This window comes from Micromys minutus, assembly GCF_963924665.1.
Source record: "Micromys minutus genome assembly, chromosome: 1".
Taxonomy (NCBI): domain Eukaryota; kingdom Metazoa; phylum Chordata; class Mammalia; order Rodentia; family Muridae; genus Micromys; species Micromys minutus.
The window spans coordinates 99,597,646-99,741,382 of record NC_137969.1 but is presented as its reverse complement, the minus strand read 5'-3'; the positions used below and the strand labels follow the sequence as shown (position 1 = coordinate 99,741,382).

General features: G+C 48.2%; 3 protein-coding genes across 9 annotated transcripts in view; 1 reads left to right on the top strand and 2 right to left on the bottom strand.

Moving 5' to 3' along the window:
* Positions 1-37,337: 37,337 nt before the first annotated feature.
* UNC5A (unc-5 netrin receptor A) lies at positions 37,338-90,522 on the top strand (the record flags this gene model as incomplete). Of its 2 annotated transcripts, XM_080909618.1 has the most annotated exons (16): positions 37,338-37,435; positions 76,541-76,762; positions 81,405-81,548; positions 81,797-81,900; positions 82,015-82,195; positions 82,767-82,934; positions 83,509-83,673; positions 84,988-85,176; positions 85,282-85,584; positions 88,069-88,156; positions 88,435-88,603; positions 88,801-89,034; positions 89,159-89,308; positions 89,390-89,554; positions 90,084-90,262; positions 90,357-90,522. In XM_080909618.1, exons 1-16 carry the CDS (start codon positions 37,366-37,368, stop codon positions 90,520-90,522), a joined length of 2,697 nt encoding a protein of 898 aa, XP_080765744.1. In that variant the 5' UTR covers positions 37,338-37,365. The 2 variants fall into 2 exon arrangements, with proteins under 2 accessions (XP_080765744.1, XP_080765745.1); XM_080909619.1 differs by lacking the exon at positions 82,767-82,934.
* Positions 90,523-91,720: 1,198 nt separating this feature from the next.
* HK3 (hexokinase 3) lies at positions 91,721-103,545 on the bottom strand (the record flags this gene model as incomplete). 2 transcript variants are annotated; one of them, XM_080920777.1, is made up of 18 exons in its annotated part: positions 91,721-91,865; positions 91,948-92,181; positions 92,317-92,472; positions 92,549-92,732; positions 94,124-94,223; positions 94,401-94,496; positions 96,236-96,355; positions 96,434-96,573; positions 96,684-96,979; positions 97,614-97,847; positions 98,016-98,171; positions 98,592-98,775; positions 98,851-98,950; positions 99,611-99,706; positions 99,805-99,924; positions 100,019-100,173; positions 100,375-100,531; positions 103,450-103,545. In XM_080920777.1, the coding sequence occupies 18 exons, from the start codon at positions 103,543-103,545 to the stop codon at positions 91,721-91,723; spliced, it is 2,769 nt and encodes a 922-aa protein (XP_080776903.1). The 2 variants fall into 2 exon arrangements, with proteins under 2 accessions (XP_080776903.1, XP_080776904.1); XM_080920778.1 differs by having other exon boundaries at positions 96,684-96,844.
* A 7,482-nt stretch (positions 103,546-111,027) lies between these two features.
* UIMC1 (ubiquitin interaction motif containing 1) overlaps positions 111,028-143,737 on the bottom strand; it is a 67,347-nt gene continuing 34,637 nt past the window's right edge. For 4 of the 5 annotated variants that reach the window (XM_080924722.1, XM_080924724.1, XM_080924723.1 and 1 more), the window contains 8 exons: positions 139,342-139,418; positions 134,518-134,621; positions 129,918-130,071; positions 120,168-120,246; positions 115,113-115,290; positions 113,315-113,378; positions 112,250-112,292; positions 111,028-111,478 (listed from right to left, as the gene is read on the bottom strand). In XM_080924722.1, coding sequence (XP_080780848.1) covers positions 111,280-111,478; positions 112,250-112,292; positions 113,315-113,378; positions 115,113-115,290; positions 120,168-120,246; positions 129,918-130,071; positions 134,518-134,621; positions 139,342-139,418 — 898 coding nt within the window. In that variant the 3' untranslated portion in view covers positions 111,028-111,279. Of the gene's footprint in view, positions 111,479-112,249; positions 112,293-113,314; positions 113,379-113,601; positions 113,695-115,112; positions 115,291-120,167; positions 120,247-129,917; positions 130,072-134,517; positions 134,622-139,341; positions 139,419-143,737 lie in introns of those variants that run through there. The other variant, XR_013975225.1, reaches the window with a different exon arrangement.

Genomic DNA, 143,737 nt, shown 5'->3' with positions numbered 1-143,737 from the left:
CTAGAGGAGTTTAGCATGCTCAGATGTGATCCAGAGCCAAGTATTTTCAATTTCTGATGTTTCTTTTTGGCTCTTGCTTAGACTCTCTCTGCTTAGGTAATCCATCTGTTTTTGTTTGTCTACTTTCTTCCATCAGAGCCCTTAGCATATTAATCATAGTTATTTTAAATCCCTGCTCTGATCATCCCAATATCCTGCCTTTGAGTCTGGTTCGATGCTTCCTCTCTTTCCTCACATTTTAATTTCTGTTCTTAGAGTGATAAATATTTGAAAGGAGATGCTGTAAATAGGCCTTTAGGTGGTAGCAAGGTTTGGGGGTGTTCTGTGGTCCAGTCTTTCAGTAGACCCGACCCTCACCTTGGTTCTGTTAAACATAAAGAAATACGTTGCAAGTCGGTCTCCGTATCTGAGGAATAAAATGGGATCCAAAGTGGATTCCACATACTGTAACCTGGCTCAATGGAAAACAAGCTGTAACCAGGAACAAACCATGGTAGCCAAGCAACTAACCTCAGCGAGGAGATCGGGGAGAACCAGGCTCACAAATGCTGGGTTGTAGGGTTCAGAAAAAAAATCAGTCTGTCACTTCCTGTTTTGTTGGCTATAACTAGAGATTGGGCCTTGTAAAGGGGTGGATAAGTGTGTGTGGGCAGACATTTAAAACAAATTTAGTCGGGAATGCTGCCCGGTTCAACCTGCTTCTTGCTTAAATAAAGTGTATTTAATAAAGTGTATTAGATCAGTCTTTATTTTTCTCTTCCTATGTTTTCAAGTGTATCTCTCCTCTCCCTCTTAGGTGGGTTAGGAAGGAGGAAGGATAGAGTCTAGGAGCCCCCTTCCCTTACCTCACACTCTGGCAGAAGTGTTTCCCCTGAGGGCTCCTTTAGCTAAGGACAAAGGGCTCAGCTAGGCTTGAAAATGGTTACTTTCTCTTTCCCCAGCAAGAGCCTTGGGGTATTTTTCTCTGCTCTCTTTAAGAAGCTAATAGAATTGAAGTTAATAAGAAGCTAATAAAAAAACACCGGTACATCTCTAAGTTGGGCCTACAGAGTGTTTAAGTCTCAGACTTGCCCAGTGTGAGGGAGTCTTGTCAGAAGAGGAGGGTTCTGGAAAGTTGTCAGTCATGGGGGTCTGCTCTCCTGGGCTGTGGTCGCCTGGTCCACCTCTTTCTGTCTCCCAACTTTGTCTGGTCCTTACTTCTCTCATGGTGAGTTTATTCGGTGCTTTTCCTGTGAGAGTGGAGAGATGAATTCCAATGTCCTTACTGAAAGATACGGAAGGGGACATCAACCGTTTACCTTTCAAACATCATGGACATTTTAAATGAGCATTAAGAGTAGAAAGAATCATACAGTGAATTCCCATGTGCAGTCAGACTCAGCTTCTACCAATGTTGCTCAGCTCTGGTTTCATCCATCCCCTCTCCCATGCTTACTCTTTATTTTTAACAAATGTAGTTTATTCTCCGACCAACAATCTCACTTCTAGGAATTCACCTCAGAGGAAGAGACATTTGCGAGCGAAATGACTTATGTCTAAGGTTGTTTGTTGCAGAACTGTTTGCAGCAAGGAGATACTGGAAATAGTATGAATGTCTGCCTGCAGAGGCCTGGCCAACCGTACCCAGGCAGCGGATAACTGTCCAGATGTGGCAACGACTAGGGAGCCATGCTGTGCACAGAAATGTGTTACTGGGAAAACAAACAGAACAAAGCTAGAAGATGCACTCAGCAGAGGCCAGCTGCCTGTACTGGTGCCCTGGGAACCGTAGCCAGAAGCAGGTCTTTCACCCACATTTTTCTTACTGGTGCTATTTTGTGAGCAAAGATTCTCACTATGGAGCTCCAGGCTGGCCTCCAACTTGCCATTCTCCTGCCTTAGCCTCCCAAGCGCTAAGATTATAGACATTAGCCAACAAATCTGACCCCTGCATGCTTTTTCAGCTTTTGATTTTGAGTCGTGGGGCTGCGTGACCTGGTGACTGGACAAGGGAACACCTTTTTAAAGAAAAGCTGGCACTCCCTCTCTGGCTGCCAATGGGGCACTGGGATGTGTGTGCACATCCTATGAGGTAGGTGGCCTATCCCTTTCATAGACAAGGACTGGGGTCCGGATAAAGGGAGTATAGTGCAGAGCCCATGGGGGCTGGGCGTCGCTGGCTGCTGCAGCCCACCTCCTCCTGGAGCACACAGGGTCAGAGTCACCTTGTGTCCAGCAGACCAAAAAACTACAGCATCCTCAGCAAGCACGCCAAGTTACCACAGCCTCCGTCAGGGCCAGAGCAAAGGTAGCTTCCAGTTCATCCTCTCCTGAGGCCAGATCCCAGATCCCTCTCCAGGGATGAACCCAACACCTCTCTGCCTTCACCTCACAATCCAGTCAAGTTTAGGTAGAAAAACCGCAGAGAAGCCGTAACACCCCGTTTATCCCTTGGAATGCAATCAGGCTGAAGGAAAGAATTAATTTTTAATTCCATCTTAATTACTCAGAGAAGTAATCTATTGGCAGAGCCTGGCCCTGGGATGCCCGGCCTGATCCCTGCCTGCTGCCGCCAGCACCTGAGGCACACTCCAGGCGCTCTGAGATGGGGTGGGCGCGGCTGGTCGCTGGCGCTCCCGTACAAGAGTCCTTTGTGGAAAAGAACTTGGAGCTGAAGAAATTAACACCGTCTCACGTGGCCTTTCTCCAGTGATCTCAGACTTTCTGAGGAAAGCCGTGGGCATTATAACTTGAAGATTTTAGCACAGGGGAGATATGCCAGGCCATTTGTCACGCTGGTCTGTGAATATGGGGTTTTCTTACCACTTTGCATTAAGCAAATAGTCACATGTCTTACACCCAGGACTCTTACTGGGGACCCCCCCGAGGAGCTGGGGACCCAATAGACCAGGCTTTTGACCTCAGGAAGCTGTCATTCTGGTTGAGGGAGAAATGGAAAAACAGCAAGCCAAAGATGGGGCAACTTGTGCTGTCCTACCTCAGACCTTGCACTGTGGAGGGGCAAGAGCTTGTCAGCAGCAGACAATGAGATGCACAGAAAGGACACACTTTAGGAGCTGAGGTCTGGCAAGAGCACCCCAACTCAGCAAGTGCAAATGTCCTGAGGCAGGGGCCCAGATATTGTGTCTCGGGTGCAGGAATAGCAATGTGGCTGTGGCAGAGAGACTTCATACTTTATCCTCGTACCAGAGGAAGACACCAACTGCCTGCACATGCGCACATAGGTGCTCAAGAAGTGTGGGCGTAAGAAGCAGTGCCCCCTGAACCGTTAGCATTTAGGAATCTGCTCACTGTCATTCTGTCCCTTCCCTGCTGCCAAGGAAATTCAGACAATTGCTAATGTCCAGGAAGCCGCCCTCTGCCAGCCCTCACCAACACTGTTTTGATGTGCTAACAACTCTTAATGAATATCCTAATGAGTCACTAAAAATGGCATCATTAGTTTGAGAACAGAACAGTCTGCAGACATGAGTGTCCAAAACAACCAGGCCAGGCGCTTAGCCAGGAGCCAGCCACTGCCCCCTTCTGGCCCTGCTGGACAGGCCTGCCCGTCCCCATGAGAGAGAGTTGGGGGAACTGCTGTAGCCTCTGCCTCCACTGGTTCTGGGCTTCATTTTTAGTTGCTTCCTTACCACTGTTACTGCACCAGGAGGCAGGAGCTCAAGAATAAAGAAAAATGACAAAACAGAACGGAAAGGTAGGGGAGGGGCCGGGATGGGAGGAAGGGGAGGGGAGGCATGCTTGGCCACTGGAGAGGAGGTGAGCCCATAGCTGGAGGCTGGCCAGGAACTTAAAATGCTAACAACACATTGGATGAAGGTTCTATAAAGCAGGCCGGAGGCTAAATCTGACTTGAGTATATTTTATTTGCCCTACACAGCAGTTAAAAAAAAATTTTAATCAGCTTCCTACATTAAATTGTTCGTGTAAAATTGTGCTTGATCAGCTTCTCCTGAGAAGCCAGAAGCTCTAGCTTTCTGGGCCCACATTCTGTGGTGTCCAACTGGTTTGGGGAGTAGATAGTGAAAGTCCCCTCCCAGTCATCCTCACCCCCACCCCATGTTCTCCAGGTCTGCAGGCCAAGAATTCACTGTTAATATCTATTATCAATTTGATTTGGTTTAGAATCACCATGGAAACACAGCTCTGGGTGTGTCTCTATGAGAGTGTTCCCAGAAAGGTTTGACTTGAAGAGAGAAGACCTGTGATGAATTGGGGGGGGGGGGACACTCCTGAGGGGGTGGAGTCCTGGACTAAATAAGAAAGAGGAGGGAGCTGAGCACCAGAATTCCTCTCTCTGCCACCCGACTGTGGTCACAATGTGACCATCTGCCTCACACCCCTGTTACTACAAGTTCTCCGCCATGGTGAACTCAAACGGCAAGCCAAAATAAACACCAGCTCTCTTATGACTTATGTCTCGTTGAATGCGCTTTTGCTACAGGGAAGTGAAAAATAATTCAGAGAGAGGTCTGGGGAGATCACGGCACAGGCATCAGGACCTGAATTTGGATCCCCAGTACCCACATAATGGCTGGGCTCTTGTCTCTACACTCCCAAAGATATGGGAGAAAAAACATGGGTTTCTGGAACTCATTAGTCAAATTGGGTGAGCTTAGCCAAATTGGGTGAGCTCCAGGTTCATCTAGAAGCCCTGTCCCTGCCCCCCTCCAAATGTGAAGAGCAATTGAGAAGCCATCTGGGTTGACCTCTGACCTGCACACACACTCATACCTGCTGCACCTGTGTGCCCATCTACATGAGTATGTAGAAACACCTCATACACACAGAAAGAAAAGGTAATGAATCCAGCAGCCAGGATGACCTTGAACTTCTGGGTTTCCTGCTTCCACCTTCCAAAGGTAGGTTTTACAGGGATGCGTCACCATGCCTGGCTGGGCAGTTGACATTTTTTTAATGGAGACTTAAAAAGCAATGAATATATGCCTCTAAGTCTCTTTTTCCCAAAAATAAATCAACAAGGATCAAGAACAGAATAATGGGTGAGAGTCAGTTTAGAAAAGCAGAGACATACTCCCCAGTGTTTGCTATGCAAGTGAAGATGCCTGCATTTGAAGACCCCAATCAGGGTCTCTCTCTCTCTCTCTCTCTCTCTCTCTCTCTCTCTCTCTCTCTCTCTCTCTCTCTCTCTCTCTCTCCCAGTGTTTGTGTGTGTATAAACACTCTGAACAACAAGTCCTTGCTGAAGGACAGTAGGTAGAAACCAGAGAGGTGATTGACATATGCACAAAACACCACACAGCAATTGTGTGAGGTTTGAGGTTTGAGAAAACAGCTAACACACACTCAGGGGAGAGAATCCAAACTTTAAAGAAAGGGTTGTCACAAACAAACAAACAAACAAAAACCCCACAAGACCTTGTTCACCTAAACCCCAGGCTCTTGACTTCTTTTCCCCAGTAGCATTCACTGTGGCAGGAAGCTGGAATCTGAGGTTTGGTGGGGTGATCCCCTAAGGCATAGCACCATGTTTTTAGCCTGGGAACCCGCAAATGTGACTCGGTTAGGAAAATCTTTAAGGGTGTAACTGAGAGGTTTGGGCTGAGATGACCATAGATTGAGTGAGCTATAATCCAGTGACTTTGTCTGTGTTAAGCCAGTTTTTATTGTGTTGACAAAAGTGACCAAAAACCTCAGGGGAGGAAAGGCTTCCTCTGGCTCATGGTTATAGTCCTTGGCTGGATCCATTGCTATTAGGGATGGTGAGGCAGGACCTCACCGGTGGAAGTTCACAGCCTTGGAGACTGCTCACCTCTGGGCAGCCAGTAAGCAGCGAGGGAGTGTAGATGGGAAGGGCCAGAGGCCAACTGTAGTTGTTCTTTGGCTACTTTGTGGGTTCTTCTTTCTTCTACCCTTTCCCACCCTTCAACCCTGAAACACTAGGTAGGAGAGAAAAGGATAGATGGGTAAGGGGGTGTTGTTATCACTAGACCTAGTTCCTTATATAACGACAATAATGTTATCATTAGTCAAGTTCCTTGGGGCAAGTTTGATCTTCTTCAGGATACCTGATTTCTTCTTTTCTTCTTCTTCTTCTTCTTCTTCTTCTTCTTCTTCTTCTTCTTCTTCTTCTTCTTCTTCTTCTTCTTCTCCTCCTCCTCCTCTTCCTCCTCCTCTTTCTCCTCCTCCTCCTCTTCCTCCTCCTCCTTACCTTCCTCCTCCTCCTCCTTTTGTGCACTCAACTACTTACCAAACCATGATCAACAACAACTAACAACAATCCCCAACCAACAACCAACCCCTGGCAGGGCCCCAGCATTTATGTACCAGCTCAAAAGTCCTCAAAATTCCAAATGCCACACAATCACAGAAATTATCCACAGCTGACAAAATCATGCCCCTGCTAGAGCACGAGGCAAATCACAGTCGGCTGCTGTGGACAGTCTGAAGCAGCCCCATATCCCACACCTGGAATTAAAACAAAAATATTCCTGTAATATTTCTGTGGTTTTTTAAAAGAAACCCAAACTCCAAAATTGTCACCACAGCCAAAAGACCATGGTTATGCCTGACATGACTTCCCTTTCTAAGCCCTGATCCCTGAAGATCACCCTGCCATCCGATAGCATTTCAAACTGCTTGTCGAGACTTCAGCCCGTGACCTTTAGGAGCATTCTATTCCAATCCACAGTCACACGGTTATAAAATTCCATGGAGACAGAGCCGGTGCTCTGAAGCAGCCCACGTGGTCCCCAGGGCAATTCCATCTGAAGGAGGTAGAGCCTCTAAGAGATGGGGACTTGGGGATGGGGTCTTTAGGTCACCAGGGATGTATATTTGAAGAAGGACTCTGACCTCTTTATCTTGCTTTCTGGCCATGAAGTGTCTGTGAATGCTTCATGCTCTTGTCACAGTGACCCACATCATCCCAAGCTCCCGACAAAGATCTGTCAATCCGGAACTGTACAGAAAAAAAAAAAATTTAAACCTTTCTTCTTGATAAATTGTTTCTCTCAGATTCACATCACTGGAAAGCAGACTAACACCAGCAGAGATTGGAGAGGTGTGGCCTCCAGTCCAGGAATATGAGAAGTTGGAAGAGTCTCCTTTAGCCACTGTCCCAGCATGAAGCATCAGGCAGAAGTGACCTTGCCTCTTATCTAGGGCTTTTCTGTCCTTCAACCTTTAAGGCCCCGCCCACTTTAGGGAGCACTGGCTCCTTGACTCGGCATCCAACTCACCTTCTGATCTCATCCCAAACATGCATGTGACCAAGTATCTGAGGACCCTGTGGCCCAGTCAAGTTGACCCCTAAAATTAACCATCATCTTGACTTTGGGGTTCAGGAAGGCATGCTACCCCCACAGATAATGTTTCAGACTTCTAGCTCCCAGGACTGAGAAGGAATAAATGTCTGTTGTTCTAAGCCTCAAGGTGTGAGAGAATCTGCTGTGGCGGTAAGGGAGAAGTCATGTGCCTTCCTGCCTACCCCTCACCATCTCCTGAGGCATCTGTGTGTGCTGTGTGGAAAGCCTTCTCCATTGACATCTGCCCCCATGGTCTTTTTCATGCCTGTGTTGTATTCCGCCCTATGCATGTCCCATTGATATGTATATCTTATCCAGGCTCAATGATCCTGGGATGGTCTCTAATATTTTACAGTCACAGGCAAGACTGAAGAAAGCATCTTCTTCCACATACCTGTGAGGCAGATCCCGTCTAGTGAAACTACAGCCTCACCTACCGCATTGCTAACAGCTTTGCCAAGTTGGCCTCTGAGTTTATATACTTCAGGTTCCTTTTAGAAAGTACTTTTTTTTTCTCATTATAAAAGTAATCTTTTAGTGGAATTCTTAAGTGTGATTTGATTACACCTTGTAACCAAAATCTTTTCTAGTAGAACATAGTCAATGGGAAAATAGCATCAATTACCTGAAATTTTCTTGCCAGCCTGTCCTGATTGCCTTCTCCTGTTAAATGGGGGGTTCTTGTACTCGGTGTCTGGTTTTGCTGTAGGTAGCCACTGTCAGGGACTCAGAGGCAGGGCTTGGAGACAGGTTTCTTTTGTGAGCCAGGATGGCCCTATGAAAGGAAAGGTCCCCACCTCTGCTCCAGGTCAGTGACTAATCCCAAACCCCCACCTCTCTCAAGCACAGCCTCTCAGGGTGAGGGAGGAGGGGATGTAGGAAGTTCCCCCCTCCCAGACAGTCTGATAATTAATACAGCCTGTTCTTTGGGTTCCTATCTAGGGCAGGGCCCCTGGCATTTTAGGCTGCCACCAACTCCTATCCTGTAGCTAAAGTCTCCCTTTCCCTGACTCCTGAACTGGCTACCAGGCTGCCAGGCCATGGCTTCCTTTTTGGTATGCCCACCTCTAATTGCTCCCTTCCACCCCGCCACCCCAAATGACAGTTGTCAGAGGCTAGTAAGGTCCATCCCTACCTCCAGAAAATAATGAGAAAAAACCAAAACAAACCAAAGAGAGACACACAAAGCCCCAGAGAAGGGGCCGATTTCTCAAGACTATACCATAGACTCCAAGCCTGCTTTGGGCGAGACTGAAATAGGGCCCGGATGTGAGCTTTCATCTCTTGCTCACATCTCACCCTAAGGACTTGAAGGACTTGTGGGAATTTGAGGGCCCTGTGTGGCTGTTTCCCACTTCACCTCCATCTCATGCTCATTAGCAGCTTCTGCCCTCCCCAGCTTGGCCTGGTTAATTTCTTATCATTTTTTAATGACTCAGTACAAATAGCCCTCCTCCAGGAAGCTGGCCCAAGCTTTGCCTCGCTGGACTAGACAGGTCTTGGTGCCAGAGTACAAATCTCTTGGTTCATTTGCCACACCTGTCATGGTTTGTTCAAAGAATCTCACCATGGCCACCCCAGCATGCTGTTTGATGACTGAATAAACCAGAGGCATTGTTGACAGTCCCATCCCCGAGCAGAAAGGAATCTCTGTGTTTGCACATATAAGCAAGGTGAGCCTTCTGCTCTGTGTGCCAACCCACTGGTTTCCAGACATCTGACCTGTCCACAGGCTGCTGGGGTCATGGGAGGGTCAGCTCTGGATCCAGTGAGCAGCTGTCCAGCCTGGATCTGGTCAGCCTGGATCTATGGGGAAGCTGACCGGCTTGGCTCTGTTCTGTGTGTTTCTCAGTTCCTTGGAGCAGGACGCCAGGCCAGGTCTTGTGGCTGAACTCCACGTTAATGGCAGGAAGGAACCCTAACCTTCTGCAGGCAGAAGTCATAAAAGCTGTGGCTACTGAGGAGGGGAAAACCTACCCGGACCACACAGCTCCAAGACCGTCAGCCAGTTCATCTTATTGGCTATTGCTTCCCCAAATCCCTTGCTCATGAACAGTCTCCTTCCTCTTCCCTGCCAACCAGGAGGAGGACCAGGGTCCTTTTCTGATTCTACTGAGCTGTGTGCACAGTTGCATCTCTTTGCCGTCTCACTGTACACTTCACCCCGAATAAAATCTGCTCAGAATTTTGCTGGCTCCCGAGCGGTGTTCACACTGGGGGCTCCCCCCTCTGGGTCCCAGTAACCCAGTAAGCTCTATCCCACTCCTGCGAGAGTCTGCAATCCTTTTCCAGCCTCACCACCCCCTTCCTCACCAAGGCTTCCTCACCTCCCTGACCCTTTTGAGTGGCACTCCTGCCACCCCTTCGAGACACTGCAATGGGTAGATCCAATCGTGCCAAGAACTCTGTGCTGTGTTTTCACAATCAAGAGAGAGAGAGAGAGAGAGAGAGAGAGAGAGAGAGAGAGAGAGAGAGAAAGAGAGAGAGAGAGAGAAGGAAATTGGAAATTAGGAAGGCTGTGGAGAGCCTGGGTGTTATGAGTTGACTTTTCCAAAAGACACACTGGAGTGCGATCCCCGGGGCCTCAGAACATGATTCTATTTGGAGACTAAGTTTTACAGAGGCAATCAGTTTGAAATGACGTCATTAAACAGGGCTCTGATCTGGTAGGATTGATGTCCATATACAAAGGTGTCAGGGGTTGACATGGGAACACAGGTGCAGGGCAAGTAATGTAAGACACAAGGCCGGGACATTCCACCAGGCCTAGAACTTTCACTCTCTCCCAGGCCTCAGAGGGAACAGCCCTGTTGACATCTGACCTTGGCTTTGTAAACACACCAGCTTAGTGCTGAATAAATACAGCTTGCCTCACTGTGTTCACAAGCATCCTCGGGACAATACTAAAACTAGGGAGGGAACGCTAAAAAAAAATACCAGCACTGCATGAGAAAATGGCAACCAAGAGGTCCTTAGAGAGCCTGTGACTGGGCCCAGAAACCAGCTGGCTGCCACCAGGAGGGTTACAAGCTTCTGACCCTTTGAGGAGTCTGTCCACTAAATGCCTCATCTTTTAAACACAAACACATACAAAACAACAGTCAGAGGGACAGAATTAGCCTGAAGGCTGTAGGCTTGATCCCTTTAGGGCAGGGATACCCCACTACCCAAATTTGGCTGGGGGCCATAATTATAACAAAATGTTATTAGGACACAGTTATGCTCACGACTGTCTGGATGGCTTCCACTCATTGGGGCAGCACTAAGACGATGCTGTGTGCAAAGCCTGGGAATTTCACTGCTTTGTCTGTGGAGGGGAAAAAATTGCTAGTCCCTTGTCAGGCAGAAAAAGACCTTGGTCAGAAGGCTTCTCCCCATCCACCACCCTGTCTGGCTACTTGCTGTGTTCATCCCCAGTGCTTACAAATGCCCTTCTCCTGCAGACTAAACCACCTCAGTGTCAGGACTGTCCACACTCATAAGGACGTATGTGCTCTACAACACCATCTGGGCTGACTCCTGGAAGCTACCTCCACCCAGTGAACTCCATCTTGGTCATCAGGTTCCAGCTTCCTCCCTGTCTCCTTGGTGCAGCATCCACGGTAGGCCCTATGAAGACCTTATCCCCAGCCTTGCTGCTAGACTCTGCATCCCTGGGAGATCACAAGCAGCAAGACAACAGGCTAGTTTCAACTGAGCCTGAGGCTTGCCACAGCCACCCCATGGGTTGATTCTCAAAGAGAAAGTCTGTCGGGTAAACCATGCTGCTAAGGTCAAAGTCTGATGTTCCCAGAAAGACCCAAGCGCTGTGCCATATGGTGGACTCCCTTTGTCAACAGGGCTTCTCCTTTTCTGACTTTGTCTGGGGAGCTTGAGCACCTCCCCCACACACACACCTCTACCTGCGGAATGTCACACAGCCTTGGTTAGATTATAGGTCCAGCTTCCTTTCTCCAAATAAGAGCCCACTCAGCAAGCACCTGCGAGCCCTGGGATCCCTCCCTCCTATGCTAATGAGGCATCACAATACCTTAGCCTTCAGCCAATGACCTTTGCCCACCCCAGATATTCCTACCCATCCTCAAAACTATACAGCGCTTGATTCACCCCGAATAAAGTTGATCTGTGTCCCTGAAGCTCATCCTGGAATGTCTTCATTTCCGTTCTTGCCCATGGCCCCTGAAACACTGTTCGTCGATTTTGTTCTCTTTGCCCTCTTGGGCTGGTAGCCAGTGATGCTGGGGAGAAAGGAGACTCTTGGCTGGTACCTGAACAGGGTTTAGTGATTCCCCTCCTCCCCCAAACAAAAGGAGATAGCTGGCATCTTGCCTGGCCGTCCTGGCCTGATGACCAGTTTTCTACTTCCCTTTCTCTGCTTTCCTGTGGGTTTGTACCTTTGAGTTTAGTTCAGATATGGCTTGCAGAACAACTGAAGCCTGTCCATCAGGGTGGCTCCCTGATATTGGCCTAAGGTTCTGTCTTAGTCGGAGTTTCTATTCCTGCACAAACATCATGATCAAGAAGCAAGTTGGGGAGAAAAGGGTTTATTCAGCTTACACTTTCATATTGCTGTTCATCACCAAAGGAAGTCAAGACTGGAACTCAAACAGGTCAGGAAGCAGGAGCTGATTCAGAGGCCATGGAGGGATGCTGCTTACTGGATTGCTTCCCCTGGCTTGCTCAGCTTGCTTTCTTCTAGAACCCAGGTCTACCAGCCCAGGGATGGCACCACCCACAATGGGCTGGGCCCTCCTCCCTTGATCACTAGTTGAGAAAATGCCTTACAGCTGGATCTCATGGAGGCATTTCTTCAACTGAGGCTCCTTTCTCTATGATAACTCAAGCTTGTGCCAAGTTGATACACAAAACCAGCCAGTACAGGCATTTTCTTGATTAGTGATCAATATGGGAGGACCCAACTCAATGTGAGTGGTTCCATTTATTGGCTGGTAGTCCTGGATTCTACAAGAAAGCAGGCTGAGCCATGTGAAGCAGACCAGTAAGCAATGCTACTCCATGGCCCCTGCATCAGCTCCTGCCTCCAGGTTCCTGCCATGCTTGAGTTCCTGTCCTGATGTCCTCCAAAGAGGGACTATGATCTGGAAGTGTAAACTAAAAGAACCCTTTTCTTCCCAGCTTGCTTTTAGGTCATGGTGTTTCTATTGTAGTGATAGAAACCATAACTAAGATAGTTTTGAATTTGTGATGACTGAAAGATGCAGTGACTTGAACACATGGACAGAGACAGTGATGTAAATGACCTAGATGTTGCTGGATGACCGCCGGGCAGGCAGTACACGGTGGGGCACAGTGCCGGGCTAGAAGAGGCAGTATGAGATGTCAGCACACTTCTCGGGACAGCTCAGTTTTCAAACTTGCAGATGCGTTGTGTCTGGAACTTCCTATTTAATGGACTTGACTCATGGCTCCTGCGAGTATCTGTGACTCCAGCTAACTATGGAAAACTACTTTGTGAGTTTGGTTGCAATCCTCAAGCTACAGTAGCCAACAGAAACAAACACAGCATCATTGTTTGCTGCCCTGATTCTTAGGTTCTTTTCTTTCTTACTCTGAGTCCCAGGTAAGGAGCTCCACTTTGAACACCCAAGTTCTCTGGCCCTCTGGCTTTTATTTAAAATGAGCCTGGGGCTGGTATCCTTGGGAAAGAAAGAGGGGCCAGGCATCTCCTCCCTGGTTCTCCTTGTCTGGGTGGTGGTTCTTACTGGAGCACCTGCCAAGTGGCTGTCATGGCTCTCTTTCTCCCAGCTCTGTCACGTTGCTCCTTCTTCCCAAACAGGATGGCAGTAGCATCCTGTGTGGCCTGTTCACACTGTCTCCACATGCCCTTGACTTCCCTTATACTCCAGGCTCCATCTTTGTGAAAGGGCCCTTCATTAGCCTCCCTCGGAATTTCAGCTCCGTGGCTTCCTGTCCCCCTTAGGAAATCTGTCTGTCACAGGGTGTGATCATTAAAAAAAAAAGTTGCCAAAAAGCCATCTGACTGTAAGATGCAGGGACATTTCCACACTGCAATGGCTTTGAGTGAATTCCAAGTAGATTTGGGGAGAGAGGGGGCTGCTTCGAGTTACAGGTATAAATGTGATGATGTCTCTCACACCCACCCAGGGTTTTGCAAGGGACATCAGTATAGCATGAGAACAGGCAGATTTCAGATGACCCCAGGGAGCATCAAACAATAAGAGTGCTTGAAACTGGAAAAGGGTACAGGCATCAGAGACACCCTGCAAGATATTTGGATTGCGGGTTTAGTACTTTTGGAAGTGATTTGCTGTCCCGATTAGCTTTTGTTAAAGATTTGACGAAGCCTAAAGTCACCTGGAAAGAGGGAATATCTGTTGAAGAACTGCCTCAACCAGACTTGTGTGCAGGACATTTTCTTAATACAGGAGGGCCCAGGCTACAGTGGGTAGCACCATCCTAGGCAAGTGGATCTTGGCTGTATAGGAAAGCTGGCTGAGCATAAGCCAGTGAGAGCATCAGGAAGCAGCATCCCTCCATTGATCCTGCCTCCAGATCTTGAGTTTCTGCCCTTTCTCCCCTCAGAGATGGGCTGTGACCTGAAAGTGTAAGCCAAACAAACCCTTTCCTCCCCGAGTTGCTTTTGGTCAGATGTTTTATCGTAGCAACAGAGATCAGCCTAAGACAGTAGCCACTGAGGGCTGAGAGAAAGGGACTGATGGCTGACCTAGGCAACTGATACTGGAGAGACAGAGACACAGGCAGAGACTTCAGCAGAGACTTTGGAGAAATTTCAAAGCTATGTCCTGTTTCCCTTTGACACCAGCGGGCATAGAGATAAACAGAACTCTGCAGTTGATGTTGACTTTGGTCCTGCTTCTTTCCCTCAGCAACATGCCTCCAGCTGGATGTCAGCCATGTTCAGGAGGAGCTCAGAGCCAGCAGGCTGCCATCCTGGATGTCTAAATGAGGGTACCATACTGTGGAATGTGAGATGAAGTACCTGGAGCTGTGTGGGACTCGGGGTGAGGACCTGAGAACAGAAAAAGTAGATGTAAGGCTCCCCGCCCCGTCTCAGGTCCTGCTCTGTCCTAGGTGTCTCATTCGCTGTGGACCCTGGCATGGAGGTGGAATAGTTATTGATGCTCTTGTGTCTTCTGGTTTTTGTCTGTCCGTCTGCTGTCTGTCTGTTGGATTTGTTCTTGGATTTTGGGTTTTTTTTTTTTTTTGCATGCAAGAGAGGGAAAAAAAAGTCATTTTCATCAAACTGAGCAGAGCTTAACATAGAGTTACAGAGTATGCCAGAGGAGCCAAATAAAAGCTCCATTCTGTTTACACCAGATAGATACTCTGCTCACACAAGGAGGCTACTCTTTCTTAGTGGTGCTTCTGTTTGTCATATTGTTTACAGTACCATTCCTTTATGACATTGCCATATTGTTAAATAGAATCAGTTTCTATTTCTTTTTGTTTCTTTGTTTATTTTTTGAGATAAGTTCTTTTCTGTGTAGCCCAGGCTCAATTCTTGATCCCATTGTTTCTCCCTCAAGTGCTAGGCTTATAGGTGTGTGTCCCACCTGTTATTTTCTGTGACTGTCTGTCTGTCTGTCTGTCTGTCTGTCTCTCTCTCTCTCTCTCTCTCTGTGTGTGTGTGTGTGTGTGTGTGAGTGTGTCCCACATCACTCAATAGATGTCTTACTGCATACCTCCAGCCTCCTAGACCTTGCTATGTAGACCAGGCTGCTCTCAAACTCAGAGCTTTGCTCTACTCTGCTGTCCTGAGTGCTGAGACTGAAGACATGACACACCAGATCCACTGTGTCATTGTTATTTTCCTAAAACAATTCCCACATTGCTCAGGACTTCATGGCTTACAAAAATCAGCAACCCATCCTAGGGTCAGGAGGTAACACCATTGGTACGATGCTTGCCATGCGAGAATCAGGCTGAGTTGTCACCTAAAACTAATGTGAAAGAAGCCAGGCCCAGCAGGTCACACTTGTGATCTCACTGAGGCAGAAACAGCAGATCCCTGGTGGTCACTGGCCATCCAGAGCCTAGTCACTGAGCCCCGGCCAGTGAGAGACCCTGTCTCAAATAACAAGTGACGGCTCCTGGGATGCCTACTTTTGCCTGTCATTGTGATGAGCTATTTCAACTAGAATTCCAGCTGCTGTGCAACCCTGTGAGGGACTTTCTTGATCAGATTCTCTGAAGCAGGAAGGCCCATCCTCAATGTGGTGACGGTACCTTCTGTGACAGCTTGGTTTCCGTTGGCTTGCCCTTGATCTTGCTGACAAGTCCTCTGCCTTGTCACTGCTGCCTTCCTTTGCTGAAATTGGAACTGTTTCTTTTGTGACTCCAAAAGACTGAAGAGTGGCAGCTGCCCTGGCATCTCCCAGGCCTTCAGTGTGGTATTGGGACTGCCAAGACATCCTGCCTTGTGGACTGAGAAACCACCAGAATCTCGTCTTCTTCACTGGGAGACAGTTGCTGTTGGATTATCTGGACCATGTCCTATAGGCCAATCTAATAAATCCCTTTTTATTTAATATGTTATATATACCTATGCATATGTGTGAATATGTATAAGCATGCATATCTGTATATATTTATGTGTGCATATATGCATATGTGTATATATATATTTGTACATATATATCAAATGTGTATAGATGTGTAATCATATATATGTATATATGTAAATATATACTGATGCATATTCATATGCATGTATATATGTGTGTATAGATGCATATTTGTATGTATATATATGTGTGTGAATATATATAGGTATATATTTACATGTTTGTATATATGTAAATGTACATAGATGTTTATTTGAATTGTGTATATATGTAAGTGTGCATAGATATATATTCATATGTATGTATATATGTAAGTGTGTATGTATATATATTTGTATGTATGTATGTATATAAATATATATAGATGTTTATTGACATATATGCATATATGTAAGTGTGTATGAATGTATATTTGCATGTATGTGTGCATTCTCTCAGTTCTGCTCCTCTAGAAATCTCAGATTAATGCAGCTCTTAAGGAACGACAGCCAATGTGTACCTCCAGTCTCCACGTGCACATGTATTACCCCAACACACATATGGATCCCCAACATATACATACACACATGCACATGATAAATACATAAATAAAAATAAAAGAAGGAAAGAAAGAAACTCACAAAAGACTGACTCGAGAGAAACAAGGGAACTGGAGATAGATAATGCAGGGGACTGGAGTTCAGTTCTCTGCATTCACACTTGGCAGCACACAGCCACCTGTAACTCCAGTTCCAGGGGATCCGACACCCACTCTGACCTCCTCGAACACCTGCACATGTGATGTGCACATACATGCAAATATACATTCATACACACTTACATGTATGCATATGCACGTATACACATAAATAAAAGCATTTTGTTGAAAGAGTAAGTAAGAAAACTTTGGCAGTAACTGCAATAGCCATCCCTCCATGGTAGTCCCCGGTAATTTCAGATTTACATCCCAAAGGCCCAACAACTCCAGATGAAATGAGGGATTTGTTTTTCAGGATCATAGGCTCATAATGTCAGAGATGGTAGGCTGTGGGTGACCAAGCCTCAGCTAGATGACTATGTCCCCCAGGGAGATCCATGTTTGTTTATTCCAGTAATCCCAGGGCCTACTAATACAAGAATGTACATGCAAATGACAGTCACCACTGTGGACATAAAACCGGAGTCTGGTGGGGCAGGGAGTCACAATATGGACCTTCATCAGTCTACTCAATGTAGTTGTCACCATAGTAACAGACAACAGTCTTCAAACTCAGCACAAGGACCCAGACTTATAACAGACTAGAGTACAGACTCAGGAAGGCTCTAGGGATTCTTGTGAGGAAGGCCAGGAGAAAGGCAGTGACTGCTGGCCAGGTCACTAACAGGAGGCATTTCCATGTCACATGTCAGTAACAAGTGACAGAAAGCATGGTGTGTCAGGGGGTGTAAAGTCACAGAGTAACTGAAACAGTGACCATGGTTTCCTGACTTCAGGTTTGGCTAATCCAGGTGCTCAGTGGTCATGAGGAAGCTGTACGCACCTACCACAGGCCTGCATTCCTCTGCCTTGCCAGCATCCTCACACGGTGAGCATCTCGGGCTTGCACCTCTGTCCAGCAATTCCAGTGGGAAAAGCACACCCTCATCCTGGGATTCCAGCATCCCCTTTGATTGACGGTTGAGTTCCCTATACACTCTGGTAACCAGGGTGATGAGAGCAACACTAGCCAAACCTGAGGTGTGCCCCTCCCCCAGGGACCAGTGTCTTCAGAAGCTCCAGCACTAGCAAGGGAAAGGGGTGGTCCACAGAGAGGGACGTGCTTGCAGGAAAAAACAACAGATGTCCCCACTTGGAGAGACATGTGAGGTGGGGGTGTAGAGCCCCAAGTTGGGCAGAGACAAAGGCTGGTTAGGAAAGTGGGATGGAGGGAAGGCTTGCCTTAGGCCAGCTAAAGTCTGACATCAGAGATAGGATGGCAGAGACCCTCCCCAGAAGGGGTGCACCCCCTTCTGCCAGGTGTCCTTCTGCAGGGGGGTTGGGTCATCCCCAAAACTGACTTCCTAAGAGAGGCTGTTGCCAGAGAGCCTGTGCTGGATCCAGCTTTGCTAGGGGAATCGTGCCACCAGGTAAAGGAAACAGACCCACTTGTGACAGTGGGTGCCTATTTTAACTGAGGCCATAACCCTGCCTTTGTGCTTTCACAGGGCCTAACTTGAACCCAGTCTGAGAGAAAGATGCATTATCAGGACCAGGACTTGACAGAATGGCTCTGGCCCTCAGGGAGAGGAGGAACTTTCAATCTGGTCTGGCCTTTGGCTAGGTGACCTTCCCTTAGTCACTAACCGTCTCTGGGCCTCCAGATTCTTCATCTGTCAAGTGAGGAGGTTGGATCATGGTCCTTAAGCCCCCACTGGGCTCTTGTATCCATTACATAGTCTTCTCTATGAAGGGGACTCTGGCTATGGTGCCAAATCTCCCTCCCATCCCTTGTTCTCCGAAGACTCCAGCTCTAGGCTGTGAGTCTCTCTGTGTCCTGGGAGGGCCACCCTGGTCTAGGCCAAGGGCAGAGGTGCCTAAGGCATGGTAATTACTGTAAGAGTGGAGTTTAAGCTCTTGGCTTTATAGGGTAGAGGCCTCCGTCAGCAGAAAGCCAAGATCTCCCCGGGTGAGAGTTAATTTCCTTCGTGGCTCGTTTTCCTTCCTCACCATCATTTTTCCTCAGCTGCTTTATGGCCCTGCAGACATTTGGAACAGCAGGCAGTGGCAGCAGCTTCATGCACGGTGCTGGGAAGCCCCTGAGTTTCCCATGGTGGGACCCAAGGGTGGCCAGGCTCTCCCATGGGCAGTGATTCTGTGAATTCTGCCAGGTCCAGTCAGGCTGTTCTCTACCAGGCCCCTGGCACCTCCTGGACAGGCTCTTGAGGAAAGAGTGTGATTAAATGGTGGTCTGGCCAGTCTGTGTTGTCTTGAGGACTTTAGTGAGCAGCCTTTTAGCTCAGCGTGGCAAGACAAGGAGAGGGAGCACCAGCTTTCAATTCAGAGAGACCTGGGCTTGGTTCAGGTCCAGCCTTGTCAGTACCATGTCACCTGGGACAGTGACTTTGTACCTGGATCCTCCCTTCTAAAGAGTAGAAGTTTAACTGCAGCTGCCTAGAGGCTTGGATGGGTGATGCCACCTGGTACTCCCCAAAACAGGATTCCTGGATATGCAACTGACTGACCTCTGGAAGACCCTGTGGTTCCTAGAAAACAAAGATCAAAAAAAAATGGGGAGCTCCAAACAGTCTTGCTAAGGGAGGGGTGCCAAACACTTGTCAGAGTGTAGAAAGAATGCTAACTGCCCATGCATGGGGAAGGCTAGAGACATACAGTCTGCTGAGATAGCCACACTTTGTGCAAACGGGGCTGGGTGCCATCAGTTCCGAGGTGGACACCCTCACAGACACAGAGAAGAGATGTCCCCGTCGGAGGCCATAGTCTCCTGTGTAGAAGCTGTGCATTGCAGATTCGGAAAAAGTGCCAGGTGGCGATGAGAAGTGACAAGGACAAGAATCAAGGGTGCAGTTGGTGGAGCTGGGTCTATGCCTAAGTTCACTTAACCCCTGGCAAGCAGAGCTCAGGACCTTAGTTCTCTTGTCTGCAAAATGGTCATGAAGAAGACGGAGGTGCACAGGCTGAACATCCAGCAGAAGAGGAGGGCTGTGCTCCACCCATCCCCTCCCAGAGAAAATGAGGAGCCACGGTGTCCTCCGAATTTCCGAAGCAGCTTTCTGCTCAGCCTCTAGTGAGCGGAGGACCCTCTTAGCGAGCCTCCTTTCAGCCCTGGATTCCTTTGAGACTTCATTATGTTGTTCTGTTGCCTAGCAATGGACAGACACCCAGGACCCTACAGATTTGGCATGAGATCAAAAGGCAAAGTCAGGAATAAGAGAACAGAATTCTCCCAGAGGCCACAGGTGACAGAAAGCCTGCTGCCAGGCAAACACCAGAAGCAACTTTGGAACTGAGGGGCAACTGGCTTTGGAGATTATTTCTCTGGATAATAGAAATGGTAGGTAGCTATTTGGACTTCAGTTAACCCCATGTCCATTCAAGACTCACATGCTTCCTGTAGCTTCTTATGTGTGTGCCTCAAAGCTCTCCTGAGTTTTCCAGGATCTGTGTTCTCTAATGTGCAGGATGAGGACCATGGGGGCAGGGATACATTTAAGAGAAGCCCAGGTCACTCCTATTTAGTTCTAACAGTTTTGATGACCCAAGGACTCTTTGTCTGTGGCTAGCCTCTCTTTAAGACCGTATAACTCTCCTTTTCCCCTTTAGCAAAAAGAGACCAGCCCCAGCGCAGCCCAGCACCTTCTGCAGCACCAGGCATTTGCTCAGACTCCCTCACGTCGCTTTGTTTTGTGGCATTTGTTTTAACAGTTGTCTTCTATTTATGGCTCGTGATATTGGCTCTCCACTTACGGCAGTGGTAAAAAAACTTCCTTTTACATTTTATTTCTTTAAGTTTTTTTTTTTTTTTTTTTTTTTTTTTTGAGGTGGCTGATGGGAAGAAAAATACTTAAATAACCCAAGTGGGTGTGGATAGAACCGTGACTGTCTTAACAGGACATGAAGGATGGGGGGTTGGGAAATGTCCATTGCAGGGGTATGATATGGTTGCCAGCCACTGTCCTGAGTTCTGAGTTAACAAAGCCAGGCACACAAACCCCTGTCCTGACAGAGCTGACAATATCGCAGAGGCCAGGAGCTGGGGGAAGCTGGGACAGGTCAGAGGATATTGATGGGTCTGTGGTGGGCAGCAGTTTGGAGAAGCAGCAGCAGGAATGGCCAATAAGCTGGCCAGCTTTGAGCCTAAAGGTAGTTAGAGCACCACAGAGACAAAGAAGAGAAGCAAGGCTCCAAAGACTCAGCTGGCTGCCAGCCTCTCCTGGTGGAGGCTAGTTTTGGAGGTGCCACTGTTGGGGGTCATACACAGTAGGGAGCCCCACATCAAGGCATCTATCACCCTTTAAAGCTAACTCTGAGTCGTGGTGCAAGGTACCCCACGCTGCACAGGTAGCACCCCATGCCAGGAGGTCAGGACTCCATCGTGGTGAGCCAGCTGGCTCTGAAGTCACTTTCTGAGCCATCAAAGTGTCAATAGTGGGGTGACAGGTGTACTGCAGTATTTTAGTTCTTTGAACACTGACCATCTAACTGTGGGCCTTCTACAGCCTGGTCAGAGAAGGTAAGGTAGGGATCTCCTGGATTGAAAAGCCAGAATTAGAACAGGGCTTCTCTGCAAGGGGTCTGATTCGGGAGTTTCTTTTGTCCCCCCCCCTTTTTTTTTACTAAGATGGTATGTGTGTGCTACATACATGCATATACAGGTACTGACGGGCTAGATGAGAGTGTCTGATCCCCTGGAACTGAGGTTACAGGTGGTTTAAGCTACTCATTAATCTTCGAGCCAACTCTTCCACACCTCCCTTTGTTCTTTTGAGTGTTGGTTGATTCTAATCTGAAGCAGAGGTGCCATGCTGAATGAGGTCACAGCATTGTCTTAGCAGTGGCCAAGTTAGTTAATAAATGACACCTCACTCTTCTATACCCCTCGCTTTGCCTTAATCAAATCAAAACACCTCATGACCCTTCACCAGGAAGGGCTCTCAGGAGATGCACGGAAGCCATCCCTGCATTCAGCAGGTCCAGGCATTACTCCCAACCCCCAGACACAATTCAAGCCTTTGACCCGGACTGGTCGGCAGAGTGGTTCTGCTGGAGACAGAAGAAGACTCAGGGAAACCAATTCAGACCGAGGATCCTGCGAAGAGATGCCACTGAGTGGAAAAGATTGAACTCCACAGAGGTTGGGGGTGGGAGAACATTCCAAAGTGCCCTATAGAAAGGTCCCTCTAGTGGACGAAGGGGGTCTGAGTAGTGTAACAGGAGGTGACTGTGGAGGAGGCTGGGTGAGAAAGCCTGCAGTCCAGATGTGGTCCCTGGGTCCTGTGGCAGGCCTGGGTGTCCCTCTGCTGCTACACTGCCCCAAGAGGGTTGCGTCTGTGATCAGGCTCAAGGTTAGGTTCCCTCCCTGTTTCCCAGGCTCTCCTCAGCCCTGTGTTGGGAGAAGTCCTTATGGCTTGGATGAAGGAAGGGGTGCGGTGGGGGAAGTGAGTGTGTTTGCTGGCACCAGATTCGCAGCAGAAGCCAGGGCTGGAAAGTGTCCCAAGTATTTAGAAATTAAAATAATAAAAAGAAAGCTGAGCATATGGAGATTGTAAAGTACCGTCCATCTTTAAAGAAGGGACACAACTTCCTCAGGATGCCCAGGAGAGCAGAGGCAGGGAGTGTGCACGGGGCTGGGGACACTGGGGCTGGGGCACGGACGAGGGCAGATATGCTGCTCTGGGCTTTGCTGACCTAAGAGGCAGGGTTGTGAAAAACAGTAAAGATCTGTGTCCCACCCTGGCTTCATAAGAACCCAGTCTTTCACAGTCTCCGTAGGCACTTCTTAGCTCAAAGCTGAACCGGTCTTTAATTTTGTTCCACACACCCCACCCCACCCGTAGCCACCTTCAGAGCAGGTATTTGAGAACCAGCCCCTAGAACACCATCACTTCTAGCTTCTTCTCATTGTTTGTTTTCCCACCTCCAGCATAGTCCCTCTTGCTTGGCCAGGAGAAATCGCTCCTGTCTGGGCTCAGGATGTCCCACCCCATACCCCACCCACTTCCCTATGGCCATCAGCCCCTGCATGGTCCAGACCCTGCCCGCTTCTAACCTCATCTCTCTTCCTTCTGACCAACAAGCAGGCCAACATCACCACTGCTCCAGGACTTGTGCGCAAGCTTCTGATGTCAGTCAGTGGCGTTCTTCTCCGGGGTTGGGAAGGGCTCTTGACTCTGGTTTCACCCCAGAGAGAGTCCTCAGAGAAGTCTTCCTTGGCTGCTCATTCAAAAGGCCACCTCTCTAGTTACTCTGTCCATGTTTAATTATTTCTCAGTATCTCTGTTGCTATGTGAACTGACTCTGACCTGTCCCCGAACCTGTAAGTGCCAGGTGGGGAGAATTCACGGGGCTCTGGCGCTGTCCCAACACTCATCATACAGGCTGTCATCTGGCACCTTAACATGAACTGGGGACACCCCATCCTGATGGTGGGTTGAGAACCCTCCAGGGAGCCCCCACTCCCAGTGTCTCCCTTCACCCACTGATTCAGCTAAAAGGAATAGACATCAGGATAAGGAAGAGAGGCAGGCATCCTATGGGCTCCTACTGGCAAGGGGACCCAGTCAGCTGGGTACCTTGGCATGGAGGAGCAAAGGTGGAATACACCAACGTGGAGGAGGGGCTGTACAAGGGGTGGAGACTCCTCTTTACAGCCCCTCCCCTGAGCACTGCCTCCCCTCTCCCCCCTGCTCTACTGTGTGCTGGCCTCCACAAGATGGATTTTCCTGGCTGTGCCAATCTTGCTGCCACCTGTTCGCGCTGTGCTAGAGCCAGCAAAGTGGCTCCGCTTCAAACCCAGAGCAGCTGGGAGAGCGGCTGCCAAGCTTCCTTGTCCCCTGTACTCCCCTCCTTTGTTGCAGCTCTGGCTTCAAGTCATCCTGTCACCTGCTGGCAGCTGGGCAGCCCCTTCTTTTCTGTGCCACAACCCCTGCAAACATGCCTAGCTCTTCCAGACACCAGGTCCTCATGACAGACTGCAGGGTGAGACACACAGGGAGCTGTCACTTGTCCCTCACCACATAGTCTCCATACATGCACACAAACACATACAAGCACATATGCACACATGAACACACACAAGCTCATGAAAGCATATGTGTATATACATGTGTGCATTTATACTCACAAAGAAATATGCACATGAACACACATATATGCACACATGAATTCATGTGCAAATATGTGTGTACACACATAAAAGCATATGAGAAGGCACATATATGCCTGCACACACAGATATAAGTAAATGCATGCACATAACTATTCACCAATACATATGTGCACACATGTATGTGTTCACACACAAATGCACCTATATATGAGTGAGCACACATGTACAATCACCTAAATGCATGTAGGTGCATGTGAACATGCATGAATGGATTAATACATATACATACGCACAAATGAATATATATAATATGCATACATAGGTACACACATGCAAATATGCCCATATACATACAGATACATAGGCCTCTAACTACATGCACATGTATGTACACATACATATGCACAAAACATCCACAAACCTGTACATATATGTACACAATTTCATATATACATATATTTTCTCACACACATATACATGTGTGGCAATGCACAATGAAAACATACAAATGCTCATCACATATACATATCAATGAGCTCCTATGAAGGCATATACAAACATGTAACCACACATGTGCAAACATGCATATACATAACCACATACATGAATAGTAATGCATGGCCACATAGGCACATACCTCACATTTACACATTTAAAATGCACACATGATGACAAATGCACACAAACACATACAAGCACATATGCACACATGAACACACAAGCTCATGAAAGCATATGTGTATGTTCATTCAAACTCTAAAAGAAATACACACATGAGCACACATGTGCACACATGAGTACAGGCATATATAAGTGCATACACATAAATATATACTATGCAAATGTATAAATGTACACTCATACATACATGCACACAGGTATATGCATTCTACATGGGCATACACATACATATTTATGTGTCCACACAGAGACATATTCACAGATGCATATGCATACACACAAATACACATATATGCACAAATACACATGCTTATACATATGTGCATGCAAAAACACATGCACAATACAAGGCATACACATAGGCATAAATGTTCATAAATGTATATATGTGTATGCATACAACCACATGGCACACATATATGAATATATCCCTGCACATACCCATTCATATGCATACATCTATGCACACAAACATACATCCATATACATACAGGCTCCGTGACCTTGGCAAAGCCCCTCCGGACATTGGATTCCTCAGCTGCCCCCAGCTAAGTCTATGCCTGCTTAACCCACAATGTCACTGTGAAGAACAAACGGAGGGCCAGCGACTAAACTCCTTTGGGAACAGGCAGAGATATAATTAGACACGTGCGTGGGCTGGAGAAATGCAAACTGTGAAGTGCTGTGAGGCCCAGAAGCTGCTTTTGCTGGGTTCTCTCGTGTGCACGCCTGGCCTCAGGAGGAGGCAGACTGAGTTTGTCTCTGAACCGCTGGCTCCAGCCTGGAGCGTGTGATGGCTGAGAGACAGACACATGGGAAGATAGAGCAAGACAGGAAGACAGACAAACACAGATAAAATAGCCTGCAAGGCGAAGGCTCTCCTATGGGAACAGACAAGGATGTGAGACAGCCGCTTCCGTATCTCTGAGCTTGCCTCTTTTCCAGAAGTCCCTTTCCAGGGCTTCCTTTCCCTCCCTCCTTTCCCACCACCTTTTGGCATGAACTCATATGCATGCGCATGTACTTGTGGACACATTTACACATGTGCCGTGGGGCTGGGTTGGAAAAAGGGGATTCCCTTGGAGCACAGTCCTGGAGAATATAGCTCCAGTACCTCTGTGGAGACAGTGGCTCCAAAGATTGCTAATCGCTGGGGCTGATTCAGTACATGGAAGCTGTAGTGAGCACGGGAAACCACAGTATCCACACAAACCTGTCTATCCTTACTTTTTTAGGTACTCAGAGCCGCTCATGGGCATCTGCAGGTTAACAACCAGCTCTGGGACACAGGGTGAACTCTTGGTACCTGCTATGCATCCTCCTACATCCACCAGATGGTTCTTTATAGAGGGAACATTCCATCTGTCTCTGCCCCATCTGCTGCCCCCTTCCCTGGCTTCCCCTGGCACCTGTAATAAAGTGTTAGTGTGTCGTTCATAGGCCCACATGATTATTCCATCCCAGTTTCCAACCTAACAACTCCACTGCTCCTCTCTCTCAGCATTCTTCTACACCAGCCTGTGGTTCCTAAGAGGTTCCACCACAGGCCCTTTGCACTTACAGGGATCTCTGCCAATGACACTCAGCTTCAGCTCCATTTGAGTTACAAGCCTCCCCCCCACCCCCGTTATCATCATTACTAAGAAGCAGCAGCTAGACAGATAAGTTGGGGTGTCAATCATACTGCACCCTGTGTTAGCTCCACATGGTTCTGGAGGACTAGCCCAGAACTCTTGGCGATCTGGACCCCTCCCCCTGACACCTCTCAGATTCTACTCCCATCCCTCCCACCAGCTCCACATGATCCACCGAAGCACAACCTCGGCTTTTGTAACTTTGTAACAGCCAGAGCTGGATCTCCACAAGAGGAGATGGCTTCACACTAGCTGTTACCTCCACACGGGTGTTTTTCCCTAAGGTCTCTGTCTCTGCTGAAATAGCAACACTCTCTCAGACGCTCCTCCCACATCAAGCTCCCGCACCGGCCTCTCTCCTATCTTGCCCATTTCTTAACAATCTAGAATGAGTTTATACCTCCCATCCATCCTTCTGCCTGTGTCTCCACTGGAATGCTCGGTTCCAAGAAAACAAGACTCTATACCCAGCACAGGTGTCATGGGCAGGTGAGGAATGCAGGCTGAACACTCCTTATCAGAAATACTTGGGACCACAACTGTTTCAGATTCTGGAAATTCTTCTCAAATTTTGGATTATTTGTACAGGTATAATGAGCCGTCTTGGGGTTAGACCCAAGACTAAACATGGAATTCATTTAGATTTACCTATGCACCTGATGCTCAGTGCCTGAAGGTAATTTTATGCAACGTTTTACATAATTTGGAGCATGAAACGAAGTTTCATGGCATGGAATTTTCATGGCACAGCCATGCTGACTCATGAGAAGTTTTGCTTTTTTTTTTTTTTTTTTTTTTTTTTTTGGTTTGGAGCATTTTAGATTTCAGGTTTCAGATTTAGGATGCTCAACCAGGAGTTGAATGGAGGGATTAGCAGCTGGGTGGGTGTTGGCCTGGGAGACGGGGGTGGGGGGTGTCAGTGTGCTTGTGGTCATGTGTAAGGGGAGTGAACAGGGCTCGGATGGAGACGTGGCCTGCCCAAGAATGCCCATCTGGCACCAGCTCCTGTCTTCATTCTCCCACTGGCTTCTCATGTTTGCTTCCTTTCTTCTTTATGTGTAAATGTGCCCGCTGTCATTTCTTCTAGACTAGAAATCGACTTGAGAATCTGGTGACTGATAATGCTCCAGACTCCAGCTGCCATGCGGCAGCCTCGGCAAGAATTACTCCTTACTCCGTTTGCTAAACGTACCCAATTTCAGACACCATTTAACTAGCCACTAGGGGCTGGTGAAAGCCTGTCCCCTGCCTAGGCACAGTGCCGACCCATCAGCAGGGTTCCCAGGTGAGCTGAGCATCTTTTTCCCTTCCAGAAGTCACCAGAAGAAAGGTCAGTGGGGCCTGTCTCTCCAGCACTGGCCTTTGAAGACTCTGTTTGATCCGAGTTCTATCAAGGCAGTGGAAGTAGCCACCCCAGGGACATCCTCACACATGACCAGGATTCCATGAACTGCGGTGTTGTCTGATGGTGCCGGGGAGGGAAGGGACACTACAGTGGCCTGGCTCACGCTCATCACTGTGCACTAGACAGGAGGAAGGAGCAGGAACAGAAAGGAGATGCTCAGTGGAGGGGGTGCTTTGCATCAATCAGCCTCTGGGCCATTCCTAGCAGGGGCTCCTCAGGTCAATGTAGGTACTTCTCTGCTTTGGGAAAATTTCATCTTGGTGAAATCAGATTGAAGCACACATCAGGTGTCCATGTCTTTGTTGAGTAATGAGGGGTGGAGGGAAGGGCATGAAGGAGGGAGGGCAACAGTAAGATAGCAAGTGGTTGCCTAGGGATGCTACCTTCAAGGGCATGTCCGCACCTTCATGTGTGGGGAGAAGCCACACAAGTCTTCCACCACAGGATTTTCCTGGAGAAAGCCCAGGATTGGACAGATCACCTCCTCCTCTACCTCCTCCTCTTCTTCCTTCTCTTCTTCCTCATCTTCCTCTTCCTCTTCTCCTTTCTTCTCCTCTTTCCCCCTTCCTCCTCTTCTCCTTCTTCTTCCTCCCCTTCCTCCTTCTCCTTCTCTCTTCTCTTCCTCCTCTTCATCTAATACAAAACAAAGTATTCAAGCTAAATATGTATTTTTCTAAAGAAGTTTGCTGAGGGTATAGGGTTTTTTTTGTTTTGTTTTTGTTTTGTTTTGTTTTGTTTTGTTTTGTTTTTTTTGCCTGTGAGAGTTAGATTTTCAAAGGGAATGTGGCAAGAAGGTCTGGATTAGGGTATGAGAGGGTCCTAGTTGTCATGGGAGGCCTGAAGACCTCAGTGCCTGCCTTAGACCTAGGAAGACAGAGCCAGAGGGACCCTTCACCATTTTGAATTCCCTGGCACATAGCATCCAAGTTGTCTCTTTAGGCCTGATGCTCTTTGAAACTGCTTCCAAGATCCCACCCTCAGGAGAACCCAGGGATTTTTTTCCAGAACTTGGAGAACAGAAAGGGAAGGAGCCAGTCACAAAGGGAGCATTATGCATGGCTGATCCCATAATGCCCAGCAGAGTGACAGCACCCACATGCTCCCGCAAGGGGGTTATTTTATTAACCAGATCGATTAAGCATCTCTCCTTCTAATTACTAGTTTAATTAACCTTGGCACACAGTATGCACCAGCCCTCAAGGGGCTGAGTCAGACTGCTGTGCTGGGCGAACAGGGCTGCTCTCTGCTTTGTGCTGCTGAGTTTGGCTGGCCCTCAGGGGCTTGGGAAGCAGGAGCTGAGGGTCAAGTGTTGGGAGCACAGGGGAGGTGCCAAGTGAAAGGTGGGGAGGAGGCATTGGGGACCTTTCTAAAGGATCTTTTCATAGATTCCAACAGGGGCCTCCGCAATGCTCAACTTGAGTGATCTGGGCAGGTCACAGCCAAGTCAGCCTGAGCAGTCCCACTTGGTTGATGTGCTCCACAGGAAGTCTAGGATCCAGAAAGCTTGGGTTCAGCTGCCAAGGGCTGGAGGGCTGCTTTGGCTTCTCATCTGTGAAATAAGCATCAAGCTCCCCAGGTCACGGGCAAGGGGTAATGCTTAATTACGAGGGCCAGCCGAAGTTGAGGGATTCCGCAGACTACATCCATCCACCCGTACGTTTACCACTTCGGTGTGTATTTCCTGAGGTTATTGCTCTGTGGCGAGCAGAACATGATGCTCTGAAGGCTGAGCTCTCTGAGGGCCCAGGAGTGTGTGTACGCCTCCCTGTTCTCTACCCTCTTTGCCCTGCACTAACACACGCTTCCCAGATGCTGCATCTGTGTGCCTGCACAGGGTGTACCTTCCTCCTTTGCTGCTGTGGGCATGCAGTCATTTCAGAACACCCACACACATGTGCACAGTGACCACATATGAAGGCAGCTTCGTGGCTCCTCTGTTTGTGAGCGGCCAGAGGCCAGGAGTGCCGCTGACAGAGTGCAGCAGGAAACAGACCACAGCCCCTGGTAGATGGGTTTATATATTTATTTGTTTAAAGCTCATTAAAATCTTAACCCATCTCCTCCTCACAGTGGCTGTGCTATTGGAGTCTCCTGATGCCTGTGTGGGCTGCAGGCAAGCATATCTGCATATGTGTGAGGGAGGTGTGTGTGTGTGTGTGTGTGTGTGTGTGTGTGTGTGAGATCTGAAAGTGTATTTATATCTAGCTATGATTACCCGAGTCTTTGTGCATCCACTTGCTCATGTGTGCATATCTGGGTGTGGGCTGGGTGTGTATGTATGTCTGGGTGTGTGATCCCGGGTGTGGGTTGTGCTGATGCGTTTATTTATGTGTGTGTCATTAGTCCCTGGCGTAATAGTGTGTCTTGTGCATCTTCACCCCATCAGTGGTGAACATGGTTTTTTTTTAGTCTGTTTTTCTTGTCACCCCACAAAGAACCTTTGTAGATTGTTTTTCCCTAACCATGTCTGAAATTTCAATACGCAGTGTGTTGTGCATCTGTTTTGCATAGCTTGCATATCTGTGCTTTATAAAAAGAGACTTTTCCTACCCTCCATGAGCTGCTTTTTTTCTTAGTCAGGGTTTTACTGCTGTGAACAGTCACCATGACCAAGGCAATCCTTATAAGGACAGCATATAATTGGGGCTGGCTCACAGGTTCAGAGGCTCAGTCCATTATCACCAAGGCAGAAACATGGCAGCATCCAAGAAGGAATGGTACAGGAGGAATTGAGAGTTCTATATCTTCATCTGAAGGCTGCTAACAGAATACTGGCTTCCAGGCAGTTAGGGTGAGGGTCTTAAAACCCACTCTCACAGTGGCACACCTATTCCAACAAGGCCACACCTCCTAATGGTGCTACTCCCAGGCCCATGCATATATAAACCATCACACTCCTTGAGGGTTGGGTCATGCTATTCGAGTTTCCACTGCAAGAAAAAAATGGCTTCTTCTTCCCTTCCTGCTCACGTGAGTACAGGGTCCCAAGTCTCCAGGGCCCACCAAAGACCTGTCAACCCCAACTCTGTGAGAGGAATGGATCTGGTGGAAGTCATCGAGGGAACAGGATGAATATCATCACCAGAATACATTGTGTGCCTGTATAAAATTCTGACAGGATTAATACAAATACTTTATATTAAAAATAAAAATAAAAACCTTCTGAAAATAAAAAATCAAAAATGTCCAGAGCTTTCTGGACCCTTCCCTGGACATCCAATCAGAAGACTTAGGGAAGACCAGAACCCCAGTTTCTACAAGTTTCTGTGTTATTCTGAAGGGAGAGTTCTTGTACCTCCACAAAGGGACCTTCTAGTCTGGATGGAGCACATCTGTCTGGGGTCGCTGGAAAATGTAGATGTCAGCCATAAAGGATGAGGACCTCCATCTACACCAGCACTGCCTCTGTGAAGTGGGTGCCGCCCAAATAAGGCTGCTGGCTAGACAGAGCCCTTCTTCTGCCTAAAGACACATGAAACACAAAGGAGGTGTGTACCCAAGACTTAAGCATATTGCTGGAGTCAGGGACAAACACTGACCCAGGCATCTGGTGTCCTGCTTCTATCTGTTGGATAAAGCAATGGTTGTCCTCTGTGTTGACTTGTCTTGCTTCTATGAACCTTAGTCTCTGCCCAACTCTAGGGACACAGTCTCTGCCTCCACTCTGCCTCCCAGACTAGCCCTGAGATTGCAGTAGGGGGATCTGACCTTGACTGGAAGTATCCAGGGACCGGACAGCAGAACCAATCCAAAGAGAAGAGCCCTACCTGGCCCTGCCCTCTGGTGTCGGAGGGAAAAGCAGTGCCTTTGGAAGACTGGAGCAGTGCTAAGCTTCAGGCCCCGGTGTCTGAGTGACCAGCGCATAGGAGACCGATTGATGTGATATGGGCAGAACCCCAGTGTAGGCTGATGGGAGCCTGGAAGAGGGGAGCAGTGAGGAGCCCAAGCATGTGTTGGCTAGGCTGGGAGCAGAGGTGTCTGTGAAGGAATGGCAGTGTGCAAGGGAAACGGGGTGTGTGTAAATAAAAGATGGAGGTGGGTGGCGGGAAGCAGATAGGGGTTCTATAGTTGGGTAGCAAGAAGGGCATCCTTTTCTTCTCTGAAGCTTTTACAGCATCAGGGTATCTTGTTAATTGTTCATCTCCCAGAGACGCTAATGAAATTATTTCTGCAAAATACTCATCAGGTTATCTGCAGAGGGCACGGTGCCAAGCTTCAGCTTGGTCCAATACCCCTCCTCCTTCCCGGCGCTTCCTGTCCCCTCCTTTTTATATGGGCCTCTCAGCATGGAATTGCTCACCTCCAAACCAACCTGAAAGTGCCTAGTGGGGAAACTGGAAACTAAGCCTCATTCCCTAGTCCTACAATACCCATGGAAATTCAGTCTCTAAGGTTTTCCTAGGGAATGTTGTCTTTGTGTGTGTGTGTGTGTGTGTGTGTGTGTGTGTGTGTTTGTGTGCATGCATGTGTGCATTCATGAGTGTGCTTGTGTGTGTGTGTGTGTGTGTCTTTACACACCTGCATAATAGCTCATGCATCTTAGAACCATGTGTCTCTAATAAAACCTTTTGCTAGACTCAGCAAACGTTTCTAGAGAAACTACAGGTTTGAATTTTTTTTTTTTTTTTTTTTTTGACAGCTAAGGGGCACCAGGCGAGTTGTGCCCTCTCTGAAGCTCAATTTTTACATCCACACAACTTGGGTCTCCTTTGCCAGGACTGTGAAAATTCAAAGAAAACAGTCAAGGGACAGAGTCCAGACCGGAGCGTGCTGGGTGCTGTCCTTGGTCCTGGAACCTCAATCGCAGGAGCATCCCACGGTTTGTGCTAAGATACCGCCTGCTAGTTTGCTTTCTATTGTTGTGCTGGTGTAAACCACCATGTCCGGTTTAAAGCAGACTTTGTATAAAAAATAATTTCTTTTTGGAAACAGGGACCCATGTATCCTAGGGTAACCTTGAACTCACTATATAGCTGGGAAGACCGTCCATGGATGTTCTGCCTCCGTCTCCTCAGTGCTGGGATTCCAGGTTCCCAATACCTGCCTGATTATGCAGTGTTGAGGCTTTGAGCATGCTCAGCATGCAACTTACTGAGTTACATACCTAGCTCTTATAAAGGATAATTATGTATCATTCTTTCTAAAGCAAGTGACAGAAACTCAAATGGACTTACAATCAAAACAGGGACATACTGGCTGAGAGAACAGAAGGATCCAGGGGTGTTCCTAGTAGCTCCAAAAACACTTTGGATGACACAGCACAGTTTTGGAGCTCTCTTCACGCTTGGCTTCCCTGTTCATGCATCAGCCTCAGGCATGTCTGCTCATACAACCAGAGCTTCCTATCCAGACCATGTCCATGAAGAAAGTAACTGTTTGGTTCCAACAATAGTTCCAGAAGTAAGCCTCGGTGAATGGGCTTAGATCAGTCCCCACTCCATGTCTCTGTAATTCACGGGATCTTGGGAATTGATCAGCAAGATAAAAATTTGTTCCAGGTTTTGGAACTGGGATGGGTAGAGCCCACGAACTTTGTGTGCTGAGGGTACAATGAAAAAAAGACGCCTCCAGAAACTAGGTTCTAAGCAGTGGGCAAGTGTGAGCTGTAAGCTACAGGCTGAACCAAGTGAGGCATTTTCCTAAAGAGCAACCTGCTAGGCAGCCTTGAGTGGATAGCTGCCTGGCTCTGTCCCCACCTCTGCCTTCTGTATCTTCTCAGCAAGGACATGGCTGAAAGTCTGTGATTTCCTAGACTCATCCCAAAATTACGAGAAGCTGAATAGTAAGGATTCTACCTAATGGTACCTACATCTCAAGAGAGCTCCATGTGGAAAGAGAGATCAGAGGCATAGCGTGGAATACAGTTATGATGAACTGAGGTCTCTACAGAAGATAGGCAGCTAAGGGGAGATGAGAGGGCTCTGGTGGTTGGCAGTGCCTATGGCAAAGGCCAGGGCAGTATCCCTTGATACAGTAGTAGTAGAGACAATTGGTAGAAGGTAGGGGATTCAGATACCTAGATGCCCCTACACATCCTGAGTCAGGATCAGAGCAGGGAAGGGCCTAGGCATCTGCATTTTGCCCAGCATCATGGCCACTTTGGCATATCTCCATGGGAAAGATGACCTTACCACAGGCTCTGAGCTCCCCTCCAGTGGTCTTTAGGAGTGTGATGTCCATGGCCAAGAGCTGACAGGAACACCTTGAAACACCTCTACATATCAGACCATGAGACCAGGAACCATGCTGATGCCCTGCAGATCTCTTAAAAGCACCCGCAGTGTGGGGTGAGGGGAGGCTGGTCCAGATGACCAGGTCAGGGCCCTGAACCCTACTCACACTAGCAGCTGAGGTGGAAACATTTGGCCTAGTGGAGAAAGATCCAGGCTTTGTCTTTTGAAATAACAGACAATAGGGGAGGAGGGACGGGTAGTTTCAGATGGGGAAGCCAATGAGGGGGGGGGTAGATTCTTGGTCCCTACTGAAGAAGCATTTCTGGCCCATACAGTGGTTCTGGTGAAATCTCTATCCTGACCCTAGACTACTAAAACGGGAGTCTTTTGACTTCCCTCTCCTCCTGAGGGATGCTGGTCCCACTAGCCTTTGAGGGCAGAGATCCAAGCTCACACAGTCCGGGCCTTAGTCTTAGCAGAATTGGGGGCAAAGGAGGAAAGGGGTGTCAGGAGCCTTCCTCTCATCAAGCCCCTCCCTGGAAGTCCCATGACCTGGATTCAGGAACAGAAGGCAGGTGTGACACTGGCAAAGCCATCTCTCCTCTTTCTCCTGGCTTGCCTAAGTGCCACTTAGAAGGGGACAGCTGAGGAGTGGGTCTCAGTGACTTAAAGGAGCTTGCCAATGTGACCTGCAGAGGATGAAGTGTTGGAGGGAGAAAGGCAAATGGAAAAGCCTGGAATGAAGGAACAGCTTGGTTTCTGGGAAAATAGGCCCAGACACGGCTGCAGATGTAGACTACAGTAAGATCCCACCTCATGGGCAGGCTGTGCTGAAGTAAGATCCCCCACAGCGCGTGCGCATGCGCGCCCCCCCCCCCCCCACACACACACACACACACACACACATGGGTAGGCTGTGCACATTACTAAGTGTTCTCTCAGGCAGGGTCAGAGTTGTGTGTGAGAGTAGCAGGTCTTCTTTCAGGCCAAGTCACTATGGCTGTCAGAGTGTTTCTCTAGAGTCCCTATTTCTCTGTCTCCTTGGTAGCCTGGGCCCTTGAGTGAATATGACCAGGAACAGAGGAGCCACGATGGACAAATGAGAAATAAATCTTGGTTGATTAAACCCACTGATACTTTGGGGACCATTTGTTACCATGACAAAACCTATTCTGCCTGCTGCACTGGCCTCTCTCCGCTCTAGATGGAAAGAGAGGGTGGAAGCCTGAGAAGAGAATTTCCCAATTCTAATCCCAAAGCAGAGGCTTTAGGAGGAAGAAATGTATGGACCACAGGCCCAGAAATCAAATCTCCTGGGGCCTCTCTCAGCCAGCTTAGCAGTTCTAGGATAAGTTTGGTCCTCGCCTGACTCTCGGCTGCCTCATCTGTATGAAATTAAAATACTGGTTTAATGTAATTCCATGTACTGCTTAGAGCAAACTACAAATGTAGGCAAGGGCACAGCACTATCCAATAAACACATTATAACTTCCTCATAGACACCGTCCCCTAATCCTCAACTGCCTCCCTTCAGTGTCCAAACCCCAAGTCCTCAACATTTCTTCTACACTGTGGAAATGGGGTGCAAGTAGGCAACATGAGAATACCCTGGGCACACAACAAACTGTTTACACACACACACACACACACACACACACACACACACACACACACACACTCCAGACCAGGCAGCAAGTAGATCAACTCCACTTTCTAATGTGTATGTATAAAAAGCTGACGTTGATGAGTATGGTCATCTGGGTAAAGGAGGTTATAAATACACACATGTATCAAAAATCAATGTTGGGGCCACCAAGATGGCTCGGTGAATAATGGGGTTTGCTGCCAAGTCTTACAACCTGGCTTTCATCCCCAGTCTCACATAAGGAGAGGAATAGACCTCAGACTCAGAGAATTGTCATACTCTGAACCACCCCAAAACTGTGTATATGAAGCCTGTCCAAATTAAAGGTGTGCGAGAATAAAAAAAAGAAAGAAACAAACAAACAAAGAAAAGGAGAGGAATGACTCTCACAAGCTGTTTTCTGACTTCCACACAGGCATTCTGCAATGCACTCACGTGCACATACACATATGTACGCACACACACACACACACACACACACACACACACACACACGTCTTTTTTTAAATTAAATAATTTTCCCAGACAATGGCTTCTATTGAAATTTGGAAAATAAAGCCAATCGGGACTCCAACTTCCCCCACCACAGGCACCTGGAACAAGAGAGCCATTTAGATACGACTCTGTGTCCTGTCTCTGTCTGCCTGGCCCTGAGGCATAAGATCTGTAGGTGCACATCTGGAGTTTTGGCTGGGAATAGATACACACACACACACACACACACACACATACACGAGAACAGAAAAAAGCAAAACATTTTTCATAACCTTCTCTATAAAAAGTGGGAAACAAAAGACAGACCGAGAGAGGGCCTCGTGTCTCAAGAAATATAGGAGAGCTTATCTCTCTTTGTGGAAGCCAGGACCGTTCTTGTATGGTCTGGCCTGCAGCACCAATTAATAGTATCGATCAGCGCTGTAGGCGTTTGAGTTTGTGACCGTCTTCACCCTTCTCATTCTCTTTCTGGCCGGGAGTGGGACCCTCTTTTTCGGTTACCTCACCCTGTGCACACCGAGAGGAGAGCGTTTATTTTCCTTCTCTCGGGCAGCTCTCTGTTTATTTTAACCAGCTTAGAAAATGGGGGTGGGGAATAGCAGATTCTCCAGCGGTCATTTGTGCTGGATCCAAAGAAGCCCGTGACTTGCCCAAGGTCACAGAGCCAGAAGAATACGACACTTCGATTCTACCCCAGGAATTTGTAGCTCCCCAAACCCTTCTGGTTCCTGCATCACGCCCACGTCTCCAGCGCTGCGCGCGCTCAGGGCGCAAACAACACCACGCGCCTAACAGGCTGCGCTGCGCCCTAAGGTTGTTTCCTTTGGGTCAACGGTGTGGAGGGATTAGGAAAGCCTGAGGCCACGCTGCTACGCGTGCCCCTGAAGCCCACCAGGTTGTCTGGGGGGGCGGATGGTGAGACAGTGGGGGCCTGAAGGCTCCTGCGCGCCGGCTGGGCCCCCGGACCTCTCCTGCAGTCCCCCATGCAAGCCGGCGCGCTGACGACCTCCGAGCGCAGCCGGGAGGCAAGGGTGCAAGCAGAGACTGCAGCGGAACCTGCCTGGGGCACTTCAGAGTCGAGCTGCTCTCCGCAGGCTGGCGCTGCGCCGGGGTCGCCGCAGCCCGGGGCCCCTCCCGGGCCACCTGTGCGCCGACTGGCGGACCCGGGTGATGCCGGATCCGGAAAAGCAATCCACTCCGGGCTCCAGAGTCCTGTCTCTGTCCCTGGAGACTGAGAGGGATGGTGGGAGGCCTCCCCGCCCACTACCCCAGCTCCTCCCTGGGGGAGCCTCAGGCGTTGCCCGAAGGGATCCCCCTTGCTGGGGGTGGCCCGCGCTCGTAGCGCCGCCCGGCCCCTCCTCCCCCGCCCCGCCCCGTCTCCGCCCCGCTCCGTCGCTCCAGTCCGGATTTTGCGGCGCCCGCCGGCCCGCTCCCCGGCTGCGGGCTCCGCGCGGCGGCTGGCTCGGTGCGCGGCGCGGCTGGCGCTGCGCTCCGCCCCGGCTGCATTGCTGCGCTCCGGGTGCCCAGGGGAGCCACGCGCCGCGTGCGCCCCGCAGCCGGCCGCCCGGAGGCAGCACCGTCCTCTGGCATGGGCCCCGGGGGCGCCCCGAGGTGGGGCTCTCGGCTGAGGCGCTGACAGCCTCTCTCCCGCCCGCGGGGCCCCGAGTCCTGCCCGCTCGTCCGCCCGCGGCCATGGCCGTCCGGCCCGGCCTGTGGCCAGCGCTCCTGGGCATAGTCCTCGCCGCCTGGCTTCGTGGTTCGGGTGAGTCACGCCGCGCGCGCTCTGGGTAGGCTTGCGGGGGACCGTGCGCGCGAACGCTTAGCTTTGGGGAGGAGGTGGCCGTGACCCGCGCGGCCGACCCGTCTGGGAGCCCCCGGAGGCCAAACTTTGCCGGGCAGGACGCGGGGGCCGCCACTCGCTGCTGCGCAGCTTCCCGGTGCGCTCTCCCGGAAGCCTGGGTTCTGCCAAGTCCAGGAACAGCTGTCAGCGCACGGGGCTGGCGAGTGTAGACGCCCCACGCCTCCGGGTGGGGGAAGTTTACTGGTTTCACGGCCCCGGAGAATGATGGGGGGGGGGTGTGGAATAATCCAGGAAAGACAAGACTCAAAGATAGCGGCTTTGGACCATATGTTAGTGCCCAGAAAATGGGGTGTGTGCGGGGCAAGCTTGGGGGTGGGGTTGGGGGTAAGATAGCTCTTCCAGGTAGGACTGCCCCAAACAGCCACTCACAATTTCTAGCTTGGCACCTGGCCTCTGCCCACGTCTAGAACACAGTGTCCTCCTCTGTCCCCACCACACACACACACACACACACACACACACACACACACACGCTTGCACACGTACACACTCAGGCGTGGAGGCTTCCAACAGCCCCCAGCTCTTGCAGCGGGCAGTCAAAGCACGGGATGGGGGGGCTGTGGTGGCCTGTGGCTCCTGGCCTCGCTGCTGGAGGCGGGAGGGGGGAGAGGAAAGAGGAGTTGTTTGCTGTTGGCTGTTGGTTGGCGGGCTCTGAGAACCTCTCAGAAACTCCACAGCCCTGCGGAGTCTACCCGCTTGTCTTGTTGGCCACCCTAACCAGCCCCTTCATAACCTAGCCTGTCAGCCCACCTCCTTGCGTGAGGGGCCTCGGAGGAAGGCTTTGTCTGCTCTCCCGAAGCCTGCACCTAAGCTGAGCTGTGGGGGTCCCTAATCTCTGGCCCCTAAGGATTTGGCATCTCTGAGCTTCTGTGTTTTGGGAAGAGTGCCTTAGCTATTCTCTATGCTTGATGCCCCCCAGAACCTGCTTGCAGGGAGGCGAACCCCAGGCCCCGAAAGGCCACAGCTTATCGTAAGGGTGTGGATTTCTGAACTGCCAATCTAGAAAGATGAGAGCTCCGTCAAGGACCAGATGATTAAGGTCGATGGCTGGTCCTTTGAAGGGAGAGACTGCATACTGCATCCTTCACCCACCACTGCCTCGACTGCCCTCCCCATCCTGCCCCCTAAGTCCTCTATCTTGTCCCCCCTGTCAATACCCCCTAATTCCTCACTTTAACAAGCCCCTCTCCCCAATGCCCCCCTTTAATCCCGACGGACCCTCGGGTTGAGCTGTCTTCGAATATGCATTCATGTTGCATACGTTTGTGTTAGGGGTGTGAGTTGCAGGACTGGCCAGGGTCAGAGGAGGTGTTGCCAGACACTGAATGGGTACCCAGGATATGTTTACTGAGTTGGATGTGTGAGAGAGGGCTGTGTGGTCGGAGCTGCATTTTGCCACGTGAGCACTCGGGTGGGAATGGCGTGAATTGACATGTGTCCTGCCTGGGTCATGGGGTTGGGGGGGTGCCACTGGTGTGGCATGGGTGGTGCTGTCGTGTGTGTGTGTGTGTGTGTGTGTGTGTGGTCAGATGAGTACTAATATGCTGTCTGTGTGTGGTAGTTGTGTGCTATTGCACCAGTGAGCGTTACAGATAGGGGTGACAGACACTTGTAGGTGAGGGCAGCAAAACCAGGAACGAAGGCTTGCGCCTCAAGAAGCCATGGTCTGGGAGAAGGGCATTGTCCATCGTCAGCACACCTGTTGGGGCCTGGCACGAGTGCTTGGGGGTTACCTGGATCACAGCCTGTCCCTGACATTAACTCTCTAGCTGTGGGAGGAGCTGCTGAAAGGTGTGGAGGGGGGGCCCACTTCTCACAGAGAGCCCCTCTCACCCTCCCCACACGGGCTCTGGACATGTGTGGACAGATACCTAGATAGGCTGCCCCTGCCGTGACCTTCCGACCCTCCACCTGCTTATCAGTTCCTTGGCAACAGCATCTGGTGCAAAATGTGTCTGTGAGTGGCTGGGGGAAAAATGGTTAGCCAGCAGGCAGGCTTGAGGGATATGGTGGGATGTGTGTGTGCGTGTGTGTGTGTGTGTGTGTGTGTGTGTGTGTGTGTGTGCACACGCGCGCACACGTGCATGCATGGTATTGGTAGGGTGGCCTAGGACTGCTGAGCCAGTGCAGATTCTGCTCTCCAGGCTAAACACCTATCTTTTATCACCCAGTGTTACACACTACCACTCACAAAAATCACCTCTCAGCACAAATGCACCTGGGCATACCCCTGTCTGTGTCTGCACTCGCAGACACCCACCTGCTGTACCAGATTGTCCCTTTTAGACGGCCAGTTTCAGAGCCGGCACATACGACTCCTTACCCTTCATGTCTTGTCTTGGGTACCCCCTAGATTGTACCATGTCAAGGGAGGAGAGGCATGGGGGCCAGGCTCTCCTGGAAGGTGGGAGCTGAGGAGAACCAGGCTCTAACATTGCCCTTGTCCCTCTTCTGCCCATCCCTGTTCCCATCACCAGGGCTGCTGGACTTCCTGCCCTCCCCTGCTCTAAGCTGACAGGACTGTGGTGGAGGCCCTCACTCTGGGGTAGAGAGCACCACGTTCTTGCTTCTTGCACTTGCTGCTGTGGGTGTTTCAGGAGAGGACTGAACCTTTCCCTGGCCTGTTTGCCCCCCACCTCACCCCCTTGTTCATGTTGGAAAAGGCTTTCTGCCAGAAGGCCAGGGTTAGTATTGACCCAAGGTGCAAACAAACAAACAAACAAACAAAAAATGCCAACCCAGAGGCCCTGGGCCCTGGAAGCAGCTACCTTTGACCTGTGTCACATCCCTGGTGCTGCCATGAGTCTCAGGTTTGCAGGATTAAGCTACAGCTTGGGGTGCACAGCCCTTTTAGTTGAAGACCCCAATGCTGCCACCTAGGAACCTGTTCTGTGCACACAAATGCCAGGCCCTCTCATACTAAGCTGCCAGGCTCCCATTGTCCCCTCTTCCCAGAGACCCTGTCATTGCTGCCAGCCCTCACCCCAGCCTGGAGGGGGCAGGAACTTTACCATCTCCCTTGGCTCTCCCCTCTCCTTCACGCTTCACATCTAATCTGTCACCAAGTCATCAAGCTCAGTGTTACTTGTGACATTGCTGTGTCCCCAGCCTTCTTTGCTTTGTCCCATCACCACCTCCTTTATCTCCCACCTGGCTCACCATAGTGGCCATCCCCCACTCATTCCCTCCTCTTCTCAGGGCCTGCAGGTAGAGTCTTAGCCCTGGTCTCGGATGGGCATAGGAGAATGAAGGAAACACATGGTGGATGCACCCAGAGGTCGGCTCCATCTTGGGGCTTTGCCTGCTGCTGAGCTCGGCTCTACCAGGCTAGCGGTTTCCAGACTTGCAGGATGTGGTGCCACCTGGCCTTGACAGCATGCTCCCTGCTTGGCATCCTAGCTCCTTGGCTTTGTTTTGATCCTGGCCTGGCCACCTTTATTGCTGCTAGTCTCTCAATCCATCCAGCCTTGAGCTGGAGATCCCTCCCAGTTCCTCTTCCACAGGGCTCCTTGATGTGCTCCGGGTAAGCTAAAGGAAGTCAGAAACCTCTAGTCCTGACGGTTCCTTCTCCAACGCCCCCTCAACATTGCCATTGCCTGAGACACTGTATACCCTGCTCTCTGCCCCTGACATGCCCTGAATCGCTGCCAGCCAACTGTCTAGTGCTTTTCTTCCTCTTCTTGGTTGGAGTTTGGGTTTGCAGGCCAAGCAGGGAAAAAGAGAAAAATTCGACTTAATCCACTTCAGCAGTGGTCCCCATTCTTATTCCTGACCATGAACTTCCCCCACCCTGTCAGAGTGGGGGGCAGGCACCATGCCCAGGACACATATATGCAAGACAGCAAATCATCACACACGTTAGTGAACCACCACAAAAGTGTGCCCATGTCTGTTGAGTAGGTATTTTCCAGTTGGTACTGTCTCTGTCCTGACATCAATTTCCTTAGGGTAGTATTTTCTTGTGCAAAGAGAGTTGATGCCAAGATTTGGGTTTCTGTGCACATCATCAGTGTGGTGTCTGAACCCCAAGAATGGACGGCTGGGCCTCAGTGTCCCTTGCCACTCAGGAGGGAGCTCTGCTTGCTATAGTCATTCCTACCAGTCTCCCTTCTCTTACCTGCTTCCCATGAGGGTCCTCTACTCTTAGGGGACTTCTGGCCTCTTTCTACCATGTAGGACAGAGCAGGGATATCAGAGGTAAATCTAAGCTTCGAGTCTTGCAATCTAAGCTTTGAGTCCCTGGACAAGTAATGGTTACTTCCCAGACAGTTTCCACATCTGTAGATGGGGCCTCTTATCCTTTGGCAATGTTAGTGAACTGTACCCAGAGTGCACTGCAGCATCTTGCAGGTGCTCAGGGCTTCTTGCTTCTGCCTCCATTTTTCTCTGGCACTGGAGACAATGGGTTAGAACACAATTGGGCCTTAGGTTGCAGCAGGGCCTGGGCTCAGACACAGGACAGAGAGGCTTCATGTGAACAACAGTTCTCTGTACCCAGCCCTCTTGGGCTCAAAGGGTTTTGTTTGGCAGGTTTTTGCCATCACTTTTCAGTTCAACCTGTCCCGGGACCATATGCCAACTTCATCTCTGACAAACTGGGTGTGGCTATAATCCCTGGGCAGATGTGAATCTTAATTTGGGCTCTGCCATTTGATTGTTGCATGCTGTTGGGCCAATCACTCCAACTATCTGGATTGAACTGGATGACTTGCTTCAGACAGAGGCTGATGCCCGGGGAAACTGCCCCTGGGGTGGACTGAGCACACAGTAGCAGGCGCTCCCAGGAATTGTTCACACCTACCAAAGACACTATCAGCCATGGTTGTGGCTGGCTGTGTTGCCTGGGAGCCAGGTGGATTCTGGGACAGAGCCAAAGCTGACTGTAAGGAAAGGTAAGAAAGTTGGGTCCTGTTGCAGCTAGTGCACAACTCCGGTGATTAACAGGGACTCCAAGGTCAGGATGCTAGTATTAAAAGCCTGACCCCTTTTTCAGACATGAATGCCAAAGGCCACAGGAAGATTTTTTACCCCAGAGTTCATATCCCAGGCAGCTGAGGGAGCTGGTAGATGTGGGGAGCTGGACTGGGTTTGAGCCAGGACCAAGAGCTCTGCATGGGGTTGCTTAAGTGTATGACTTTACATAGTCAAGTAGACAGTCATCCATTATGAGTTCCTCCTAAGATCCTGTGCCCTTGACACCTGCCATGCCTCTAAATCTTTCCCCTGGATGCTGCTCCTTCCTGCACCTCTTCTCTGTGGATGTGTAACATTCATCCCTAAGGGACTCAGTTTACAGGAGCATTGTGCTGGTACCAGTGTAAGCAGTTGACTGTGGTAGGTAGGGCAGGAGGTTCCATCCTCTTGAGTGGGAACCAGGGGAGTCTGGCTGTCTAGAGAGGACAGAGCCGAGGGACTGGGTCAGGGTCGCCTAAGGGGAGGATCTTGTTTTGCCAGGATAGGTCTAGCTTGTTTTTCTTCGATGGTTGGATCTAGAGGGCAGGGCATCTAGAAACCATTTCCTCCTCTTTAGGTGTGGTTGCTGACAGGCTCAGTCTAGCCCTGCTTTAGATTGGGGGTCCAGAGAGACTAAGGGGCAGGGGGTGAATGGCAGCTGCTCCTTACAGAAAGCCATGGGGGGGGGAATTGAAGTCTTTGGGCCCAATTTGGTAGGGGAGGAACCCTGAAATCCTGCCTCTTAATTGGATCACGATGGGAGTACCAGAGGGGAGCCATCTCTTTGACTGGTGAACCCCCCAAAGCCGGGATCTTCCTCAGTCTGGATGTCTCTCTAGAAGATTCAGGGTCACCTTGAGCTCCAGGCAAATACGCGGCTGATTGGGGAAGGAAGGGCTGGGGAGTCTGCCTATATTGACATACCTGAGGGACAGTAGAAGGACCTCGGAAAGGAGACTCTTGTCCTGGTATCCCACCCTGACCCTAAAGCCAGGTTGCAAAGTGAAACTCTTGGTGTCCCTCCCTAGCATGTCCACCCGGGATCATGTGTGTGTGTGGGGGAGATAGCCCTCGGTTAGACTCCACCCTCTTCTAGTTGGGGCGGAGCCCGACGAAGCCGAGGCATTGAAGATCCTCCCCAGGTCTGCGTTTCTTTCCCGCTCCTTCTCCCCGTCTCTCGTGATCGTGCCCGCTGTGTGACCCGACCCACAGCCTCCAGACCCGTTCACCCCTCCCCGCGACCGTCAAGGTGGCTGGATGGGCGGGGTTCCTCGGGCCAGCGGGGCTGCGGGACACGTGGGCGGCGGTGGACCGCAGTTACCCGAGCCAGTGAGACCCAGAGCCCGGGATGCAATTAGCTGCTGCGGGAGGGGCGCGCCCACCGGGCGGCGTCCGGGCGGGCGGGAGGCCTGCGCCGTGGTCCCCGCCCGGCGCGGCCTAATTAATGCGTGGCGAACTGGGGCCGAGCCGGGAAGGGGCGGGATCCCTCCGCCCGCCAGCCCGCCCGCGGCCGCCCGCAGGATTAGCGGCTCTTTGTTCAGGGTCTGTTAACAAGTTCCCGGCTGAGCGCTTGGCTGCCGCCTGGGGAGCTCTGTCCAGCCTCCGCCCGGTCTACAGCCCTATCCCCTACCCTCTGTGTCCCGAACCCTTAGACGTGGGGTGAGGGATGTCGTCCCAGACGCGGGGCAAGAGGATGCCTCCCACTGTCCAAGCGTCTGGTGTGGGCAGAACCATCATTCCCATTTTGCAGATGAGGCAGCATCCACTTGCTCCAAAACCCAGCGTCTTAGGAAGGCTGGAGCCTCAATCCAGAGCTTCTATTCCCTAACGCATTAAAAAATCAAAAACAAAAAACTGGCTTTCTCTATTATGTATCTCTGGCTGTCCTATGACTCACTCTGCAGATCAGGCTGGCCTCAAACTCATAGAGATTCTCCTGCCTCTGCCTCCCAAGTGCCAGGATTAAAGGCATGTGCCACCAAGCCCAGCTTTCTAATGCCTTTTCTCTGCTGAGAGGGAACTCAGAGGAGGAAGAGGAAGGCTACTGTAGACTGTCACCGTTGTTTGTTTTGTGTTTGTTTTTGATTCACATCCTGAGAATGGAAGGCTCTACCTTGATGAGAATGGAAATCTCATCAAAATCTTGAGAGCATCCATTCAGGTAGAGGAGGGCAGCCCCATCTATTGAGGGTGCCTGCAGACAGTGGCAGCCCTGACCACACTACAGTCCCGCCCCATGTCCCCGTCCCATCAGCCTGTCCTGCTGTTCCCTGCCCTGATAGAAGGAAACAGGAGGCATTGGTGTGTGTGGTCCTTCTCACCTTTTTTAGTTTATATCTTGTCCCGTCACCTTATTTCTTACACCTGGAAAAGGCCAGCCAGGGCACAAGGCTGTGATTATAATTAGGGAGTTGGTTCTCACCTATGCCCTGGAGCTTCAAGCCTAAGGGGTTTGCTCCAAAATCACTTTATTATAATGAGGTAGAATCCTGTCAGTTCCTCCAGATGTTTTTGCACCATTTCTTCTGCGGCTACACTAGACAGCTTCCCCTGTTTAACCAAACAGGGGACCTTTTGCCCTTCCCAGGCCACATCTCCAGTCTACTCATGGATGAACACCCTCCCCGATCCTTCTGCTTCCCTGGAGCTCATCACACTGATGGCACCTCAGCACCAAGCAGCATGGGACACCTAAGTGCATCTGTGACAAATATTGAAGAAGTCAACTCTCACTTAAGCAAAAATAGGGAATTTAATGGCAGGGAGAACTCTAAGCCGGGACTTACCGGGGTGTCAGGCATGGATCCGAAGGAAACATGTGATAAGACCCACTCTGCACCCCAGTTCTTTGAGCATTGATGACATCCCCTGATAACCTCTCCCTTCGTGGTCCTCAAGGGGCTGCCAGGGACTCCCAAGACTCAGCATGTCCCTAGGCCCAGGCTGAAGGGGTAGAAATTGAATATCTCTTCCCTCAGATGCACCCCAAATGCTCTAGTCTTTTACGATTCATATGCTCAACCCATGTGAGTCACTGATGGCTAGGCTGGTGCAGACTGCTGCTTTCCACTCCTGGAAGCTGCTTATCCAGAGGCACAAGTGGGAACAGCCATCTACTTTACCCATTTACTCCATGACCTCGATGACGGCAGCAAAGAGCAGAGCCCATGGATAAGCCGTGGCTCCTGCATTTCTTGGCCTTCTCCTTCTAAGCCCCTTCCTCCCCTGGATGCCTTTGGCATCCTCTGTGAGCCCCAGCCAGACCTGCACCCAGACATCTCTGTGTAATGCCCACACAGCCCTCTCCTGTGGCTTTGCCCCTCGTCATCTGCTCCTGCTGGGTATGTTGTAGAGAAGCTGAGCCTGCTCTGTTACCTTTGACCAACACTTTTCTAAAAACCTTCCAGTCCTTTGGGATCCAGTGCACACATGTCCGATCTTCTGAAGACTCCTTCCCTTCAGACCCAGAGCAGCTTCTAAGAGGGGTCACTGCTCTACCCCCAGCAAGCAACAGGTTCTTAGAAAGGCCAAGAGACAATTTTCCCAATGCAAATATTTCTCTTTAAAAAAAATAAGATGTATTTATTTTATGTATGAGTGCTCTATCTGTATGTATACTTGTGTGACAGAAGAGGGCATCAAATCTTATTACAGATGGTTGTGAGCCACCATGTGGTTGCTGGGAATTGAACTCAGGACCTCTGGAAGAACAGTCAGTGCTCTTAACTGCAGAGCCGTCTCTCCATCCCCTGATGTAAATATTTCTGCCATAACTTATTTCAAATGCCAGGTGGTGTCAGCTAGAAGTATAGTAGTCGGCCTCCTAAGCTCGAGGCACTGGTTTCTATTCAGCGTAACTGCAACGCCACACTCATCCCAGCCCTTAGAAGTGTCAACAAGCAAGCAGAGGACGCGTCTCCAGTCCTTCCTTGCAGGGCCACCTAACTGCTGCCAGCCTGGAGCCTCTCCCGTTGTGCCAAAAGTAAAACAATTAGGGAGAGGTTGCTGGTTTGGGTTCGGCATCTCACCCTGCTTGAGTTAAATCGATTATATAAGCCCTCCGTGCCTCAGTTTCTTCACCGAGAAAATAGACGATAAAGGCGTCTCTGAATAGGGTTGCCAGCATCAAGCGAGTGCTTCTCTGAGGACATCCAGGCTTGTGCGGGCCCACAGCAATGTTTGGTGGGTATGAGCTACTGCCTGGGCTGTCACTGCAACTCTACACAAGTGTGCTCTTTAGCTTCCGTCTCCTGGATTGTGTGTGTGGGAGATGGGAGTCTTGCTTGACAAAACAGGCAGAATGTGTCAAGGCCTGGCATTTGGGGAAGGTGCTCATTCTGGGGTAACGAGCACTCTTGAGGAGGCATGGGACAGAAAGCTGAGGAGGTGCGTGAGTCATACACAGTGCCTTGGCCAGGCTTGACTTGTGACAGCCTAGAAGCCAAGTCTGGTCCCCAGGATTGCAGAGTAAAGAGATGGCGGCGCCACTGTCACATTTAAGAGCCAAGGGAAGCTGGGAAAAGGTAAAACACTTGATGTCCTGGAGCTTCGGAGAGTGATACAAGCCAGGATCTCAGCTTGTGGTGGCCGGAGCAGAAGGAGGAAGTAGAGAGGGACGGCCCGTCCTGGAGATGGCACGTGTGTGAGAGAGGCCTGCTGGAGCAGACGGTGCCCGTGGGGGGCCAGCAAGCAGTAGAGCTAGCTGTGTCTTTGAGCTGGGGAGTGACAGGCAGTGAGCAGTGTTTAAGGAAGATTAATCTGGCAGTGCACAGAGGATGAATGGCTGCGGAGAGAGGCTGGAGGCAAGGAGACCAGCCGGGAGGCTGCCGCGGTCATCCAGGCAAGAAATGACAGAGCCTCCCCTGCCAGTGAGCAGGCAGCAAGGCTGGAGTAAGAGAGATAGATGTGGGAGACACTGCTGCATCTGGATGGCTCGTGGGGGGGCGGCAAGGAGGGGGAGGGATAAGGAGGGGGAGGAGGCAAACATGATTCACAGCCCTGAGCCTGGGGAAGCAGTGTCAGAACCAACATAGGTGGGGAGCTGGGCTGGGGGAGAAGTCTTAAGGGTTGTGGATCCACCGTGGTCACCCCACCCTATCTACCGGGCTGTAACATATGTGTGCATTCATGTTATAAGCAACAGTATCTGGCCAAGCTGGGTGTTGTAACAGTATTGGCCTAACCTAAAGCCATGTACTATGAGAGAAGCCCTCCTAAGGACCCGGGATGGGAAAGCCAGGCTAACTGAGGACAGTGGGTGTGGTCCAGGAGACAGTGGCCTGCTCTGTACTGAGTAGCTGTCTGGATGGCTGGGAGGAGGCACCTGGGACAAGGCCTTCCTGACAAGCAAGGCAGAGGTGGCCTTGGCACTGGGAATGTTTGCAAAAGGCCCTAGGGGGACTCAGCAGGGAGATGGAGGATGGGTGGTATCAGTAAGACTCTGGTAAAAGCGAAAGGGCTTTCAGAGCATACTAGATTTACTCTCCACCATCTCTGGTCCTTAGAAGATTCTTCCTTGGGAAACTGGGCTTGTTCTGGTGATACGCCGCCAACTTCCAGGGTTTGGGATTTCTCTGCTCCTCATTGTTTAGATCTCTTAACACACTTTGCACACAGCACCTCCACACCCCTCCGATGGTGTGCTCCCGTGGGCCTGCCAGCTAGGATGACCCAGTTCCCTCAGAGGAAAGAATCTGACCCAGGCTATCCAAACCACAGAAGGAAACCTGGACACAGTGATTGGTCCAGTGTGGCCCCAGCCTAGGATCAGTCAATCAAAATTTTTTGACTTGGAAGAGCAGAGTTAGCAGGCTGAGGCAGGGGGCCAGGACTGCTTCCTCCTGGGTGGCAAGAGCTTACACAATGTATAGAGAGAGGCCAGAACATGGCAGAGGTGGGAGAGGCAGGAGGAGACCCCAAGAGCCTTGGAGGGGCCAAGGCCCCAGAGACTGGTCTCTGCAGCTCTCAGTGCTGGGAGCTGATCCAGCAACTTCTGAAGCTTGTTCAAGGAACTTCCTGCTGTATACTTACACTGGATGAAATGTCGGGTCTTGGTGCCCTGCATCTCTAAATGGAGGATTCAGGAGGAAGATAAAGTCCCCACCCAGAGGTGGCCCGGAGGCCTCCATAAGAGCATCCTGCCCCCAAGCAGCAGCTGCTACATTCTGAGTCCACATGGAAATCTGATCGCAGGCTTCTCTTGGCACATCAAAACTGTCTAAGGTGGGCCTGGAGAGATAGATGGCTCAGCAGCTAAGAGTGTGTCCTGCTCTTGCAGGGGACTTGGGTTGAGTTCCCAGCAGAGCTTCACAACCACCAGTAACTCCAGATATATCTATCCCCCCTTTAATAAAGATAAATCTTTTTTTTTTTTTTAATTTCTGAGCCACTGTGAGCCCACTCACTGGCTTGGCTAGAACTTGGCCATCACTTTGGTAGGCACCATCCCTAGCACCTGTGTGTCTCCATTTGTCACTCTGTGTGCCTTCATTGCGTATGTGTCAGGGTCTCAAATGTCCCCTCTCATACTCACTTTCTGGCTTTGTGCATCCCCAAAGACCTTAATTAGCCTAGGCAGCCCCCTGCCCTGTATCCATGCACATACGTGTGTGTACCTACATACCCTGCCCTCTGCACTGGCTGGTCACACGGAGGCTGCCTGTTCACTGTATGGACAGCACTTAGCTAGCGTGAGTGTGCGGGCATCATGCAAGTGTCTTCCTCTGCCTCCCTTCCCTTCCTGCTCCCAGAGCTCCTGCTCAGGTTGAGGTGATGTCAGGAGACTGGCTTTGAGATGCAGGCAAGGCCTGAAACACAGGAATGAAACCTGTCCTAAGAAGCAGGTGGTGGGTTCTGTGAGCTTGGATCCTGTTCTTTGGGGGGGGGGCTGAGGGGACGGCTGCTGCTGAGAGAGAGGAAGGACAAAGCCCGAAGGAGGTCAAAGAGCAACCAGTGGGAGTTGAGGAGGAGTTGGTAGAGGCCTTAGTGAGCTGGGGAAGGTGTGTGTGGACATAGAGGCCACTGGGAGCTTACAGAAAGGGAAAGATTATCAGAACTAGAAGGCATGGATGCCATTCGGGGCTTTGGGGAAAGAACGGGCCGGAGTTGGGAGGCCAGGCATGGCTGTCAAGGATTTTACAATGTACTTACATACGGGCTCTCTCTGAGGTGGATTCAGAGCCAGGCCCCAGCTCCAGCTCTTTGGAAGACAGAATAGACAGACCAAAGGACAGGACTAGATCATTAAGCAAGTGTATATTGAGCACCTACTATGTGAGACACTACAGTAGTACAGTGAGAAAGCCCATTGCTCCCCTCTCTGGGAGAACCCACATTGGAGCCTATCTCAAACAAGCAGAGTAAGATAATGAAGGCAGGCAGAGGGGCCGCATGACCACCGGTGTGCTAAACGGGAGTGGCCCTCTAGAGTCAGGGTCACAGGTGAGAGTGGGTGATCCAGGAAGACTTCCCTGTGGAACAGCATCTGAGCCGAGAAGTGGAAGGCAACTGCGGGGTGAAGCAGAAAGTGCATTTTGGGCTGACTGTGAAATGGTGTGAACGGAGAGAGTGCTCGGTGGCTTTCCTCTGTGCTCGCTGATACTCAAAGCCGCTGTGACTTACAGAAAGGCACAGTGGAGAATCAGAGTGACTGAGAGTTCCTCTGGGCCACATCTGATCTTGTTAACCGATTTGAGAACATCAGAAGGCCTGCATTATGTCACAGCTTGAGCCCAGGGCCAGACACTCCTCTGCTCTGATTATGCACAGGAAAGAAGGGCCTGGGCCCGTGCTGTTGTGGAGCTGATCACTAGACCTCGGGCAGGGCTGGTGGCGGAGGGCAGGAGGGGTGCAGGGAGAAGGCCAGGCAGGCTACTTGAGCCCCTTGGAGCTCGTGGGTTGCCGGGCAGAGGTCTGGGTGCCTGCTGTCTCCCTGTCTCCTCATATCAATACCAACATGCAAAATAGCTTACAGAGGTGTAGTGAAGTCAGACTGTGTGTGTGTGTCAATGTGAAATTCACATAAAATTAAAGTACATAGTATGATGACATTTGGAACACACAGTGTGGTTGTCATCTCTATCACATGGAGTTTTGTCATTCCCAATGAGACCCTGTCTGCCACCCGTTCCTTGTTCCTCCATGTTCCCACCCCTAACAAACAGTACCCTGCTTTAAGTCTCTCTGGGCCTGCCCGTGTGGAAGCCATGCAAATGGGACAGAGCCAACTGTGACAGAACGTGGAGGCCACCCCACGTCAGGGTCTTCATCCCCACTGATGGCTCATAGTTTCCATGTGCTGGCCCAGCGTTCGTGGCAAGCATCTTTACTAACTGAGCCATATCGCTAGCCCTACTGCATTTAAAGGAACAAGTTTTTGTTTTCAGACACCACAGGCTGGTGAATGGTTTGGGTGACACAGAACACTTTCTGCACGGGAGAGGGGAGGAACCAAACCAACTAAATTCCAGGTAGCTGGCAGCACCTATGAATCCCCACCTTAATACAAATCACTTGGGAATTTCTAAAGAACAAAACAGAGAACAAGGTGGGCAGGGAAGGCCAGGGAGAAAGAAGGCCAGAGGGTTGTGGGGGGAGGGCAGTGGGGGAAGGCTGTGGGGGAAGGTCCTGGGGGCAGAGCTCTCCACACCAGCCAGGAGGACGCTGCAGACTGTCACAGCTGTCATGGGAATATTTTTCCCAGAGAACACTGGGTAATGCAACTGCCTGAGGTGACAGAGAGGAGGGAAGCAGAGGTCAGAAGAGGGAAACACACTTCCCAAGGGTACTGGAAAAGTGGGGGAGGGGCAAGAAGACAGGAGACCCTGAGGGCTTGTGTGCTGAGACACTGCCAAAGAGCACCTGAGCTGAGAGCCAAGTGTCCCAAGAGAGCAGAGTCCCTAGCCCTGATTCTAGGAACCCTTCCTGCTATACAAGGACCTCCCTCTCACCCTCACCTCCCCATCCCTCTCCCCTCCCCTTCTCTCCCTCTCTTCTTTCTTTCTTTCTTTCTTTCTTTCTTTCTTTCTTTCTTTCTTTCTTTCTTTCTTTCTTTCTTTCTTTCTCCCTTTTTTTCTCTTTTGTGCTTTTCATTAATACCCTGCTCTGAAGTTGTAGCTTCATTTTTCTGTATAACTGGAGTTGGAAGAAAATCGTCCAGAGGTCTCAAGTAAACCACTAGCCTCCTGATCTCTGGCCCAGAGGCTGAAGTGCCTACCTATTGCTTGCTCCCATTGGCTGTCTCAGGCCATGCTGTTCTGAACATTTCTGTACCGCTATTTGCTTAAACACTCGCTCTCCATTCTCTTGGGCACACTCCTAGAAAGGGTTTGCTGGGTCCCGTGGCTTTTGCTGGCTGAACTGGCTCAGAAAACAACCTCACCTGCACCATTTTATATTCCCAAACCAGCAATGCATAGTTTCCTGTTCCTCGACACCCCATGCCTATCTTTGAAACATTGTACTCTTGTAAAATTGTTTTTCTCTTCTCCTGGTGCACTCCTGGAGTCTGCGGGTGGCCTGCCTGCTGTAGGCTTCATGGTGCAGAATGGGCAGGTGGGGGAAGGAGGGGACATCTGAGACTGTGGCCCTGTGAGGTTATAGTGAGCATCTGATTTCTGGGCCTCCCTTTACCCCTCCTCCACAACCCCGCCCCCCAAGCCAAGAGCTGTCCTCTCCACCTCTCTATTTCTCTGTGCGCCTGTGTGCTCGGACACATGTGCACACACACACACACACACACACACACACACACACACACACACATATATGTTTCTCATCACCAGGACAAACGTAGCTACCAACAATGCTGGTGCTAATTTGTCGGTACAAGGCTGTGATCTCGAATACATTAGCATCTTCATGTGAAAGCATTTCTTTCTTTCTTTCTTTTTAGTGATTAAGAAGTATTTATCTTAAGCATTAGGGTGACATGCCTCAGGCCTCCTGGGCAGTGAAGGGAAGGTGAGGGAGTCCCCCAAGTATGATAGCCTTGTTGCCTGGAAGCAGTTATGACTCCATACTTCCAAAGCTTCCTGGGTGTGGGGCTGAGTGTGACCCAGGAAGGCAGGTAGGTAGCAGGGTAACAGTGAAGATGGTGGAGCCCAAGGACACATCCTCAGATCCAGGCCTGAGTCCCAGAAGCTTCCGCCTCCCATTTCTCCATGGCAGTCCAGCCTCCCTCAAATGTCACATCCGACCCACAGCCCGTCACTCCCTGCCGTAGCTTCTTCATGACATTGTCAGCAGTGGGGTGGACCCTCTTAATTGTATTGTTTCTCCTCGATGTTACGCCTCCCTCCTCTAAATCTTAAGTTGCTTGAGGACAGGGACTGTGGGTTCGTGTTTGTGGGGGCGGGAGGACATGGATGATGGATGATCAGTGAGAAGCAGATATGTTCTCTCATCTCTGCCACCTCCACTCCAAGGTGGTCTGCATCTCCCTCTCTGGGTGTGCCAAGAGCCACTGTTAAGGGTTCCCCTCTTTTCCTGGGGCTTCCAAGCTGTGTGGCTCTCTCCTGCCCCTAAACAGGTAAAAGACATGCCCAAGGGGCTGTGTGCCTTCTAGTGTATTGACCAGTGTGTGAGCGTGAGCGCACTTGCGTGCGCACTCTCAAGCATGAGCATACACACACACACACACACACACACGTGAGAACCAGGCTCCTCCCTGCAGGCCTCTCTGTGACAATCATGCAGAAGGCTCTCTGTACCGTTCTTTAACCTCCCAAATTCCTGTGGCCCTGCCCCCACTCTAAGTGTCCCCAGGTCAGACCCTCCCCCAGACTCCCACCCCTCAGTGAAAAGAGAAGAACCAGGAGCTTTTATCATTCGGCAGAAGCAACATCAGAAAACAATTATTGTTTTAATTACCTGCTGTCGCTGTACAAGACAGGGAGGTTGTAAAGTGTGATGGAATCTTTCATGTTAATGGCCGCCAGCCTGCGCCAGGCCACGATTTATGTGGATGCAGCTGGCAACTTCTGACGCACCGGTGTGGAATCTCTAAACCCCCTTATCTCCATCCCTGCACCAGGCACCCCTTTGGCCCATCGTCTGTCTGTCGAACATGGTAGGGACACTTTGCTTTCTTCTCCCAAGAAAGCCTACAGGCAGCTAGCAACTGCCCAGGGATCCAGCATCCCTGTAAAGGCCGACGGTTGGGTTGGCACCTCTTGCCACTTGCATGAAGAAATGTGTGGGGACAGGCTGCAGTGGCCTCTCTGCAGCCTGTCCCCTAACACCCTGCTGTATCCTGCGCACCCCTCACCATACCTGGATGGTTCCCAATCCACATTGGAGTCCTTCTGTGCTGGTCCTTCCTGGAAGTCCTATCAGCCCACCCTGCCTCTGCTCCCCTGCCCCACTTGTCCCACCAAGATCCTGGCCGCTGACTAGTGCTTCCTGGCTGAGGTCTTCAAATGCCTTCCACATCCCATATTATATAGCCCTCATTTGCATACATTGTCCTCACCAGCAGCCACTGCAGCTGTGTTTGGACCCAGAACTGTCACTCTTTTGCCCTGAGCACATTTATACATTTCTTCATTGAGGCCTCACCATGGAGCTCTGAAGGGGTCTTGAGTATGGGCCCATCTTACAGGTGTGAAGACAGAGGCACAGAGAAGTCAAGGGTCAAACTAAGGCAGCATGAAAGAGCCATTGTGAGGACTAACTGGGTTAGTGTTGGGACTTGTTCAGGACGGTGTTAGGAAGGAAATCCATGCCTGCCTGGGTTTGATTTTGTTTTTTAATTTTTGAGATGATGTGTGTCTCGCTATGCTGCTAGGTTAACCCTAAACTCTAGGGTTTAAGTGATACTCCTGCCTCGGCCTCCTGAGAAGCTGTACGAGAATACCTGGCTCTAACCCCAACTTTTATTATTACTGTTTAACCTGGAGTTTACCACTTAACTGCTTGCCTCACTTTTCCTCACCTGTAGAATGGGTACAGTGGCCGTCCATTATCATGGTACCATGGTACTGATGTATAACCTTAGGCTGTGAAGATCAGTAGGATTCATGTTTACAAGTCCCTTTCCTCCATATCAAGGAATTACATCCTTTCTAGAGACATGGGAGCCACTGAAGCCTTGGAAACATTGTGATCAAATTCATTCTTTAGAGAGATCACAGTGAATGGCCAGTGGAGGACAGGAGGGGAGAGAAAAAGCATCAGCCAGAATGGACAGCCGGGCTTGCTCACCCTGGGGAAGGGGAAGCTCACCCTGGGGCAGGCTGTCCTCTCTCAGCACACACCTGTTCAAGCTCCCTGGCAGGTGAGTGGAGCATTGGAAACCAAGGTCCTAGCTAAGACCAGGAAACAGCAAGCTATCTGGAGTAAAAAGCATACAACTGGAGAGACCGCTTGGGCTGTTGTGTGGGAGCAGGTCTCCAGGTTCTCCAGGCCTCCTCAGAGCTGGCTTCCTCTCCTGGGCAAGCTGGGTGCTGGCTGTAGGCTTGCCCTGGATGGCTCCACTTACCAGTTTACTGGCTTGCCCACCTGTTCTTCCATGCATACAATCATGTCTTCAGCAAGTGCTTGACAAGCACTGCTGTCTGCTCTGGGCTCCGGGCCTCCCGCCTGGGCTGCCGGGATGTCCAGCGACGTTACACGCGTGCCCTCGTGGAGCTGATATTCAAGTGCAGGGGGCAGGCAACACCCCAGTGAACAGATGAAGACATGAAGTAATTACATGCTGTCAGGCATGCAGTCGAGAACAAAGGAGCTGAGACAGGGTCCCCCCTCCTGTCCCTGTCCTGTCTGTGGCTGAGAAGTGGCTCTCTGCTCACAGGCCCTGCAGTGATGCATGGGCGGCATTAGTGGGCCAGCCTGCCTGATTCGTCTCCCTGTCTTCCCTGGATTACTGTCCCTCCTTTGGCCATCACTTCAGCCTCTAATATATTCCCTGGGGCTGGGGAGGGGCCATTCATTTAAAGATCTTTCTATTGAGTCTTTTCTTCTGTGGACCCTAAGGGGAAGAAAAATGTCAAGAGTAGAGAAAAAAGGGAGCCGGAGAGATCTGATGTCAGAACTGCAAGAAACAGCACAGAGTTTGCTAGGGACACACTGACTGGCCCAGGTAAACACTCTCTTCCCTTCTGTCCTATCTCTTGAGGGTCCCCACTTCCCCTCACCCCTCCCTTTCTCCACTGGAATCCCTGTGAGCCCGGCCCAGCCTCTTAGAAGCTGTGAGGTGCGCTGGGAGATGGAGTCTCTGATTACAATTCAATTTGCCAGTGTCTCCTCCCTTCTGGGTCTCCGAGGAGCTGTGCATTTGCTGTGAAGGCTCCTTCGGGAGCAGCCTCGCTGTTCTGGGCCAGAGCTGCTGTCAGTCCTGGCTTGTCGTGTACCAGTGGCAAAGTGAGACTCTGACTGAGTAAGGCAGCAGCCACAAGGCAGGTCAAAAGCACAGGAGGACAGTCAGTCCCGTGTGGGGCAGTCATATGACATGGCTGGGAGTCAGCATGTCTTTGGGACTTGGAGCGGCCACCGCATCTCCTGGAAGTGTTCAGAAATCCCGGGCTTTGCGGACAAGCCCCTCACTTTATGAGCAGACCTTGAGAACAGGCGTTCTCACACAGCACTTGGGCCTGATGATAGGGCCTCCCTGGCTTGTACACCTAGAAGTGGACATTGGCCCTGGGCACTGGGGATGGATGTTCCCATGGGTGAAGGTGACCTAGCTTCCAGCTCAGGAAGCCTGCCCTTCACAGCCAGCCCCCCACAGGAGGGCACTCAGGGCTTTCTGCCAGACCTGTCTCTGTCAACAGTGGCCACTGGCCAATGCAGTGTGCAAGTCCCCTACAGATGCTCTTGGGTGGGAGCCATTGGGCCCCTCCTGGTAGTCAGGAGCAGCCTTCATCCAGGATTCTCCAGCCACTGAGGTTCAAATTTCAGGAGAGCCCCTGATCCTTTCCCGTAGTTGCAGATGCTTCATAGCCTCTCGTGCGTTACTTTCCTGTGCTGGCGTTCCCTGCCTGGCTCTGTCTCTTTCCCTCCTGTCAAACCTATGAGCTAACTGGGCTCTGCAGAGGACAGCTCTGAGCTCCCGATGTGCAGGTGTGTGACCGAGCAGGGAGGAGGGCGACGCAGAGATGAGAGGAACTCCACGTGCACCTGAGCAGGAGTGTGGAGGCAGCCCTGTACAAAAATGGCTCAAAAATGGACTCATTTGGAATTCAAAGGAACCGTTTTCTCATTGATAAAGAGCTGACAAACGTGAAAGAAAAGAAACAAAAGACTGGACAGCCAAACAATCTTCTTGGTGGAGAATCGGGAGATGTGCTTTTGGGCAAAGAATTAGATCTCCTTCCTCTCCCCCCCCCCCCCCCCCCCGTCTCTCGCTCTTGCTCTCTCGTTCTCACATTCAAATAAAATACCTGGAAGAATTTGTGTATGTATGATAAAATCATGGAGTTTGCAGTTAAATCTCAACTCTTTGGGGTAGTGGTAAAATGCCAGCCCGGTGAAGAATGGCAATGGGGGAGTTCTTACTTCGAAGGCAGCAGGCTGGGCAGAAGATGGCACTGAGTTTGGATTTGGGTCGCATCACGGGGGCTGTCTAGGTGGAAGGGATTTGGGGCACAGAAGGACAGCAGTGTGTGGGACAGGATAAGCAGGGAACTAGAGAAGTGATCTGTGTTCCCTTCCTCCATCACAGAGTTAAGGAAAGATGTACCCCACAATGTGGCCCGGTGTGGGAGGTACACCCATTAGAGTTGAGAGGGTCATGTCAGTCACAGATTGACTGGTGTGCTGTAGTCACTCGGTTTGCACATCTATGGAACGGAGGCACTGATTCCCAGTGAGAGCAGCTGACATTGTGCAGGCAATGGTGACATCCCCAAAGGCTGAGTGGCTGTCCATGAGACAGCTGCGTGGAGAGGAGACCAGCACAGAAACTCAGCCTGGTCCACCTGGGACATGCTCAGGAAGAAGAGTCTGTGGGGAAACATGGAAGTCTATGAAATCAGCAAGAAGGGACTAAATCGCTGCCTCATAGGCAGCCCCCTCCCCATCCTGGTCCCCAACCAAGCTCAGGAGAAGGCAGGTTTAAAACCAATAACAGGAAATCCCGCTGTACTCGGCAGGGAACAAACTTTGAAAATCGTTTCCCCTAGAGGTGATACAGGCTGGAAATATAAATTGCTTCCAGAAAGGTTTAGATAAGTTCGTGGGTTGCAGAGCCAGAATGGTTTCTGGGCAAAATTAGAATGTGAGGAGGCCTCTGCCCTGCAAAGGTGATGTCAGAGAAGGAGTCCCACCAGAGCAGGAAGCCTGGGCAGCCATGCCCACCTGCTTGCACTGTCCGAGTGCGAGTCTGCAACAAGGCACTCACAGCTGCCTCCCCTCTTGTGGTCCATTTCTGCTCTTAGGCCCCTGAACCCCACGGATACTTCGGCCCCATGTTGAACCCTGTTGTCCCCACTCCTGCCCCTGCCCCCACTCTAGCACCCCTGTTGAGCCCCAACTTGTGGATTTTTTTCTAACCGCACTTGCAGCGGTGCCAGCATTTGTCTCCCACTCAGCATCTCAGGGAGACCACAGCTCCCTCTGCGCACCGTGAGATGGTGAAGACTGGACTCACCTACCAGGCTCTTCAGGAACTGCTATTGGTATGCTGCCTGGCTCTGCCCAGCCTGTTTCTCCAGAGTTCCCAGCACAGGCTTCTGTACTGAGTTGATGTCTGAGCCCTTTAGGGAAAGCGTTGGGCACCAGGATAGAGGCATGGTCAGGAAGAGAAAACAAGCTGCTTGGGTCTCTGCCAGGTTATCTGTCTCACACAGAAGGCCTTCTGGGAGTGAGATGAACAGAGACGGAAATGCTGTGGAGTTTACTTTTCCACCCAGGTTCCCAAGATGCTTTTAGTCAGTTGGCTGTGAAGTTCTCTGGGATTGGTGCCTTAGTACCATGGACAGCGGCTCAGTCCCTGGACAGCTCCCGGACCCTTTCACAAACTTAAAGCCAATTTAATTAGACCTGTGCTCTGCCCACTGAGCTCTCTGCTCGCTCTTGAGGGATCCCTATCAGCACCCTTGAAAGCTCTCTGGAGAATTCACCCCTGCTGTGTGTCAGACATTGTTGCATGAGGAAGTTATTGACAAGGGCCGTCCAGTGAGGAGCTGCCTTTGGGGGTAGAGACTCTCATCCTGTAGGCATCCACTGAAATTCTCAGATCTTTTCCCAGATAAAGCGGCTGCTGTGGTTAGGTGTGGCCCTATTGCCCCCAATGATTTACATTCTGGGGGCTTGGTTCTCAGTGTAGTAGAGGATGGTGGGCCCTTTAAGAGATGGGATCTGGAGAGATGTTCTTGGCATATTGGAGGCTCTGCTCTCAGATGAGGTTAGAGTAGTATTCACAGACCCCTTGGTTTCCACACAAGGCTGATTATAAAGAGCACAGCTGGCCCTCTCCAGTGCTCTGGCTTCCTGAATGGTGACCAGACCTGTTGTTCCCAGGCACACTTCAGCTACTGAGATACGGGCTTCCATGAGATCCCCACCAGAGGTTGAACCAAGGAGGTTTCTCAACTTCCCCAATCGTGGAGAGATACAGCTCACTTGTCAAGGCCCACAAATCTGGGAACTAAGTAAACCTCTTTCTTTATAAGATATATCGCCTCCGATACTTTATTACAGTGACCAAAAAGTAGAGTAATACTGTTACCAGGCTGTCTTAGCAACCTGATTCTACAGCTGGAGTCTGCTAAGAAGCTAGTGAGATAGAAGTAGGACTTTGTGATGCTCATTCTGATGGTACTGTGAGATGCCAGGGACCCAGTCTCCTGCTAAGAAAGCCTTCTCTGGCTCCCCAGCGCTGAAAGCAATAGCATGTCCTTTACCCAGGTCCTTTTCTGATCTGCCTTGCCAGGTTCATCTTCCTGCCTCTCTGCTCATGTTTCAGACTTTCTGGCCAAGCTGGCTTCTCAGTTAAGAATCTTCTGGTCACCATATGACAGAAAACTCAGCTCAAATAGACTTGAATAGTAAGTAGGTGTTGATTCTTGCAACTGAAAAACCCACAGGTATCGATGACTGGAGAAACCTGATCCCTAGGCATGGTCACTTTGGACTGTTGTCTCAGCCCCCAGTCTCTCCATGCCCTCTGGTGACAGGGTGGCAGCAGCAGCTCCAGCCCTCAATTCTTCACGCCACTCCTAGAACTATATTCATTCCTTTCCATGCCTGTTCAAGTCAACTGCCATCCCCAAGACAAGAGATGCAGTTGACTGAAGCCAATCAGGATTCATCCTGAAGGTCATAGGTCATAGTTTCATCTAAACCACTTGGCTAGTTATGGGACAGTGGTGGACCCCTCAAAGAAAATGGAGCTGCTATTTGTGGGGAATGGAGGGATAGAGGCCAGGGATGCAGCTAAAGGCATCCAATAATGGAGCTCATGTCCCCTTCTCTGTTCCCTGCCCTACTTGCTGTGTCCAGCCATCTCACCTGCTGATAACCAGTGCTCTTCAAAGGAGACCCTTGTGTCAACCACCTCTCTGACGTCACATCCACTCATGAGGCGTAGCTACCTCATTGGCTCCCACCTGAGTGAATGCTCCTCTCTTATGGACCCACCCTTTTGGCATCCTCCACATCACCTCACACATCTCTAGTGAGCTGGAGAGAAAGCTGGGTTGCTCAGCCACGGAGGCATAAGAGGAGGGTGTGTGGAGCCAAGAAACCCTGAGCTTGTGGCAATGAGGAGGAAATGAGGAGGGTGGACATGTGTCCCAGGCCTGGAGCAATGGATGGCCACAGCCACACTGGTTCAGCAGGTTGCGATGACAGCATCAGGGTACCCCAAGTAGGTCACTGGTCAGGAAGAGCAGGGCTGTACTGTGCCCAGATCACACAGCCTGGAATTGCTTTGGCCAACGTGTTCTATCTCCCGTAGCTGCGTGTTGGTGTCAGGGTGTGCATGGCGGAGGTGGCCCGGTCTTTTCCAGCTTCTCTGCTTCTTCCACAGAACTGTAAACATTAACCTGTGGATTTTGGGTGTCTCTGTGAGGTGGAGCCTTGTAAGGAGCCTGTGGGTCTCAGAGAAAGGAGTGTCAGAGGGAGGAAGTTGTGGGGGAGGCGTGGCTGAGAGGCATTAGAGGGGGGTTGTGAGAGGTGTGAGGGCATGGGGCTAGGGTGTGAATTGGGGCACAGAGTGGGAGAGCAGAGAGCAGTTATTCATCCCCATTCCCACCAGCTGGTCTTACAGAGGGTCCTTAATGAACCCACCCTCCCCCACCTCTCTGAGTGCCTAGGCTCTGAAAGGGACTACCTCCTCATTCCCTTCTCCCATCTGGAGGGCCCATCCTGTCTGGAGGTTGCTGGCTTTGTGCATGCCTGGGAGTGGCAGTGGCCTTGTCCCGGGAGTCCCGGGAGAGATTCCCAATGCAAGCCAGCTCTAAGGGTAAAGGAGCCAGCTGTAAGGGTAAAGGAGATTGCTCCACCTGACCTTGCTTGTCTGCTCCCTGAATCTGAGCCAAGAGGATGGACTGGGTCTAGGTCAACTTCAAAAACACCTCTTCTGTTTGGAACAAGTGGCACCAAAGGGGAGACCCGTCCCCATGGCCCATACTGAAGGCTTGGCTCAAGGGTGCCAGAGAAGGCTACTGCCCTCCAGACAAGCAAAGAGGAAGAGGCTGATCCACACCCCCTCGCTCTAAGAAGCTCCACCTCTCCCTTCACCAGAAATGGGCGTGGTATAGCTGAGTGGGCGGTTCAGGACTTGGTCCTACTTGCCTGGCTGTGGAAACACCAGAGGGGGTTTTGACTGCTTAGCTGAACTTATCGTGTCTTGGTTCAGAGCTGTAGTAACGGTAAACTAACATAGCAAGTACCCAGTGTCAGCTCTGATTTACTTCCTTTTACCTACAGAGTGACAAAGGCCATTGTGGGTGCCAATGGCAGACAGGGATATGGAAGATTGGTGTACATCTAGCCCTGGGGGAGCTGGAACTAGTACTGGGGCCTTGATCAGTTGGGTCACAGCCCCATCCAGCACTAGAGCGCCTCACTAGGCAGAATCCAGAGGAGCAGGGGTGGGAGGGGAGGGGAGGCTTTGAGCAGATTCAAGCCAGACTCCATGCATCTCGATGTATGACCCAACACGAGTTGTAGTTTGTCATCTGCAAAATGGGAATTGCAAGAGTCACAGAGCTGTTGAGACAAGTGTTTGAGATGTCACGGTAAATAGAGACAAAGCGCACCGCAAAGGTAGAGTCACTTACGAATTCGGCACGTCTGCCTGCCGTGGCCGGCGGAGGTCGCTTGTAGAAGAACCCTAGAGAATGGACAGACACACTGCGATCCACCCACATCGTGATCCGCTGTCCGGTGACAGAAAGTGTCACTGTGTGTGCAGAGAGTGGCCCAGGTGAACTGCAGAAGCAGGTCACTGTGGAAGAAACCAGACACAGAAACTATATGCTATAGACGTCCGTTCTAGTGACATTCTAGAAAAAGCAGGTGTCACAGGATTGGTGTCTGCTGGGGGGGGGGGCAGGGTTCTCGCCCCTCAACCCCCCCACACACCTCAGACTGGCTTCCCTCCTGCTGAGGCTGAGAGGTGCTCAGTGACACATTAGCAAGAAAGATGCCACAAGAAATAAAGTTTGTTATGAATTATTCTGTTTGGGGCTAATTATAGGCACAGAGGAGACGAGTGTTTACAGAGGCAGGAGGTGGGAGTGCGGGGAGAGGGAGGAGTGGAGCCCCCCCCAGGCTGGAGACAGTTAAGCACAGGAGGCTGCATGATGGGGTGGGGTGGATAAGGCACTTTAAAAATAAATACAACTAAACTCAGGTCCAAGGTGATTGAAGTGTCTCAGAGGACAGATCTGAGGTCCTAGGTGCTGGCAGACCCCCAGGACAGATCCTGGAATCCCAAGAGACACCAGGGTGCAGGTTAGCCATGGGATGTCCTCTTCTGAGCACTGATTCTGGGTCTACACCACCTGCCCCCTCATGGAGGAGGGGGAAGGCGCTGCTCTCCCGAGCCCTCCTCATGCCCAGCCTGAGGTGGTAGAAAGATGGTGCATTTCCTCTCAGAGACATTGGGGTTGTGTCCTCAGTGAGCTAGGAGGATGCTGAAGAAGACCTGAGTTCATCCGGTACCCTCTGGTTCCAGCAGGCTTTTTGGGAGAGCCAGAGGGGTTTTGCAGACCGCTGACAGGGGAGCGTGGGCCTGCATAAGACCCCTTCCTTTTCTTCAGCAGAGGCAGAAGAGCAGTGATTGTGTGTAAGCTGCATGTGGTCTTTCCTGGTTGGTCAGACTCTGGAGCCTGAAGCTAGCGGACTGCTGCCCTGAGGTAAAGGAGCTACATCTGCTGCTATGCAGCCGGAGTCCGGCACCCACGGCACCGTGGCTCAGTGACTTACCCTATCCATAAGGGCTCTTGGCATCAGACCTTGGTGCCAACTGTGCACTGCCTGACCTGTGCTCTCAGCTGGCAGGCCGTTACACAGGCTCAACAACGAGTGAGCTGGTGCCTCTGCAGCTTGCCAGAGGAGCCCCACCCCCGCCTCCCTCAACAGAACTCTGTAGGCTATTTGTCTATGCCTGGCTGACCCGCCAGGCTCAGTCAACTGCGCAGAGAATGACAGTCCTCTTTGATCTCTGCTCTGCCTCACCTAGCCTCAGACCTGTGCCTGGATGCTCTGTGCAGGTGTATCTCCTCTCTGGGGCCTGTAATGTCAGGCAGTCTCCCACTGCCTGCTAGGGGACACTGTTACCCTTTCTCTGGGTCTGACCCCTCTCTGTTTTCTCATGTCCAGTGTTACGGCCATCAGTGAAACTGCCACCAGGTGTCACACCCTTGCTTCTGCAGTAGCCAGCCTGACATGTCTGCTCCCCATACAAAACCTATGTGCTGCCCCCTCTGTGCCTGCCAATTTCTCCTGCTACACAGAAAGCACCCTGAATCCCTCTGCATCACAGAGCCTTGGGTGCCCAGGGGGCTATCCATTCCCTTGGCAGTGTGGACTGGGGACCTATGGGTTGCTTGGCCACGCTGCAAGTGAGTCAGGCGGACGACAAGCAAAGAAACAACCCAGGGGATATCCTTTCAGAGGGCAGGCACATGGCGGGGAGAGGGTGCTTCTTGAGGAAGTACCGAGTGTAGGAGCTACATGCTTGGGAACATCCTTAGCAAAGAGAACAGCAGATACCAAGGCCCAGAGGCAGAACGGAGCTGGGAAAGCAATGGCTCAGTGGCTGTGATAGGACTGGAGGAGAAACAAGAGCCGGAGCCAGGTTTCCAGCCAGGATAATGCTTATTGCTTAGGAGAAGCTGATCACACGCCTGCTACTCCCGGGTAGCCACACGGGCTGGCTGAGGAGGAATGTCCTCGTCTGTGTGATGTCTATTGTTCTCCAAGAACAAAGAGTGGACAAAGAAGAGGGGCCGTAGAGAGGGAGGAGCCTTGGAAAACTGTCAGACCAGTAGCACTTTTCCCAGGACTGGGACTATGGCTCAGTGAGAGGCAGAGACAGGATAGAGTCAAAGACCTACAGATCACTGTTTTGACCTTAAAGGACATCCTTGCAGACCCCTGAGCCTTGTGTTGTGGTATCTCACACAGCCTGGCAATACCTGCTGCAGGGACCTACCCAAGGCACCCAGACCAGGTTCCCCAGGGATTTGCTGCAGTTGGCCCTGAGCCAAATCTGACAGGGGCTGCAACTTTAGACTCACCTCGATGATGATGTGGCCAGTGTCTGTCCCCTATTAAATGGACAGGCCCCAGAGAGAGAGGTCAAGCCTGACTTTGTCCTGCATGACCATTCTAAGCTGCCTCTCAGGGCCCGGCACCACATTTGGTGTCAGGAGAAGCCAAGGACAGCAGAGAGAGTCAACAGTCCTGGTACCGGGGACCAGAGGGAGCCAAGGCTGCTGGGCGGTGAATTGGACCAGAAGGAGGTCGAGCCGACCTTGAAGCAAGCCAGCCTGTGGCTGCTTGTGTCTGGAGTGCATCTCAGCGGGGACAAACGTGCTAAGGAGTGGGGTGGACACACAGATACACAAAGGTTCTGCCCCTGGCTTCCTCTGGGAGCAGCCTCCAAGCCTGGAAAGAGAACCAGCGCCCCCCCCCCGCCCTCCCTTCCCCCGTCACACTCCATTTGTGCCGCTCCGATGGCAGTGCCCACATTGTGCTGAGGGGGCAGATGAAGGTCTCCTTGCCCTCAGCCTCCTGCAGCAGCAGGCCCTGGTGGGAATTGTTGGAGGAACAAACCACTGTGCCACTGAAGCTGCTCCCTCTCCCACAGCGCCCATCTCTGGGTTGGGAGACAGGTGGGAAGAACAGGTAGAGCTTGACTTAGCACAGTGTCCACAACCAGCTGAGACCAGACTGCTGAGTGTCCCAGGGTGGCCAGCATGGGGGAGGGGCTCAGCCTCTTCACACTTCCCCCATTTCAGTAAGGCCCGTAAATTTTCTCATTAATATACTTAAAGTTCGTTTTAAGGGGAACAAGCGAGAGATAATTGATAATAAACCCTCAGTTAATGCCCTCAGTTTACTGTAGGTAATTTATATCCACGGGTACCATCTCTCACTCCCAATTACCCATTTAGCCGCAGCGTAACAGCGGTTCAGTCAGACTGATACCAACTTTTATGTATTCTAACCCGAGAGCCATAAATACCTGGGGGGTGGGGTGGGAGCTGTCCCTACTGGGACCACTGCAGGTTTGTCTTAAGATTTAAATATTCATGCAATTATTAGTGATTTATTAAAGAGCACACGGCCTCTTCTAGTAAGTTTTCAATTTTCACCCAAAGAGACTCTGACCCTCCCTTTCGCTGTTCTGCCCCCACACCCAAATTAAAGAAATGCGCTGTTCTTCTGCAACTCAGGTGATATCATAGCATCTCCTGTGTTTCCATGGTGATGGAAAGCAAGGTGAGGCAGAAGCCAAGGATGGGGGACAGACCCAGGGAGGACTAGGCTGCTGTAGAGTGAATCTCCCAAGGAACAAGAGAAAAACCAGGCCTCTACCCCAAGGCCTCCTTGGGCCTTAGCTGGCATTTAGCTGCTCCACTCATCCAAGATTCCTTCTGTTCTTTTCCTTGACTCTATTTCTGTCTGTCCCCTTAGGGGCCCTTGACAGGGAGGGCACATAACTTTTGGTACCATCTTCTCCTTCCTTTCTTTCATTTTAAAACATTCCACCCTGACTTTGTCAAGATGAGAGGGTGTGGAGAGAGTGAAGGTTCTGGGACTCAAGGCCCAGAGAGGGCAGTGGCTCACCTCAGGCTGCACAGTAAGGGTTCACCCACCTCTTTCTTCCTCCTTGAGCTCCTCTCTACTTCTTCCAGCCTTACCTAAGACCTCAGGAACCTATTAAAGGGGTAGAAAAGATAATGAACCAACCAAGAAAGCATGGAAATCAATATCAGGAGAAAAAGTATGGCTGCTGTTAAGTGAAATAAACAATCTGGTAATTATTTGGACAGCAGATAATTAAAACGGGGTGAAGGCTCATTACTATATTGTCAGGGGTGTGACGGCCATGACCAGACACCCTTTTCCCGGCTCTAAGGTTGAAGCCAGGCCTGGGCTCCTTCACTCCCAGATGAGGAGTATTTTTTAATTGAATCTCCTCTCTGGGGTCGCCAGCTCACACTGCCTCAACCCTGGTCTGCAGCAACCTTCTGCTGGCTCCTCGGTTATAGTCGAAGCACAGACCGAAGGCCAGAAAGCTCAGTGGTGCTCCCCGCCTCTTCCTTTCCCAGGCAGAGAGCATCACAGGGCTCGTGTGGTCCCTCAGCCTCTACAAGGGACAAGGTCTTAGGCCTCAGCTGAAGATGGACGCTTACTAATCACAGTGAAGCCTGGGGCACCTGTGGGTAGCAGTTGCGTTCCCAGCCTCTCTGCCTGGCCTCAGGGCATCTATCCACTCCGGAGGGAACAGATCCAGAGAGAGTGAGTGCTGGGCAGGAAGAGCAGGGGAGAAGAAGCTGAGCAGCCGGGTGGCAACAGAGCCAGGGTGTGTGGCCAGAGAGGCGACTCCCCCTTGCCCTGCTGTGACCCTAATTTGTAAAGTTGAGAGACCTCGAGCATTGTTTAGTCCGGCTTTAGCCTGCCAGCTTGTTTGGCCAACACAATGTCTAAAATGTTTAAATCAGCTGTCAGCATTTTACTGTGGGAGGTTCCACACCAGTATGGCTTTCCAGCCTCTCAGCCAGCCTGCCTGCCTGGTGATGGCAGTTCCTGGGCTGAGTTGACTCAGGGTGGGAACAGCCCTGTCACCTCTGTCCCTCCAATCCTAGCACTGAGCCCTCCCAGATCCAGTCCTGCCACTCTGACATAGAGAAAATTGGCTGGCCAGAGATCACACAGCCAGGCAGAACAGAGTTGGGACTGTTGTCACTGGCCTCCAACATCCAGCCCCCAAACAGGACATTGCTGAGACAAGGTATCATGGACCTGGGTATGCCTTAGAGGGCATGTAGTCCGATGGAGGATACACAGCGGGCCTATGACTGTCCATGGATGGTCCAAGAACAGGCCTCACTTGCCCAGGATGTGTGGCACCAGGAGGGGTGGACTACAGGAGGTCACATGGACCTTCTGGAATTAATGGGGCTAGGAGCACTGGGAGTGGGGTGGATGCCCTGTAGGATAGCCGGCTCGTACAGTGCTGGACCTGCACAAGATGTCGTGGGAACTGCAGCAGTTGGCCTCTGCCCTGTGGGGTATGGTTCAGATTATTTCTGGAAAGAGCCCTGCACTGCTGTAGCTGGGGTTAGGGAGAGAGACTGAGGCGAACTGGGAGGAGTAGTCAGGCAAGAGACTGAAGACACGTGGAGCCAGAACAGTGGGTGAGCAGAGAGAGGCCAGGGTTCTCTGAGGTGCCTTGGAGCCTCTGGCCCAGCTCACAGGAAGTCCTGGGGATGTCAGGACTGTGCTAGGAGCCCCAGGCTGACTTGAAGTGTGTTCCATGGAAGGATCCGTGGAGCCAGTTGGGAAGCCATGGATGGGTAGGAGCTGACCCTGACAAAGTGTCTGGGTTTTCCCCTCTGCTCCCTATATTAAGTGAGGTAGAGAATTTAACTTGTGAGAGCTAGAGCACTTGTTATCTGGAGACCTGCGGTCACAGTGTCACCACGCTGGTACGGGCATGGCTCAGGAGGACAGTGGGCCACCAGCAAATGTGGTTCTGGGAGGCTCTACCCAGGATTTGCTGCTGTGGTAACTAGGCCACTCCCCCTGGGGCACTGTACGCAGCAAGATTTACTGACCTCTTGCCTACCTGGTAGGAATCTGTGCTTTACTGCCCTGGGCTTCCATGTCTTTACCTTTAAGGTGTAGAGTGGAAACAGGTCTTTGTTCCCGGAATCATCGTGAGGTGGAAGTAAGAAGGCAAGCCATGTTCTAGTGACATGAGTGTACACAGGGTGGTGACAGTCCTGTAGTGTCTCACAGGGGTCCAAGGGCTGATGACAGTGACCCACCTTGTGTCTGCAGCCTTCAGCCTCTTCCCAGAGGTTGGACAACCCCAGAGCCACTCCAGTTGAGCTCTGGCCGAGCTCCGTTAAGCCAGTGAGATATGAAACGCCACCACATCCAGAACCGGGTCTTTAATTAAATTAACTGCCGGCAACATGGTTAAAAAAAAAAAAAAAAAAAACGCTGATGGGGTCATAAACAGCCATGGAGGCAGTGGCCATGCATCAGCCCTGTGTGTCTGCCAGGGGCCACACCTGCCTGCCATGGGATAGCCACACAGGGCTGTGGCCACAGTTTTAAAACTGCTACCATCCTTACCTAACCTGTAAGGAGGTTTAGCTGTTGAAGGTCACAGATGAAAACAGGGAGGGTTTGGGTGCTGACACGGGAGAGGACACCCTTCAGCCTGCAGGCCAGTAGGGTCACCTCTAATGCACAAGCAGTCTGCAAAGGCCCCGGCTCTTCAGCAACTTGCTGTGTGACCTTGCGTGGGCAGTCTCCCTCTCTGAGTCTGAGTCTTCACTAGACAGACAAGAGGACTCCTCTATGATGTTCCCAGCACCGTCCTGGCCTTCCGCCCTGCAGGGAACTGTGCCAGCCACTCTTTTGTCTCCGTCAGTTGAAGCTGCCATGGCCCTGGCAAGATTCACACTGCTTTGCACTGAGTAGTGACAAGGAACCTGCACAGGTCACTGCCCAGTGACAGGTGGGGGGGGACACACCGCACACAGACCCACATGCTCTCACCATCCCCACCTCCATGCAAACCAGACAGAGGCCCACAGCCACAAGCCACCGGCAAAGTCAAAGCAGGGGAAAGCCTCCTTTCTACCTCTCCCTCCCCCCTTCTCCCTGGGCTCTGTGACCACATAATTACCCCGGATTCCATTCTATTTAATTGTAGCTTATTAAATTCTAACCAGCCAATTATCAACCACAATTACAGCTTAATTCAGGGACACAATAGCTATTTTATCGTTTGTTAATCAAATGCTTATTTAGATCTCAGTTTTATTAACTATTTCTCTGGCCTGAGGCAAGGCCCCTTGGAAGGGGATAGGTTCCTGAGTAGGTCCCAAGGCTCTGTTCCCGATGACAACTCTCTGTCCTCCAGAGTTTCCAAGTCCCCTTTGCTGGCAGACTTGAGGGCTCCCAGTGACGGCAATGGTGATGTCACTTGGAGGGTGCGTGCTGGACACCGTTAGAGCACCTGGTTAGTTTGTCGGCACATCTGAACATGGCACACCACACTCCTCACCAGGCCCTGAACGGGTGCCAAACAGATGCTTTTGGCGCACCACATGTAGACAGAGAACAGAAGACTCCAGTCTGTGGTCGGCGCCTGGTAACTAGAGAAACAGTTGAGCTAACAGTGGTCCCTTGAACAGTGCAGCCAAGGGGACTCCCAGAGGAAGAGACACTGGAGCTGAGACTGAGGATCCAAAAGGCGCAGCTATGGGGAATAAGGGCAACGGGCTGCAGATAGAACAGGGCACATGCAAAGATCCAGTGGTAGACAAGTTTTGTAGGTTTGAGAAACAGGAGTGGAGGGGAAGTGGTGGGTACAGCAGAGCCAGGCTGAGGTGATACCCATCTAGTAACTGTCACTGTCACTTGTGTGGTATGTGGCCAGTCTCACTGAGGTAGGTAGAAGACGCACAATTCATCTGCTAAGTAACACCTGCAGCAGCCAGGGCAGGGTGTCTGTCTGGCCACAGTCCTCTTTGGCGGTTCAGTATGTCTGTCTGTCTTCACAGTGCTTGTGTCTGTCCCTGTGTCCAAGCAACTGGAACCCACTGGGGAAGAGGGTGACTTTCCTCCAGTCTTGGAAAGGCAGCTCTTGCTTCTGTGTCACTTTCATGGGCATATTACCATGGAAACCAGAATGTGTACACGCAGGTTGGAACAGCCATACCTTCAGAGACACCGTGAGGCCTCTTACCTCCTGTCTCTTCTTTGTGCATGATCCTACATGGAAGAGAGACCACAGTTGTCACCAAAGCCTGAATGCTGACATGTCCCCAGGGTGTCCTGTATGGCTGGGAGCCATGGCTGCCTCCTCCTGCGGGGTCACTGCAGATTGGGGGGGTGCTGCTCTTTCTAGGTTGTACAGGGTCTGCAGCCAGGTTGTGGGAAGCAGGTGGTGGGCAGTACCAAGGGTGGCTAGGTTTCTGGGGATCGCAAAGGCTCCTGGGGTGTATTCCTGGGGCATCTTCACTTTCAGACAAGTTCCCTTGTGCCCTGAGACCTGCAGCAGGGAGGAGGGAAGGTATGGAGGGGGGATGGGGGCTTGCTACCTCCATCTCCTACACTTCAGCTTGCACTCTCTCTGTCTCCCCTCCCTCCTCACTCTTCCCACCTCCTCCCAGAATGTAGCCTGTATATTAGGCTCTTGTAGTCAAGCATCCCTGTATAGATTTTAAGAAAAACAGATGCCTGCAGCTGTCTCTCCTAACCCCGCAAGTCTAACACCAGGCTCCTGTGCCCTCTTACCTCCTCCACCATGCCCTTCTGATTCTGTCTAACACCAGTGGCTTCTGGCTTGGAGATGGCTCTTTCTAGAGAAGGGACCTCACCTCCTTGTTTGTTTGTTTGAGGAAGTCATTTCTCTTGCAAACTGCTTTGATTTATTGGGTGATTGGAAGGGGAAAGGAGCTGGCTCTTAAGAGAGTTTGTATTGTCTCGTTCCTGCCCTTTATCTCTGAGCTCCAGTCCCTTTCCGAGCAATGAGTTCAACATTCATTCAACAAACACCTGCTGGGCACTTGCTGTGTGTCGGACACAGCCTAGCTCTGGAGATAGGCAGGAGATAAAAACACTCAGTCACCATTTTTGGGGCACTAACATGCTTAAACCCAGCAATATGATTGATGTCTGGGGGCTCTGAGGAAGGTGACCAGTGCTGTCTGGTGGTCAGGAAATCTTTTTGGTGGAAGGGAAGTTTGAGCCAGAATTACAGGCTGGGCAGAAGCCACCCAGGAAGGTAGGAGATGTGAACATCTATTGGAGGGGCAAAGGTCCTGACTCCAGATGCCTTCAGCTAAGCGAAGAACTCACTGGTCCCACGGCTGGGAACCCAGCACTACCATCAACTCTAGCCTCAGCTGCTGCGGAGAAGTCAGCCTGTCCCCTTTCTGGCCATTTGCCATGGCTGCTACTTCGAACCTGGCTCTGGTAGACAAGGCCTGGCCCCCCTGCTGTGAAAGGTCACAGAGCAACTCCAGAGCCACAGAGAGCTCTAGACCTGTCCCCTCATCCTAGCCAAGGTCTTGGACTGCGAGTGTTGGTTTTCTTGGAAGAAAATCGGGTGCTGTTAGCCAGAATGCTGGAGGGAGGCAGAGCCTGGAACAGGATGTGCAAATGCTCTTTAGGGATTTCAAGGCATCAACATGCCACCTAGTGTAGAGGGAGTCCTCGGAGTGAGGCCAGAGGGACAGCTTAAGCGCTAGACCCAAAGGGCACATTTTCCTGCAGTATTTTTCGCTGCCTGCCTGAGCATCCATATTGTCTGAGACACCCAGGCCACAGGAGCCTGCAAAGAGCTGCCCTCTAGAGATAAGCCTCGGGGACACAGTCAGCGGGGTTTTTTTTTTTTCCAGGGGTGTTGAGAAGCAGCTGGCCATCTTGCCCCAGCTGTGCTCACCCCACCGGGGTTTCTACAAGGAGGGAAGGAGCAGGTGGCAGGAAGAGGGAGCAGGGTGCCACTGTGCTGGAAAAAGCACTTGCTTCTGGCCACAGCTGTGGGAGGCCAGGTGACATCCTGCCCCCACCCCTCCTACCCTGCTGGCTGGGATGAAGCCTTACTCAGTAAATGTGACTTCATTAATAGCTTGATTAATCACACCTCATATTTTCGTGGTACTTTTAAAAATAAAACATTTGAAAGCATTTTCACACCCACCCCGGGCCTCTGAGCTACACTAGAAAGTCTCAGGTTCCCTGCCACAGTGAGGAAAGTCATGGGGCTCAGCCTCACACAGAGTTATGTCCAATGCGCCTGAGTAGAGCTGGGTGTCCTGCAGAGAGGAATGTTGTGTATACCTGAAGCTCCCTGTGGGCTTCTCTGCTTTCTCTCTGGGTCTTCCCATAGACTAAGAAGAAAGGGCTACCATGCACAGTTTTTAATTTCTAGTATAAATTGGGGTCAATTAGTCATTCAACAAACATTCCATTGCCATCCAAGCCAGATCTGTGTACCTGTCCACAGGAGCCTGAATCCCAGGAGGAGGCTCATGGGATGGGACAGATGCTCAGGTGGGTGACGATCCTAATTTTATTCCTGCTGTGATAAAATATGAAGATAATAAGCAGCTTGGAGAAGAAGGAGTTCCAGGTTATAGTCCATCTCTATGGGGAATTCAAGGCAGCAGGAGCTTAAACAGCTGGTCACATCACATCCAGTCAAGAGCAGAAAGAAACAAAAATGCATGAATGTGTGCTTTACACTCACCTAACTTTCTCTGCTCTCATACAGCCCCGGGTGGCCTGCCAGGGGAATGGTGCTGCCTACAGTGGGCTGCATCTTCCCAATTAGTAAGTAAGACAATCTCCCAGAGCCATGCCCACAGACAACCTGGTCTAAACAATCCCTCTCAGAGACTCACAATTAAATTAATCACAGTCACAGGATGTGGATCCAGGCCCTCAGAGGAGCAGGCTCCTTTGCTAGTACTTCCCAGGTGGACAGAGGGAGAAAGGCACCCACTGTCTATGCGCCCATGCCCATCCTCCCCAAGGCCCTCCCACAAAGTAATGTCCCTGAAATCTTTCCGAAACCTGAGTAGTGAAATCTCAAGTTCCTCCTGGGTCCTAACTCTGAGGTGCTCCCCTTCCCAACACACATGCCTACACACCCACACAAATAAACACACGCACACACACATGTGTGCACACACATGTACACATACATACACATACATCTCCAGTCCTGCTCTGGCCATGTCAATCTCAGTCAAGCCCAGCTACTTCCTGTGACCTTACTATTTCCTTTTTAAACCTAAGCACTCTTAGGCCTGGGTTTGGCATTTAGAACATTGCCCAAAATTCCCCTCCTGAGCCTGCTTCCCTCCGGATCCCTATTTCCCTATCTTCTCTGAAGTATCATCATGCCCTTGTTCTCCCAGGTCCCTGTCAGCATGGGCAGTGCCAGAACTGGGTTTTGCTTCCCCCGGACTCTAGGAGAGGGCTCTTTACCTGCTTCTGTAGGGTCCCAGGCCCAGAATGGCCTCTGGAATACAGTAGTCATTCAATGCCAAATTAAAGTGTACCTTTTAGGCCACAGAAGAGGTATGAAAGCCCTCTTACCTGGGACTTCATCTGGTTTTCTCCCTGCTTGTAGCTACCAGCCTCTGACCTCCAGGCTGCCTCTCTATGTACACACACTTGTACATGCGTGTAGGCACACATGCTCACCCCTCATCCCCAAGCAGACATGGGGCAAGGGACTGCTAGGATGTTGCTCCTGTCTTGCTGGAGGCAGCCTGTGCACGGGTACAAGCTTCTGACAAAGTGAGCGGCCAAGGTCTCCTGAAAGAGGCAGGAACTGCTCTTCACATGGTCCCGAGCTATCTCAATACCCAGTGTGCGGTCCCCAGTGACCACAAGTCCAGCAATGCTTCATTATGGAGCTCCAAGAGGGCTGCTGAGCCTCATCCTGTGTGTGCAGGAAAGCCCAAGATAAGCGGGCTTCCAGATGTGGCAGCGCACTCTGTACTTGCCCTTGCCTGTTCCCAGACACCACCAATAGTCACAGCGTGCTGGGGACAGATTCCCCCTGTGTCTGGCCCTCAGCACTCTTGGGGAGTGACAGCAGCAGACATCCATCCCCAGTCCCACTGTGAGCAACTATACTAAGAAGCTTTGAGACAGACAGTAGGGACCAGGACTGGGGCATTGGTTGCAGGGATGGTAGCCTTGACCACTCACCTATGGTAAGGGTCTGCTGTGGCTGTGAGGGTGGCCCCGGTGTAGAGGTCAGATGTGTAGTTTTGGGAGTGATTTGATATGGACATGGGAGACAGGAAGTCGGTGCCTAAGCGTAGGCCTTTCTGCAGCCTTGTGGAGGGGGTGGCAGATGCCAGAATGGGATGTTTAGGGATGTCAGCTAAGGGGCTTGGCCCCATCCTGAGTACCACTTCAAACCAGGCAGGTAGTGGAAGCAACAGGCCCAGATAAGGCAGTAGAGGGTGAGAGGTTTGGGCCAAAGGGAAGACTCTGCTGCTTCGTGCCAGGGTCTGCGGTCATTTGGGTCTGAGGTTGCCGTGCTGGGTCCCAACCTTGATGGCAGAGTTGATATAGAAAGCATGTCCACCACAGTGGCCCACACTGTGGCAGGAAGGGAAATAAAGGCTCACTGTGTTACATACAGTGTAGTTCAGGTGAGAGAACTCTCTGGAACATGTGAGCAGGGATAGCAGATGCCCAGCATGGGGGCTAGCAAGAGAGAAGCCAGTTCTGGCCACCCAGACAGCACCCTGCTGTCCCTAGAGGATATGGCTTTAAATTTACCACTCACCCATAAGTGTCCTTGATAGAAGGCAGGGTTGCAGCCTGGAGTGTCCCCCTGGGGCCTCCTGATAAATACCCTCACCCCCAGAAGTGGGAGGGAGGCCACCCCAGAGTGGCGTGACGGAGGCCCTGGAGAAGTGAGCTATGTCCCTTATTGGTCACAGTACATTTATTTTTCATTAGCAGTTAAATGCAGACATGAGGGATTGTGCTGGGTTCAGCGGGCGGCTGACGTGAGGAGGACTTGCTGCGCTGATCGATAGAGAGGCGGGAGGCTTGAGCACCCACTCTCTGTCTCATATCCTGCAGGGGAACCCGTACCCATCCAGCTCTGGGCGGAGACAGGCGCTAGCTGTGGTGGGAAGCAGAGGCAAATCCAGACCTGACCTGTGGTGGCTCCTTACAGGGCCCTGCCTTGGGGCTAGCTTGGCCAGCCATGGGTATAGTCCTGGGGACCACGTCTCAAAAAGCAAGCATGCCCACCAGTATCCATTCTGCACCTACACAATAGAACTGCTTCCTGAGCCACAGCCCCTCAAGTTCTCTACTCTCCAGACCTCGGATGTCTGCATGAGCCCTAAGATACATCAGTGAGCCAGACTCAAGAAGCCTGTGGTCCTGAGCTCAGAGGTTGTAGGGGGAGCTTAGCAATAAAGCACACACGCTCATACACTCTCATATAGACACACACACATGCTCATGCACTTTCTCTCTCATACACTTTCTCAGACACACTCATACACTCACACACACACTCATACACACATACACTCTCATACACTTTCTCTCATACAGACTCTTTCTCAGACACACACACACACACACACAGCTAAATTAACTCTCCCAAGCATTTTCAGAGCTGGGGCTCTGTGGCAGCAGAGGGGGCTGGGAGGTAGAGAGAGGAAGGAGGGGCAAAGGAGCCCAGTGAGTGGCCTCTGCCTTCCTGGGGAGGTTATTTAGAGCAGCCAATCCCATGAGGAACCTCCAGAATTCACAGGAGCGGCCCCATCTCACAGATGGGAAGCCAGTGTCTTTACCTAACTTCCCAAAGTCACTGGTGCCAGAGAGTAGCTGTACCTCTGGGGGGTTCCCCACTTTTTACGCCTAGAGGCCCCTGTTAGTTGTGTGTTGGTAGAAAATCGCTAGCAGCTTTGGAGGTTAGGGCCTGTTTGGTGAGCAGCATTCCCACACCTTTGGGTGTCCTGCAGACTGAGGTTTTAACTCCACGGAATGCCTCAGAGCCAATTAACCCTGTGTAATTAGTGACAGACGACTTGTGGGACGGGTGTAGCTTTGGATATGAATGAGAAGAAATCCCATTTTCAGGTCTCCTTGAAGAGGCAGGAACTTCCGCCATGTCACCCATCAGCCCCGTCTCCCAACCCTTTTCCAACTCCCGCCCTCCCCGGCCCTCCATAATGTAGGTCCACCCAGCACCCCTTGTTGCTCCTCAAAACTACATCCTGGATGCCTCCCCCTGTCTTTATCCATTCACATTGTATTTTAATACCTTAAATGTCAAGGCCCTTCACCTTCACCCATATCAGCAGTTCTCAGCCTGTAGGTCGAAACCCCTTTCACAGGGGTCACCTAAAACCATCAGCAAGCACAGACATTTACATCACAACTCCTAACAGCAGCAAAATCACGGTTACAAAGGAGCAACGAAAATCATTTTATGGTTGGGGGAGGGGTTACCACAACCTAAAGAACTGGATTAAGAGCTGCAGTGTTAGGAAAGTTGAAAACCACTGATCTATTGGGGCAAGTGCCTGCTGGACCAAATCTTAAAACTTCCCCATGGAAGAATATCAGATTTCCATTGCTGTCCTGAATCAAAGGCCTCCTGAGAGCTGGCATCTGCCTTGGCTTCACTCTGCCCCTCTACCTTCAGAAAGTCACAGGTCCTTCCTCACGATAAGCTGCAGATGAGGACACGGGCTCAGAAAGGATGTCCAGTGGCTTGTTTGTCCAGCTGAGAAGCAGATGAACTGTTATTCCCTTGGTTCCATCCTAAGCTGGACTTTAGCTACGCCAGCTGCCCCCACCATACTCAGGGAAGACCTGGCTTACATCTGTCTCCCCTTCCTCCTCTTGCAGGTGCCCAGCAGAGTGCCACAGTGGCCAATCCAGTGCCTGGTGCCAACCCAGACCTGCTGCCCCACTTCCTGGTGGAGCCTGAGGATGTGTACATTGTCAAGAACAAGCCCGTGCTGCTGGTGTGCAAGGCTGTGCCCGCCACACAGATCTTCTTCAAGTGTAATGGGGAATGGGTCCGCCAGGTTGATCACATCATTGAACGCAGCACTGACGGCAGCAGCGGTGAGTCCCGGGTGGGGACTTTGCGAGGGAGAGGTCGCAGCTGGCCCTGAGGGTCTGGAGAGGCCCACAAGCAGCAAGACCAGGATGCAACCACCTGCTGGCCAATTGCCTTTGGTATCACCAGGCAAGGCAGACACCCCCCCCACACACACTATGAATATACAAAGACCTTCTCTAGAAGACCCACCCCCCACATCAGCTTGGGAAGTAGAAGGGAAGACCCACACACACTCAGCCATTGAAGTTCCCTAGGGTCTCTCAGCAAAAGGTGGCAATGTGAGGGTACATCTGAGTCTGAACATGGCTGCAGAAAATCAGGGCAGCCTTGCTGGAGGTGTCCACAGAGAGGCAGGCTAGGAGGGAGTGGGTTCCACCTAAGGACTCATCCTCTGACCGTTTTCCGCTTTCTGTTCAAGCATACTTGTATTGCATCATATCCCCTCCACTGGGAACACGGTCCCCCCAAGAGTGGCAGACGATAGAATGACTGCCTTAGTAAGAGGGGGGCAGAGTTGAGGCTTCCTCGGGGACTCACAGACATTCTGGTCATGGCTCAGAAATGAAGGTGCATGAGGGAGCCCAAGGAATACCACTGACATATGGGACTTCAGACCACAGGGTGATGTGACCAGAGCTATGGTGACACCTGGGCCAGTGTGGAGACTGACAAGAGAAGCAGACCCAAGAAAACTCAGCTGTAAGGGTAGAGGGGTTCTAAGAGCATGAGTACCCTCATCAATCTCCCTATTGCCAACCCTCGTCTCAGGCAACAGGTAGCCGAGGGGCATTGGTAGAGTGTGCCCTGAATAGGTTTCCAGCACTTCCCAAAAGCAGGACCACAGAGGCAGCTGCTGTCACACACAGAGCCTCTGCTTTAGTCCTAAGCCTCTTTCCACTAAAACCTCAGCCTAAAACACAGCACAAACCCTAGGAGACAGCCCACTGGGATATGTAGGCCATCAATTTGAGGCATGAGCCACAGTGCCATCTGGCTGGGCAGACACAGAACCATACAGATGCTAAAGGGAGGCAAGAAAGGATCCAGAGAGGTGACCCAAAGGAAGCAGGAATGGATGGTTGCTGCCCAGGAAGGAGCTCCAGAGGAGGGGTAGCATCCAAGTTTAGAAGTACGTAGAGGAGTGCCCCTGGTCCAAAGGAACGGGGTGAAAAGGCAGAACACTGGCCCTTGAGGATGGCTCAGGGTTGGGTGGGAAAGTGAGCCTGGGGTGCAAGCAGATGTTAGGAAAACTGTAGTCAGGCTTGTGCCGTGGGTGGATTGTGCAGGGCAGATGGCGAGGCTGTGGCTTGGGAGAACAGTTGGAAGGACTCGATATTGTGAATGCAAGCTGCTGAACCCCAGATTCAGATGGTGCCTTAGTCCTCACAAGCAGGCTGTTTTACAGAGACAACCAAGGCCTTGACCCTGCCCTGCCCAGGACCCCCAAAGGGCTCCAACCAGGTCTTCTGGCCCACAGAGAGGAAACCCATCCCCTGCCACCAGAGTTTACAGAGGCTGGATTCCTCCCTACCATGTGCCGCCTCAGGCTCCCCTGGGCTGTTTCCTCGGTTAGCGACTCCTGGCTAAGCCCCACACTCTACACTGTTCAGCCTTACCTGTACCTGCTGCTTGTCACTTCCTTCCTGCAAACCCTGAGCGATCGCTGCACATCTGCTGTGCCAGGCACAGCTAGGTGCTAAAGATTCAGCCCCCATGGCTCTCAGACTGCCGATCCGGCTTTGACTCCCGTGGGCAGGAAGGAGCTAGGGAGCATAGCTCAGGAAAGTCTTCGGTCGTAACAGTACCTCTCCAGACTAGAGATGGACGATGGCCTTGTGACCGTCGGAGCAGCTCCAGAGCCCACACTGTCTGGGCATGAGGACTCCAGGCCACACAGCCCTCCCCGGCCTCAGCTCAGTGTTTTTATCTGTGAACTGGGAGTGAGGGGGGTCTTTGCGGGTTGGTGGAGAAAGGAAGCTGTAGCTGAAGCCTGGCCTTCCTGTGGTTTTGAGGACCTGTCCAATCCTCCTGATCTCAACCATTCTGCTGTTCTGAGGTCCTGAAGTGCCAGGCCCTTTCTGACTAAGCAGACTTGCACCTTGGTAAAACACACATACAGACGGCCCCCATCCCACACTCCTCCTGGCGCCCATGGTTGTCGCTCTGCATAAGCAGAGAAGCAGAGTCGTGGGGTCACTTCCCACATAACCACCAGGTCCCTCTTTTACCTTGAACTTCCCAGTCTTGGGCCATCCAGTAGCCAGTGCATCAGAAGTCACTGGGTTTTTCTCTCAGCTGGGGACCAGAGTGCTATGAGGCCAGAAAGAAGGCTTTCCTCATCTACACGGAGACCATGGCAAAAGCATCTTGCGGGTGCACAGACCCCAAACCAGTCTGGTCAGATGGCCATGGCAAGGGTTAGAGTTCAGTGCAGGCCTGAGCCCTGTTTATTCGTGAGTAAGGGCTAGGGTGACAAAGGGGACTCTCACAAGAGACAAATGTCAGTCATTTGCCTTTGCTTCCCATCCAGAAGGCCAAGGGAAGCCTGGATTCTATCAATGGCACTGGCCTCTGGGATGGGCTATAATATTGTGTTATACCACGTGCTTATTAGAGTTAGAAAGGAGGGCTCCACTCCAACTTCAGAGCACCCAGCCAATCTTCCACCTCTCAGAAACACTCAGCAAGTCCCCACTGTGTTCCTATACGTGTACATCTTCACTCACATACATACTCTGCCCCTAGTCCAGCCGTCTGATGTTCCTCCTCTCCCCCCTCCCTCCTTCCCTCCCCCCCTCACTCCCTCCCTCCTCCCTCCCTCCCTCCCTCCCTCTCTCCAAGGCTGGCAACTGTTCATATTTCCATGTCAGAAGCTGATACTGTCTGCTCCACTCAGAATCAGTTTCTAGAACCAGGCTCCTTAACAACCAGCTGGAGGGCAGGGCAGGGTCGAGACCTGCCCTCTGTCCTCAGAGCTTGGGGAATCTTAAGTTTCCTCTGCAGAGGTGTTACCTGAAGTTAGGTCCTCATGGATAAGCGTGGTCCCTGGGGAAGGGGGATTGAAGAAGGACTAACCAAAGGAAGAAAGAACTTTGATTTAGCACTGTTGCTCGTGGGTAACTGCCCATCGAGGGCCCTAAACAGGCCTGCACACCCAGAGGACACTTAGTTCCCCAGGTCAGAATGTTCTGGAAGATGTCCATCCCTGACACTGGGACAGGAAGAAGGGAGAAGAGACCCTGCTCCACCCATGACTCTGTCTCAGAGGCTCCATCACCTTCATGCGTGCTTGAAACACTGCTGATACCCAGGGCTTTTCTCCTGCACCCAAGCGCTGTGAAGGGCACCTTGGCTCTTAGCCCCACCCAACCCCACACTCCAGAGAGTAGAAAGAGCAGGAGAGGATCCAGAGCAGAGGTGAATGGCCTAGTGGTCATCTCAGCCAGAGGCACCCCTAGACAAACACGTGAGAACTAGCCAGGGGCCAGCCAGCGCTAAGGCTGGAGAGACTCCACAGGAGGGTCTGGGAAGGGGTCAGGGAGACGTGTTAGAGAAATGAAGAAGGAAAACAGTCTCCCAGCCTGGCAGGCTCAGCTGGGCTCACTGCTCCTGCAATGCAACCCTAATTGAATTTCTCTGTTAACAATGGAAACACATTGGCGGCTGGCCTCTCTCTCTCTTTCTGATAAGCCAGTGACCCAAGGGAAATTGGGGTCAGGAGGAGGAGAAATTGGAAACAAACAGTCTTTTCTCACTCCTGGGACAGTAGTTTTGGCTGCAGACCAAGGGTGGCAGGGGGCTTTGGGACAGAAGGGCATCCCCCATTCCAGGTTGTCAGGGAGACCAGGGCCCCTCCCCCCAAGAACTCCAGTGTCTGGTTCTGGATCTGGTGGAGAGCTGAGTGGGGTGGGAAAGGGGTTTCTCCCAGCACACCCAGACCCTTGGACCACCAGCACCCTTCCCCCCAATCCCTGCTTGCTGACCTTACCTCTTGTTCTGTTACCCCCCCCCGGGGGGGGGTGAGCACACGTAGGCCAACCAGGTGAACCCAGTGGCTTCACACTGGATTCAGACCACCCTGGTGCTTGTGGCGAATTCTGTGTTCTTTAGTACCAGCTTCCTCATCCAGTGGAGGACCCTCGTGGAACACAGGTTGGGAACAGTTCCAGTCAGGGAAGGGGACAGCATAGGTGAGCTACCACCCTGGCATGTGGGAAACCCTGAGTCCCAGGAGTCTATTCCCATCCTGCCTAGCAGCTGTAATGCTAATAGCTGTTACATTATCACTTGTCAGATGTTCCTGTTAGCCCTCCAGGGAGTTGAGCAGACTTCCCTACCCTTCCTCTACTACCTACAAAGAGCTCAGCCTGTTTCCTACTTGCCCTCTCAACCTGCTGCCGAAAGTGCCATTTGAGAGACCTTACTACTAGTGACGTCCTTGAGACAGGCCTCAGGTGGCAAAGCAGAACCAATGGAACTTTCTAGAAGCCATACTGCTTATGTCCAGGAGATATGTCGGCAGCATCCCTGGAGTTCCCTCCAGGCTGAAGGAGGCTCACAGTGTCCACAGGCTGCTGCTGTAGGTGGTGCAGGGCATCAACCATCTGGGACAGGGAGACTCAGTGTCGCCCCTGAACCCAGCAGGATTGCCAACCATGGAGGTCCGTATCAACGTGTCGAGGCAGCAGGTAGAGAAAGTGTTTGGACTAGAGGAATATTGGTGCCAGTGTGTGGCGTGGAGCTCCTCGGGTACCACCAAAAGTCAGAAGGCCTACATCCGGATTGCCTGTGAGTACTGGACCAGGCCTGTGGCATATGGGCATGGTCACTAAAGGGTATCACCTGGAGAGGGGGTGGCAGGCTTCCTGGAGGTCACAGCCTTACCTTGCTGGTTAGAGAAAGTGCCTGGGAACATTAATCTTCCCATGATCCCTGACACACTTGGCACCTCCTCTGTCACGTGTCACGGTTTGTGCAGGGCCAAGCGTCAGTGGGGCTAACCTGGACACTTGAGGACACAGTTTTCTTCCTCCCAGATTTGCGCAAGAACTTTGAGCAGGAGCCGCTGGCCAAGGAAGTGTCACTGGAACAAGGCATTGTGCTACCTTGCCGCCCCCCAGAAGGAATGCCCCCAGCTGAGGTGAGTAGGGGTGCGGGGGTTCCCAAAACTCTGGTCAGACTCCTGGCTGCCACCTCCCCGGTGGTAACTGTGTACCCTGGTCAGGCCAGCATGGGTCATGGCTTCTCCCCCTAGGTGGAGTGGCTCCGAAATGAGGACCTGGTGGACCCCTCCCTGGATCCCAATGTGTACATCACACGGGAGCACAGCCTAGTAGTGCGGCAGGCCCGCCTGGCCGACACTGCCAACTACACGTGCGTGGCCAAGAACATCGTGGCCCGTCGCCGAAGCGCCTCTGCAGCCGTCATTGTTTATGGTGGGTCCTGAGCTCCCCAGTCACAGAAGAGGTACTGAGGTGCCAACAGAGACGTGATGGGAAAGTACGGAGTAAGGGCCAGGCTAACCAGACAGTGGCCCCAGTAGGAAAGAGAGCACAAGTATATCTGGGCAAAGGGATGGGACATGTTGGTCACTGTGAGTGGGGAGCACAGTGTAAGAGATGAAGAGACAAGAAGAGGCTCAGAGGGATAGAACACGTCATCCTTGGGCTTCTCAGTCCCAGAATGGATGTCCCCTCTACCCCAAGGGCAGGCAGAGGGAAGTCAGACAAGAGCTTCCCTGTGAGGAGCTGGGGTCCAGCTGGAGGTGTCCTGTGAACTGCAGTTTAGCCTGGCCACCCTGACACTTGCCAAGAGGAGAGCATCTGAAGGCTCTGCCAGACCCTTGGGCCCAGCAGCCTAGGCTTGACCCTCCAGGGCTGCTCCCCACACAGCAACAGCCCCCTCACTCCCAGCCCATAAGCCCTCTGCCCTCCTGCCCCATCCCTTGGACCAGCATGTCTGGAGAAGCCCCGGCTCCCTGACCCCAGTCCTTCTCTGTCCGGCCAGTGAACGGTGGGTGGTCGACGTGGACTGAGTGGTCCGTTTGCAGCGCCAGCTGTGGGCGTGGCTGGCAGAAACGGAGCCGGAGCTGCACCAACCCGGCACCTCTCAACGGGGGCGCCTTCTGTGAGGGGCAGAATGTCCAGAAAACAGCCTGCGCCACTCTGTGCCCAGGTACCAGCGGCCACCGCCTCCTGCATCGTTCCTCACCACGCCATCTCCGTGGCCTGGCTCCATCGCACCCACCAGCCTGCCCCCCCATGGCTCCATCCCACCCGCCTGCCACGCAGGGCCAGGCTCAGTCTGAGGTGGGGATCAGGGTGCAGTGTGGTCAGAGTCAAGGGCTCAGTGAGTGTCCAGGCCTGGGCTCAGTTTAGGGTCTAAGATGCAATTTGAGGACAGGATCTAGGCTCAGCCTGGGGCTGCACAATCCACCTATGCCTGGACCAGAAGGGCCATGATGTGATTAAGAGCCCTTACCACCTCAGGACCAGGACAGCCTCCCTGGGTGGAGAGAGCCGAGCAGCCCCTGGCATCATCGTATCTCCCTGTCATTAGCATGTGTCATCAAGGCTAGCTGGACACTAAGGTCCTTTGGATCCGAGGACCTGACCCTGGCATTGTAACAAGCCCAGGCCAGCCTGCCCTGCCTGCTCCTGATGACTGATGGGGCCACCCAGGCAGGCCACCCAGGCCAGCTTCCTAAGCTGACTGGGCTGTTCGATCTCTGCCTGTCTCTCTTGTCCAGTGGATGGGAGCTGGAGCTCGTGGAGTAAGTGGTCAGCCTGTGGGCTGGACTGCACCCACTGGCGGAGCCGTGAGTGCTCAGACCCTGCACCCCGCAATGGAGGTGAGGAGTGCCGGGGCGCTGATCTGGACACCCGCAACTGTACCAGTGACCTCTGCCTGCACAGTGAGTCTTCTCTGCCCCAGGTCCCGCTTCAGTTCGACAGTTGGCTCTGTCTAGCCCTAGAGGCCGTGGTCAGGGCAGCCATTCTCCTGCCATATAGACTGTGTCTCTCCAAAGCTTAAGACCCCAAGGGTCCCTTTCATCTCTAGTACACCCTTCCCTGTCTTGCACAGTCTCGCCACCTTCCTTCTGAGACATGCACAGATATGCACCTTGACTTGTGCACACCCATCTGCTCTCCCACAGCCTTGAAATTATCCCATCCCCCAAGTGCCCATGTAAGTCCTGTGGAGGTGCTGGACTGGTGAGGCCTGTTAATTACAAGGCCATAACTAACAATTAAAGATCTCTGTTGGATTTTTTTTTCCTCTAGACTACACCCTCCCCCATTCTTTCAATTAAAAACCTAATTATCTGTGTCAATTCCTTTCTGATGGACATTTCTTCCATTATGCAAAACTCTTAAAAATCAATAGCACTTCCTCCAAGCAGCTGGTCCCCCACCCATCCCAGTTGTCAGGATGGTGGTATACATAAGGGCTCAAACTGGCCTGGAAACACCTGAGAAACCGATCGCCCATGTATCTGTCTAGTTTCCATTTCTATAATGGAACAGCAAAAGAATTTTATTAGTTTTAGAGGCTCAGAATCCAAATACCATGATGCTGGCACTGGCAAATGGGCCACCACCACCCCAAGCCACATTGCTTAGTGGCAAATGGTACCAGATCAATACTGTATATGAGAGAGAGAGAGATCACATGTCAGGAAGAGAGAAAGACAGACATAGAGACAGGTAGACACAGAGAAATGGACATACCTGTGCTCTGGGAGCACATGTATGTAATGTGATGGATGTATGTACGTAGAGCGATGATGTAATGCCTTCCCATTGGGCCCCACCTCTTAAAAGGTCCTGCTGCCTCTCACATTGCCACATGGGGACCACGTCTGTAACATACGAATCCGTAGGCAGGCATATGCAAACTATGGTACCATACTTGTGGTATCCCAGGAGTTCACCTTACCCCAGCCACCCTAACCCCCAGCCTAGGAGACAAGGATAGACCACTCACCCTGCGGAAGTAGCTCTTCCTCTCCTCCACTCTCTTGGTAACCTCTGGCTAAATCTTATGCCTGGTGAGGGTATGATTTGTTCAGTCCCAAGCAACGCAGAGGACTAGAATGTACACACCAATACCATGCTCCCAGCCTCATGTCCTCTGCCCAGGAGTGCTGAGATCTTCTTCTCCTGGGGATAAACCATGGGCCTCTCCTCTGAAGCCCCTACTTTCAAGACCATGCTTTCCCTAGCAGCTGCTTCTGGCCCCGAGGACGTGGCTCTCTACATCGGCCTTGTCGCCGTGGCCGTGTGCCTCATCTTGCTGCTGCTGGTCCTTGTCCTCATTTACTGCCGCAAGAAGGAAGGACTGGACTCAGACGTGGCCGACTCATCCATCCTCACCTCAGGCTTCCAGCCTGTCAGCATCAAGCCCAGCAAAGCAGGTGAGGTGGCACCTACCTCTGCTCCCCTGCCTGAGCTCCCAAGGCAACACCTGTTGAGGGGGAAGTCCCTGTGAGCCACCACCTGAATCTGTCTTTATCCTGTAGACAATCCCCATCTGCTCACCATCCAGCCAGACCTCAGCACCACCACTACCACCTACCAGGGCAGTCTCTGTCCGAGGCAGGATGGACCCAGCCCCAAGTTCCAGCTCTCTAATGGTCACCTGCTCAGTCCACTGGGTAGTGGCCGTCATACGCTGCACCACAGCTCACCCACCTCTGAGGCTGAGGACTTCGTCTCCCGCCTCTCCACCCAAAACTACTTCCGCTCCCTGCCCCGCGGCACCAGCAACATGGCCTACGGGACCTTCAACTTCCTCGGGGGCAGGCTGATGATCCCTAATACAGGTAAGACCCTAGAACTCCCAGAGAGTAGGAGGGGTAAGACTAGTCTCATCATCTTTCCGGAGGCCAAGATAGTCCACGTTTCAGAGTGCACCAGCCTTATACAGAGTGGCCCAGTCTGGCCAGTATAGAAAGAATGCAGTTGGAGCTACAATGATGCCGTAGATATGTGTCTCCTTGCTGCCTGTTCATTTACCACACGGTCAGCCTTACATGTGATAGACTCTGCATTTGGCCCTAGGCTCAGGAGTAGGGCAAACACCAGACCCCAGAGACTCACAAAACAAGATAGCAGAGCACACCTTAGAACTCCCACAGCATCCTGGATCTCATCCACTACTCCACTGAAGTGCCGCAGAGTCCCTGAGACCTCTTGTTAGAGAATCCACAGACTCTCCTAAGGCCACCTTTGGAGAGATCTCTGCAACCTCTAACAAGACTGACCACCCCACTCTGAAATTCTCCATTCCCTCTCCCTAGGTGACCCCATGTACTCCTGATCTTGCCTTTCTCTGGCTGTCCCAATATAGGCGTTCCTCAGGGATCCCTCCCCCAACCCATGCCATTTCTCCCTGAATGATCTCACCTACTCCTCCGCCCCAGCCCCCAGTTCTCCCAGGCATTCGAACTCTGCATTCGGCTGCCTCTTGGGCATCTGGATGTCTCACAGCACCTCAGAGTCTTTGTGCCTAAAACAGAAATTGTCTCCCACCCTTTCCTACAGCTACCTCCTCTCTGGCTTTCCCCGGCTCACAGTTAGCACAGTGTAGTTGCTTAAGCTAGAAACTGGCTTGGGGTCACCTTGGGCTCCTGCTCTATCCCCCCTCACCTTGCCACAAGTCAACTCTAGACACATGGTGCATGCTCCCCCCTTTCCAATAGCCCCTGCCTCCTCCTGTTCCTCATCTTGCCCTGATATGTCACCACACCCAGACTAGCATAGCCCTGGCTCCTACACATTTACTGAATGAATTGAGAGTTGACTATCACCCCCCACCCCACCTAATTCCTTCTAAGGTTCCCAGTTGCTCTCTACAAAGCCCTGGTGGCAAGCCTAAAATGACCCAGCCCTTGCTGGCTAGCAGCTATGTGCTTTCCCTCCTATGTGCCCTTCTGACACCTGAACACACGACACTGTCCCTGGCTCATAAGGGTCTCTCTACCTTTTCTCCTGGCTCGTTGTTGCTGTTCTCTGTGCCTCATACACCCCTCAAGGCAGGGGAAATCTTCATAGCTCAGTGAGGTGAGTTGGTACCTGTCAGCTGTAACAGAAATGCACTCAGTGGCCCCTGCAGCGTGGGCAGCTGCTGGTTCCTCCCCCTCCTCTGTTGTTTAGTTGCCTCTCTCCTTTGCTGGACTAAGAGAGCCAGCACCTTTTTTCCTCTCGGCTTTCTGAGTGCCCAACATGAGTATTCACTTTTGAATACTCCCCCTCCAGCCAGCATGTGACTGTCACCCACACAAGGAGCATCAGGTGCTACGGTCAGCACAGGTTAGTGAAGGGGGCAAGATTGAGAGGACATGGCCACTAGATTCCCTCTTCTGGGTTTCAGCTGTCTGCGAAACAGTCACACGTCACTCGATGGTAAGACACAAATAGGTGAACATCCTAGAACACACTCATGCTACCCAGCAGCTCCAGTGTCAGGAGGGCATACGGAACCACCAGTGTATGTTTGTAGAGTATAGAGTCCTTACATAGCACTTGAACAGCCTGAGAGTCCAGCCCAGCATACCCTGGAGATACATCTGTCTGCTTTAGGGGTAAAGTCCCAGAATGTCACCCCCTTTCCTGTATGAGCTGAGAGGCCCTTCCTGATATGGGAGCTCCCTAACCTTGGAGCAGGGCCTCAATGCTGCTCTCTGTGATTTCTCAGCCCTGTCCTTGCTGTTTCCAACACAAAACTCTTCTTTCTCCACACACTGATACTGCTCCTGGGGCAGAGGCACATCAACAGAACAGGACATTGAAGCCATATATATTTTGCCCCTTAAGGGCTGTTATAGACCCATCCCTACCTGCAAGGATGGAAACAGTGACAGGAACGGACCAGTTCTTAGAGGGAACAGAACTAATTGAGGAGAAGCTTGAGAAGGGCTAAAGGGCCATGTTTGGGAACTGCTGAGTGTAGCACAGTTGGGCAGAGGTACCACTGGAATGACAGTCATGGGCCTTACATGGTAGGCCTGGAAGATGGGGAAGGTTTTAAGCAGAAAATGGTCTGGTCCCAAATAACATAACAGGGGGTGGACCGAGCATCCTTGGAGTCTTCTGTCCTACTTATGCTTCTGGCTGGGTTACCTCAGATGTTCTTGGAGTCTCCCTGACTCAGAGTCGTGCCTATGTGGGTGGTGGGACAGTATGGCAGTCCTTAAAGCACCTCTGTCCCCAGACAAGGGTGGCTGAAGAGGAAACTCATGGGTCTGGCTAGTTCCTGGGGTTTTGGGTATCTGTAGCAGCAAGCCATGACCCCTTTGCTCTTTCAGGAATCAGCCTCCTCATACCCCCGGATGCCATCCCCCGAGGAAAGATCTACGAGATCTACCTCACACTGCACAAGCCAGAAGATGTGAGGTGTGTGCCCTGCCCTGCTGTGGTGGGGGGCTGGGAGGGCACTGCCTGCTGCTCCTATTGCTGGAATCCCCCCCCCCACCTCAACCCAGCAACTGCTCTTCCTGTTCTGACCCAGCCTGAGGGAGCACAGGGGATGAGGCACACTTAAGCTCACCCTGCTTTGCAGCTCCTGTCCTAAGGTTGTCAACCTCCCCACTCAGAGTTCGTCTCCTAACCCCACGGTCTCTAGGACTGGCCACTGACGACTTTCCCTCTCCACCCATGTTTCCCCACTTGAGGTTGCCCCTAGCTGGCTGTCAGACCCTGCTGAGTCCTATCGTTAGCTGTGGGCCCCCAGGAGTCCTGCTCACCAGGCCAGTCATCCTTGCCATGGACCACTGCGGAGAACCCAGCCCCGATAGCTGGAGCCTGCGCCTCAAAAAGCAGTCTTGCGAGGGCACTTGGGAGGTAAGCAGGAGAAGAGCATCTGAAGCCATTCGACCAAAAACACTGGCCCCACAGTGGGCATGGCCTCCCATTCCTTTGGCAACTACGTGGTCCAGAGTCTCCCCAGACTCTGGTCGCTTCTCAGAGCTGAGGGTGGCCTGAGGACTCTGGGGACTCCTAAGTTGGTTAGGAACTGACCCATGAGGCCCTGCCCACAGGACGTGCTGCACCTTGGTGAGGAGTCTCCCTCCCACCTCTACTACTGCCAGCTGGAGGCCGGGGCCTGCTATGTCTTCACCGAGCAGCTAGGCCGCTTTGCCCTGGTGGGAGAGGCCCTCAGTGTGGCAGCCACCAAGCGCCTCAGGCTCCTTCTGTTTGCTCCTGTGGCCTGTACGTCCCTCGAGTACAACATCCGAGTGTACTGCCTGCACGACACCCATGATGCACTCAAGGTACTGCCACACACAGCCCTGTTGGCAGACTCCCCAGCCCTAAGCATTCAACTGCCTTGTCTTGGGGGCTGCAGGGAGGGCTACCCCTACTGTCGGGCCTTGCTGACCACCCCGGGCACTGCAGGAGGTGGTGCAGCTGGAGAAGCAGCTGGGTGGACAGTTGATCCAGGAGCCTCGTGTCCTGCACTTCAAAGACAGTTACCACAACCTACGTCTATCCATCCATGATGTGCCCAGCTCCCTGTGGAAGAGCAAGCTCCTTGTCAGCTACCAGGTGAGACCCAAGCCCACGACCGGAGCTCCAGGGGCTCGTTCTGGGGCACAGTTGATGCCTCCTCTTTGTCCCCCTCCACAGGAGATCCCTTTTTACCACATCTGGAATGGCACTCAGCAATATCTGCACTGCACCTTCACCCTGGAGCGTATCAACGCCAGCACCAGTGACCTGGCCTGCAAGGTGTGGGTGTGGCAGGTGGAGGGAGATGGGCAGAGCTTCAACATCAACTTTAACATCACTAAGGTAGGCAAAAAGGCGGTGTGCTCCCAGTACCGACGGGCTCCGCCTGTGGGCGTAGCCACCAGTCAGCCACCAGTCTTACTAGCGCTACCCTTCCTAGCTTCTTCCAGGTTTCTGGGGACAAAAGGGGTACAAGTGCAATATAAGGGAGCAGGAGGAAGTAGAGTTGTCCTGAGGCTCTGGAGCACTTCCCCAAAAAGGGACCTTGCATTGGGCCCTAAAGGATAAGCAAGAGCAGGAATCTGACAGACAGTGGAGTGGGAGAGGGTGTTTTTGGGCAGCAGGCACTGAGCTGAGAGCAGTTGACATGGACAGTCAGCAGAGCAATAGTGTTGGAACCAGGAAGACTCTCTGTCACCAACCGTGACCAAGGCAACTACTGAGATTCAATGAGTAGGGCCCTGGTGCACAAGGGAGAGGATGCCCAGCGCTCCAGCTGCCCCCATTGTCTGGGGTTGTCTGGAAACTCCCAAGCAAGGCAGCAGCAGTAGGAGTTCTAACTGGCACCTGTTGCATATGTCCCACACTACAGGACACGAGGTTTGCTGAATTGCTGGCTCTGGAGAGTGAAGGGGGGGTCCCAGCCCTGGTGGGCCCCAGTGCCTTCAAGATCCCCTTCCTCATTCGGCAAAAGATCATTACCAGCCTGGACCCGCCCTGCAGCAGGGGCACCGACTGGCGAACTCTAGCCCAGAAACTTCACCTGGACAGGTGAGCTAGGCAAAGGGAGGCGGTTGAGCAAGTGACATAGCCAGGAGGTTTACAGGCTCTGAGGCCAGACTGACAAACTGCTTCTTCTTTGCAGCCATCTTAGCTTCTTTGCCTCCAAGCCCAGCCCTACAGCCATGATCCTCAACCTGTGGGAGGCACGGCACTTCCCCAACGGCAACCTCGGCCAGCTGGCAGCTGCTGTGGCCGGACTGGGCCAGCCAGATGCTGGCCTCTTCACGGTGTCAGAGGCCGAGTGCTGAAAACAGCCCGGCCAGTAATGCCTACACTCTCACCAGCTTTGGCACCTGCCAGGGACAGGCAAAAGCCAGACAGGGGCCCTTCCCCAACACCGGGGGAGAGCTGCTTGGACAGGCCCCCTCCTGGCTGAAGTTGTCCCTCGATGCTGGTCCTTCAGACCCTGCCCAAACTCCATCCCTCCATGGCCTGCCTGGCCAGGTTGGTATAGCCACCTGCTCTCACTCTGCCCTGGTCCCAGGGCCCAGAGTGGACAGTGCCTGGAGCCTGGGCTGAGCCCAGCCCATCTGTGTGTGTGTGTATATGCGTGTGATGCTACCTCTCCTCCTGTCCCTTGCCAGGGGCCCCGCATACACACAGCATGCGCACACATGCTGGGCTTGGGACATGGCCCCCAAAGCTCCTGCCTGAGGTGGGCCTTATGCAAACATTTCTGTGCCTGCTGGGTTGGGGTATATATGAGGGGCCTGGCTTCAAGCCTGCGGGGGGCTAAGGGTCCCAGCTGGACAGGGGCTGGCCCTTGGATTCAGGCACACGATCACCACACAGGCGTGTGTTCATGCATGCCTCGTGTGCTCATCTCACACCTACCCCTCCCAGGTCATGCAGGACCCTCCCCCACTACACACATCTCATGCCGAGCACCTGGAGGCTGTTCCTGCCTCTCACACCCGGTGTCTGGACACATCTGCCAATCACATGCTGCCCTTCCCCCACCTACCCAGGGACACCCGACGGCTCCTCCCTGATCCTCTCCCTGCCCTCCTGGCCTCGAGGTGCCCTGCCCAGCGGGGCGTGTGAATATGCAATGGGAGTCCCGGGCTGTACAATGGCAAGTGTGTGTGCCGTGGCATGCCCATTCCTGGGGCTGGCCAGTGCCCCTGTGTGGGGCCTGTTGTGTGACGCTTGTGTCCTGACTCTGTCTTAAGTGCGTTCGTGCACTTACACTTGGCCTTATGTACACAGCCTTGCGCGGCTGCCGGGGCACGTAGGGATTTTAGCGGACGTGAATGTAAATAAATTATATATATATATTGCTAACCAGAGTGTTACTTCTCTCAGAAAGCCATTGGGTGTGGGCAGATGGTTAGAAAGGGGCCACACATGGGTTTCTTTGGGAGTTGTGGGTAGCTGGGCCTTAGTGGGGTCGGGGGTAAGCTGAACCCTTAGTCCAGTGAGATCCCAACATTCTTGGAGATTTCCTCAGACACGGGTCATCTGGGTAAGGCGACAAGCAACAGCAGTGACCAGAGCTGCACCTTTGCCAGACCCATCCTCTGATTGCAAAAAGGTGACCGTGCACTGAGGGGCTAGCTTCCGAACCGTCGCTGACACCAGCCTGGAGAAGCTGTAAGGAGAAAGGGCTGAGGTGAGCCCAGCGCAGCCCAGCTGGCTTTGCCTCCCATCCTGACCCACCTACACAGACTCACTGGGGATGTAGCTTGTATAAAGTCCCGTCTACTCCCACAGACACCGTCAGCTCCTGCAGGCCCCGGTTCTCCCGTATCTTTTCCACCACAGCAGCCACACCTGCACCACAGAGCTGGGCAGCCCTGCGAGACACAGCCTGGCACACCTCTAGGACCATCAAAGCATCGTCAGATGTCAGAGTCAGCCCCAGATCCTCCAGGATGGCTCGGACTTGACGCAGGGCCAGGCTGTCACTGGGGCCAGGAAGGAACAGAGAATTAGCTCCTTCTCTCTCAAGGTTTCTCCCACTTCATTTCCTAGAGTGAGGGAACCAGCAGCATCTAGCATTTGCCCCAGCAACAAACTAAACTGCCTTGCAACGCAGGTACCTTTCAATCTCAGATAGAAACTTGGTCTTAAAGATGTCCCTGGTCTGAAGGCATTGAGTCTTCTGGCCCCGGAAGAGAACTCCAAGATTGGTTAAATGCAGGAGGATATGGCGGACGATCTCTCCCAGGTACATGCCGCTGATCATTTTCTCAAACCTATAAGAAGGCAGGTACATGCAGATGATAGAGGACCCCATTAGCCTTTCTCCCAAGCCCTGCCCACCCACCATACCTCTGTTTGCCTGGGTTGATGGATGCCTGGTCCACACTAGCATCAAAGCAGGTGCTGAGCATGCCCAGTGAGCCATCATCCCCAAAGGCACCCCACTCCATGTTGATGCACATGTGGCCCGAGTTCCCAGGCACACTTGCCACATTCCGCAGCTCTTCCATATAGCAGGCATTGGTGCCGGTTCCTGTAGACAGCCCAGGGCCAAGAGATGAGGGGGTTGCTTACTGATGCAGACAAAGCCCTTGTGAGTCATTCCCACACCAAAACAACAAAATTTGGACTCCTTCTCCCATCTCCCCAGGTTCAAAACCAGTCTCTGCTCCTGGCCTCCCTTACTGACACTGCCTCAAAACTTCCTCTGCACTCCCTACCAGAGCCAGATAGTGAGATAGTGAGTCTTCCATGCTATCTAAAAGGGCTCCTAGCAACCAGGTCATCCCCCCCCCCAGGCGTGGCTCTACTCTGATGCTGATAAGATGCAGAAGTTTCCTAACTGCTGAGCATGCCTTTCATCAAAACGACAGGAGCAGGAGTTGAGGAGACAGAACACTGACACAAGGATCCCCACTGTCTGGCCAGAAGTTAGATACTGTATGGCTTTCTCTGATATACTTCCATGGGTCCTCACAGAAACAAAAACAAGAGCATCCTGGGAGCATTGGGACACAGGAGGCCTTTTGCCTACAAGACTCAGAAAAGCTACACAGAGGAAGTGATATGTGAGAGACATTCCCTCTTCTCTGCATACTTCCAGCTCTGAGTTGTGAGAGCCTTGATAGCCCCACCTGGGATTTCTCTAATAGTTTACACGTCTCCTAAGCACCTACTAACATCAGAGCCTGTGTTCAAAAATCTCCCATCTGTGACAGCCACCAACAGCCCTCAAAGAAACCTCCTTTAAAGCTCCATCTCCTGCTTGCTCAGGACTAATTCCTGTCTGATCTTAGCTTGTCTGTCCTTGTGTGTGCAGTCAGAGTTAGCTGTAAGTGCCACGGGCTGTTCCGGTCTTAATCCCCTCTGGATGCTTGGTTCTGAAAAGATACAGTTTCTTTTCCTTTCAGTGTCTTCTGGCCCCTTTTTCCAGATGCTGGATAGCCCCAGGGTAAGAGCTTGCCAATGTCTTAGACTCTTAATGTCTAAAGAACCCTCATGAGTCACTGACCAGCCATGCCCTCCCATTTCAAACACGGAGTATACACCATGACCCAAGCAGTGTACTGTGTTCTCTTTCTGTTCTCTTAATCTCTTGACATAATCGTTGCCATGTCGTACTTGAGGTGAAGGATCAGACTCTAGTGAGTTACCCAAGGTCAGACAGATGGGAGCGGCACAGTCAGCCTCATAAAGATGCATTTATCAAATGGGCAAACTGAGGCTCAGAAAAGGCCAATGACTTAATAGCTAAATTAGACTAAATGTCCCAGTTCCAGACTCCTAGCTCAGTACAATGGCCCAGAACTCAATTGGGCCATACAGAAAGAATCCCCAAGGTCAGAGAAAGATCCAACCTAAGGAATTGGCGAAAGGCAATGAATTATCGGACACTAGGAGCACAGAGTGCAAGACTCTCCTTACCGACAATGAGGCCCATCTCACAACGGGGATCATCATAGCCACAGGACATCATGGTCCCCACCGTGTCATTGACAATGGCAACCACATTCAGCTCCACTGCCTGCATGCAAACGGATGCTGCTAGTTGCTGGGCAACATAGTTGTCATGGCAACCAGCACTGGACTCAGAGGTCTCTATTATAGAGGGCCCTTTTGCTCCCCTCAAGGAAGCAAATGATACTCTGCTCCCCCCAGGCCTGTCACAGCCCCAAAAGCACCCCTGAAGGTAGACTCCTACCTGTCTGCGCCTAATGGCTTCCCGTAATAGATACACAACATCTTGGCCCTCACAGCCTGATGCATTGAACCCCTTAGTCCAATTCAGGAGGATGCCCTGGGATGAGATTAAGCAGACAGAAATGTCACTCTGCCTCCCAAACTCTGTATCCCATCAGAAGCGTGCTGTCTCTGCCCTTCCCATGCAGGATTCTGTGCCCACTTTGCCCTATGGTTGAAGACCTTGCTCTCTACACCTCTCAAGTCCCTGGGAAGCTTTTGGTGTGAAGAAACCTATTAATAACGATTCGACCTATGTCTTCCATTATTAGTTCTAGAGTGCTCAGGTGGTCTGAGGGGCTGGCTGCTTTAAGATGTTTGCTCAGAAGGGCCCTTTCTTTGTAACTGAGTAGGGATGAACAGAGCTGTTAGAATGGTTGCTATGTGTAGGAAGGAGGAAGACAGGGAAACTTTAGAGGATAAAATGCCAGCAGATGCCACCCTTTCAAAGAAAAATCCCAAGAGTCACTTGAAAAGGAGGGACTCTCAGAGTTAGGCACAGTGCGAGGCTCCATCGATTGTTCCAGGAAGGTAAAGGGTGAGGTGCAAAGGCAGAGACCTGGGCAGGATGGGATGGGGTGAGACAGTCAGATCTTTAGTTCTAGCAGCTGGACTCAGTAACAAGGGGCAGAGCCATACCTGGAAAAGAGCTGTACCATTGTGTGTGTGTGTGTGTGTGTGTGTGTGTGTGTGTGTGTGTGTGTATGTGTGTGTCTGTGTGTGTCTGTGTGTGTGTGTGTGTCTGTGTGTGTGTGTGTCTGTGTGTGTGTATTTCTGAGGGGGAGGGTAAAGAGTGGGACTTAACTGCAGCTGTCAAAGGAAAGTGGCCCTGTGTAGGATGTCCCACAGACAAGTGTCCAAAGACTGCACTGTATCCCCAGCAAGAAAATGGGCTCAACACACAAGTTATAATCAGTTACCAAAAAAAAAAAAAGAAAAAGGTCAATTAAGCCACATTTTTGCATACCCAGATTTGCACACTGAGACACACTTCCAGTGTCTTGTGAAGAACAGTTAACAGAAGTGAGCGTGCTTTACCTAGAGCCAAACAGACTAGAGCAGAGGGGGAAAGCTTCAGCACCATCCAGACCATGGTGTGAAAAACAGCAGAAAACACAGCTGTGGTCCACAGAAGTTGGGACAGGAGCGCAGGGTGAAAACAACACATGCAGGCTGATGGATAGATCCAGATTATGGTGGCCATAAGACAACCAAGGAGAGAGCAGAGGTCTTCAAAGGCAGCAGACAGGTTCCTTGGCATGAGATGCTTCCAAACATTCTGGAGATTGGGTTTCCTGGGAGCTTGGGCAAGAGGCCTAGGATAGCTGTTTCTGTGCTGGACTTTGGGGGCATACGTTGAGAAGTTGGCTATGGATGTTAAAGGACATGATGTGTCTTGAGTAGGTTTGACCTATGACTATCACTCTGCCACCTGGATTAGGCACACAGCACTGTGTCACACTGAGAAGGAAAGAAGCATGTAATCTCAGGTCTCCTCTGGAGAAAAGAACAAATACTGCTCCCTGAAGGCTGAACACCATGGTGGAACACCAGAGGCAATTGCGGAACTAGGCAATGTATCTATTGGTCGGCCATAACCTAGCCAGTGCTGTTCTCAAACGCCTCCTGCCTGAACATGGACACAGCATCTTTGGGGATTACCAGGACCACATACGGTCCAGCTCAACAATGCTGCTCCCCTTCCTCAGACTTCTCCTTGGCCTCCTGTCCACTCTTAAGGATACATAGATTGGAGGCCCTTGGGAATCACTTCTTGAACTTAATTAAGTCCCTTACCTGGTCCAGGCCAAGCTGCTTGCATGGAAAAGAGAAGGTGAAACCCAGGGGTAGGCTCTGTCCACTAAGGCCCTGCCTCTTCTGGAAGTCCACGATGCAGTTCACAATATGGTCAAAGAGCTGCAGGAGAGGGCATGTCAGGGGGGGTGGACTCTCTCCCACCTCCACTTCTGAAGTCAAGACCCAAACTGTGAGTACCTTCTGTCCAGAGCCCTGGGCTACACACTCAGGAATAGAGTAGACCTGGTTGATGATCTTCACACTGCCCTCGGCCACACGTACCAACAGGACTCGGAAGTTGGTGCCCCCAAGGTCCAAGGCCAGGAAATCACCTCGCTCTGTAGGACAGACACTCAGTACCAGGAGGAAAATGGCGGCTCTGGCCCTAGCACACACTGTGACTCACAGGAGCCCACACTCCAGGCCCACACTCAGGCCAGCTGCTCACCGCTGCCATCGGGTGTTGCTCGGACATAAGTGGGCAGCATGCGGAGGGAGGAGGCCTCTCCTTGAAGCCCTCTAATCATGGCTTCCCGCATCTGTGCCTGCACCACTGTCAGCTGCTCCAAGTTCAGCTGAAATGGGGCCAGGGTCTCTTCCAGGATGCGCCTGTGGGCAGCCAGGCGGGCAGCCACAGCTGTCACCATTGCCACACCACGGCCACCACCATCCACAGAGGGGATGAAGGAAATGTCACATTCTGGGGCCAAGAGCATTACCGTCTCCTTTAGGATGTGGCGGAACCTATGCAAACACACCAGGTGCACTTAGCTTGACATCTGAGCACCATTTAAAACTTATCATTTTAAATCTTTAATTTTATTTTTTTCATTGGTTATTTTATTTATTTACATTCCAGATGTTGTTCCCCTTCCCAGTTTCCCCTCAATCAACCCTCTATTCCATCTCCCCTCCCCCTGCCTCTATGAGGGTGCTCCCTCACCCACCCACCCACTCCCACATCACTGCCCTAGCATCCCCGTACACTGGGACATTGAGCCTCCACAGGACTAAGGGCCTCCCCTCCCACTGTTGCCAGCTAAGGCAGTCCTCTGCTACATATGCAGCTGGAGCCATGGGTTTTAATAGAATTTTATTTTATTAAAATTTTTTAATAAAAACATTAGTCCTAAGCCTGTTCCTTGGTACCAACCATATATCCACTGCCCTTCCTGCCCCTTTCCTTGGCATGCATAAAAAGAAACATTTTTCTCTTTTCACATGCTTCCTGGCATCCCACAACCTAGAATAATTCTCACTCTGCCATTCCTATCCACTAGCTTGCACACAGGGTACCAGAATGCCCTCTGGTTGTATATTATAAAAAAATGCACACATTCATGCTACCTGCTCACATAGGATCCTATTCCCGGAATACCTGGGGTGTCGTTCAAACACTCGCCCTCCAGTGGCCACAGCCATGTGTAGTGTCTGCTGCTCCCTGCTGTACTGGAGGCGGGATAGGACTGCAGCCAGGGCAGCCGCACAGAGCTGGGCAGCCCGTGTGCACACAGCCACGCACACACGCTGCACGAGTTCAGCATCTGAGGCCTGTGGGCTCAGACCCAAGCCCTGCAGGATGGTGTGAATGTGGGCTATCCCGGTGGCAGGGCTGCAGGGAAGAGGGGGAAGACACATGGAGTGCTGATCTGGGGCTTAGGGAACCTAGTAGCTCCCCATCCTGCCAAAGCCCCACAGCTACCTTGGAGAGAGTGCCTTAGCCTCTTCCAAGCAGACCCCCCCTTTCCCCTTGTCTAGGCTGCAAGCCTCCCTTACGTACTCCTCCATTTCAGCCACATGTTCAAGGAGGATGCTGCCTTGACTCAGCAATGCAGGAGAAGTGCAGCCACCAAAGAGGACCCCGTGCTGGGACAAGTGGACCAGCACCAGCCGTACCAGCTCACCCAAGTAAAGGCCTCCAATCATCTTCTCAAACCTACAGTGGAAGGAGTGACAAAGCCCTCCATGAGCCCCCAGCCCACTTGAACCCTCAAAGAGAAATCATTTTCTTTGAGGTCCTAGACCGAGGACTCCAGAAGCAAATGGCCTCCCAGAGGACGCATGGGCTTACCCTTCCTAACCCTTTGGGTTACACTCAGGGACCTCTTAGAAAGGCAAAAGGACCCAGGTAAGTAGGTAGACATTTTACTCAGCTGTTCCCAACTCTCAACCACAACCTGCCAGGGCTGACCTGGATCAAAGATTGAAAACTCAGGGTTCGAGCACTCTGAGGCCTTTCTTTCTGAGTCTGAACTGGGACCCCCAGAGGCAAGTTCAAAGGGACAGGAAGACGTAGGTTAGAACAGTAATGTGGTGGCCTAAAGCAGAGTCAGGAAAACCACTGCCAGGCCACAACCTCTGAGCACCAGGAATCAGGGACTCGTGGTCCAGGGCATAGTCGAAGGTGGTCAGTACTGGCCCTAGGGCCTCATCATCACAGAAGGAGCCCCACTCGATGCTGACACAGGTTCGGCCTCGGTCCTCATCTAGAGTGGCCACATGTCGAGCTTCCTCCATGTAGCATGCATTGGTACCAGTGTCTGGAGGGAAGGACCCCATTAGAACCTGCCCACCAAGCAGCTACCACCCTTCATTCCAAACAGCCCCTGGCTCACCTACAATCAGTCCGACTTCACATGGCCTGGTGCCCATCTCACAACCCATCATGGTGCCTACCGTGTCATTCACCATGGCGACTACATCAATACTGTAGGTCTGGGCAATGGATAGAATGGGCATCAGAGGCAGTTCCATGCTCTGGGCTCTCCTTCCATCCCCTCCCCCAACTCAGGCTCTCAGGGTCACAGAGAGCTCCTACCCATAGAACCAGGAAGAAGAGCACCTCACCCAAACCCTGGCCTGGCATCCCAAGATATGCCTTGGACCCTGGCTTCAAATCAGTACCTTGGGCTTAGTGCAAAGGGACCTTGCCCTTCTAGAGCATAGAGGTTTTGACAACTGCAGCCTCAGCTCAGGCCTAGGGCCCACTGCTCCCTCCCTGCACCCTGTGCTGCTACTAGAGTTAACCTCACACAGGGGCAATCTTTTATCAGATTGCCTCCCCTTCTAGAACGTGAAGATTTGCAAGGCTGGCTCACAGGGTTTTTTTTTTTTTTTTTTTTTTTTTTTTTTTTTTTGGTTTTGTTCGTATTTCTCCCATGTCTTGTTCCCCTTCCCAAGTCCCTCCCCCAGAGCACGATCATCTTATTTGAGTCATTCTTTGCTTACTATGGACGTAACATTAACCCCAGGGTCAAGATGGATAACGGCTGGGAATAGGAAAAGAAAGCAGGGCCTTCCAGAAACAGGCAATAGCCTACAGATGTCAAGCCCAGGCCACGGGGGCAGCTCTTCATCACCCTAGCCTTCACTTACCCCCTGCCTCTGAATGGCCTCTCTTAGCAACTGGACCACATCCTGGCCTTCCACACCACTGCACCTAAAACCTTTTGTCCAGGAAATGAGGGTGCTCTGGGAACAGAAAAGCAGAGTTGTTTTTCACCCCCTGTGACTTTCTCAAGGGCTGTAGTCTCTTTCAGCTCACTGACACCAAGTGCCCCCCACCTCACCCTGTCCAAGCCTGTCTGGTGACAAGGAAAAGAGAAATTGAACCCAAGCTTCAGACCCTGATTCTCCACAGGGTATGCATCCAGGAATTCAGAGAGGCAGCGGGCAGCAAAGTCAAAGAGCTGTGGGAACAAGATGAGGGCTTAGCTCTGACCACCTGAGCCCCAGCCACCCAACCAAGTCTCAAGCCCCAGAGGATACCTGCTGACTGCTCACCTGCTGGCCAGTACCTAGGAGCACCTCTTGAGGGATCACAAACTCCCGGCTCCTGGGTTCCACACTACTTTCTTTGGAGCCTGTCAGTGTTACCCACAACACACGTAGTGAGGCTCCTGTGGCCCCCAGCTCCAGCACCAGGAAGTCTCCTTGCTCTAGATGGTAAACAGGTCATACATAGAAAGACATACAGATGGCAAAGCTGCCTGTCTCCCAGAAAAGCTTCCAAAGTCTGAGAAGTTCTTAGACAGTTAAAGGGACCTTAGAGATGGTAGACAGACGTAAGGAACTTCCCCTTCCCTCAGTCAGAGCACACTCTCCCTGTCTGGCCACCCCTCCTAGTCTGCACTACCCACCAGTGCCATGTGGTGTGGACCTCACGTATGTGGGCAACATCCGGACAGAAGGAGCGGGACTGTCCTGTCCCTTCAGTGCCTGATCCATGGAGCACAAAAGACTGGCTTGGATCTGCTGAAGCTGTGTCCTGGTCACCTTGAATTGTTGCAAGCATTCCTGTACCTGGGACGAAGCAAGCCAACACTGGGGAGGGAGCCATTCTTCAACTTCAGCTGGGACAGGACTGTTCCGTCCAACTCACCGCCTCTCCTGCCTTCTTAGGCCCTCTGTTTCCTGGGAGCTGCCTAGCATCCTGTTCCATTCTCCCTGAGCCTCACTGGTCTTCCAGACCCCCTCCTAGCACCTCCTCTCACCTTGGCTGTTCAAAGCCTACTCTTGCACCCTGCAAAGGTTATAAGGAAGAGAAGCCACCTCCCTCTTTGTGCTCCGTATCCTGGTGACTTCCGGTTAGCTCCTGCATACTCTACCCTGGCCATCTAGCTTTTTTAAGTGTAAGGTTTGGTGAGGTCTCTCTCCTGCCATGATCATTGCTTTCCAGTTCCCCAGGGCAAGAGTTCTGTTGCTGTCTCTTTGCAAGCTGTTGATAAGTAAACAAATCATGAAGAAACTTCACACTCTAGGCCTGGCCTCTCCCAACCTTTTCTCAGAGTCTGGAGCCTAAAGAAGCCCACCTCTGGAATAGAGACCACAGAGCCGGGGCTGGCCTTCCCTTCCCGTGGCCACTCTTCTCAACCTAGCACTAGTGCAAGCACAGTCATCACACAGATCAACAAGTCCTGCTCCTGCTGACTCCCTGTGGAAGACAGAACCAGCACTGTCTGGCTGTGTACGGTTCTGGTACTGATGGTAGCCACAGAAAAGGGGGAAGCAGGATTAGAAATGTGTTACTTGGGGGAGAGCCACGTGTTTAGACATGAGTGGAGGAGGTCTTACAGGTGGTGAGAATCGGCCATCTGAAGTTCTAGGGGAAGAGAATAAGAATGGTTTTCTCCAGAGCAAGGGCATGGTGTTGCGGGGGCATTGGCCCGGGAGTGGATCAGAGTCTGAAGGGAAGGCTGAGAGGGTGAGAGAAAGCAAAGGATGTGCCAGCTTGGTTCTCACTCCACCAGAAGCTCAAGGAATAGGGAGATCTTAGCACCCCAGCTCTATGAAGAAACATCCTTTGGATGACCCTCTCACTCGTCCACCAGAAAAGCCCCACTATTGGTTGGCAGCTCAGTAGTTCCATCCTCCCCAGCTTAGATCTTCTAAGGCACAATCTCCTGTAGCACATGACTTCTGTTCTAAATATTCATTGCCCCATACTGGACCCAAACCTGTAAAGGAGTCCAAAGACAGCAAGGATGCTGTGAGGACTAAAATCAGCACCAGAGCAGTGACTTGGCACAAAGGGGATGCTCTGTGAAGGGCTTTCTTTAGTGCATGAGACACAATTATCCTGAAGGGCCTGATTCTTCATCTTTAGGTAACACAAAAAGACATGTATAAAATTCTGGCAAGGGACTAAGAGATAGATGTAGCTGGACACTGACGTGTGATGACATGTGGTAGCTTGATGAAGTATGGTGACATGTGGTGATGTGTGATGACTGTGATGACCATCCTCCTCCCACCTCCAGCCATGGAAAGGGATTTCAAAGTGGGTTCTAAGTGCTGAGTGATGTCCCTGGCTGTAGAACATTTGGCATTCCTGGGAAGCCCCTGGAAGCCACAGGGAATTTGTTAAACTGAAGGTACATATGACAAAGTCCCTATGCACAGTGTGGTTATCATTGTTCATTTCTGGAGCCCAGCTATGGGCTGAACACAGAGGAAATGTTTACAGCAGGGTCTGAGGCACAGGTTGCACAAAGGCAAAGGGATGTGTGCATGTGTGAAATTCAGTGTCAGAAAGGTAACCACAGTTGGATAAGAAACCTAGGAAGCATATGTCAGAGGAAGACAGAAAACAGAAACCACAGGGAGTGGTCCAAGAAAGTTTGCGTTGGTGTTGGCATTGCCTCTGGGCAGGTCCTTCATCTCCTTATCTCCATGAGGCTTTTTTTTTTTTTTTTTTTTTTTTTTTTTTTTTTTTTTGAGGAGAATACTCAATTTATTTTCCTCTATTTTTCTGATGAGGAAATAGAGAACCAAGAGTTATGAAATGGTTTACATAAGCATTTTCTGCTCCAGGATGTGGTAGGTGAAGACTTCTAAATCTTAGTCAAGATGAAGGGGAAGGCTGCAAACATAGCTGAGCAGCAAACACTTGACTGGCATTCAATCCTCACACCATTAAAACCACACCAACAGACAAACAAGGGGGGAGAGGGGAGAGAAGGAGGGTGAAGGGAGGGAGGGTAGAAGGAGAGGGAGAGAAAGGGACTCAAGGACATAGCTCCCAGCCTATAATGTGTGTGTGTGTGTATGTGTGTGTGTGTGTGTGTGGATGTGTGTGTGTGGATGTATGTGTGTGGATGTGTGTGTGGATGTGTGTGTGTGTGTGAATATAGTATTAACGTTTAGAAGGAAGGTTAAGAAATGGTAGTATTAGATGATAAGAGAGGATGGAATGCAGCCAGAAGGATGAATAAATTATGAAATGGGTTATAAAGCTAATTTCTGAAAGCTTCAGTTCTATCGCAACTTCTTCCCTTTTCCCCTTCCTTCTCCCCCTTCCTTTTCTCCCTTCCTTTTTTGTGGTGGATAAGTCTGTGAGAGTAATTAATAGTGAAAGTAGAAGCTTTTTACAAGAGAATACTTTATTTTATTTTTTAAGAAAATGAGGAGGGGCCATTCTAGATACATCAACCCTTGCGGGGCTGGCCCAGCATCTCTGTGGCAAGCTGACAAGAGAGGTACATTTACAGGTGACAATCCTCAGTGCAAACTCTTACATATGAAACTGAAGTCATTTTACACCTCTAAGCCCTGCCCCCAAACCAATCCATGCCTTGCAGTTATTTGGAGTCTCAAAGAAAAGAGACACCAGATTGGAGATTAATGAAGACTGGAAAGAGCAGCCCACATCTCTACTCATCCTTTCCTGGATAGCCTTAAATAAGCACAGAATTGGTACCCAGTGTTCCGCTTACCAATTCTAAGCTACCTGAGGGCCTTGGTATGCCCTCCTGTGGGAAGCTTGAGGCTCTTTCTCCAGGATGCAGACCAGAAAGCTCAATGGTGGCCATGTTTCCACAATGGGTATTGACTACCTATAGGAAAGAAGGGATAGCTGGATACAAGACTGGTTAGTCCACAGGCTCCATGAGGCAAAGACTGAAACCCACCACTTCCAAAAGTTGTAAACAGAATCAAAAACTTCTGACCAGTAAAGATCCTTTAGCAATCCACCAGGAGGCAGGTGTTTCCCCGAAGCAAGTGTAACAATGCTTTCCTTCTGCCCAATCCTAAGCCTCTGGAGCCCCTCTGATCCTGCATTCTTTCCTTCCTTGACCCCTGCAGACAGTCTATCATGGCTGCCCTTCCTGAGTCTTCATTAGTAACTCTTCTCTTCTGCCTTTAAATACATAGAAAGGTTTCCAAGCCTCCAGGAGTCATTGTGCCTTCCTCTACACTCCTAAGCTTCCTCTTGCTACTCCTTGATCCTCCAAACTCCACACATGCTGACTCCCTGTCTTCTTCTTTTTAGTCTTCACTTGAGTTGTTTCCCCAGTCTAAAGGGCTAGCCTCATAAGCTTGTGATGTCTGAGTCACCTCTGCAGTTCAATTCCCGGGACAGGGTTGGGCAAATTTAGACTTGGGTCTGTAAACCTAGCACTTGGTTGGCTGAGGCAGGAGTATCATGAGTTTGAGGATAACCTGGGCAACATAGTGAGACCTTGTCTCAAAAGGAGGCAGTAATTTGGTAAACCAAGAAATTTGTTTCTGACAACTCTCCCCTAATTTATATATACCACAACTTAGTTCCCAAATCTGTCAGAAGAAACCATACATTCTAGTAGTCTGTTAAAGGATAAAATAAGGCAACCAAAGCAATTATATTTGTTCAAGTCCCAGATAGCACAATCATTCATGTGCTAACCTGCTCATGCACTCAACATTTACTCCACATATGCCAGACTATGAAGCTTCCTGCAGGGAAGCCTAAGATTTAAACTCTGGGTCATGCACTTGGACCTCAGTCTTCCTCAGGTGAGAGACGTTTCCATTCCTCCATCACCAGAAACGAGTCCAAAGTCTACTCATGTTTGAACTAAGGGCTTCCTGGTTCTCCTTATCTGAATCAGACATGGTTGCAAAGTACTCCTTTTGAATGGTATTCTAGAGACCCCTCCTGAGGCTGGGTACTACCATCACCATTAAGGATGTATAGCATAGTCTTGCTAACCTCCATCAGCCATAGGATATGCCATGGGCTTGAGATGAGGTCTGTGGGAGTTAGAGGAAGTACTTACCTAGGAGATTCAGAAGTTGATCACCTTCTTCAGGTCTCAGATCTTCTCCCAAATATGACCACAGTGATCCTGGACTAAACTCAAAAAGTAAAACTCAGGGTCAACTCCCCAGGCTCCACCCTCCTCTTTGGCCACCACTTAGCAGCAATATGCTAATTCAGGAAAGCCTACTTCCCTATCAATCTGCCCTAAGAGGAGCCCAGAATGGACAAGACCATGGTACAAGCAAGCAAGAAGATCACAGGAAGTTGAAGGCCTGAGTAGGTTAAGGATTCCAAAATACTCTCTTGGTGACAGTAGGAGCTCTGTTTGTTTTATAAACACTAAGTTTTCAAGTGCTAAGTTCCTTGGAAAGAAGCAGAGAGAAGCCTGGAAATATGTGGTTAAATTGGACAATGTCAAAATGTAGTAAGCAGAACTGTGTAAGAGGCAATGTGGGAACTAAGAGGAAGGGCTATCATGACTCTGCAGGAGAGTGGGCAGGGCAAGTTGATGAAGTCCTTTCACAAAGAAGAGAGCATGTATGCAGTGTGTGTGTGTGTGTGTGTGTGTGTGTGTGTGTGTGTGTGTGTGTGTGTGTGTGCTCATAGAATTGGGTACAGCTCTCAGAACCTATTGGAGATGCCCATAGTTGGGATACATGCTGGAAGAAATAACAGCCAGACCAAGAAGTCTAGACTAGAGTCTGTAAGGCAAAGTGGGACGAGTGGTTTGCCTGGAGGTCCTCCCTTCTGGAAGATGGGGTTCTTAAGCTTCTATGGAGCTACTCTACTGGCCACTACACCAGTTTTCCATTTAACTATTCTCCTGAAATATAATCTTAAGGAACTAAGTGTGTGTGTGTGTGTGTGTGTGTGTGTGTGTGTGTGTGTGTGTGTGTTTTCAGCCACCCCCAATATACCAACTAAAGAAATGAATAATAATGAAAAGCAGTATGAATTTAGAAGAGGAACAGATAACGGGGTCCAGTGACCCCCAGGAGGATTCTCTTCAGGGAACTTAAGAGTTTTAAGCTCAAACGGTGAAAGATTGGGGCAGAGTCAAGAGATATGCCTAAGTTAGCAGTCTTCATCAAGGTGTGTTTCCACCCCCACTCTCAGCTCTTATCCTGCAAGTTAAGTCTGACAAGCTCTTCTGTCATCCGAAGGAGGCCAGTCTGGATAGCATAGTTGTCATTTGAGAGGGAAGTATGATCCTGAGAGACTTTGCTGGCCCTGGAATACAATATGACTGAAGGGTTAGGGCATGACTTAATGCTGTGCCTTGAAGGAAGAGATGGGACAAAGACACAAACTCCTTGAGTAATTAGCAGGTCCATTTTTAGTAAGCAGTGGTCAGACACAATGCCTAACAAAAGCAGCTTCTAAGTGCCTGTTAGAACTCAGGCAAATTGGTGGGCACATGACTGCCACTTAGCAACAATGCTATTGTCCAGTTAGTGAAGGCCTCCACAGGATACAGAGGAGCAGAGGTGGCTCCTGTAGCAGCTTTGATGTGATCAGACCTATAAACACAGCAAGTACAGCCCTAACTGTAGTTTCCTGGATACCAACCACTACAGGCTATAAGAGACAGAGAAGTCAAATATGATGTTGGGGAAGGCAAGCTGATCATTGTCTACAACATAGCACCATGCTGAGTCTGAGGCTCCAGTGCCTTAACTTCATTCCGTTGAGGGAGATTATGGAACTGAAAGTGGGGTCATGACAGTGGCTGTCTCTAGTCAGCATGAGGCTATGCTCCTGGAAGTTACTTTCATGGCTACATGTCCGTGATTCTGAAAGTCCTGTTTTCATTTCACCAGGAAGTGGGTTGTCCTGGCTGTAGTCACATAGTCAGGGGCCTTCTAAGTCAAGGCCAGGGTTTGAGATCTGTGGACATTTGGTCCAGTCCTGTCTGTAGCAGAGGCATGGCACTTGCCAGCGTTAGTCAAGTAGACACGGGATGGCTACCAAGCAAGGGAGGGTCAAACCCTGACCAGGCTCCCTCAATACTTCCTAGTGCAGCCTGCAGCCATCCCGAAGAAAGTGTAAAATGGAGAGAGTCAAATATAGCAAAACAAGAATATCACTGCTGGGCTGGAAGTCCAGGCCCTCCCTTTCTCGCTCGTTTCAGCCTACAGTGCCCCCGATCATCTTCCATACCCTCTGTGCTTTGGATAGGCCACAGCCCTCTCACAGATGCTGCATGGCTTCAGCTGTGTCTCTGTTTCTATTGATGTGTCTACAATGACCGACTGATACCCCTGGCCTCTCTAGCCCTTTTGTCCATTCCCCTTACATTGAAGTTCAGTTACCAAGAGTGGAACTCCCCCAACCCCATCCTGATCCCCACAACAAGTAGGCCCAGCTCTGACCCTAGCCAGAAACCAGTCTACTGTATTTGTTAAACTCATCTGTGTTTATCTTACCTATTGTGAGCTCTCATGTTTCTTACACACAGCCCTCCCTCAACCTCACAGCAAGAGCAACCTGCCTCTGGTGCGCATGCTTGCAACATTCTTCCAGAGTGTCAACGATATCCCATTTTCCCAATGGTAATCACCAACTTTCCATCAATTTACAATCTCCCTTCTCTCTCCAACTCCCATTGGCTAACATCAACCTAAGGTCAAAGTTCCCTTGCCTCACAGGCAAGTAGCCCAATCCAAATTCAAATTTTCAGTCATCAACATAGTTTCAGACAGACCTAGGTTCAAACTCAACCCATTTTCCCATCTGATTTATGGAAGATTTCTACTTTTCCAGGTCTATAGTTTGGGTGTGTTTTGTTGTTTTTTTATTATTATTATTACTGTGTATATGATGTGAGTGGAGGGTGTTACATGCCACAGTGAACATGTGGAAGTCAAAGAACTTTTTGGATTGAACCTAAGTCATTAAGCTTGTGTAGGAAACACTTTACCTGCTGACCATCTTGCTGGCTCTGAGTCTGAACTGTCCATGTATAAAACATGTAAGTTCTTTGTAGGATTTGCTTTATATCTATAAACATAACAGACAGCAGCCTTGCTGCAAGTGTATTGGATACCAATGAGCCATACAGGCAGAAAGACATGATGCTGGGGTGGACACAATAGCCATCACCCCCCCACACACATGTACTGTCCAGCCATGGGTTAGTCTTTCAGTTATTTCTCAAAATAAAGAGCAGGATGTGAAATGTCCAGCTTATGTCACACTTGTGACAAAGTGCTGCCAGACTCCCTGGGTCTACTTCTGGGTGAACTAATGTTTATCTTTGTCTTGTTTGTTTTTTGAGACAAGCTCTTTCTACATAGTCCTGGCTGTCCTAGAACTCACTGTGGAGATCAGACTGGCCTTGAATTTATGAGACCCACCTGCCTCTGCCTCCCCAGGGCTGGGATTAAAGGTGTGTGCCAGTGTGCTTAGATTTTTATCTTTTTAAGTAGACTCAAAATATCTACTTCTGGATGGGGTCCCAAAAATTAGACCCAATTATATACTGTATTTCAGAAGTTTCCAAATAGGGCTGGGATGAGGGTGACAATGTGAGACAGAATGCTGACTCATGACACTGCTAACCCTGCACTTACATGGACCCAAGAGTATGGGCCTATACCTAGTTATGAAGATTTGGACGTGAGTTAGCAGGAGACAAACAAGATAGTACGCATACTTAAGCTGTTATGGGCACTATGGAAATCCAACCCTACAAGAGAATTCCAGAGAATATGGTAGAATTGCCTCAGTTGTTCTACCTGAGACATGGAAAAAAAATGGGTTACTTCTATACTCCAACTTCTCTTTTCATTGGCCAAGGGCTGCAGCAGAGCACTAGTTCTTGGCCCTTCTAGCTTATGCCAACATAAGTCAAGAGACACCTTCTCACACAGGTACAAGTATCCGCAATAAAATCCTTTGAATAGAGAGTCTATAGAAGGGTAAGAGCCCAGAAGTGGGCCAGGCACAACTTCTGGCAGAAGGCTCTGCCAGAAGAAAGGGACACAACTGTGATGTCAGACAAAAGTCTTTCCACCTCCCAGGTTATGGCAATGCTAAGTTCATGGAGCTTTAACATTCTGCATGAGCTAGCAATCTTTCAGAACTACCCAGAGGTTCCAGGAGAACTAAGTGTGTAAGACCCAGGCTTCCTGTGGCTCATGGGTCTTGGGTAGATGCCCACTGTGCTCACTTTTGAAGAGATATGTCTTTTCTGGCAGCTGTAGGCCATCTCTCTGGCCTTTCCACCCTCACTGCAATACTTATGACATACAAAGGAACAGTAATGTAAGTAACTGTTGCTGCCACTACACATTTGCAGCAAATGTGTTGAGTCTTTATAAACATTTTGTCAATCCTTAAAACATTAGGTATTTTTTTTCTCATCTTACAGGCAACCAAACTAAGTCCCAGAGGATTTAACCAGTATCAGAAGTAGGGTGCAGACCTAGCTTGATCTGACATGATCTTCATTTATCTCTTTACTCTTTGTCTAATGCACCTCCCGTCAAGACTACAGCAAGGAAAGAAAGAATAGATAGCTGTGGTGGTTTCAATATGCTTGGCCCAGGGAGTGGCACTATTAAGTGTATCCTTGTTGGAGTGGGTGTGGCCTTGTTGGAGGAAGTGTGTCACAGTGGGGATGGGCTCCTCCTAGTCACCTGGAAGACAGTCTGCTCCTGGCTATCTTTGATGAAGATGTAGAACTCTCAGCTCCTCCAGTATCATCCCTGCCTGGACACTGGTGTGATTTCTGCCATGATGACAATGGACTATAAGCCAGCTCCAATTAAATGTTGTCCTTTATAAGTTGCCTTGGTCATGGTGTCTCGTCACAACAATGGAAACCCTAACTAAGACAACTGGATAAAATAAGCAGCCCCCACTAAAGGCATCTGTGGGCATCTGGAGACTTTTCTTTCCTTGAGTCCCATGAAGGCTGAAAATTCCTGGCTTAGTTATTCCACACCTTTAGCCAATGACCCACATTCCCCACAGCCTGCTCAATTTTAAGCTAATCTACTTTTAGAAGCAGCTCTTTCTTTCCCTTGACCTCATATACAGAAATATGAACTACATCATTTATAGAGATTGCCCTCCTAAATGAGAGACACAAGTGAATTATACTGATGGATGGATCTGGTACACTTTCCCTTAGAAGGAAAAACAAAACAATACTGATGTCAGAAGTACAACATCTTCCTTAGAAGAGTCGGTAACTGTGGTCTCACTGACATGGACACAGAGGGCTTTTACTTGTTCCTCTTGATCTGTTTCCTCACCTGAAAGCTGGTTTTAACAAGTTTCTATGAGGATCAAATGATAATACATATATTGGCTGGACCATAGTAATTGATTAAAAATTAAGAAATACCATCTGTGTGATACTGGTGAATGTCAACATCACCCAAGAACAAGATATTACCAGTGGTGGGAACAGATATTTCCCAATATGAGTATAACTCAAAAGAGTTTGTGTGCTAAGTGTCTCAATGTCTGTACAGGCTCTTCCAATCCAGTTATCTGAATGTCCCAATGTGGTACACATCTAATTTTCATTTTCAAAATAAAAGAGAGCTTTAGATATGACAAACCAGAAGTTAGGCATCTGAGTTATATATTAATTCACCCTGGTCTAAGACCCTGTACTGGTTAACACCTACTTCCTGTAGTCTCTTTCATCCAGCCGTCCATCAGCTGGTCCAAAGCTGGCTCTTCTGTAGTCTTGTCTGATTGTTCCCTTGGGTAATTATTTCTGCTATTGAGTCTCTTACTAAGGATAAGCCACATGTCTATCCTGCACTGGAACAAACAACACTGCCACCAAAACAGAAACTGCTGCTGCCACGTGACCTTTGGCAGCAAAAGAAACAATTTTGGTTTAAATAGATCACTGTGCCCAGAACTCCCACTGGTAAATCTATTTAAGCATGGACATTAACGTAACAGTGTCCACTTAAAAATTCCAGGGGAAGAACAGCAAGTCACATTTCTATAAGGTCATAGGTCCTAGCTGAGAATTCTTAACTGGGTGAGTAGGTCACCAAATGGAAGGGATATCACTTAGTAGTAAAATTAAATACATCTGACACATCCAAAATGATGTCAGGCTTAGTCAATGTTCAGAATTGTGCAGTGTGATTTAAACGAATGTGAGTAGTATGTCAAAGATTAGTAATGAAATTCACTCAGAAACACACAGCTTATGAGTGAAAAACTACCTCTTCAACTGAAATAACCCCACCACAAAGCTTACAACAGAAATAAAAAGAAACACTTCCATCTATTGAAATAAGATTTCATACAAAGATAAATATATTTCAATTTTAACTATAAGCAAATTCAAACAGACTGTTGTAAAACAGAATACTATTCACAGTTGTCTGAATAGACCTTATAAAACATAAAAATCAAGATGGTGAATAGGTGCTGGTGGTGAAAACAACAGGGTCAGAATTATCACAACAAACCAGAGACCACTATAGCTAACGAACACGACTAACCCAACAATAATTGTTCTAGTCAACCTCCACTCTTAAGAAATTCAAGATTTTCTCCTCCTTCCCCGGCCTGCTTTGGTTCGTGACCGGAAAGTAAATTGGTCTTTAAAGTCCACTAAGCAATTTGTAGCTTCTGAAACAGGAACAAAAGACTTGATGGGAGACTCATTTAAGTTGAGCTGTGAGAGGGAACTCTGTCTCTCTTTGCTGCAGCCAGCCTTTTCCACCTTTGGTAAGGGTCTCCTGGACAGAAAGAAAAAATAATATATTCATATATATTCACTACATACATACATACATACATACATACATACATATATATATATATAGTGAATTCAAGTCACACACACACACACACACACACACACACACACACACACACACACACGATATGTATTTGCTCTATGGATGCTGGGAATTTTGCCTGGGTCCTCTAGAAGAGTAGCCAGTGATCCTAGCCACTGAGCCATCTCTCTGCTTCTAGTCTTTATTTAAATAACAAGTTCTCACTCCAGCTGGCCATGAATTCAGATATCAATCTGCCTCATGTGTACTAGGATTAACTTCAATATTAACCTGCCAAGCACCTAATATATGCTTTTAAACACTAAGGTAGGGGCTTAAAATTACATTAGTACAAACAATTTCTGTAATGCTCTAGCCATATAAGTACTACCATGCTGCTTTTATAGATGAGGATACTGAGTAAAGCCACAGAGACATGGGGAGACTGTGGAGTCAGATCCAAATTCCCAAACAGCCCAAAATCTACTTGAATTTGGGTTTGGATGGTATAGAAAAGAGAAAGAAGTAACGTATAGCTCTATTTATTTTAACATCAGTACAGCTATCCAACCAATTCTTAATCCATATATAGCAGGAACATTAAAGAATTACATTACCTCCACAGTGATTCCTATTTTAGCAGTTTGACTATCATTCTGCACAAAGAATCATCAGGATCACACTTGCCAGAGCTGTAACAGCTGTACCTTGGTGTATGCCTCAACTTACCCGAAGATGCCTGTTTCTGAAGACTCGGGTTTTTTCTCTACACCTGGAGAGATAATAAAAGTATGAACATTAGCAGTCATAGCTTCTCTGTCTGGAGCTTTTCATCAGGTCTATTCAAGTAGCTCAGATCTCCACTCCTCAGTGGAGTGTGAGCATTAGCATTCAATAGGCTCAGCTGCAGGTGAACACTTATGAATGAATCATTTCTGACTAAACCTACATCAGATCTAGACTCAGGCAATAGGGCTGCCAGGAGAAATCTGCCACCTGAGAGATTTAAACCTGGTGATATAGAAGAAGCAGGATCTAGGTTTTTGGGTTTTTTTGTTTGGTTGTTTGGTTTTCTTTTTTTTTTTTTTACAAGTCACCACAAGGCAAAACATATTTGTTTGGTGGTAATAAACTATTATAACTAGACAATAAGCAAAAAGTTACTGTCCCATTTGCATTTGGTACATTTTAACAATAGCAACGAATAGGAACAATAGCGTCTAACACCCATCAAAAGCCAGGGAATATGTTTAGGTGTTTACTAGATACAATCCTTGGATCTCTAAAGTTACCACTACTAATGCTCCTTATGAATCCACTCTAATATTCCCTAAATACTCAAGGCGTACAACAAGGAATTTTAGAATTCTAATTGTAGAATTAGTTCCTACAATTCTGTAGGTGTAATTGAGACACTGAGCTAAAGGTAACATATGATGATTAGCAAACATTCAGAAGAGGCAGTAATGTCTGCATGTCTGATTTCCCATGACTGTTTCTTTAGAAGATCTGCTTTTTGGCATGTGTTACTTTATGCAATTTGGAATCACTCCCAAGATTAATAGACAGTTCTGACTCTAGACTTTATAAAGCATTACATTAAACACATGAAGAGTAAGATAGGCTATCTTTCCACCTGCCCTTGAAAAGAGACAACCTAGATTAAATCTCAAAGTCTGGCTGATTGGCTACAAAAATTCCCTCACAGTCCTAACAATCAATTGAAGGTCAACAACTGCTATCTTCACTGGACGGCCTAGACAGAAACCCTAAAAACAGTCCTGGATTCTTCACCTGTGGTCCTATGCTCAGACTGCTCCAAGAGACTGAGGAGTCGGCCTTGACTATGGCCTTTTTCCTGTAAAGGAGAAAAACAATGGACAGAAGGATTACTTCATGGAAAGATTTAAAACACAACTGAGTTAGCCCACATCAAAACCTTCCCAAAAGAATGTGGTGGCACAGCTGGGACTAGCTTAGTTTTTTCTTTATAATAAATGAGAGCAGATGAGAAAAACAGCAACTGTAATGAAGAGAATAAAGCACCATATCAAGAACTTTCCAGGTATAATGGTGCATACCTTTAACCACAGAAGGAGGTAGATCTCTGAGTTCAAGGACAGCCTGGCCTACAAAAGGAAGTTCCAGGCCAGTCAAGGCTACACAGGGAGACCCTATAAGAAAGGAAAGAAAGAAGGAAGGAAAAAAGAGAAAAAGAAAGGAACTCAAGGATGGTTTCAGCATCAAATCAAATCAGTTCACAAATTACATTAAAGAACCTCTGGGCTAGAGGGAGGGCTCAGTGGTTAAGAGCACGCTGCTCTTCCAGAGGACTGGAGGTCAATTCCCAACACCTACATGGTGGCTAACAATGACTGTAATGCCAGTTCCAGGGGATCTCAGTCCTCTAGGCTCTGACCTTCTAGGACACTGAATTCATGTGCACATACCACCCAGACACATATATACATACACATGAATAAAATTAATGAAAGAAAATCTTTAAAAAAAAGAATAGCTTCTGTTTTATGTTAAAATTGAAGAGATTAAAAAAACAAACAAAATCAGGTTCCAGGCAAATTCTACAGGCAGCAATGTCAAGATAAGTAAACTGGTGGCTAAATAAACTGGTGGCTGCTCTTCCACAGGACTCAGGTTCAATTCCCAGCACCCACACTGTGACTCATAATTGTCTGTAACTCCAGTTTCAGGGATCTGATGTCCTCTTTCAAACTCCATAGACACTAAGTACACATATGCTATACAGAGAGTCATACATGTGTGTAAAACAATCATACACATAAAATTTTAAAACTTAAATATAAAAAAAATTTTAAAAGAAATAAATTGGCTCTTTGGTATAAGTAAGTACTCACCTATAAATTCAACTCTAAAATCACCTCATTCACCTGAGTTTGGATCCCATGACAAACGTGAAAAGGCTGGCATGATTGCAAGCAGCTATGCCCTAGCATGAGGGTTGGAGTACATAGAGGTTCCCAGAACTAACTGACTAGTCTAGCTAGTCAACCAACATCAGGTACGGTGAGAGACTCTGTCTCAAATGTAAGCTAGGCAGCTGACAAATGCAGGGGTGCTGGGTTGGTAAGTTAATATTAAAGTTATGCTTCCCATAATCAAACCATTACGTCTTTGTAAGAGCAGAAAACTCTAGCAACTAATAACTGACATAGTCTTGGGTCTGAGGGAGGCGTTTCAGGCGCTACCCTCAATCTACAAAAGCCCTAAGTCCAGAGAAAGACCCGTCTCAATTAGGTGGATAAATCCTGAGGACTAACACCCAAGTCTAACCTCCAGCCTTCATATATAATATACAAATATACAACTCTCTCTCTCTCTCTCTCTCTCTCTCTCTCTCTCTCTCTCTCTCTCTCTCTCTCTCTCTCTCTCTCTCTCATACACACACACACACACATACACACACACACACACACACACACACACACACACACACACACTCCCCTCGCCTTTGTAAGCATAAACAAGATAAATAGGAAAGAGGGGAGGAGAGAGAGGAAAGGAGGAAAGAAAGCCAGAACAGAAGCACTCCCCTCAAACCCTGCACTCATACCTCTGACTTCCTCGGCCGCTGCTGTGGTTTCCCTTGCACAGGTGCACACACTCTTGGTCTCCTCATCTCTTCAGTCTCATCTTCTCTGTCAACCTTTGCAAGCTGGAGACAGGCCTCTACATGACACTGATACTCCCCAAGTGGCACCAGGGACTTACATAAATAACACTTCTCCTTCCTGGGTAATCAGAAGAGGGAGAGGGGGAAGAGGCAATTTTAAATTTTGCTTTTGCCTCTAGGCTTTTATAATATTTCAAATTAGCTTTTTTCATCTTAAAAATATCTGCAGAGGAGATTTGTCAACCAACACAGATTCACTCAGTGGGATCACCAATAAAACTAACCCTATGCCAATCACAAGGACTAAGTGATTAGCAGCTTTCCCAGGCTGTTTCTTTGTACCCTGCTGTTGAAGCAGTGGGATGGTAATGAAATCAGCTCTTCTAACCATCTCAAACAATGGTGATTGCTCCTCAGACATAAAACAGTCTGTCAAACTCTTCTGAAATTAAGTGTAATCATTTCTTCAAAGAGAAGTTAAAATTTTGACAGAAAGGGGAGCACTGAAAGCATGAAATCAATAATGACAGTTTACCACAGTGGATGAATTTGTTTGATTAGTAAGTGAAGTCTGTCTTTTTGCTGACTTCCTTAACGATATAACCTGATACATCAACTAGCAAGTCACTAAGACATGTGGCTCTGTCAGAAGCTTTGAATATTACATAGTTATTTTCATCTTTTTATAAGAAAATCATTTGGAGAAAGAAAAAAGTATGTTCTTGATGTTCAATGAAACCCGAACTGTGGGAGTTGGTGAAGAATGCTTATTAACTACTTTCTCTGTAGTCAGTACCTTTCAACATAATTTCTAAATTAATTCTTCAGCCCCATTAGAAAAGAATTATTCTCCCCAAGGTCCTTACAGCTAATTAATATCAGAACTCACAGCTGATAAGTTCATCTTAAACTTTCTGAAATGTTATCTTAAACTTCCTTTTCTACTTCCTACTCAGTAACTATGGCAAGAAATTAGCTCTATGGAAGATTTTCTCTAAAGGACAATAAAATAAAAGAAATAACATCTCAAACTACTCAATTGCCTATAAGAATCCAAGTAAAATTCTACCTTATGAAGAAAGTTAGATTAGTATATCTTCAAAATTTATCAATTAATGCAAAAAGCATTATTAATTCTTACTATTAGATTAGTACAAAAATAATTTTGTTTTCTGCACTGTTGAAATTTGTGATTTAATACAGTCTTAAATAAATGAGGTTATGCTGTATATCATTTTAATGCACATTTTTTACATTATGTATTTTTACTAATGACATATTTGCTGTTTATATTTACTCTATAATACAGAAATGATGTGAAACAAAAGCAAACTTGAGGAGTGTCTTTATTTGGGAAAATAGCTGAGGCATTTGGCCAAACCCACAGAACTGATAATGAGCATGTAGCACTGCGGTGGTTCAAGACTCTGCAAAGAAGACAAGAGCTTTAAAGTTAGGGAGCTTAGTGTGGGCCATGGGAAGCTGACAATGAGAAACAGAGAGCACTCACTGAAGCTGGTTCTTATTTGACTCAAGAAGTTGCCAAAGAACTCAATGTGAACCTTGCAAGGTGATGGAGCACTTGAAGCCAAAGTGGGAAGGTGAAAAGGTCTGATAAGTAGGTACCTCATGATTGAACCAAGAAAAAAAATTTTGAGCTGTCATTCCTCTTTCCCTACAGAATAAACCATTTCTTATTAAGACTGTGACCTGCAACAGTCAACTGTGCATGACCACTAGTAATGGCCAATTCAGCAGGTAGACCAAGAAGTTTCAAAGAACTTCCCAAAGCCAAACATGCACCAAAGCAAGGTCATGGTCACTGTTTGGTGATCTGCTGTTGGTCTGATCCACTGCAGCTTCTGAATTCAGTGAGACCATTAAGTCTGAGATTTGTGCTCAGCGTTAAGAAATGCAGTATTGGGAACTATGGTGCTTGTAGCCAGTACTGGTCAACAGAAACTGCTCTAATTCATCTCTGGACACCAGACCACATACTGTCCAACGAATACCTCAAAAGTTAAACTAGACTAAAAAATTCTGCTTTATTTACTTGACCTCCTACCAATCAACTACCACTTCTTCAAGCATTGTGACAACCTTTTTGGAGGAAAATACTCTATAAGCAGAATACAGATATACAGAAGTCAGTGGGCTAGCTTAGTGGGTAAAAGGTACATGTCACCAAGCCTGATGGCCTGAGTTCAATCCCTGGAACCTATATAGTGGAAGAAAGAATCAACTCCTAGCTGTCCTTGACATCCACACACAATGCATTAAGTACTTGGGAGGCGGAGGGAGTGGGAGGGGGAGAAAGAGATTTTCTAAAAGTTCCTCAAATCCTGAAGCATGTTTAATACTACAGAAATAAACATTTTTCACCAGCAAAAAAAAAAAATGCACTGACTATAATGTTTCCTATTTTGAATAATAAAGTATGTTTGAACCTAGCCATGATTTAAAATTCATGCTCTAAAACCTTTGGACTAACCCAAAAACAAGTGACAGCAGCAATATAGGAAAACCTAACATTTAAACTCCAGACAAATTTGACTTTGTTACTGTTGGCTACATGACTTAGTTACATATAATTTACCTTTTGAAAAAAAAAGAGGGGGTAGGGGGCGCTGAGGGCATAGTTTGGTGGTTAACTGCCTTCTTAGCATATGTATACAAGGTCCCAGATTCAATTCCCAGTACTTAAAGGGATGGGAGGGAAAAGAAAGAAGACAAACTACACCACTGCACTGCAGTGGTGAGTGGGGCATGGTATCAGGGGTCCCTACACACTAACACTCTCAGTGGAGGATGGTATTCAGGGGTCACTACACACTAATACTCTCAGTGGAGGATGGTATCAGGGGTCTCTACACACTAATACTCTCAATGGAGGATGGTATCAGGGGTCCCTACACACTAATACTCTCAGTGGAGGATGGTATCAGGGGTCCCTACACACTAATACTCTCAGTGGAGGATGGTATTCAGGGGTCACTACACACTAATACTCTCAATGGAGGATGGTATCAGGGGTCCCTACACACTAATACTCTCAGTGGAGGATGGTATTCAGGGGTCACTACACACTAATACTCTCAATGGAGGATGGTATCAGGGGTCACTACACACTAATACTCTCAGTGGAGGATGGTATCAGGGGTCACTACACACTAATACTCTCAGTGGAGGATGGTATCAGGGGTCACTACACACTAATACTCTCAGTGGAGGGTGGTATCAGGGGTCCCTACACACTAATACTGTCAGTGCTATCACACATATCTCATCAGATGCTGAGTGTAGACAAAAATGAAAACAAGTGTCTCCACCTTAACAGCTCGTCCACGAACACAGAAATTAACAAAAACTGCAGTAATGTGAGGGATACAGTCCAAGAGGAAAGTCTATACTAAAGTAAAATCACGGAGAAGAAATACCAGGAAGAAGTTGTTAGTTGGTACCAAGTTACAGCTAGATAGTAGTAGGGAGTTCTGGTTTACTATTATATAGTTGTTGATTACATTTTAACAACTAGAAGAAGGGGTTTTTAATGTTTTTAACCACAAAGAAATGACAAATAGACGTTTAAACTGATTTAAACATTATCAGATGTATACATGAATCAGACATTATATGGAACTCCATTAAGATGTACAAGCTTAAAGTTTTCACACATTAGTCTTTAAAATGGAGATCATCACAGAAAATCATAACTAATCAAAATATTGAGAACAACAGATTATGGGAGCCCAACCCCAAAGGACATATCTACACTAAAACTCCTGAACTTAGCTATGGCTCAGGAAATACCATGGTAGAGGGAGAAAAAACATTTTAAGAGATAGAGGAAAAAAATCTGCTGTGAGAATGTGTCTCCTAAAGCTACACCTAAGGGGCTAGAGAGGTGGCTCAGAAGTTTTAAGAGCACTGATGGCTCTTCCAGAGGTCCCGAGTTCAATTCCCAGCAATCACATGGTGGCTCACAACCATCTGTAATGAGATCTGATGCCTTCTTCGGGTATGTCTGAAGACAGATACAGTGTACTCATATACATAAATAAATAAACCTTTAAAAAAATCTACACCTATGATAGCGCAACAATGTGACACCAACAACACACGTTTATGTGGAAAGAAGAAAATGTCACAGGATCCTACACCCCTAGACAAAGAACTTCAACCAAGTAATGACTACTGAGAATTAGCATCTCCCAGGGATAAGCCCCCTAACTAGTTATCCAATACCACTGGTCAGCCCAGAAATCACATGTACAAGTAACACTGAAAATACTTAGCAGGTTGTGTGTGTGTGTGTGTGTGTGAGAGAGAGAGAGAGAGAGAGAGAGAGAGAGAGAGAGAGAGTGTGTGTGTGATTGTGTACGTGCATGCATACATAACTATGATAATTAAAGAAAAGACATAATTTTGATGAGTGAGAAGGGGACATGGGAGGGATTGGAAGGAGGAAGGAGAGGGAGAAATTATGTAATTATGTTTTAATGAAAAAAGAAACCTGAAAACAAAAATTTCTGCCCAAAAACTCACTATTTTAATCTACTGTTGGGAATGGCTCTGCTTTTAGGAGACAACATCTATACCTGACCTCTACTTCAGAGTGTGCTCTTAGTCAAGCTACACCCACATCCCAAGGAAGTCTTCTCTATTGCTCAAGCTCCTGCAACTCAACTTCTATATTATGACATTGCAAGATGCTCACTGCTTACCCAAAGCACCAAACACCAATTTATAAATTCAAAGAAAACAGAAACCTAAGAACAATGCAGAAGTAGGCTCATTTTTAATGTACTGAGAAGAAACAGATTAGTGGTGCACACTGAAATCATCAAAAGAAAAAGAAATTCAGGCTTTCAAACAATGATGGTAGAATGGGCAACCAGAGAAATACAGGAGGACAGGCACTAGTGGCTTCACTTGGTCCAGGTACTGGTGTACAGACAGGATGAGCTCAGCATGCCTCTTACTGTGGACACTTACCTGTTGGTGTCCAGGGCAGGATGAGCAGCTGTCCTACCATCACTTTTTTTCTTGGCCTCTCTTCGTCTCCGAGTCAGCACTTCCCCATTTTAAAAGAAAAAAAAAAGTTAGCTGGCAATAGACTCAAGATATAAAAGACAAAATCCATTAAGAAGAAGCAGTTTAAACCCATTCTGTAGGGAAGAAGTCCACTAACTGGTAAACCACAATTTTTGTAATATTGAAGATAACACGAGTGACCAAAACTCCCAGCCACAAGACATTCCTTCTTCATCTCCAACCAAAGCCTAGTTCACTCCAAGGAAAGTTTCTGTGTTCTACCTATACATCAGTCAATCAAGAAACATACACATCCCCTACCAAAACTCTGTCTAGTATAATACATATTCCAATAAGGTAGTGTATGAAATGCAGTAATGACAGTTACAGGTGAGTTCCTACATAAGCCCTGATCTTCACAGATTTCTTCAGTGTTTCATGTTCTAAGCGCACAACTGGTCTCTTATATTACACTAGGACCACCTCTGACTTCTACTGGGTTCAGTACAGGTGATGTAAATATTTGCCTCACATCGAAAGATATCTGCTTATAAAATCATAATTCCTCTTAATGATCTTGTAGGTAATTTAATCAAATGGTTTTTTTTTCTACTCTAGTCTCTGGCAAGCAAAAATTAAACATTTCTCTTCAAAGTTTGCCTTCCTTATACTTGATACACCACAGAGAATCTTTAAAAAGTTACTGGTTCATAAAACAACCTATCCTATGACTTACTTGAACCTTTAGTTGTGCGATCTAAGTTACACCAGGTATTGAATAAATAGATTATCTATTAGGTTGCAGTTAAGTACTTGCCACACAAGCCTAAGGACCTGAGTTTGATCCCCGTGTAAAAACCAGGATATGGTGTCAGGCATTTGTTGTCCCAGTGATGAAGAGACAGAGACAAGAAGATCTCTAAGGTTTGTTGGCCAGCCAGTCTGTTTTAATCAGCAAGTTCCAGGTCCCACAGAGAGACTCTACCTCAGAAAAGAAAGAAAAAAAAGAAATAACCCCCTAAAAAAATGAGGGAGAGAAATAGCTCTCCATGGATAAGGGGGCCTGCCTTCGATCTGAATTTCTGATCTGAGTTGGACCCCCAGAAGCTACCACAGGACCCACACTATGGAAGGAGTGAACTCATGTCCAGTCATTCCATTTTTCTCCATGTGTGTGGTAGTATGCTCATGCCTCCCCTCCCCCCATTCAAACATGCACACATACTACTCACACACAAAATTTAATAGATTAAATCCAAACAACACATATAACCTGTTAAAACACATATAAAGGTCTTCTAAGTCACCCAGAAGGGGTCTCTAAGATGATTGTCATGCAACTAATTCAGCCAGAGATTTGTGTCAAGGCTTCCTTCTCTCTCTGTGAGATTCAATCACAAAGTAAGTGATTTTTCTCACCAGAAGATTCTTATTTAGTAAGTAAACTCCTTTATCTGATTGATAACTTCTAACTCAAAACACTAATATAATTATGTTGATAGTTCCTAAATATAAGTCCTTATAACCGCAAAAAAAAAAGACATCATTGGATTCATTTTAACAATAAACATATTTTAAAAGCTTAGCAGTCTCAAGTTTGTGAATCACTCCTCTGGAACATGATTACAGTCAGAGAGACTCCAAGGCCAGTACTATAATGCTAAAGAACCCCGTCCCTACTCAGGCTGTAGTGATTTTTAAGTTTAAAGATGAGCTTGCCATTTGTTTGTTTCAGGATGGTGTTGGGGAGTAAACTCAGAGCCTCGTGAATGCAAAGCAAATACTCTATCACTACTTTACATTCCCAGTTTCTCTCTTAAGAGGTGTACTTGAAAGTTCAACTCTTGACTTTAACATATAATGCTGCTAAAGTTACCTTGGTGCCTAGTTTGTTCAATATCTTTCCTCAAAAAGACAAAAGTATATAAAAACATTCTTGGGATGGAGAGATGGATCAAACATAAAGAGCACTGACTGCTCCTCCAGAGGTCCTGAGTTCAAGTCCCAGCAACCCAGCAACCACATGGTGGCTCATAACCATCTGTAATGAGATCTGATGCCCTCTTCTGGTGCATCTGAAGATAGCTACAGTGCACTCACATACATAAAATAAATAAATCTTTTTTAAAAAGTATTCTTACCAATACTATCACCTTAAAAAGTTCACACCTTGAAAACACACCATTCCATCTATTTAGATTTGAAAGTCCAGAACAATTAGATGTTGTTTGTTTGTGGTTTTCAAGACAGGGTTCCTCTGTGTAGCCCTGGCTGTCCTGGAACTATATCTGTAGACCAGGCTGGCCTCCAGCTCACAGAGATCCACCTGCTTCTGCCTCCTGAGTGCTGGGATTAAAAGTGTGCACCACCACTGCCAAGCACCAGTTAGTCTTGAGGTCATAAAAAGATGAGACAGTGTGTGCCTCATACCTTGATTCAATATGAGATTTACAATAATCATCCAGACTCAAAAATGAACAGGACTTTTAAGGCCCTCTCAGAGGTTTTGTAAACAGTAAACAAGGTGAAACTGGGGCAGGTTGGCTAGAGCTCCAGGGATGAAGGCTGTGAGTGCTCACCCATTTGGGGTGGAATGTTCCATGATATAACTGCCTAAGAGTTACCCATGCACCTCAAAACTCACTGTTCATCAAAGTACATGAGTGGGATCATTTCTTTGGTCTGTTGTTAGTGTCCTATCTGGGTTAAAAAAAAAAAAAAAAGTTTGTTTACACCTTTCCAAAAATAAGAAAAGTCACACAACACTGGCTCCTCAACATCAAAGCAAAGTGATACAATGGTCAGTGTTAAAAACAAGATGAGAAGAACAAAGATACTTGAGATCCTAAATGGGTACAGCTGCAGGCAGACACCAATGTGTTTTATATTATATATACATTATATATACTTTCTCCTGCAGCCCAACAGCAATCTCTCTGTGTAGTCAAGGACTGCCTCTACTTCCCAGTACCAGTAACACAGGTGTACACTGCCACACCTGGACATCATCCCACATACCATATCCGTCACCAACTTTAAACTTTGGAGTGGCAGAAGCCTATAATTCTAGCACTCGGAAAGCTAAGACAGGCAGATTGGCACAGGTTCACTGTCACCCAGGCTTCAAACCTGCAGTTCTCCTGCCTCAGCCTCCATACTCAGCTAAAATGTATTTTTAACACTTGTACCTACAGAGTACAATATATGAATCTGAAATAAACATACAAATAACTTTCAAAGCTGAAAAACCACCTTCCCCCATTCTGAACCTGAGCCCAAGTTCCATGGGTCATTCTCCTACTGCCTTCCACATTGCACCCAGTACCATCATGTTTAACTGTTGCTCTATTCTGTACATGCCTCACATATTTGTACTTCAGTGATTTATGTTATCTTACATTAGTGCCCCTTTCTTTTAAATTTCCAAGTATTTTCCTCTGACACAACACAGGTTCCTCCTTGCATAGCTCCCTGATTAGAGTTAGCATGACACCACAGCAATTTATGCACACTTCTTATCTACTCAGCTAAACCACGATTTCAATGAGGCCAGAGCCTATTTCCAATTTGTGTATTTCCCCACATCACCCTGTCTCCTAAACCCACATATTTTTCTATTAACCTATTGAATTTCACAACTGTTAACATTCTAAAATAGGTACTAATTGCAATATAGCTAATCTAAGAATCCTGAGTACTACAAACTGCACACTAAGACAAGAAAGATCACTGGAGAGCTTTACAAAATATATTCAGATCAGTCACTAACAGGTATATAAGACAGAAAAGACTCTACTTTGTTTAACTTGAGAAACATATAATGTATGACTCTACACTATAACCATCTACCTAAGCAAAAAGTAAACACAGTCAATGCATGTAGCTTCCTAAACCCTACCCACTACTGTGTATCTCTTACTAACTTATTTTTGTTTGTTTTGTTTTTGAGACAGGGGGCCTCTGCCCACCAGCCCTGGTTACCCTGGAACTCTCTATGTAGACCAGGCTAGCCTTGAATTCATAACAATCCACCTGCCTCTGCCACCCAAGTGCTGGGATTAAAGGCATGAGCCACTACTTCTGATCTGACTTAGTTTTACCACTTTGACTTTTAGGCCTTGATGTCCATCTTCCCCTTACTTGTACCTGACAGCTTATCTACTTACTAAAAACACAGACCCTAGAAATACTGCCTAGACAGGAAGTAGTTCATAATTTATTAAATACCTTGGCATAATACTGTATATATCTAACCACGCACATTACAGAGTGCCTCAGGTTCTCATGACCCTACTGTTAGACTAATTTTATAGATGAGTCAGACTCTGAAAGAGGTAAATACTACTCAACTAGCAAGTATTACTGATAAAATCTAAATCCTGATATCCCTAGCTCCAAAGCCTACATTTTTTTCTGCTCTATTATACTGCCCTAAAACAAAATGTTAACTCTGTTCTCCAGCTTTACCCTGGTCCCCCATGCTAATAATCTATAATACAACAGCAACCTGAGTGACCCGGTTTTTGCCATCCTCTGCTTAAACATTCATTCTTTGCTCATGTCTTCCCAATGAGTACTCTCAAGAGGAAATGTCAAGTCTTTTTTAGAGCCTAGAGCTCTATGATCTACCTGCCCCTTCCCAATTTTCTCTTGTCTCATTTATCTCTCTCATTTGCTCTACTCCAGTTATACTTAACCCTGGTCACATGTGAGGGTTCTGAAGCTACTTTTTCCCCCTCCCTATCTCTGTCTTAATTAGGGCTTCAGTTCATGACCTATAGCAACGTAGGGAGGAAAGAGTTTATTTCAGCTTATAGTTCCATATCCACCAAAGAAAGTCAGGGCAGGAGCATGGTGGCAGGAGCTGGTACAGAAGCCATGGAGGAGTGCTGCTTACTGGATTACTCTTTATGGCTTGCTAGCCTGCTTTCTTATAGCATCACCAGTAGAAGAGTGGTACTGCCCACAGTAAGCTGGGCCCTCCCACATCAACCATCAATCAAGAAAATGTATCACCAACTTGCTTGAAGGCCAATCTTGTGAGGACATTTTCTCAACTAAGGTTCCCTCTTCCCAAATTACTCTAGCTTTTGTCAAGCTGAGATAAAACTAGCTAGCATGGTAACATTCTCTTCCTGCGATGGCTACTATTAGCTGTCAACTATATCTGGAATGGACTACAATCCAGAAATGAAGAGCACACCTGATTTTTTTTACTTATTTTGAAGTGGTGAATCCACTTCTAGTCTGGATCTTTGAGGTAGGAAGACATAGGACTTTGATGCAGACCTTAAGGCAGGAAAACACACCTTTCATCTGGATCATACCTTCTCCTGCAACTCTATTTAAGGGCATAGAAGGAAGAGTATGCTCTTCGCCTGCTTGTCTTTGCCTTGCTAGCACAACTATTACTTCACTGGCATCAGAGCCGACTCCTTCAGAATTCCAGCAGGTACTGAAGACCAACTGGGACATCGAGCCTTGTGGACTGAACAACTACTGGATTCTTAGACTTCACATTCATAGCTGTGTGCTCAGTTTATTCAGTGTGTGTATACACATATACTATATATAGAGAGGGGGGCACTAATTCTGTAAGTTCTGTTACTCTAGAGAACCCTAACTAGTACACTTTCTCACCTTAAAATTCCCTCATTTCATTTAGGTCTCTACTCAAATACCACCTTCTTTTTTATTATTATTATTATATCTATTTTATGTGAATGTGTATTTGCCTGAAAGTACACATGACTTCAGAGGTCAAAGACAGTGTTGACTCCCCTGGAACTGGAGTTATATTAATAAGCCACCATGTGGGTCTGGGACTCAAACACAGTTCTCTTATTTGCTGAGCTACCTCTCTAGCCCCAAATGTCACTATCTTGAATGGGACCTTTCTGACAACTATTTTAAATTGTTATACTGTTACTCTCTATTCCCTTCTGGTACTTTGTACTTTTTTCCCTCCCTAAAATATTTATCACCAGGCTAGAGAAACAGTTTAATTAGTTACATGCCACCCAAGCATGATAGTGTATGCTTGTAATCCTAGCACTAGGAAGGTATAGACTGGAGGATTCCTGGAGTTCACTGGCTAGCCAGGCTAGCCTTAGCCCTCAAACCCCAGATCCTAGTAAGAAACCTTGTTTCAAAAGACAAAGTGGATGGCTCCCAAAGAATAACAGCTGAGGTTGACCTATAGCTTCCATACGTATGCACACACATGTGCACATGCACACCCACACAAAATAAATTTTAAAATTTATCACCACTTGACATGTTACTTTCTTACTTTTTCCATGGTTTACCTTCTGCCACCAGAATGTACACTCCATGAGAGTAGTAACTTCTAGATTAATTCAATGTAGCTGAAATACAGTAGGCATTAATACATACTTACTGAGTAAGTAGGGAGCTTTATTTTGCCTAAGTATTTACATAAAATGATCTCCAATATATTGTCCAGAAAATAAATACAAAGGCTTGCTCAGCCTACTTTGTTATAGCATCATCAGCCGAGGAGTGGTCCTGCCCACAGTAAGCTGGGCCCTCCCACATCAGTTATCAATCAAAAAAATGTATCACCAACTTGCTCCTAGCCTAGAACAATGTAGTGAATCTTATCCTCCACAACAATCATTTTAAAGAACATTCTATTTTTTATAGTTCTGATCAGATAGCCATGATACTGAATAAACTGAGCATACAAGCTAGCTTAACCACAATGTAGTATTGTAATCAAATAAAACTTACAGCAAAGTTAATCAGACACATCTTTAATGACATGCATAATTGTTATTGTGCTGCACAGTAACTAGGCATAAATGGCAGACATTCTATGTAAATGGTGCTAATTACTATTCATGTTACACAGCCAAACCAAGCATGTCTAGGATCAGCTTCAGGGAGAAACAGAAGGGAGGGAGAAACCTGGGTATTTAACTCTGAAAGGTAAGAACTCTCTAACTCTACTCCTCAGGAATTAGACAAATAGCTAAGTTTTTTTCCAGGCTCCGTTTTGTGGCTTATTCCCATTCTGAAAACATTCCCTCTTTGGTATGAGAAGCCTGCTATCAAGATTTAGAAATTATATTGAGAGGAACAAGAAACATTACTAATTTCTGCCTCAAACAAGGAAGCTGTGGGCACAAGCAAGCTGGCAGAAACTAAGAGATCAGATTTGCTAAGAACCAAGTAAAGGCCACACATACTGATGTGTTTCCCAGAATTCCTAACTTTCCTGCCATACCTAGATCTCTAAACAGTTCCCAAGACAACAGGAGTAGGCAGACTATGGGATGGTTCCAGTGATAATTCTCTGCTTCAAAATCTACAAGGTCAAAAATGCCAGCTTTCATAGTCCAAACTAAGTCCCCAATGTCTAAGACATGATCCCAATCCACTGCCCTCCTTTCTCCCACTGTACTCATTTTTCTTTTTTTTCTTTTCTTTTTTTTTTTTTTTTTTTTGCAGAGACATTTACTCTAACCAACTGTAATTACTTTGCTGAGTAAAAATTTACTTTCCCAATAAGACCACAAACCCCTTGGTATCAAAAACCTTGTTTTAAAACTTCTCTAGTAATACCATAAAAGGCTTACCAACAATTTCTTCACATGTTCCAGAGGCTGGAGATGGCTTGGTGATTAACAGTGTTTACTGGACCATCATGAAGCCCAGTACATATTATGCACGTAACAAACTGGTCACCCCACACATGCCTGTAAGCCCATCTCTGATCAGAGTGAGACAGGAGAATCAGTGGAGCTTGTTAAAGTCTAGTCTAAAGTCTAGTCTGGCTAAGAAAATGTGAGCCCCATGTTCAGAGAGACCCCACCCAAGGGAACAGGAACAGGTGGAGGAGAGGATACTCAATGGACTCTCCTATTAACCCCTACATATGTGGGATTCGGGGATTAGAAATAGGTTATCATGTAAGAGTACTGCTTCCTATGCCTGCCCTTGCTCTAAATAATGACATGGAGACTAATTATAAGCATTAGGTACAATAGCTAGGCAGACTCTAAGGTATCTGAGGTTATTCTAATATAACCAGACTACGCTGGCCTGCCCTACTTCCCAGCCATGTGGCCTGTTACCTGCCATCTGAGTCTCACCCTGGCTGCTCCTTCTTCATCTGTGTCTATGTTTCTCTGTCTCCCTGTCTCTCCCCCCCCCCCCCACCTCTCTCTGGGCCCAGATGTCCTGCCTTTTCCTCTCCTGCCCAGCTATTGTCTATTCAGCTCTTTACTTAACCAATAAGAAGGTGATAGAGAACAATGTTTACAGAACACTGAGTCAAAAGATGCTTCATAATAACGGCAATACCAAAGTCCAGACTGCAACCAGATCTCTGGGTACAGAAATCAGCATTTCAATATACAATGCACAAAAACATCCCCAACATTGATAGCAGATGCCCTTACCCACTGGCCATTTTACCTGCCCTGGAATCTCTGACAGTTATGACATGGGTGGCAAGCAAAGAAATCCAGAAGAATACTAGTCTACTCCAGGTATCTCTGGGAAGGGCACTCCTGAACCTGCAGGGATGGTTAGACTGACAACTCATGTATCACCACTGTGGCTGTGCCAAGGAGTCCTTTCTGATAATTTTAACATATAAAATACTTCACAAATATACAATTTCAAGTTTAAACACATCTAAGTTATAAAAACCAAGTAGCATGAAGAAGTTTGCAACATTTTCAATTACCTAAGGCTTATACGTCATTTATATGCTGGCTCAGGGAGAGCTAGCTGTGCCGACACTATCTTACTAGAGGCTAAAATGGTAGACAGAAAGGCAGAATCCAGATGTTACATATCAAGGGATATGATTAACAAAAATACTTTCTTGGCCAACATCTCCCACTGTATAATCTTATAAAGGTAACACATTAATTTCAGTATAACTCAGCAGATGCATATAGAACAGAAATATGAGGTAGGGATATTTTTAATAGCTGTCTCTAAGTAGAATGTCTGTTGAAATAAACCACCAAGAGATTTATTTTAAATAAAAAAAAATGGACAACTCTAGAACTTAAGCTTCAAGTTCCTTAGGAATCTCAAAATTAAACATGTAAGGACTACTGCACTGTATTGGCTTTTCAGCTATTCATAGTGAACAGCAAACGGAACATTAAAAGAAAAGGTTTTTTCCTTTTACCTTCTCCTGAGGAACTTGGTACTAGGTAATCTACTTATTAAGGACAAGAAACACAAATACACTAGAAAACTAACTAGATACAAATAATAGTAACTTTGAAGAAAGAGCTCCTGCACTGTATTATACAGGATTATAAAAGTACATCCAGGGGATGGAGAAATGGCTCAGTGGGTAAGAGCACTCATTGACTGCTCTTCCAGAAGTCCTGAGTTCAATTCCTAGGAACCACATGGCAGCTCACAACCATCTGTAATGCGAACCAATGTCCTCTTCTGGTGTGTCTGAAGACAGCTACAATGCACTCATATACATAAAGTAAATACATCTTTTTTAAAAAGTAAGGAATTATGCTGTCAGCTGAGTATGGTGATTCTCGCCTTTAATCCCAGCATCAGGATACAGAGGCAGAAGGATCTCTGAGTACAAGGGCAGACTGGTCTACATAATGAGTTCCAGGCCAGCCAAGGCTATATAGTAAACCCTATCTCAAAACAAAACAAAACAAAACAAAAGGCTAGGCTATCCTGTTGAGTTTTTACCTGTTTCCTGCTCCATCAGACCATTGCAGTACATGGCATGTTGCTCAATCTTTGTGGGAGGAAAGTCTTGGTTACACAGTGGGCAGGATACCCGGGTACTAGATGAGACTGCAGCAGGAGGATTTTCTTTCTTACCATCTTCCCTATTATCAACCTGAAGAGCATGGCAAAGAGCAATTGTAAGTAACAGCTTTAGTTTATGTCTTTTCTGGCAAAGAACAAGACACATTTCATTTACTTCCCAAGAAACAATACCTATCAATTTTTACCAGATTCAAAAAATTTACCAGATTCAAAACCAAGGGTTGAAAGCAAAGACTTAAGTACTTAAAGACCTAAAGAAGTCAATTAGTTAAGACCATCAGTTTTACTGAAGCCACAAGTTTTCTCTCTTGCTCCTACATTTGCTAGTACCTTGCACAGATAGTTTTCAACTTTTGTTTATTTAGAATATAAGTGAGTTTATCTGTTCTGTTTGTCCATGCTATATGTGTGTACTTGTGAAAGTTTGGGAGTTGGTTCTCTCCTTTTTCCTTGTTGAGGTAAGGCATCTCTTATTTCTGCCACACTTTGTATTTCAGGGTGGCTGGCTGTCTATTGTTGTGATGAAACACCATGACCAAAAGCAACTTAGGGAGGAAAGGGTTATTTCTCTTATAATTCCCTATCACAGTTCATCATCAAAGACAATCAAGGCAGGAACTCAAACAGGGCAGAAACCTGGAGGCAGGAGCTGATGCAGAGGCCATGGAGGGGTGCTGTTTCCTAGATTGTTCTCATGACTTGCTCAACCTACTTTCTTACAGAACCCAGGACCAACAGGCCAGGGTTGGAACCACCACAATTGCTAATTAAGAAAATACCCTACAGGCTTGCCTACAGCTCAGTCTTCTGGAGGAATTTTCTTAATTGAGGTTTCCTCCTCTCAGATGACTGTAGCTTGTGTCATGTGAAATGGAAGTAGCCAGCTCGCTACCTTCAGTTCTACAGTCTCCAAAGAGCCTGGGATTATGCATGTCTGTCATCCAACCTTTAATATGGGTTTTAGGAATCAAACACATTCATCAGGCTTTTACAGCACTTTTACCTGCTGAGCCATTCTGCCGGTCCAAACTAATTGTTCTAAAGGAAGTCAGGAAATTAAAGTGGGTCTGAAAGTTCTACATAATATTCCAAGGTTAGTCACTAAGTTTCTTACAAATCTAGGTTCTACTATTCAAAGATCTTAAAAGGAAATACTTTTAAGCAGAGAGAGGAAGCACATACACTCTATATTCACAAGCAGTCTTGAGTTACTGAAGATTAGTGGGTACTGAGAAGCTACTTGGCATTCTAAAGTTCACTAGGCACAAAACTGTGGTATAAAAGGAATGTCACGAGTGCTCACAAAAACACTATATTGCTTTATACTCATCTGCTGTTCCATAAAATACAGTGCATGTACCCATAACTATTAATGCATTTAAAAAAAAGAAGTGTTTCTATTATTGTCTCACTGTGATTGAAATGACTTCTAACAATGTTATACAAAACTCAGAACGTTTCTGAAAACTCTTATCTTAAAAATAAAGACATTTTCCCCAATACCACTGAAAAGGTCTATTTAAATATTAACTACCAGAAAGGAATTACAAGGCAGAAAGTGTGAGCAAAGCACCTTTATTAGGACTATGCAACTGATCAGATTGGTCTCTGAGAGCTGTTTCTTTTGTTTTAAAATAACATCCAGGCAAGATGGCTCAGAGGGTAAGGATATTTAATGCCAACGCTGCTGACTTGAGTTCAATCCCTAGAATCTACATGGAGAAAAAAAAGTATCTCCCACAAATTGTCTTCTAACTTACACACACACACACACACACACACACACACACACACACACACACACACACACCATATGTATAAAATAAATAAGTGAAATACCACACAGTGAGATATCAAAAGTGGTACTCAAGACACAGAATTATAATTTCTTGTGGTATGTCCAGTATGTGACTCTCGGGCCACATCCCAGGAGAGCTGCAAATTCTACTTACTATATTTACAGGTGACAAGATCATGTCACTATGTCGAAAACTGAAATTCTTTTCTGGGAAAAAGGGAGAGATTTTGTCTGTCTGTTTTTCAAGACAGTTTCCTTGTTGAGTCTTGGCTGCCCTAAAGCTCATTCTGTAGACCAGGCTGGCCTCAAACTCAAGAGACCCACTTGCCTCTGCTTCCCAAGTGCTTCTATATGACTCTTAATTCACATAAAAACTTACTAAACTATTGGTTTGGCTTGGAACAACTTCTAACTCACCTGGAAACAGGATATCTATATGATAATACACCTAAAGAAAATTCTCAGACACTATAGAAAAAATATTATTCCACTATTTACAAAGAAAATTGACTACTGTAAGAAATAAATCAAGAGAGACTGTAGTTATAATAAGAATACTCTTCATAAGTCAGTACTATCAAGTGGCTACCCCCCATTAACAAGCTAATATCACTGGACAGTCATGAAACCTATTTCTATATGTATATGTATAAGTACTATATCTATATGTATACTTCTACTTATGCCAAATCAGTTATATGCTTTATACTCTAATTTAATATTTTAAGAAACCCAGTTTTTAAAAATGTATTTGGGGAGCCAAGCAGTAATTACAGCACTCGGGAGGCAGAGGCAGCTGATCTCTAAGCTCAAGACTAGCCTTGTCTTCAGAGTGAGTTCCAGGACAGCCAGGGCTATGCAGAGAAAGCCTGTCTCATAAAATGAAAGCAAACAAACAAAAAGAACCAGTTTCAAACATCATGGTATGGTACTTGATGTTTTTAATCCTAGCACTCAGGAGACAGGGGCAGGTGGATTACAGTAATCAAGGCCACCCTCAATTTCTTGTAATGGAAACTTCCAAGATTACTTAGGGCACACATAGACATAAACAGTAACAGTGAAAAGAACTCATTTGATATGCAACAGTACAGACATACACATTATAAATTCTAAATAGGGTTTCTGTTCTTTGGCCCAAAAAACAGTATCCTTTGTAGTTACGGATGGGCAGGAAAATAGCCTTGATAACTAAAGGCATGTAGGGCTTCATCTGTATGTCAGGATAACTATATCACTAATACTCTGTTCTTCCTATATCCTCAGTAGATATATTCCAGACACTAATTCTTCCTACAAGTCTATTCCATACCAGGCTCCAGAAATTTATATATGATTCATAAAAGCAGAGGTTTCTAACCAGTTAGCTGCAGTGCAAAGACTAAGAAAGGGATCTAACATCTACTGTGAAAGTTGTTTCTAAATATCCCTTTACAGCATAAAAAGGAATGAGAAATTTAAGCCCATTTTAGTGTTCAGGACCATAAACATAAATATAAGCAAATTTTTTATTTCTATAGAAAAATTTATTCAATCCTCCCTCAAACTGCTTTTTATAGCAAAAGAATTACTGGAAAATTACTTAGTCAAATCCAACATGAAAAATACACAGTAAAGGACCTAGAGAGATGGCTAAGTGGGTAAAGTACTTTCTACTCAAGTATGAGGACCTAAGTTTGAATTCTCAGCAATCACGGGAAATCCAGTAGTGTATACCTATAACTCCTGAACTAGGGGGACAGGGAAAGGCAACAGAGATGGGAAGGACACAGGGGGTTGCTGGCCAGCCAGTTTAGCCAAAAGAGTGTGCCAAAAGAATTTAGCCAGATTCAGTGAGAGACAGATCCTGTCTCAAAAAATAAGGAGGAAAAAAAAAAAAGATTTTCAGTTTCTATAGGCCCTGGCTGTCCTAGAACTCATTCTGTAAACTAGACTAACCTCGAACTCAGAGATACATCTGCCTCTGCCGCTTTAGTGCTAGGATTAATGGGCTCCTGGATCACTCTAATAATCTCATCTTTATGGCTATGATCAGACCTGTGGTCAGGGATGATTAATGATGCAAATAGAGATTCATTTATTTGTCTTCCCTTTGCATTTCTGATCGCATTTATAAATTAATGCTGAAAAATATGTTTATGTTATATAGTGATTCCTCCCATTGTTCATTTCTGCTACTTATCTGTATGTAATGGAAAATGTCTCTATAGATTTAGACACAAATCTATGTTCAGGTTTTCTATCGTTAACAGTAGTAAGCAAGAGCAAATCACATAAACATCCTAAAATTTTCTTTTCCCATCTTTAACAGAAATAATGAAAGTACTCAAGAAGTGGGAAGTATCTTGACTTAGTATCTTGGCACACATTTAATCCCAGCACTCAGGAATTACTCAGAGGCAGGTAGATCTCTCTGAGTGTGAGGCCAGCCTGGCCTACATAGTAAGTTCCAGGACAACCAGGGCTATGTAGAGAAACTCTGTCTCAAAAAACAAAAAACAAAAAACAAAAAAAAAAAAAAAAAGAAAGAAAGAAAGAAATAGTAATCTTTTATAAACAGTGCTGAACTGATAATTTATAAAAATTTCTGAGATAAGTGGCCCTAAGATTAAAACCCTATAACACCAAAATCTTTTAAGACAGGTGAATGCTGTATCATACAGAAGACCAATAGCATAAACAAATGAACGAGAAAAGCAATAGAGAAAAGCAACTCACCTGCTTGTCACTCATGGCCACTCTCACTTCAATAGAGGCCTCTCTGCCATCTGGAAAGTCTTCTCTATTGAGGTCAAGGGGCTCAAGGGAACTTAACTGTGTCTCTGTAATTAAAGAAGAAAAGGAAATAAAATAATTTGCATTTTGTTTCTTTCACTCTAAAGTTTAGAGTATGATAATACTTCACTGACAATACAGACCTAGTTTGCTTCCCACTGACACTTTACTGTGACAATTTATATAACAGAATTCACCTTTTTTTTCAGTTTGTAATTTGCTGGTTTTTTACTAATTTATACTATGGAACTACCATCCAATACAGAAAATATGTTTCCAGCATCTCATTAAAATCTTCCTGTACTCTTTGAAGTCAATTGTACAAGCCTACTGTATGCTCCTACCATTTTGTCTTTCCTGGAATATCATGTAAATGGAATCAGTCAGATATGGCAGCACACACTATAATCCTAGCTATTTAGGAGGCTGGGACAGAATTCAAGTTTAAACCTAGGACAAGATAGTGAGACTTGTCTTTTAAAAATGTAAAAGTCACCCAGTGTATGGGTCTTTGGTGTCATCTATTACTTAGTACCATGTAACTAAGAGGCAGCCATGCTGCCAGATGTATCAATGGTTAATCCCTTTTTCTGGGAAGTAATATTCTACTGAATGAATACATCACAGTTTGTCCATCTATTTACCACTTACTTACTGAGCTTATTTCACAGTAGTCCTAGTTTGAAAATCTACTAATTTTGATGGAAACCAAAAACTGCCTATATTAGCTCTAAGATTAAAGGGGTAAATAGGAAAAACATAAAGTAATAAGAATATGCATTCATTACAAATATATGCCATGGAGCTGGAGAGATGGCTCAATGGTTAAGAGCACTGGCTGCTCTTCCAGAGGTCCTGAGTTCAATTCCTATCAACCACATGGTGGCTCACAACCATCTGTAATGGGACCTGATGCCCTCTTCTGGTGTGTCTGAAGACAGACACAGCGTACTCACATATGTAAAATAAATAAATCTAAAAGAGAAAAAATAAACAAAAAGTTTTAAAAAGATATGCCATTCTTTAATATGTTCTTTAAGCAGCACCATCTACTAGTTCAGCAAATGTTAATGGAATAACAAGTCCCAGGCATTGTACTAGCTACTACTAACTCAAAGACACAGTGTAGATCAGGAGCAGCAACTACTCATACCTTCTGGGCCCAATCTGGCTAGCTGCCCGGTTTTGTAAGTAAGGCCTTATTGGAACAAAGCCATATTCATTCATCTATGTATTGTCCATGGCTGCTTTTGCAGTAAAACAGAGATGAGTAGCTTTTACAAAATATCTAGCCTAAAATATTTACTAATCTTAAAGAAAAAAAAGCTGGGGGAGGTTTGGTAATTTAATAAAAAAAATTTAAGTTTGATAACTACAAGTTCTAGACACCTATCAATATAAGAAGTGAATGATAATTATATTTTAAATGACAATAGATCTGGTAAAGAAATGTTACAAACTCAGTGCCTATGTCCCATTTGAATGAACGATGACATCAGATAATGGTAATGGGAAATGGGAGGACATAAAAGTGAAGGAATGAAAACAATGGCTGGGTGCCTTTACATCAGAACACTAGAGAGGGCTCTCATGCTTTCTCCATGTGAGGACACAGTGAGAGGGCGCGCATATGAATGAGGAGCTGGGTTCTTACTAGACACTGAATCTGTCCAGCCTTGATCTTAGACTCCTCAACCTTCGATACTCTGAGAAACACGTGTCTGATGTTTATAGAGGTCTATGGTATTTCCTTTCCTTTAAAAAAATGTTTTAAAATTTATTTTCTTTTTTTATGTTTGTCTGTATATATGCGTGCCTGTTGGCCACAGAGGCTGGAAGAGAGCACTGGATCCTCTAGAACTGTCATCACAGATGACTATAAGCCACTGTGTGGGTACTCATCTGGGTGAGCCCAGATCCTCTGAAAAAGCAGTCGGTGCTCTTGACCTCTAAGCCATCTCTCTACCTCCAATATTTCCCTATCATAAGCATAACTAAGATAAAAAAAAAATTCCATCTCAGAAGGTTAGCCCTGTAAGTTCTACACTTCTGACACTTTCATGCTTCACACATAAAATGAATAGCCAACACTGGGCAAATAAACAACCTATATAATTCTAAACTATCTTCAAAATGATTAAAGGACTAATTATACTTACAGTATTAACTATATTTGAAAACTGGACACACACTTTATCTACTTTGGTGGAAGAAGGCCGAAAAACTGCAAAAATCATCTGTGTTCAATTTCCCTGAAAGGGCTTATCACCAAATACATTGTTCAAAGCTAACCACTCACCACAGACTACTCAGGAATAGAAAGAACAAACTGATGGATGGTCTAACTATGAAAACACTGAAGAGTCTTGGTGCCCCAGAAACAATGCTGGTAGCATGCTGTGACAGTTAACTTTCCTTGTCAACTTGACGGAATGAGAAACCTAGAGATTAAAGGGCACAGATGGGTGTGTGTGTGGCAGCATTTCCACAGATAATTAAATCATGAAGGCTCTGACCCAATGAATGGGGTAACCTATTGGAATGTCACAATTATGGCTTTATCAGGTGATAAAGGGAAGAAAGAAACAAAGAAGCCTGACTGAAAACTATCAGCCACTAACCTATGTCCTTAGGGACATAAATCTTGTTCAAATCTTCCTGTTATTTATCTTTTCACCGCTTCTTATACAACATGAGGTAAAGAAGCTTCTCTGCCACGCATGCCCACCAAGATTATGTCCTGCTCCAGTACAGGGGAATAAGCAACTCCTGACTAACGCCCCTGAAACTGTGAGTCAAAGTATATCTTGAGGCTGGATAGATGGCTTAGTAGTTCAGAGCACTGGTTGCTCTTCCTGAGGACCTGGATTTAATTCCCAGCACCCATGTCACAACTATTTATAACAACAGTTCCAGGAGATCCGGTGCCCTCCTCTGGCCTCCATGGGAACTGCATACACGTGGCGCAGATATGCATGTTGGTAGAACACTGTATATGAACAAACAGTGCTAAGGTTAGGTAACTTATATGATTGTGACTTTTTATCATTAGCTTACGACTAAATTCAATGGTCTGCTAACCTAAACCCCTTCCATGTGGATGTTGGATTCAAATCTGGGTTCTCTGAAAGAGTAGACAGTACTGCGAGCCATGTCTCCAGCCCCTAGGACTTTCTTTTACTTTTTAATTAGCATACAAAACAATGGCTTTCATGATTACATTTCATACATACTTGTTTTTATGACCCTCCTCCTTCACTCCCTTCTCATCCTTCTCCTCTGCTACCCCTACCCTTCATTCCCCAGGTAGTCTTCTTTGCCTTTCAGGCCATGTGTATTCTAGTACCTTATTTTTCCTTAGAAATCTTTTTGTCCTTCCATGATCCCCTTTTTAGTTTTATCGCCTATCCCAAACCCCTTACACACATGTAAAAATTAAAATCTATTCACTAAGTTTCATGATCATTGTATTTGCAGGTTGTTCCTGAAAGATGCCCCAATGACATCATATGCCATCATCTCGAACAGGTAGACTGACTTCCCAGGAGGATGGCAAAATCCATCAGTTCCACACAATGAAGGGGACAAAGTTTTCTTTTTACAAAGACAACACCACGTTCTTAAGTGCCCTAGCCAAAATCAGAGTGCTTTGGTAATGGAGTCTTTTAGTAGGTATCATTAGGCAATAATCCAAACACATTTCAAGTGTATTAAGAAACCACTTTGATTAAAAAACAACATTACTTACATTCTTAAAACAATAAAAACCTTTTTGATAGGCTGCCAAGTGTTTTAAAGTATTTATAGGATTTTTCCTAGAGTACATGTTAACTAAGTTTTAGCCTTTGTGGAAAAAATGGAAAGAAATTAAAATAAGAAAACTATGAATACCCTGACAGGCTATATATGTTCTAAAGGAAACCAAATATGACTTGAAGTAACATTTATACAGTACTTATTTTCCAGTTTAAATATCAGTAGGTATTTCCTTTAACCCCATATGAATGACATTCCTGATAAATACAATGGAGTCTTCTTTTAAAACCAAAAAGAAAGATAAACTAAACAAATACCTTAGAGAATGAAAGTAGTTCACTTAGCAAAACAGTTCTTCAGACTATACAGTGACTCATCAGAGCTCCCTTAGATAGTGGCTCTCTTAGTTCATGTTACACTCTTCTACTGACAGAAGTCCATCCACATGAAACTCTCGGTTAATATGTCCGATGGCTAATCAAGATATATACTTCCATCTTTATCATTACAAACTAAAGCATTTAACCAGGTCTTGTCTATGATTAAAACTATTCCAGTCATGAAAATTCAGTTCCTAAACTCATAACTCATATCAAAACTAACTAACTGGTAAAGGGTAATGCTTAATAATGAAGGTGACCTGAGAATGGTCCAACATTTTGAAAACACATAGATTAAACATTTAAGCCCCCTTGGCTCTGAAATGACTGATAAGTAACAATTATTCTTGATTTTTTTTTTGTTGCTTCTTCAGATCACATAGTAGACAAGCAAGCAAAGAGCCATATTAATTTCAAAACCAAATTACCCCTAGGCAGAAATTAAGGTTGATAATCAGAACCTGTATTTGTCCACTAGAAACAAATATATGAACTTATATGTAGTGATAAACACATACACACATAAATCATATATAATCCTTCTGAGAATGGTTTAAATAGTCAGAAACTTAATAGGAATAAAAAAGTAGTTAAGAAATATCAGAGTTCAGTAAAGCCCTGGGGTACTCACCAGGGCAAACAGTGATTTCTTCTGCAGAAATTTCTGGCATAAGAACTAAACGTCTCTTACTGGTCAAAGCTGCAATGCTGAAAACAAAATCAAATGACAAGTGAACTCCTCATGTTCATGGACCATGCAGAGCACAGGTCCACAAGCAATGGTGGAGCCTTTAAACATCTACAACTAAGCAGATATATTCTGTACAGTGTCACAACCAGAAAGCAAGGCATCCATAGTGCAAGTAGCCAGAAACAGGAAATAAGCATGCTTTCAACTTTGGATCCAGTGACATTGATAAATGAGAAGAAGCTCTCTTTTACTGTCTTTACAACAGAAGATCAAAGGGTAAGGACTACTGGTAACTGTCAGAGAAGACCAAAACTACACAACAGTGTAAAATGTCAAAGGTGTTTGCAGTCTGGGTGCCAGTCACAGCCTTGTGAAGAGAAAAGACATAAGCGCAGAGAACATGGAGGCCCTCCTGACAGCACAGCACCTTTTCCTCACCTCACATTAAAGTTCCTCTTTATCTTGAGATACAGCTTTCTAAGCAACAAAAATAAAATCCCAAACTATCCTACAGCAAAAGTCTGCCCACACAAGTTGAATATCTCTTCTGGGAAAACCTTAATTATGAATGGCTTCCCTATCCAACCTTCTGGTTTTTCCTGCCTGTTTGTTCATGGAGTGTGATCTCTTCCTGACACCAGAACACATGGCTGAGAGATCTGAGCATCTGAAATAGTCCCCTCATGCTTCACAGAGTTTTATGATTAGTTTGATCAAGTATGCAAGAAGACACTTAAAAACACAAATCCCCACATCAACCAAGAGCCACAGAGAAGAGAGACCAGCCATCACTGAGACTCATGATAAATAACTAAACTATGACAGGAAACCACAAGTGATTTCTCCCTCTAAATTAAACATTTCAGAACATTTGTTATAAACCCAAGCTAGACGCAGTTTACACTACATGTAACATTAGGGTTCTATTCAAAAAGTCTATCGCAAGACAATTTGCTGACATCTATAAAATGAGCTAATCAATTTGAAGTCAAACCACATTGTATGTGATTTCAACTCTCTCCTGGTGACAAAGTGTGTAATCATTTATTAAAACCTACATCTGTTCTGCACAGGCTCACCACAATAAAACAGAAAGGCCTCAGGGAGCAGAAGACCAACTCCAGTTAAAAACATTTCCAAAAGCATCTTAACAGCAAAAGAATCAAACTATTATTATATTCTTTAGCATAGGTACAAATACCTAATACTATCCACCAAAAGCTTAATAAAGACCACTACCTAAATTACAATAATAGTAATTGGAGCTTAAACTTCATATGAGATGACAGTCACTTGATCAGCTCTTAAGAAATCCCCCAAACTTAAGTAGCTAGAAACCTAACCCAGTTAATAACCAATTAGCCATTATCTATTATTAAAGAAAAAACATTGGAAGATAAAACTCCATCAATTCATCAAGAATGGAAGAAGTATGCAAGCAAATAAAGTATCATATAAGACACTAACCAGACACAATGGCAAAGGGTTGAGTAAAGGTGGTACAGAAGTTGTGTGGCCGGAATAATACACAGGCTTAAAAAATAGTATTTGCAAAGCTCAGAGATAGCTCAGCAGTTAAGAGTACCGCTTGCTCTTTAAAAGGATCTGAGTTCAATTTCCAGCAACCACATGGCAGCTCACAACTGTCTGTAATATCAGCTTGTGGGGATCTGATGTCCTCACACAGACATATATGCAAACAAAGACCAATGCACATAAAATAAAGATAAATCAATCATTAAAAAAAGAAATAAGATTTGGTGGGCTGGAGAGATGGCTCGGAGGTTAAGAACACTGACTGCTCTTCCAGAGGTCCTGAGTTCAACTCCCAGCAACCACATGGTGGCTCACAATCATCTGTAATGGGATCTGATGCCTTCTTCTGGTGTGTCTGAAGTCAACAACAGTGTATTCAAATGTATAAAAATAAATAAATCTTTTTTAAAATTTTGGAAATGCACATTATAAGTGCATAGTAAGTGCATAAGCAGACCAGTAATATGGCTGTCTCTGTGGAAGCCAGTAAAGGAAACCATCAGAATAAGAAAAATCAGACTGTGCCAAAAAAAAAGATAGAGGGAAAAAGCTTTGAAAATCTTCCAAGTAAATGAAAGCATATTGGAAAAGAACAAGAACAAAGGCATACCAAGTGCACATCAATCTGAGCACATTAGCTTTTAAAAAACTGAACTGAGGATGGAAAGGTGGCTCACTGGTTAAGAGCACTGGCTGTTCCTCCTAAGATCCTAGGTTCAATCCTCAGCACCCAGATGACAGTTCACAAATGTCTGGGAATTTGATGGGTTCTTCTGACATCCAAGGGTACCAGACACAAATTTATATGCAGCTACAACACTCATACACATTAAAAAACAAACAAACAAACAAACAAACAAAAAACCCAGAAAACTGAACTACCCTAGGGCCTGAGGTCAAGAACAATCCACAAGCTAGGAAACCTCAGTTTGGTCTTCCACAAACCCTTAGACAGGGAAACCTCTTAAAAACAGTTGTGGACAGCAGCAGGTCTGGACTCTGGCCAAGGGTCAAGGCAACATGAGACTGGCTTAGACTGGATCATGTATAAGGACAGACAACCCCATCCATGCTCAATGGTTAGGAACAGATCTCATCAACAAGAATGCTCTATGTTTAATAGCTCTATGTTTTACTGAGCCTTAGGCCATAGCAGACCAAACTTTCCAATCACCTATCTACCTAAATTCATTACTGTTAAGCCCAAGAACTCTGAAGTTCCTGGGGTGCAATGACACCCAAAAAGACATCTCTCTAGCAGGGAGATTAGTATACAGGAGACCTTGAAAATATGAAAGCAGGCCTTTTGCCTAAACCAATTTCAGTGCTATGATATGATTTCCATACTCCCGACCCACTTGGGAGACACTCCTTAGAAAAACAGCCACTCAAGAAGATACAATATAGGCAGGCTAAAGAGAATGAGAAACTCTGCCCAGCCCACCGAATGCAAAGCTAACAACCCTGACATGCAAAGAAAGAAAATGGTTGTGAAGAGAGCTCTGGAAGATGGCAATACAGACTGTAACAACGTCAACCAAAGGAAAGACACATCACCATCCACAGTCCTCCTGACTCCATAAGCACTATTCAAGGACTCAAAAAGAGCCACTGCAGTTCATCTTCTCTTCTTTCTCTGTACTTACATTTTTGTTTTGTATTTATGTGTGACTTTTCCCCTACATGTTTAAAGGGACTTTACATTTCCCACTGTATTACTTGTGTGTGTGTGTGTGTGTGTGTGTGTGTGTGTGTGTGCATATAGACATGCACAGGCATGGGGATCAGAGGACAGTGTTTTTTTGAGTTAGTACTCTCCTTCCATCACAGTCTGGGATCAAACTCAGGTCATCAAGCTTGGGGACCAAGTACCTTCATCCCTATTATCCAGGACTTTTCCTGTTTTGCTTTGCTTTTTGAGATAGGATATCTCTACATAGGCCTAGATGTCCTAAAACTCACTATGTAGACCAGGCTGGACTCAAACTCACCAAAATCCTCCTGTCTCTGTTACTCAAGTAAAGGACTTTTTTTCCCTTTTATTTGGGGTTGGGAGTATTATAGTTAAATATTTTTAAATGTTTTTACTTGTTATTTCTCTTCAAACATTTATCTAATTTATTTACCCTTTTTTTTTTTTCATTTAGGGAAAAATTTTTCCCTAGTTTCTTTTCTTAAGACAGGATCTCATTGTGCAGCCCTAACTATTATGGAACTCATTATGTAGACCAGGCTGGCCTCCTGGGAAGAGCTAGGATTTAAAGTATGTACCAGTATGACCCAGCTTTCTTTTTCACTCTTTTCCCCCAATGATTCCTTCTTTATCCCCTTTTATGTGCTGAGTTTATCTTACTGACTTTTAATACTCTTATATTCTTATTTTTTTATTCCCCATCCTATATTTCTTAAATTTTGCTTTTGAACTTTTCTATTTAGTGATGCTTTCTTTCTTACTCTCTTGCTCTTGTCTCTTCCCTCCCCCCAAATTTTTCTATATTTCATGTCTTTTTTTATTATTTTATTTATATGAGTACACTGTCGCTGTCTTCAAACACACCAGAAGAGGGCATCAGATCCCATCACAGATAGTTGTGAGACACCATGTGGTTGTTGGGAGTTAAACTCCGGACCTTTGGAAGAGTAGTCAGTGCTCTTAACCACTGAGCCATCTCTCCAGCCCTACTTTACTTCATTTCTTCTTCGTTTTATTTATTTAACTTTGCTCCCCACTTTCCTCCCCTCCCCCAGTCTCCTTTTATATCACTTATTTGCTATTCCACACTTTCTTTAAAGAGTGTTT